This window comes from Enhydra lutris, unplaced genomic scaffold (assembly GCF_002288905.1).
Source record: "Enhydra lutris kenyoni isolate GAN:26980312 unplaced genomic scaffold, ASM228890v2 scaffoldscaffold12, whole genome shotgun sequence".
NCBI lineage: Eukaryota > Metazoa > Chordata > Mammalia > Carnivora > Mustelidae > Enhydra > Enhydra lutris.
The window spans coordinates 48,948,042-49,073,682 of record NW_019154096.1 but is presented as its reverse complement, the minus strand read 5'-3'; the positions used below and the strand labels follow the sequence as shown (position 1 = coordinate 49,073,682).

At 42.6% G+C, this 125,641-nt stretch overlaps 1 protein-coding gene across 2 annotated transcripts; it reads left to right on the top strand.

The window, feature by feature from the left end:
* The first annotated feature begins 28,732 nt into the window (after positions 1-28,732).
* LOC111145374 (B-cell linker) lies at positions 28,733-103,131 on the top strand. Of its 2 annotated transcripts, XM_022500241.1 has the most exons (18): positions 28,733-28,952; positions 53,606-53,671; positions 57,112-57,161; positions 59,469-59,552; positions 64,836-64,876; positions 69,609-69,765; positions 72,306-72,472; positions 78,348-78,429; positions 79,589-79,660; positions 87,091-87,160; positions 89,099-89,126; positions 89,969-90,011; positions 91,995-92,079; positions 92,649-92,680; positions 94,258-94,325; positions 95,186-95,269; positions 97,516-97,671; positions 102,358-103,131. In XM_022500241.1, exons 1-18 carry the CDS (start codon positions 28,906-28,908, stop codon positions 102,475-102,477), a joined length of 1,452 nt encoding a protein of 483 aa, XP_022355949.1. In that variant the 5' UTR covers positions 28,733-28,905; the 3' UTR covers positions 102,478-103,131. The 2 variants fall into 2 exon arrangements, with proteins under 2 accessions (XP_022355949.1, XP_022355950.1); XM_022500242.1 differs by lacking the exon at positions 59,469-59,552.
* Positions 103,132-125,641: the final 22,510 nt, after the last annotated feature.

Genomic DNA, 125,641 nt, shown 5'->3' with positions numbered 1-125,641 from the left:
GCTTGCATTCTCTTAGGCAGTCATTATAATACATTGGATTTCTATAGTTTCCATGGGTGTTATATGTTTTGTATAGTTGTTTTGATTTTACGTAAGTGGCACTGTTAAATTTCTCATTCTGCTGATCACTTTTTCACTCAAAAAAGTGGATCAGATCCCTCCACATTATTCTGTGTTCTAATCTGTTACCTCTAATTGCTCCACAGTAGCTCATTATGGACATTTTAGCTATGTTGGTGCATTTTGTAAGTGAGGAAACCAAGGCTCAGTCAGCTTACTCAGGATCACAGAGTAAGAGGCAGAACCAGGTCTTAAACTCAGGTCTTCAGACTCCAAATGTTACATATTTCAGTTTTCTCAGTAAACTAAGGTTGCCTGGAGAATAGTCCATTATGTAACTCTAATATTGATCTTTTGGGATGGAATGGGATGATCTTCAGATAAGAATTACTGCCATAAAAAGACATTTTCATAACATATGCAAAGTAAAACTAGTGTCTCTCATCGATATACTTTATAGATCTCATTTCTCACATCTACTGTGTGGTCAAGGCAAGCACCTACAAGCCTTAGCTGATTGAATCCTCATAATACCACCGTCTGGTAGGTACTAGCATCCCCACTGAGGTAAACACCTTTGTCAAGGTTGCAGAGCAAGTATATGGTTATGGGTAGGGAATGATCAAGCTAGAACTTAAACTCAGATTTGTCTGCTTTTAAAGCCTGTGCTCTTAACTATGAAGAAACATTTCTCTGTGCATGTCTTCTCCAATAAAAACCAAAGTTCTGGTTACCCATTTGCTATTTTATTTGAGACTTTTGCTACCTCCAAAAGTGTATAAGCTCCTCACCACAACACTAGGGAAGAGTGATGTGACAATTGCCTTCAAGCATTTGCAAAGTTGTGTTGTCCAAGAGAGCCAGATCAAAAATCTTGGGTGGAACTTACAGAGTAGTAGATTTTAAATCTCTGAAAACATGAACTTTTTATTAACTAGAGCTGTCTAAAAATATAGGGAGATTGCATTATCCAGTGGGATATTATAGGTTGTGAGAAACATTCAAATGGGATCCAAACGGTTATGCTTTGAGATGTTACAGAGGAACTTAGACATCTGGTAAGGACTTTTAACGCCATTCTAGTATTCTGTGATTGTTTACTAAAGACAAAAATCTGGACCCTGGAGCCCACTTTGAACCTCACCACTAGGTGTCTGGTTACTGATGTGCTGAGCACTCCATGTGGGAATACAGTCTTAACCACCAAGCGGCCCCACAGCATGGAGAAGCAAGACTCTTGTAAGAGCGTGGAGTTTTTATGTTCATCCCCATGGCATGGCCAGAGAAAGAATGGGTGTCACCTAAATGGCAGAGGAGATGGGAAACAGGCACAGAGACATGGCTGAGAGCTCAAGTTCTGATGGCAGGTTGCTGGCCCAAATCCCGAGTCCATTTTTTTGAGCTGTGACCTTGACCACCTTGCTTCCTTCCCCAAGCCTCAGGTTTCCCCCTTGTAACACAAGGGCTAACTGAGATAACCCACACAGCCTGCTGAGCAGAGTGCTTGGCACAGAGGAAGCACTTCAAATAACTGTCAGTTGGTAGTAATTTGGTGTTTTGTTTTTAGAGAAGAGCCAGTTGGATCTGAAATCAGATCTTTGTTTTGTCTTTGGTTTTTTTTTTTTTAAGATTTTATTTATTTATTTGACAGAGCTCACAAGTAGGCAGAGAGGCAGGCAGAGAGAGAGGAGGAAGCAGGCTCCCCATGGAGCAGAGAGCCAATCAGATCTTTGTTTTGTAAAACTACAAAATCATCAAAAGATGATGTTAACCAATATTTTACTTAGTCTGCTTTGAATCACTGGTATTGATTTAAAATTTGATTTAAAATTTAAAATGTGATGATGGCTGTCTGGTTATCAGACTATTGTCTCTCAGCCCTGAATCTACTCTTTTTATGATGGGGTCTATGAGGTTGGGGCTGGGACAGCGCCAATGCCATTTCTCCTGGTCAGGTCGTTCTGTGCTAGGCTCTACCAGTAGGGGGCACTAGAGGGACACTGCAAGGCTTGACAAAGGGGCAGGTTTTGATCCTTTTGGATGGCTTGCTGGTAACTCCTCGTCTTCTCAGTAATGGTTTTTCACTCTGGCCACAGCTGCTGGTTCCACTCTGCAACATTTTTAAAAAACGATTTAAGTTATTTATTTTGAGAGAGAGAAAGAGAGAATGAGAGCATGAGCAGGGGGAGGGGCAGAGGGAGAAACAGACTCCCTGCTGAACAGGAAGCCTGACATGGGGCTTGATCCTAGGACCCATGAGATCATTACCAGAGCCAAAATCAAGTGCATTGCATAACTAAGCCACTCAGACCTTTCTTCTTCTTCTTCTTCTTCTTTCTTCTTTCTTCTTTCTTCTTTCTTCTTTCTTCTTTCTTCTTTTTTTTTTTTTTTTTTGGTACAACCAGGCATATCTTCATCATGTCCTTCAGAGATACCAACACCAGCCAGACACATGTCCTTTTCAGGGGTCTGAGTCTTCCTGTGACATACAGGGCAGCATCCCCTCCTCAGAGATCTGTTGTCACATCTCCACGGAGACTCCCTGCTCCACGTATAAGATTCCAGTAATCTCAACTCAGCCTCTTTGTCCCCACATTCCTAGAGGCAAGGCCTTGCTCCCTGCAGTCACTCTCTGACTTACCTCAATGTCCTTTTGCTTTTCAATCTTCAAACCTGCCTGTCAAACCAGTCCCTTATATTAAATTCTTTTTGTTGAAATACCTAGTGTGTTTTCCTTTTTCGTAACTGGACCCCGACTGATACACTGTTCAATTAAAGTGAGGCATAGGAGATGAGGACCCACCTACACTTCTGGAGCATACTCTTTCTAGAAGGAACTCTGACAAAAAAAATCTTTAAGACATCCAAATCCCCTGAACCAGCATTTTCATTTTGTTAGGAAAGACAAATAAATATGAACGCACTAAGATGTTCATTGCAACCTTTTGCAGAGAAAACTTAACATAAATGTCCAATCACAGCAGGGACGGGGGTGATAAAGTATAAGAGGATATTGTGTAGCCACTAAAATCACGTTATGAGAAAATAGTTTAAAACATGGGTAGGGTGCCTGGGTGGCTCAGTGGGTTACCGCCTCTGCCTTTGGCTCAGGTCATGATCTCAGGGTCCTGGGATCGAGCATCTGGGCTCTCTGCTCAGCAGGGAGCCTGCTTCCTACACTCTTTCTCTGCCTGCCTCTCTGCCTACTTGTGATCTCTCTCTGTCAAATAAATAAATAAAATCTTAAAAAAAGATATGGAGACTCTCCAACCACAACCTAAAAAAAAAAAAAAAATGGGTAAATGGGGGCGCCTGGGTGGCTCAGCCAGTAAGCATCTTTCTTCAGCTCAGGTGTTGATCCCAGGGCCCTGGAATGGAGCCCCACATCAGGCTCCCTGCTCAGCAGAAAGCATGCTTCTCCCTCTCCCACTTCCCTTGCTTGTGTTCCCTCTCTGGCTGTGGCTCTCTCTGTCAACTAAATAAATAAAATCTTAAAAAGAAAATAAAACATAGGTAAATGTTTGCAATCTGATAATTGTAAAATCAGCGTACAAAATTGGAGTGGCATCAGTTTTGACAGAGAAGACTAGGAAAATATATGGTTAGCCTGATATAATGGTAGATCTCGCTGCTTGTCAGTTTATGCGATTTCTGTTTTCGTCTTTGTGCTTTTCTGTATTTTACAAATTTTCTGTAATAAACATAAATCATACTTTCCACCAAAAACAAAGGACTTAAAAAAATTACCTTGCGTTAACACCATGTGGCTTTAGTGGAAGCTGTGATTCAAAGGTAGTGAGGTGGTTCTGAGTAAGGTAAATCACAGGTAAACATGTTTTCTCATAATTACAGCACAGGGCTGAGTGACAAACCCCTTTATATTTTACGTGAAAGTCCTGTCTCACTGCTAGGCAAGACTCCACTGAGGAATGGGAGGGACTGTGTAATTCTGCCTGGTTTATGTAACTTACCGAAGCTGACTCTGGGGAGGAAATCTGTGGCTTCTAGGTCCTTTTTCCTGCCTCTGGGGGTCCTTTTCAGTGGTATCACGACCTGTGCTAGGATGACAGTTATGAGAGCTGAAGCCATTATCGTGGCTTGGGGAAGGGAGGTGTGAAACTCCTTAGCTTCACCTTGAAATGGGTCTGAGTATACTGACATCTCATTGTTATTTCAGGAATTAAACTGAATTGTGCTCATAGTAAAAGTGCCTGGAAAATCATGAACCACTGTACGAAGGTCAGTTGTTCTTGTTATTCTCATTGGCACTGCAGCTAATGGTAGGAATTGATTAATTTCCTCTTACTGAGCCGTCATTTTCTGGAGCTGTTTGCACCAGATGTTGAGCACACCCTTGGTCCGGTATATGGGTCAATCAGCCCCAAATCTCTGTGGCTTAGCCAACAAAAGTTTATTTTCTCTCATGCTACTTTTTGGTAGAGGGTTTTTCTTCACTCAAGACTCAGGCTGATGGAAGCTTTTCATCGTTTTGTGCCTGTACTGTCTGGACAGGATGAAATTTTCTTAGTCACCATGGCAGAGAAGAGGGCGCTGGGGGGTCTTGCATCAGCAAATAAGTTCTTTGTCTCAAAAATGGTACATATGACTGCTGGTCATAGCCCATTGGTCAGAACTAATGACATGGTCCTACCTCAATGCATAAGGGCTTGGAAATGCAAGGGAACCCTGGGAATTTGGATTTGGGGGGAGCATTCCTGTTCCTGCTATGCCCAGGATCAAGCTAAGAAGCTAAGTGCTCATTGATGGTTCTGGAGATGCCCAGTCAATGGATGTCACTGCATCTACACTAAAGCCATGGCAGAGATTAAGGAGGACCAGAGCCTTGCACTTCTAGAGGAGAAGCTCAAGAGAAGGACCACACTGTCCAGAAGTCAGACTGTTCTTGGACCTCCTAAGAATTCTAACCTATTGGTGTGGTCCTGGGGACAAGAAGATCTGATCTCTCTGAAATTACCTCCATACCAACTGTTCCACCTTTCAAGCAGTATATTAGAGGAGAAAGTCCTTTATCACATGTCAAAGTCTATCCTAAATTTGGGTCAGGTGCCCTCCCTGCTCGAAATCTTCTGTGCCTCTTCCCATGAGAGCATGGGTCACTTTGTATTACAGTGCTCTAATCCCCTGTGTGTACCTCCTGTTGGGGCAGGACTCATGTAGGTTGTATTCACATCAGAATTCCCAGCTCCTAACACAACACCTTGTATAGTAGACACCAATTAAAGGAGAAGAAGCTAGAGACCAAATGTAAGTTGATATTATTATTACTATTATTAAGCTTCTATGCTGTTTGGGTAACTGCTATGTGAATCTTCTGCCATGACCACGCTTTTCCACCCCACCCATTCCTGATTAAATGTCTCTTCAGTATGAGCAAGTATAATACATTTTTTAAGGAGCCAGACTACCTGAATTCAACACCCAGAGATTTATGAACTGTGTGACCTTGGGCAAGTTACTAAACCTCTCTATGGCTCAATTCCCTCATCTGTGCAATAGGGATTATAATGATTTCTATCTTATAGGTGGTCAGGAGGACTAGATAACCACTTCAAAGAGTATTGGCATGCAAAAAGTTTTCAGAAGTATTCACTGTTCCTGTAACAGCCCACCCTTCTTGTTCCCCTTCCCTCCTCTGTCCCTTGCTGTTCTTCCCCTGAATCCCTCTATACTTGAGAGGTATTATCTCAGAGTACTTCCCACTGGCCTTTTGATGTCCCTAGACTCTACCAAAAGTGGTATCAGATCTCAAAGAGACTAAAGGAGTGCCTGCCATAATTCCCAACATGGGTTCCAAGGAACACTAGTCTCATGAAGTGTTCTAGGCCAAACAAAAATTTCTGTAGTGAATTAAGTTTAAGAAAGCCAGGCAAACTTTATACAATTTGTGTTAGAATGTGAACGTTTTTGAGAAAACCTTGCGATCAAGAAACCTTTTAAATTTTGTTTAGCCCCATGTATTCCCAACTCACTTTGTTTGTTCTCTAGAACATATGCAGCATCTTGTTGAATACAACAAGCGTTGATGACTACATATGCACTAAGCCTGGGGGCCTGGAGTTAGGCCTGGTAACCGCCTGCCACTCACCAGGTATGTGATCTTGCGCAAGTCGCTTAACCCATGGGATTCTCAGCCTCCGATTTGTAAAATGACAATTATGGTACCAACTTTATTGCACTGTAAGTGAGGAATAAGGGAACATAAACATGCTTGCCTGGCCTACTGGGGCTAGTCCCTATTCTACTCTTGTTTTCACCCTGCCTCTCCCAGGGGCTGGTGGACATGGCTGGTGCTCGGCTTGGGTAGGCAGGGCCAGACTGCCGGAAGGAGCACACCTGGTCATTGACTGCCGTTGTCACACTCTTAGGCAATGCTGCCCTTCTTAGCTTAATGTTGACTTGTTCCTCCATTTTGGATAATACTTGGTCTCCTTATGATCCTTCTTAGAGACCTTTATGAGTGTGAGTGTATGGGGCGGGAAAGAAGGGAGAGGGTGGTTTGGTGGAAAAGTGGGCCTCTTCTCCTCAACATTATTTTTTATCCCTAGCGGTCCCATTGCTCTGTTTTTTGTAATTTAGAAGAAGTCAGTTTGTGAGAGAAAACTTCTGCTTCCGGTAGTTTTATTTTCTTTTATATATCAGATATCTTGTATCACCTACTCATTTCAGCTGTAGGACTGGGAACTCTGCCATCCCCAAATGTGCGGCAGGGTTTTGTTTTGGTTTGGTTTTTTACCGAGCACCAGTTTCCTCTGCCACCTCAACAGCTGTGTCGGTTCTTGGCAGCAGATGTCTTCGGGAGCTTCGAAGAGCCTCCTTGGAAAAATCTGTAGCGCTCTTTGAATGACAAAAGTCTTAGAAAATGTACTTCTTGCCCCTGAGAAGCAATCTGTAGCTTAGTTAGTACAAGGAAACTCCATATTTCAGTTATGATTTGGGATTTCACCTTTGTCTACAAGGTGAGAAAGGATAGGAAGAACAAGGAAATTGGTGGAAACAGCAGCTTATTTGTCCTAGTATTTATTAAAAAATGTTTATTAAACTCCAGCTGTGCACAAGATGGTGGGTGAAAGCATGAGTAACCAGCGTGGAGAGAGAAAGCACAGGTGCTTGCCTCAATGGAGAGTTTAAAAGAGAGTTGGAATTTTATTTGCAAAGAATTGGGAGCCATTTGAGTAAAGGCAGAATGCAACAAAATGGTGCCTTAGGAAAATTAGGCAATAATGAGTGGATGGATGGAAGGGAAGAAATTAGGAGACATCATGATAATCTAGGCATGAGGTAATCAAAGACTGAACTGGGGAAGCCTAAGGAAGTCTGAACAGAGTCTGAAGGGAGAGCAACAGGAGCTGATGACTGCACCTTTGGCCACTGGATGGGGTGACCGGGGTCACTAATGGCCCCTGGACACCTGGTGAGAAGTCCTCTGGTACGGCCAGTCCCCAGATGATTTCCAAGTCTTTATCTCCAGCCCATTCCTCTCTCTTGAGTGCCAGGCCCATTTAGGTTCCTCTTACAGGTCTTACTCAAAGTGCCTAAAACAGAACTACGAGCCCACACTCCCCAAACTGCTCCTTCATCTCTTCCCCAGATCCTTCCCATCATCTCCTTGTCACTTGATGGTGTTTCTGAGATAACCAGTAACATCTTTGTCCCCTCTGCATGACACACCAGCATTAAGGACAGGGGGTAGATAGGCACCCAGGATGAATGTTAGACAGCTGACTGGCAAAGTTCCAGAACATTTAGCCTTTGGCTTTCGTCAACAGGCACTGGCTGGCTCCACCATGCCACCATGACACCATCTGAATCACTAGATGAGCTTCATTTCTGTAAACAGGAGAGTGGAGCTTGGTTCTTTAGCTCCTACCTTCAGGACACTTAAAAGGTCATTGAGAACTTTTACAATATCATCACATTATGATGATGGAGTAGCCATCATGGTCCTCTGGAAAGGTGTCAGGCTTTATGAAGTCCTTCAATGGCCATCCTCACACTCATTCTTCAGAGAACCTGGAGGACATTGAAGCTGCCCCTCTTTCAGTCTCCTGCTGGCAGAATTCAAGGAAGAGAGGGGAGGGGCCAGAATGATGCTCACAGAGGATGGAGCCTGCCATTCCAGTTGAGGAGGGAGGTGCCAGATTGCTGAGAGAGCTGAACGCTGACGCTGAATTCGGCACCAGGAAGCTGGGAGAGCTTCTGAGCAGGACAGTGGCAGGAGCAAGTGAGCCCAGCAGTGAGGTGTAGAGCATCAGAGGGCACTCCTCAGACATGTGGAGATCCAGAGCTCCGACTCCAGCTGTGAGACCACTGCAGTCAGTCAGTAGAGAACTGATGAAAGCCGAAACTGGGGCCATTCATTCACTCATTCATTCACCAATATTTATTGCTTGGCTACTCTGTTCTAGGAACTCTTCTACTCAATAAAAGAACAGAGTCGATAAGTCGGAGTATCCTGATCTCATGGGATTTACATTCTATTAAAGAGAAACAGACAATACATACAATTAATAATGAACTAGAGTAGGCCAGATGGTGGTAAGTGCTATGGAAAGACTCGAGTGGATAGAGGGGGCAATAGGGGTGGCAGTTTTATCTAGGACTATCAGAAGGCCTCACTGAGGAGGTGACATTTGGGCAAAGACTTGAAAGATGCTAATGGCAGTGGGGCTGGGGACTGAGGGCAAATGGGACAGAAGGAGGCAAATCAGGAAGGAACAACTTTGAAAAGAAAGAATCTGGAGTCATTTAGACAGAGAACTGGAGGACAATAGGATCACAGCCAAAACTGTAAATGGGTAGAATTAAACCATATTTGAAGTGTGTTTGGCGTTTATGGTTTGAAAAGAGTCAGTTGAAGAGTTCAGTTATTCTTTATCAGATTTTATGGGGCCAATTCTATGCTTTAACAGTATTTATAAATCTAGGGATTTGAGATGGTCTCAGGTCAGAGGAGTGGAGAATCAGAGGCTGATGTTAGCAGAATGCTTCAAATTCCTGGTTGCTCCTCATCCCTTAGGAATGGACTGTTCCTCCCTCCTGCTGTAAACATTACTACGGTCACAGATGTCCCTGCCATGGCTGCTTGCTATGCTGCCCACAGCCCCCTTTCAGGTCTGAGGCACATGTTTCCTCCCCTGCAGGAAGTGCTTCGAGCTGGTGGCTCACTGCCAAAGGGAGCCACCTGGCCTAAGGGCAGAACCCTCCCTGGGGGACAGCCACATCGTTACTGGTGGTGGGGTGCAGGGCCAGTTATGAAGGCCAGACCATCTTGTTTCAAGGGATGACAACTCTGAAGTCATCCCCACTGCCCCCAGCTCCAGAGCATACTATGGGATCAGCTGAGGCTTGGGTTCTGTCTACACTGTGGAACAACTGTCCCCTCTACTTGGGTCACTTCCTTCACCCCCAACAGCTGTTGATCCCACTGGCATCCCTGACAGGCTTCCTGCACACACACCCTAATTTCAGGATCTTACAAACTTGTCCTAAGAACATGCATTTGACACTTAACCTATTTTGATTGTCTTCTAACTACCTTTCTTTAAGATAAGCAGTGCTTATCTTCCTACCAAGGTTATAACCTTCTCCACGATCAGGAGACCACCCTTGACCTCTTTGTATATCCCAGGGGGTGTAGAACTTGTCCTTGTGGGAAGGTGACAGTCCCTAATGACAAGCTTAAGAAGCTTTCTTCTTCCATCCAGAGAAGCCAGTGAGAACTGGTGCACAGAAGAGAATAGCTCAGGCCCACAAATGTTTGTGCCAAACCATTTCTCTAAAGCTGGTTTTGCTGGGGATGCAGCCAAAACCCTTTTATTCCCTGCCAGGAAGTGAAAGTCTTTTATCACCACCTGGGAGGAAAAAGGGGTTCAACCGCTCAGGCTTAGTAGAAACAATCTCACATTGGTGAATAGGGGATAAAACTCAGTTCTGGGTGCAACAACTTTGAGAAATTTATACTGAATGTGTATTTCTCAAAGAGAATAATTTAGGGAGGGGGGGCAGGCACTCACTTTTGCCATGTTAACCTTTTTTCATGAAAGTTTGTGAGCAATTGTTTACTTTCTAAAAATAACAGAAAATTTTATATTCAATATTTTTAAATTATGGAGACTATAGTTCAGCTCTGAGTTATATGCTAAGTGATGTGATTATATTTGCCAAAGTGTTTTAACTTGTATAAACTTGATGCTATTGTGGTGCAAAAGAGCCTGGTTCCTTTCAAAAATTTTCTGGGGTGGCAGGTTACTTAGTCTCAGAGGAAATAAACCTTTGTCTGAGCTCTACTAAAAAAGGCAGAAGAGAGTCTGACCTAGAGAACTTCAGCTGGAGTTTGCCTCAGCTTGGGAGGAGGACACCGGGAGAGAACAGGGAAAGTTCCAGAAAAAATCCAAGAAAAGCCCAGCAGCTCTGAGAGGAAAATTCATTAAATTATGGATGTTAGAGTCTCCTGGGATACTAGGGCATGGTATGGTGGGTATCTTAGTCAGTTTGGGCTGCTTATAATAAAAATACCATAGACTGGGCAGCTTAAAAAAAAAATTAATTTCTCACAGTTCTGGAGGCTAGAAAGTCTGATATCAAGGTGCTGACCAATACAGTTCCTGGTGAAAACCCAGTTCCTGGTTTGCGGATGGCTGCCTTCTCACTGTATCTTCACATGGCAGAGAGATCTTTAATATTTTTTCTTATAAGGATACTAGTCCCCTTCATGTGGGCTCCACCCACATGACCTAATGGCCACCCAAAGGCCCCCACTTCCAAATACCACCATATCGGGGATTAGGGCTTTAGCATGTGAATTTTGAGGAGACACATTCAGTCCGCAACGATGGGTAAAAAATAAAAGTAAAACCAAAAAAACACTGTTTACTTGTTACATGCAAACATTGCTACATAAATATTTGTTCTCTACTGAGAACTTTGGTTTGTATCCCTGGCTACAGTAGAACTACCTGAGGTTTTTTTGTTTTTGTTTTTTTAAAGATTTACTTATTTATTTTAGAGAGGGGAGAGGGGCATGGGAGAGTCTTAAAGCAGAGTCTGCACTGAACATGGAGCCCAGCGTGGGGCTCGATCTCATGACCCTGAGATCATGACCTGAGCCAAAACCAAATGTCCAACTCTTAACTGATTGTGCTACCAAGGTGCCCCAAACTATCTGAGTTTTTAAAACATCAGGAACCGGGTTCCATCCCAGGAAAATGGAGGCTGAATCTTAGAAGGTGGTGGTAGGTCGAGCATCCATGGTTTTCACCAAGCACCACAGTTACCCTGCTGTGCTGCCGAGGCTGAGGCAACTGCTGGTTTAGGATTTCACTGTGGATGGCTGCCACTGCTAACTCTACTTTGTCTGCCTTCATAGAAAGCTGAAAAGATATGGAGACATAGCTCCTTTCTTACTCCCTTTTGATATTTGGACTTGTTAAATGAAATCACTACTTTTTTTTTTTTTTTAGTTGACATATAATGTATTATTTGTTTCAGGGGTACAGGTCTGTGATTCATCAGTCTTACACAGTACATAGCGCTCACCATAGCACATACCCTCCCTGATGTCCATTACCCAGCCTTTCCGTTCCTCCACTGCCTCCACTGCAGCAACCCTCAGTTTGTTTCCTGAGATTAAGAGTCTGTTTTGGTTTGTCTCCCTCTCTGGTTTCATTTTGTTTCATTTTTTTCCTTTTTTCCCCTATAATCCTCTGCCTTGTTACTTAAATTCCATAAAGCAGTGAGATCGTATGATAATTGTCTTTCCCTGATTAATTTATTCCCTTAGCATAATACCCTATACTTCCAACCACATCATTGCAAATGGCAAGATTTCATTTTTTGATGGCTGAGTAGTATTCCATTGTATGTATATACCACATCTTCTTTAGCCATTCATCTGTCAATGGACATCTGGGCTCTTTCCATAGTTTGGCTATTGTGGACGTTGCTGCTATAAACGTTGGGGTGCAGGTGCCACCTACACTACATTCGGATCACTACATTTGCATCTTTAGGGTAAATACCCAGTAGTGCAATTGCTGTGTCATAGGGTAGCTCTATTATCAACTTTTTGAGGAACCTCCATACTATTTCCCAGAGTGGCTGCAGCAGCTTGCATTCCCACCAACAGTGTAGGAGAGATCCCCTTTCTCCTCATGCTCACCAACATCTGTTGTGAAATCATTACTTTTAATGTTTTCCTCAACATTTCTTACGACTTAAACTTGCTCCACCCAGCACTTACCAGGCAGCATCAAGCAGGGCTTGGGAGAAGGCATTCTTATCATTTGAGTCATAGTTCCACTTTGTCAGCACCCCGTGAGCCAGTGGCCACATGCTTCTCCCCTAGACCCAGCCTCCATCTTGTTTTGGAGTTATCCAAGCAGAAAGAGAGTTACTTAATGGGACAATTTAGATTGGGCTGAGATGGCCAGATGGGACTAAACTTTAGTTCTTTTCCCACATTCCAGCAAGAAGAAATAAAATCAGCTCTTCTCTTGTCAAAATAACAAAGTTCACATTCTCTCTGTACGCACAAGGTGAGCGATGTTGCACCCTGACACATTGAGCTTATAAATCCATTTGCATGTGCCCCTGGGTATATACACATCCACACACTGTAAGGCAAGGTAAGGCGAGACCCTGTGAACAGGTTCCTAGAACAGGCCAGCAGTGCGCAGCGCCTGGCATCAGGGAAGGTAGGCCAGCTTCTTGAAGGCAAATCCTGACACAGACGTATATGAATTGCTGCAGAATGAACCCCATCAGTGGTGCTGTTAACATGCCAATTTGCCAAGAGCTCCCCCAGCTGTTTAGTGATCTGGTCAGATACAACTGAGCTTCATTTCCGAGGACTTGCCCCATGCATGGAAGTTCTAGTTGTTTCCACTTGGTGTCAGTATTTTCTGTCTTAGTAGGTTTCTGGGTAAAAATTAAGCAAAGTTCTATTAAAGCAAGTCTAGAGCATTTGGTTGTGAATAAATTACTTCACTTAAAAAAATGTTTCATATGCTTCCCCTGGTTTCACAACTCTTGCAGCGCGAGGGGGTAACTGTGGTGCTTGGGAAAACGACGGATGCTCAGCCTACCAACGGCCTCTGAGACTCAGCCTCCTTTGGCTTGGGATGGAGCCTGGTCCCTGAGGTTCTAAAAAATCAGATAGTTATGTGGCCATGTACAGTTGTAGCAAGCAAGCAGGATTTTTGGTTTTGCGACCGAATATTTGTATTTTCCTGAAACTCACTCCTTTACTTCCTGCTTTGTAATTTCCTTTTTTCTCTGTGCAGGGAAAGGGCAGCATCTTCTTTATCCACAAAGGCCAGCATGGGATTACCCCATCCATTCATTGGCTTAGCAAATTTTAGGGATCTCCATTGTGTCACATGGGTTCCTCCTTTTACGGAGCTTTTGGAATTTCGGATGGCAACCTAAAAGGGCAGAGGAAGCTGCTGGAGGCAGGGGTTCTGTAGGGAAAGAGGTGGGTTCTGGCTTTGAGCCTGGATTGCCGCTTAGCAGCTGTGTGGCCTTGGACAGGCAACTTAACTTCTCTGAGCCACAGTCACCTCATACATAAAACGTGCATATTATACAGTTTCTTCCAGTTTACCAGGAAAGTTAAGTGTTACTTGTATTCATAGGTACTCACTGAATGTCTGTTGAGCATATAGGCAGGGGCTGCTCTGGCCTTGGCCTCCTCCAGCTCTGGTGCTGAGTGACAGCAAGGTTTGGAGCCAAGTAGAGGTTCACCATCCACCCTTGGTGACAGGTAATTGGCGGAAATCCTCCAATGTGCATTTAAATTTTTATAGATCTTGCACATCTGCAAATTTCTCTCCATTTAGGATGTACTAATTTACACTTAGGTTTGCAACAGAGATGTGGGAATGGACCCATTTTCTCATCCTCTTAACCCCCAGTGTCTTATCAGACTTTGGGGATCTTTGCCAATTGGACATGCGGGAAAAGGTATCTCAGTGGAGTTTTTATTTGTATTTTCCTTAATATGAGTGAGTTCATGCATCTTTTCCATCTCTTTAAGAGCTCTAATTCTGCAAACCATCCATTTATATCTTGTGCCCATTTTTCCACTGGGTGTGTTGTTTTTTTCTTATTGATTTCTGGGATTCGGTTACCTATTGCAAAATTAGCCTTTTCCTGCATATAGGTTGCAAATACTTGCCCATATTTGTTCTCTGACTTCTGATTTGACTAATGGTGGTGCTTTTTAAACATACAGTTTTTTTTATATTACCAATATATTGATCTTCTCTTTTATGACTTTTACATTTTGTGTCAGATTTGGAAAGCCCTTTCCCACACTGAGACTCTGAAAGGAAAACAAAATTCATGTTCTCCTTTAGTTTTTTTATAGTTTTATTTTCATGGTTACATCTTTAATCTGCTTGGAATTTATTTTTGTGTAAAAGTGGAGTATTGGATCCAAGTTTCTTTCCCCCAAGTAGCTTCCTAGTTGTCCTAGATTCTTTTATTAAATAATCCATATTTTCTCCACTGATTTGAAACCTACTTAAGTTTTGAAAGAAGGTCAGAGACTTCTAAATTTGGCAGCAGGAGGATATCCAAGCTGCAAGACTTTAGATGAGGCTTGTATCTCTTTCTGAATTGTGTCTCTTTTCATTTGGAAAAAGAAGAAATACAGGTGCATTGTTCTGAAAATGTAGTTCAACAACCAACTGTGTGGGAAAATGGAAAGAACACAGACTTCCAGGTCAGAAAACCTCACTTCACTTCTGTTGAGTAATGGTGGGCCAGTAATTTAACTCCTCTGTGCCTCAGTTTTCTCCTCTGTAAAATGGGTCTAATAATAGCATCTATGTCATACTATTGTGAAGTTCACATGCATTAATATATGTGAAAGAGCTTTATAAGCTATACTGATCTGTGGACACATTTGTTATTTGAAGTTTTACAAGTTGGTACAGCATTGCCAGTTAATTTAAGCAACACAGTTCTAGAATTTTCAGTTTATTAACCTTCTGGAAATCCTTCCAACTTCTTTGGAGATGGTTAGCTTCTTTTTCCTTACTGGTGAGTGTTGTGGTTTTGCTGCTTTTTTGCTTATTAGTCTGTTTTCTGACAGCATTTGAGTAGAGGAAGGAAGAGAAGACTAGGAAGTTAGATCATCCATTGGGTTTTGAGGGAGAAGGAGGTGAATCAGCAGGAGTAGGGGGGAGCCTTGGTGGAGGAAGGGAGAACCAGAAGGAGAGTGAATGCATTTATTTGCAACCTTGTAAATATAATTATTTCCTAGAAAATGTTAAAAACTTGCTGCTTTAAATTTACTTTGCAACAAAGTTTTTTGGGCAGTGCAGAATAAAGGCTGAGCATCAGGTAGTATAGTGCTTGGTCAGAGTCCCTTGTCTTCTTAGGGTGCCCAGCTTCCTCATCTCTGAAGCAGTGATACTCATAAATGCAGGCCTCATGCTCACGTGAGACTAGGTTGAAGACTGGAGTAGGCAATTGAGGAAGAAGTGTAAATATATGAGGTGGCTTGTGTTTGCCCCCCAGGGAATGCAGTCTGCATCAGTCTGCATCATCTGCAACCAGTCCTGCTGGAGACAGGTGTGCCTTGAGTCTCGGCAGTGACCCTTCCCCGTTCCTGGGGACAAATGCCCCTCCCCACTTTGAAACCAGCAGAAGTCTGGGCAGAGGAAAATGCCACTGCTGTTCTGCCAAGTTTGCAAGAAAGGACATGGGACAATGACTCCATTATCACAAGGGGAAAAGAGATTGCCTAGGAGGACAGGGGATGGGGATATTGGATGGGACTTGGTAGGAGTTGGTGGGGTATTCGGGGGAGGTCCATGAGACCAACAGCAGGAGTTGGCAGTGGTAGGGGGAAGGGGCTGGTCCATGAGACCAGCAGCAGAAGAGCCAGGAGAGAATGAAACTACTGTTTGGGTAGCAGGTGTGGGGCACTTAAGGAAGAAAAATATCACTGTGATTTGAGTTGTTGGAACCAGAGAAACCTGTTCTTCAGAATGCACTCGGCTGTGAACCTGGCTGTATCCGTGCCTGCATTGATCAGTTACAATGACGCAGTGGCTAAGGCAGATCTCAGCTCCCAGCATGCAGAGCTCTTCCACACACCTTATTACAGATTCTTCCAGTCCCTGGGGAAGGGTGACTTCAAAATTCCTTCCAGGCTTTTGCTTCAGCAGCACATATACTAAAACGGGAATGATACAGAGAAGAGTAGCATTGCCCCCACACAAGGATGACTCGCAAATTCGTGATGCCTTCCGTATTTTTGAGAACACAAATGCTGCAAGGCTCCAAGGACAAAATTCCTTCCATGTTTAGCACATTTTAAGTGTATTTTGTTGTGTTCTAAAAATTTGAAAACAGATCACCCAGAACACCCCATTCATCAGTTGGCCCAGGTGCTGTAACGAATTACAGTATTTTCTCTGTGTCAGTCATTATAAATAAGTGAATTCTCAGGAAGTGTATTGGAAACCACCGCAGGATGTTTGTACTTTTTTGTGAGATCACATTATTACATTTTCACCATGAATTTTTGCCTAATTCTATACCAGCTTAGGGAATTGTGCCTGGGTCTATGCATGTGTACTCTCATTCATAAAAACCCTCCAGCAGGGCCAGCTCCACTGGCATGTGGTCACCTAGGGCCCCACCCTCAAAAGAGCCCTCTACTTGGTTCAATGTTCTGCTGTCACTGTCTTGAAATTCTTAATAATTTTTGAGCAAGGAGCCTCACATTTTTATTTTTCACCAGATGCCACAAAATATATAGTCAGTCCTGCTCACTATGAAATATTGGACTTTGTTCAGAAGGGCAAGTAAGGTTATTTTTTTTTAATTTTAATTAGGTCTTTATCAGTTTGTTTTTTTTTTAAATGCCTGCCATTCAGAGAAAGAGGAAATCTCTTACACTGTTGGTGGGAATGCAAAATGGTGCAGCCACTCTGGAAAACAAAACAGAGGTTCCTCAAAAAGTTAAAAATAGGACTACCGTAAGACCCAGGAATTACACTACTAGGTATTTATCCAAAGGATACAAATGTGGTGATTCCAAGGGGCACCTATACCCCAATATTTATGGCAGCAATGTCTACAATAGCCAAACATGGAAAAAGCCCAGATGTCCATCGACAGATGAATGGATAAAGAAGATGTGGTATATGTGTATGTATATGTATATACACACACACACACACACATATACATACAATAGAATATTACTCAACCACCAAAAAGAACGAAATCTTCCCATTTGCAATGATGTGGGTGGAACTTTCACTTATGATAAGTGAAATAGATCAGTCAGGGAAAGATGACTACCATATGATTTCACTCATATGTGGAATTTAAGAAACGAAGCAGATGAACGTGGGGGAAGGGAAGGAAGAATAAAATAAGACGAAAACAGAGGGAGGCAAACCATTAAGAGGCTCTTAACTATAGGGAACAAACTGAGGGTTGCTGGAAGGGAGGTGGGTTGGGGGATGGGGCAACTGGGTGATGAGCATCAACGAGGGCCCTTGATGGAATGAGTACTGGGTGTTATATGCAACTGATAAATCACTAAATTCTACTTCTGAAACTAATAATACAGCATATGTTAATTAAAAAAAACAACTACCATTCAGGGATGTAGAAGTTTACGTGGCAATGTGCTTCATCATGTCAACGTGTAGACCAAAGTATGAATCTTGAATAAACAACAGCAAATAAATTGTTGTGAAAGGAATAAAAACGTAGTTGAAATAATGTCTTTGGTTCAGGAGCATTAATTTCAACCACGTCATCCCCTCTACCTAGAGGAAATGAGAGAAAAATAAAGAGGCAGTACAGAGAAGGTCAAGGTATAGCAAAGAGCGGAAGCAAGGGTGGGAGAGTGAAATGAATCAAGTATTGAGCCCAAGTGTCTTCTTTTGATGCAAAAGAGCAATTTGCATGGTCAGCCTCTCTGATGAGTGCATTATCTGATGCTGTTGACTTCTCAGGGAGACAGACTCTGTGCTCTCTCCACTGTGTGGTTTAAAAACTTTGGTGTGTCCAGATTTGCTTTGCAGTGGACGAGCGTTCTCATCTTGGTGACTGCTAGACTCAAAGTAAAACAGCTGTTCGGTGGCTTTGACACCTCTCTCTCCATGCTTGCAGGTGCCTTACTGTTTTGCCTGAGCCTGTAATAAGAAAGTTAAAAAATAAGTTAGCCTCTTTTCTTATACTCTGCAAATACATACTTCTCTCCCTGAATTCTCAACGTTACTATATTATATTTTTGGTCCCGGCTATTTTTTTCACCAATTTTCTCTTAAACGGATATATGTTCACCCAAGAGATGATTCCGTTGCTTTAAGAAAGAAAAAAATGTCACACTTGGTTGGTCTGAAAATGTAGCACCTGGCACCCATATTTAGAAATGTTCAGACACACGCACACTTACCAGCCTTTCGCACTGAAGTGTGCAAAGCATCACAGGAAGCTCATCGAGTTCAATCATTTATTTGTAAGTTGGTTGTTTGGAACTTGAAAGCACTTTTTCCCATAGAAGCAAAGCTATAAATGGGGCTTTGGTCCCCAGGCTTAAAAGACTGTTGCAGAAATGTCTGCTATGGAGATACAATAATTGAGCCAAAGGGAAGAGCTAAAGCGCTAAAGAAGTAAAGCCTGTTTCCTTTGAGTGCTTCCCTGGAAGAGGGATGGGTTTCATGTAAGGAGGCGCTGGAAGCAGCTGGAGGCTTCCAAGGAGCCTGGGGGTCCCATCAGTGACCCAGACCCTTGGTTGATCTACTTCAAAGCCCGGGTGCTCTTCCTCCTCCGTGCAGGGGTGTACCACACAGTGCTTTGGTGGCACTCCCATGTGTGGGTCTATTTGTGGCCCAGAATGGAAAGGAGAGCAAGAGAGAAGGGGAAATTTTCTTGAGGTATCTGGAGTTTTGGAAAAAGAGAGCAAATGAAGCTGGGTGACCTTGTGGTGCCAGAGCTCATTTTGTTCCCTTAGAAGAGAAAGTCCCTCTTTGCTCCTCTCCACAAGCTTCCTATTCGTATGGAAAGCTCCAGCCCACAGGTCCTCTTCTCTGGAGAGCTGTCCCTGTTTTCCGAACTCCCCACTAGCTCTCAGTGCAGTGTATATCTTTCTATCTCTGTGAAAGCATACTTCACATCGTTCATAATTATTTCGCTGTATGTCTCCCCCACTTGATTAGGAATGCTTTAAAGAAAAAATAATTTAAGTTCATTTTTAAAAATTTCAGGAACCTACTCAAGAATGTGTGTCTCCTTTGTCTATGTTGGAAGCAAACTATGAACAGTAAAAACTAGGAACTAGGGGAAGACAGTGGGAACATCATCCCACCACAGGGGAAGATTGGAGACTGTGAGGAAGAAGTCTCAGATCAGAACCTACCCATAGGTTCTTGGTTCTCTCCCCACATACCAAGACTTTCACTAGTCCAGAACCACTTGCCTCTTGTCCACGATGTATAGAAGAAAGAGACCTTGAGGTGGGTTGGGGATATAGATACTAAATGTAAGCTCCTGCTTTACAAGCCATGGGGGCTATATTTTGAGGGTTCTCTAGTAGCCATTCTCCCTTCTTCCAATGACAGCCCCTGACTTTTGTGTAGGGATCACAGGTGGGCCTCTGACCCAGCTCCAAGATGGAAGATGGGTATCACTTCCCCCTTGCCTTGGTGTTGGCTCTAGGGATGGAGATGTGGCCAAAATATTCCACATGGGGGGGTGGACCTCACATTTTTTAGGGTGCTGTCACCATCCCATTGTACTTGAAACTGAGGTTGGAGCAGCTGGAGTGATGGTGTGTTGGTAAAAGTTTAATAATTAGCTTTCAAACAAAAACCTGAACAGTCCTGTTTGGTAGTTTCTGCCAACTCCTGTGGTGTAAATACTTTGACCATGGCTGCTTTCAAGCTCCAACAGTGTCACTGAACATGGAGTTGGGAAGACATGTACCGTGGCTGACTGCTATGTCGTCTTCCCACTTTAGAGACAGATGCCGTAGGGGTGCGTAATCTCAAGAGCACAGAGATTAGTAACATATATTAAAATAATCAGAAAGAGATGAGTTTTGAATATCTGCTGCCTTTGCTTTAAATATAACTTATCTAAAGCTTATTTATCTTTCAAATAATGGCTATATTAACAAGAGGTTAACAACATTTCTGAAAATTTAATGGTCTTCCAAGAGCTGGGATGAGCTAGATCCAGCAACCCACTGAGCCAGAGCCACCTGGGCACCTTGCATGTTAGTTACTACATTATTGTTAGATGATTACATCATTTCTAATTATGCACTATTGTAAATAACTCTACACTCAGGAAAATTTTCTAAAATTTTACTTTATTCTTTTGAGCATATTAACATTTTAAGATCCAAATTGCCTTCTGGGATGTTTCTTTCGATCTGTAGTCCTGCCTTCCACAAGGGTACCCATTTAATAGTGCCTTTGACAAACTTGAAGCTGATCACTTCTTAAAAGCTGAACCAATTTGATAGATTCAAAAGATGGTACTTACACTCGCTTTAATTCGTTTCTTTGCTTTAGTGAGACTGTGAGCTTCCTTATCAGCTATTTGCCCCTCTTCTTTTGTGAGCTAACCTTTTGTGCCCTCTGCTCACTTTTCTACTGGGCGATTAACCATTTATTGATTGATTTGACAGATTTCTTTAAACAGTAATGTTATAGAACATTTATGATGATTTCTTTATGTAACATGGCTTTCTATAAATATTTGTTACATTTTACATGAGGGGTCCTCTGACTTACAGAAGAGAAAAATATTGAGGAGTTCCTGGATGGCTTAGTGGGTGAAGCATCTGCCTTCAGCTCAAGTCATGATCCCATGACTTGAGATCTTGGTCTTGGGATCGAGTCTCACATTGGGCTTCCCTGCTCAGTGGGGAGCTTGCTTCTCTCCCTCCCTCTGCCTGCCGCTCCCCCTGCTTATGCTCTCTCTCTCTCTCTGTCAAACAAATAAATATTTTTTTAAAAATGTTGAAATCACAGGAGACAGGAAGTCATGCTCTGGGAGGATGATAGTGATGTATTGAGTTTTCTCATTACAACTCTAAGGCTAGCACAGGCATGCTTGGTTGTTCCCAGTCTGTCAATCCTGATACACCATTTCTTAAAAGGGAATTTGAATTCTTCCATTCAGGTAACCTGAGGTTGGAGCTGTGAAGATCCATTTAAGCCATTTCACTTTGGGAACAAAATTATTAAGTTAAAAAATTGTAAATAGCGGGGCGCCTGGGTGGCTCAGTGGGTTAAAGCCTCTGCCTTTGGCTCGGGTCATGATACCAGGGTCATGGGATCGAGCCCCGCATCAGGCTCTCTGCTCAGCAGGGAGCCTGCTTTCTCCTCTCTCTCTGCCTGCCTCTCTGCCTGCTTGTGATCTCCACCTGTCAAATAAATAAATAAAATATTTTTTAAAAAATTGTAAATAGAATAAATAAAGAGAAAAGCATGTACATTTTTCATAAGCAATCTGATTCTCTGCTCTAATTCAAAATGTCTTGACCACAGACGTCTTTGCAAAACAGACCACTGTACATCAGTTGGGAATAAGGTGGTCTTCATTCTTTCTGCTATTGCTTTTTTTCTGGTTTGTGGTCTTTCTCTAAAGTGGACTTTTGCAAGTCAGTTCACCTTCTGGGCCTTGATTTCTTCATCTTTGGAATGCTAGATAAAATACAGGACATGATGCAGTATTCGGGACATGCTTTTACTAAAAATGTATCTGTTGGCCATCTGCAATGATCTGGGCATTCTGTGTTTTTATTGGCTAAATCTGGTAACTCCCTCTCTAAGGCCTATTCCAGATTTGACAAACTATGATTGACTGTAAGGCCATGAAATGTAACCAAATTTAAAGGCACTTCGTGGTCTGGGTAATCTGGGTCCTGCACTACAGTGGGATACCACTGTCCAGAGAACCATCCCAGGGCCAGCAGGAAAGGAGATGTTGGTGAGGCATGGGGAGGCTAGGGCTCTGGGTGCAGACAGGTAAGACATGCAATGGGAAGCAGAGCAATAATGTGCAAGAGACTGTAGGACTGACAACCACTGATCTTTTTCCTTCGATCCATCATTTTGCCTTTTCGAGAATGTCATCTAGTTGGAACCATACAAGTTGTAGCCTTCTCAGACTGGCATCTTTCCCTTGGGGATTTCAGGTGCATTTCAGATCCCTCTGTGCATTTTCGTAGCTTGACATCATTTCAGAGATCCTCATACATATGTTATTACTCAGAGTCAAAGGAGTGAGTGGAATTTGAGATTTCTTTGCAGTTATATTCATTCTTAGAAAATATTTTATTGAGGATGTACAGAGGACTCTGTCCAAGAGTCAAGATAATCCTCTTCTCTGGGATATGTTACCACTTACATTCATTTGTTTCTGTTTATTTTTATAGGTAAGGTTTGCCTTTTTCAAAATGTTTGCCATACTTTTGTTTTTAGGATATGTCAAACCTAGTTTAAAAGTTGAAATTCTATAAAAAGATTCAGAGAGTCTAATCCTTATCACTTCTGCTGTTTCCAGCTCCCCTTTGCCTTCTGTTGGTGACTATTTTCATTAGCAGCTCGTTTATCCTTCCCGTGTTTATGTTTATTTTCACAGTAAGTGTGTGTCTATAAACTTTCTCTATCTTCTTGATAAAAACAAAAACAAAAGCAACTGACACTGCCCAGACCCTGAGAATCCTGGAGCTCACACCTTTTTGTATGGTTATGCTGAGCTCTCCCATAAAGATGGGTCAAAATTTATTCAGCCAGACCCCACTAATAGCCATTTAGGTTTCCCAATCTTGCGCTGTTGCAAGTAAAACAGTAATAACTGTGCGCAGATGTGGCCTGGGGGGGGGCATGCACGTGCATCTGCAGGGGAAGGCCCTAAAGGTGAGGTGGCTGAGTCGGAAGGTCAATTCATACAGTTTTGTTAGGCATGGCCAGCACCCCTCTGTAAAGACTGTCACGTGCTGTCAGCAAAGGGTGCCCGTGTCCACAGAGCACCCTGCCATCAGACTTTTAGATTTTTGTCAGTCTGACATGTGAGCTGTCTCTTCATCCTGGTGATCGTCTTTCTTTTCAGAGGAGTGTGAGTGAGCATCTTCTCATTCGTTCAAAGACCTCTTGCCATTCATGGTCATGGTTTTAGACCACCTTGAATCTTGGTTTTTCTTTTTTTCCATCTCAGTTTGCAGGAGCTCTTTAGCTCTTAGAGATGTATATCTCTCTGATCTCTGTACATAGTATTAATATTAGTATTATCTCTAGACATCTCTGTATTTGTTATCTGTGATACATAATGTAGTTCTTTACTCCCAACTTGTTCTTTGTCTTTTGATGCTGCTTATGATGTTTTTAAAAAATTTTTAATTTTTAATTAACATGTAATGTGTTATTAGGCCCAGGGGTACAGGTCTGTGAATCGCCAGGTTTACACACTTCACAGCACTCACCATAGCACATACCTTCCCCAACGTCCATAACCCCACCACCCTCTCCCTACCCCCGTCCCCTCAGCAACCCTCTGTTTGTGAGATTAAGAGTCGCTTATGATGTTTTTTACACCATGAAAAATTTCTTTATGTTTCTCTGTTAAATTTATCAATCTTTTATTGCCTCTAGATTTAAAGTCAGAAGGTTGTCAAATTTAACCGTTTTCTTCATTCTTACACTTAGCTCTAATCCACTGGGAGTTGTTTTTGGTAGGTGGTTTGAGGTTTGAATCTAGTTTTATCTTTTGGCATCATATTGAATTTATATATTAATTGGAGATAATGGACACCTTCATGATATTGAGTCATTCTACCCAAGGATATGAAATGTCTCCCCATCTGCTCAAGTCTGCTTTTGTTTTGCAACCCTTTAAACCCAGGTGGACTGCCTGGATTGGAGGACTATGAACTAGTTAAGGTTCACTTTATAAAAGATAACAGAAAATAATAATCAGAGCATCTGCTACCAAGGACTTCTGGCCTCCAGAAGCTCAAAGCCCTGGAGGCTGTGAGCCTTACCTTGGCTCTCCATACCTCTGACGCTCCCGTTCCTTGCACAGAGCACTCTGCATCCCCACCCTTGCCTGTTCTCTGGCTTCGTCACAGCCCTGACTGATGGGAACAACCGGGCCTCTTAATTGCCACAGATTCTTGGTATCTGCTTCCTGCCCTGTTGCTGGCTGGTGGCTGGGCTGTGTGACTGATGAGGAGAAAAGAGTGTTTGAAGACCCCCAAAGGGATGCTCTCCTGCTGGGACATAGTGAGAAATAAGATGGATCTGAAGGTGAGACTGGTCACAGAGGAGCATGAATGACATTCGTACTCGGTTCTAGGAGAAAAGCCTCTGAATCCTTAAGAAGAGTCATCAGCTGGGAATGTGGGCTGGGAACAAGAATGAGGCTGGATCTGGCTATCAAGGAGTCATAGGAGGCTGAGCGGTGATCCTGGTGAGGATTCAGGCTGGCATGAGGCCGGGGTGACCATGTACATACCACAAAGGAGAATCTGGTTAGCAGATTGGCTTTGAGGCTGGCGGCAAGGGAGGGGGCAATGACAGTGGCCCAGGAGTTGTCCATCCTGACAACAGGCTACTCTAATGTCCCTGCCAACCAGGGACCTAGACGATACAAGAGTAAAGGCTGTTAAGGTCCAAGCTGGTCTCCTAGTGAAACAGATCTTGCCCTCCAGGCCAATTTGACATACAGAATTTTGAGTTTACTGAATGGGTAAAATAGAGAGGGGATTTGTCTCACAAAAAGTGAAGTCTTGACCTGCAAAGAGCCCGTGCGCATTTGCTCAGGTCACCGATGTGCTCTCATCTTCCTTCCTCCTTCCTTCCTCCCTTCTTTCTCCCTTCCTGACTCTACTCCCCACAAATGAGGAAAACAGACTGTCTGCATCTGCCACACTTCCTTTTCTCTCTCTGCCTTTTCTGGCCTCTTGTGCTATTTTTTGCTCTCTGGGCCAGGCTTCCTCCCTCAGCTTCCTCCCGACCTGATTCTGTCTGGGCTGGCCATGAGTACTGCCCAGTTAACCAGGCATAGGCCTGACCAGCAGTGACTTTGGCCTGCAGTGTCAGAAAACTGCCAGCGCCACTGCGCCTACAGGACACCCACCTCATCCCACCCCACGGAAGAGAGCCAGCACAAGAGAAGGAAAAAGAGTGAATGGTTTGGGCATTAGGGGGCCGGGCTTAGGGAGCAGGAAGACGAGGTGGGCTTAAGTAAGTTATGTCACCTTTCTGAGGCTCAGACTTCACATTATGAATGATAATAGTAGCCCCCCCTCAGAATTGCTGTGAGGCTGACCACCGTGGGAGTAGGTTATGGTTAGGAACACAGAACCAGGTGCTTGGGAGGCTCAGTTGGTTAAGCACCTGACTCTTGGTTTCGGCTCAGGTCATGATCTCGGGGTGGTGAGATCCAGCCCCATGTCAGGCTCCACGCTTAGTGGGGAGTCAGCTTGAGAGCCTGTCTCCCTCTCCTTCTGCCCTTCCCCTTGCTTGCATGCACAAGCTTTCTCTTTCTAAAATAAATAAATCTTAAAAAAAAAAACCATACTACATAGTGCCAACATCACCACTTGCCTACTTTGGCAGTGTGTCTGAACCAGCCCTAGCAGGAGAAAAGCCATCAGCAGGTGGATGGCAGAGCAGAATGGCTGAATTTTCAGTTCTGGTGAAGACTGATACTACTTCCAAGGCTCTGTAACCTGCCACAACCACCTAGTCCCTCACTGGGAAGCAGTCTAGTAAAGATCATCTCAGGCTTCTCTTCTGGAAACTGTTCAGGTGTTTCCCCTGGTGGAATCCAGTTTCTGTGCATATGGGCCAGTGTCCAAGATGCCAAGTCAGAAGGAGGCTGAGTTCTCCTTGAATCCCTTTTCTGTTCTCTAAAGATGAGACGTTGAGGTCAGGGAGACTAAGTGATTCACCCAAGGTCATGGATAAGTTGGTGCCTCTGTTGCAGAGCTGGACCCTCTGCTGAATCACAGACCTCTCTTGTGATGGGAAAGCCCTGTGATTCTCAGCTTCGACTACAGAACCAGGCTTGGGTTTGAGTCTCAGCTCCTCCATGAATGAGTGGTGGAACTCTGAGCCCATTACCTTACCTTCCTACAAATCAGTTTCTTCCCATGTGAAGTGGGTGTCATCATATGGAAACATGGAAAGCATTCAGTAGCATGTTGTTGTTTATTGTCATTCATAGATGCAAGGAAGGACCCAAGAGAAACTAGGGTTGGTGGAGTGTCATCCCCAAGCTCCAGTATAGTGTGTCTTCTTACTCTCAAGTCTCAGCATCTCATAGACTAACTGAGACTTAGGTGGTCCTGGCTTTGCCCCATAATTCTAGACCATATCTTCTTTTATTTATTTTTGTTAAATGTTTAATACCTACACTAGGTACCTGTATACCTGCCACTCAACGTAAGAAGTAGGACACCACCATGGCCTTTGAATCCCTGTGTGCCCCTTCACTCCAGCACCCCTCCCTGGTGACCACTCACCTGATTTTTACATTTATCATTCCTTCCCTCTGACCATATGGGTGTGTGTCTTAAATAATGTATTAGTTACTTTCACATGTCTTTAACCTTACTATACCTGGAATCATGATGTGTGATCTTCTTTAACTTGCCTTTATTGCACAAATTATTTTTGTTATTTATCCGTACTGATGCAATTACACTTCATTCATTGTCACTGTTGAATAGGACTCCATAGCATCGATATGCCACAATTAATGTATTCTTTCTCCTGTTGATGGGCAATTGGGTTATTTCCAGTGTTTTTAAATTTTCTGTTAGAAATGGTGCTTCCAAAACAATTTGCACATGACCTTGGTGTACATGGTATATTCGTATTGCTTTGTTATGTCTATGACCCAAAATACTTTAGTGCTACCAGTCTGTTTCCAGAGTGATTGTACCTATGTGAATTTTATCAACAGTATATAGAGTTCCAAATTTTCTCTAAGGTTGGGATAATCCATTTTTCATCTGTTCATCTAGACATTAATTTTCATGTCCACTGTGCTGTGTAAATTGAGACAGAGTGTTTATTATGGTAGGTTGTTCTCCACGTGCTGTGGAAACCGTGTCACGTGGCTTCACTCTTTTTATGAGTCCTTAGCTAAGACTTGGCATCCTCGATCTCCAGGCTTGCACCAGTCTTCTTGGGAAGCTGGTTATAGCTGCCAAGCAGTCGCGAGAACCTGGAACATTATGGCGGTCACACTACACACCACACATTTTGCTACTGGCAAAATGTCCAGTCTGGAAAAGCAGACTCTCATTTTTATTATGTCAGACTAAATACAGTAAAAAAGAAGAAAGAAGTGGCTGTAAAAAGAAAAAGCAGAAGTGTAACTCTTGCCCTTGCTTTTTTTCTCTGGGGAAATAAGTTGCCAGTCCAGGTGCGAAGAAGATTTGTTGGTTGAGAGAAAAGTCAAGTGGCTGACAGTGTGCACTTTACAGTAATTTGGAAGAAACAGGTTGGTTATCATCATCCCATTCAGTGAGGCTCGATTTTCTTGATCCTTGATGACATTGTAACCCTTCTCTTCACCCTTCACCCTTCTCATCTACTAGTCTCTTTCAGTTAAGAACTATGGCGACAGGTGGGTGAGGCTCTAGAACTCCTTCCAGACACACTGCAAGATATCCAGGTTTGAAAACTGAGCTTCTGGTTTGGGGAAAATAAACAACTGGAAGGGGCAAGTGCTTGCATTTTTCTCATGAAAGATTGTCTGCTCCCTCGCTGGCCTGGCCAATTAAGTGGCTTGGCCAAGGAGAAGGGCCCCACCCTCTACTAGCTCTGAAGATTCTGTGCCTGAACATCTGATCCAACTAGAAATTCAGAGGCAGTACATGAATGTGAATAATCCAGAGTGACCTAGAGAAATACAGAACCTCTGTTTGTACCAAGAAGAGGGGAAGAAATTCATTTACCACTTCTACCTCTGCCAGAGCCTCTGCTGCCTCCCCACCCCCACCTTCCCCTTCTCCTCATCCCTCCCCCTACCCCACCTACTTCAAGACTCTCCTTTAGTCTCTGCCTCCCATTTCCTCCTCTATCTTCAGCCAGGCCTGGGGTAACAGGAGAGGTGACTTGGAGTCTCTACTGTGTCCTTCCTCACAAAGGTGAGCGGGGCTTTCTTTCTGGCCACAGGGATGTGTGCCCAGACATAAAAGGAACCATCCCTCTCATTTTCCTCCTCCCTGAACTTAAACTGCCTTCTGCTCTCTAAATGACAGTACAGAAATGCCATTTCCGTGTCACAGTCCTTTAAGTGGAAACGTTTATCCATGGATTTATGCAAATGAGCAGAAAGTCCCAAAGAGACCTTTTGATGGAATTGATTATTCTGCTTTCCTTTAAGCCCAGGAAGCTACTGGGGACAGAATGACACCTGCTGAAAACAGGACTATATGTGTTTGAGACAACAGGAAGTAGTGACCAGCCAGAAGCCAGCCCTGGTCTGGTTACAAATCTGGTTATAAAAGAAAGCAGCTGCAAGGAAATTTGCATGTCCAATAAGTTTCACTATTAAAGTTTACACAACGTGGAGTAATCAGCCAAGTTGGCTGGCTACCCAGATCACATGATTATGTAGAAACATGAAACTTGACTATGTGCTCGAGCAAGTTTTACTTCTCCCTAGTGTAGGGTGTTTGCCAGCAGCCTGCACTCTCGGAAATCAGACTCAAGTGACTGGGACCCTTAAGTCAAAGGCGTACCATGCTTCTCCCTAGGAGGGCCAGAGACTGCTGACGTGACCACTGATGATTATTCGTGGCTCTCATAATTAACAAGAAGAATGGACAAGCTTAATAAAATAACTGTCCCTGCCAGTCAGAAGTTGAGGTAAGATTTTCCCCATCCAATACTTCTCCTCCTCCTCCTCCTCCTCCTTCTTCTTCTTCTTCTTTTTTTTTAATGCTCTTACTGCTTCTGAGAAATACTGAAATCCTGGAATACTTTGCTAGTTTTAAGGCAGTGGGTGGCAATTGCTATAGGGAAGTAGATTAAGTTTTTAAAGAAATATGTAGGAACAAGTGGGCTTATTCTAGCTGGCTTTTACCATTGAAAGATTAAGGTAGAAAATTCTGGAAAGACAGTAAAAAAAAAAAAAAAGGCAAGGACTGAGCTTTCAGAGTCTGAATACAACAAACTAGCCTAAGGAAGAGTTTGTCTGATCTGATTCCTTAACCATTTTATTGTGGGTTACTATTGAATGTTTAATTTAAGGAACGTTGTAACCATTTGTGTTCATTATAGTTGTACTATTTCTTATTTATTTTGTGGGTATATATCACAAGTGCTTGGGGACACGAGGTCTGTTTTTTTAGTGTTCTTATGTCAGTATAACAATTATCTATAAAAAGCCACTTAGAAAAAACCGGAAGTGGCCCAAGGAACAAGAATCAAAAAACTCCTCTGAGCTATGGAAAAGACCATGTCCCAAATTTTGATTTTGAAAATCTTTTTGTCTCATTGTAACAGCATCATAGTTTATGGAGATTGGAACTTTTAAATGTTCAATGAGTGTTTTATATTCCAACTACCATTTGAACTTCAGTCTTTCATGGGTGATATGACACGTGTAGCAAGTACGTTTTCACAAATAATAAGGAGCCAGAGAATTAGAGGTTTTGCGGCAAAATGTAAGAGAAATTAGTCTGGAATTGGCACCAGGACCTCCCTTCACAGTGAGAATATGGATCTTGCACCTGGTAGGTGCTTGGTAAATGGTGGTTTGAAATGAACTGCTGATCTGGGATGGGAAGGCTCCGTCGGCGAGGTCAGCCATTTCAAGGGCATCTTGGTGAGTGCTGTGGTGTGACCACCGACGGGGGACAAGGAGGCACCTCAATCTTTCCCGTGGTCTGGAGTCATTACACCTCATGGGAGGGGGGCAGGTAAATCAATGAAAGTAATAAGTGACTGAATGAGTATAAGAAAGGAATTGGAGTAGCCAGGAAAGGTTTCATGGAGAAGATGCTTCAAGAGCTAGGTTTGAGAGGTGGGTGAGACAAAAGTCTGTGACAATTGGAGGAAAAGCAATGAGCTGGGAGGAAGGAAATAGAGAAACTGACACTTGGGGCTGGCCTTGAGTACAGTTCATTGTTGGGATGATGAAAGTGTTCTGTTCAACAGAGACTATGGAGTAGAACTCCAAAAGGTCCTGATAAGGTAGGATGTGTATGGTGGGGCTGGCTCACAAAGGACGGTGAGGGCTCTACCTGTGGGGGGGTTAGAGAATGGTTTACAGGGTTAGAGATGTCATGCTAGCAAGCTTTCTAAAGGGTGAGAGGATGGCCTGACTAGAGGGGCAGGGAGCTGGGGGTAAGGAAACTCTGTAATGCGGGCATTTGGCATTATAGGCCTAGATTTGGGACACACCAGTGAGAAGGGAAAGGAAAGGAGCAGTAGGAAAGACACGCCAAAGCAAATAACAAGGCATGGATATTATGGCTTCTCTCAAATGAGTAAGGGGGGTTTAAAAAATCCTTTCCAAACATTCCATAACGTAGAGCTATAGGAAGCCTTAGAACCCCTTTTAGGAAATCCAAATGGGAATTTAAATAAAGAAAGGCAATAGAACCTGAATCACTTTATGATCTTCCCCCCCACCCCTGACCAACCCCCTCTGGACAAAGTCCAGCTTAATCACAGAGTGGTCAGTAGGCAAGATGCAACTATAGATGATAGGGTAGGAAACCAAAATTATATTGTGAATAATCATACACCACATTCATCTGCTTAGACAGAAGGAACTTTTTTTTTTTCCACTTGGTTACTCAGTTATCCTTACAGAATTGGCCTGTTTTGGTAAAATGTGCACTGTTGACGTGGAACTTTTCAAAGAAATGAAATTGTAAACACAATGGACTTGAAGCACCATCTTAAATCTTTTTTGTAATTGGATGGGATGGTGTGGAATAGGGAAATGAAGTCCTTGATCCATCTGGTTTGTGTCCTCTGTCCTGACCAGTTAACGCCAGTTCAGAAGGAGGTTGCCCAACTGCAATTATTTGGCACCAGGTGCTAATAGAAGTGAAGAGCTGTGTTTATATCCTTAGAGCCTATCAAAATCCTTGGAACCTATCAAAAGCAAATCAGGATTTGCTTAAATTTTTAGCCACAAAAATAGAGAGATAGTGAGTGTCCATCAAGGATACATTGTGATCCTGGTATAGTAACAATTATTAGCTTAAAATTGTAGTCAATAATATCATTGTTATTCTTTCTTATTAATTCTGTAGGTATGCAACTGATATCCTAAACATTGATCCTTGATAAAGTTTATGTTCATTTTAGTTCTTCTTTTTAGTTCTTTTGGTTATGTTACTTATTGATTGTGACACCTGTGGCATTCAGCTTTGCAAGGACTGTAGACATGACGAACACCCCTCCTCTGCCTTATTCTAAGTGGCTAACACAACTGTGGAGCACAGAGGGCCCTGTCTTGGGGGTGTGGGTCTCACTGATAGGATGCTTGGAGATCTAATCTCACAGGCTCTGGGACATGACTTCTCTTCTCAGGTCTTGGAATCCTCTGTTGGAATTTCCAGCTACTTGATTTTTCAAATTCAGTTCTTCAGAAACAAATTCACTGAGGTGTCTGGCTGGTTCCAGGGGTAGAGCATATGACTCTTGATCTCAGGGGTGTGAGTTTGAGCCCCATGTTTGGTTGTAGAAATTACTTAAAAAAAAAAAAAAAGAAAGAAATTCACCTTCTTTTCACCTTTCAGCCCTAGCTCCATCTCTGATATTCCCTGTTTCTGTCAGTGGTATCATCATCAGCCCTAACCCTGGTTCATCCCTGTCTGCACCTCCATTCACCTACCACACCCTTTAGTCTTTTCTTTTATGATGCTTCCATATAGTCTACATATGGCTTTTCTTTTTTTTTTTTTTTTTTTTTTTTTAAAGATTTTATTTATTTATTTGACAGACAGAGATCACAAGTAGGCAGAAAGGCAGGCAGAGAGAGAGAGGGAAGCAGGCTCCCTGCCGAGCAGAGAGCCTGATGTGGGGCTCGATCCCAGGACCCTGGGATCATGACCTGAGCCAAAGGCAGAGGCCTTAACCCACTGAGCCACCCAGGCGCCCCCTACATATGGCTTTTCTATCACATCATCCTGGATAGGTCCTTATCTCCGCTGTGTCCCCCATCTTCAAAATGAGTTTGGACCAATTTCCAAAGCCCTATCTATTCTAATCCTGTGTGATCCTTCAGACATGAAGATCATTCTCTGACCCCACTGTTTAGAGACGGGCAACTTTCAAAGATTTTATCCCAAGGCCCCCAGGAAATATTTCCTGATTGAATCATCAGTCTCTGGAAGCTGTCCATTCCTAAACTGTGGGGCCAGAGAACACAACTAGACAGCAGCCAAGGAAGTCACCTAGAAGGTTGCTGTGATGTATGTAGAAGGACAATGCAGTTGGAGTCCCAAAGGGTCGAATTTCTATGGCCAGTTAGTAGCTTTGGGTCCGGAGGAAGTCACTCAGCTTCTATAAGCTTCAGTTTCCTCAACAGTCAAATGAAACTAGAGATGCCTTCCTCGCAGGCTCATTATGAAGACCAAGTAAGACAACATGGGTTGAAGGGCCCAGAATGAAATTTGCCTCATGGTCAGTATAACAAGTAAATATAAATAGGAAATGCAATAACCAGTATCAACCCACACATCATGAGTGACCATTTGGTGTCTCTTTTCTGACTCATGGTAATGGATCCAACCCCCTTTAACTGGAATGGCGAGCAAAGCAGGAAGCTGCCCAGGGGCTCATGGAGCAACTCTTGAACATCTATGTGTCTGGGAGCATATCTCTTCTCATTCTTTGTAAGTTTAGGACAGAGGCCAGTGCTGATGTGGGAGGGCAAAAAGAAGGCACAGGATCTAATGGTAGAAATTAGACAGACTTTCCAGGAAGTACTTCTCTTCCCCCTGCTCCCCTGCCTTATGTCAGCTGAGAATCTGCTCAACTGGGACACCCTATGTCATTCCAGTGAATGGAATCCTCAAATAAGACCTCTTTCTCCTTGTGGGCAAGCTGACTGGAGTCACATTACTAGAATTTGTTTAGTGTTTGTAGCTTTCAGGATCATTGGCTAAGAAAACTCAAGGCACTTTACCTCACCCACACTGGGCATGGTTGTGCCAGGAAAACCCTAAGTCAGCGTCCACACATCCAAGGCACCCTCTCTCCTGGATGAAGTGGTTGCCTGCGTGCTATAGCTGAATGACTCCATTCTCTTCTTGCAACTGGCCTCCCAGTGTGCTGCGATACACTTAACTAGGTTTTTTTTTTTTTTAAAGATTTTATTTATTTATTTGACAGAGAGATCACAAGCAGGCAGGGAGGCAGGCAGAGAGAGGAGGAAGCAGGCTCTCTGCAGAGCAGAGAGCCTGATGCGGGGCTTGATCCCAGGACTCTGGGATCATGACCTGAGCTGAAGGCAGAGGCTTTAACCCACTGAGCCACCTTGGCGCCTCTTAACTATGTTTTTAAGAACCGAACCACGATTATGTTGCAGCCAGCCCTCCTACATCAGTGGATTAGAGGAGTCTGGGCTGGTACCAGATGCTTCAGGGCACACATTTACATATAGTCTCTTGATTTTCCCCCACAGAGGACCAATCTTGTCTGTTTGGTGGAGAATCTACTGTTTGGCTCATTTTCAGAGAGGATATTAGTATTGCCCTCATGCAGTGGCAGCAAAGAATCTAAGCTTGTCAAAGAATATGAATAAGAAAAATTGAATGAGGACGTCTGGGTGGCTCAGTTGGTTAAGCATCTGTCTTCATTTGGCTCAGGTCGTGATCCCAGGGTCCTGGGATCGAGTCCCACATCGGAATCTTTGCCCAGCAGGGAGCCTGCTTCTCCCTCTCTGCCTGCTGCTCCCCCTAGTTGTGTGCTTTCTCTCTGTGTCAAATCAATAATCAATAAATAATCTTAAAAAAAAAAGAAAAATGGAATGATAGCTTGCTGCAGGGAAACAGAGCTCTCTATGATTATTAATAACCCCCCAGAAGCATGCTTCTGCTGCCCTCCCCAAAGGCATGGCTGCATCATTTAGATCAGTGCTTCCCACCGGGGGCACTTTTGCCCTCCGGAGGACAGTTGAATATCACCATTGGGGAGGGGGGTGCTACTGGCACTGAGGAGGTAGACACCAAGAGTGCTGGTGAACACCCTGCATTTACAGAGCGGTGCTCACAGCAAAGAACTACCTGTCCCCAGATCACTAGTGCTGCTGTTGAGAAACTGACTCAGACCAAGTAAATGAATTCTGTCTGGAACTGGAAGCACTTCTTCATTTATACGTTCTTACAAAGGCAGAATGTAGTTGACGTTTAAAATATGTAATACGTATCTTTACAATTGATGGGCCTCTGCTCACTGGGCTGATTTTCCTCTATCCGGGATGGTTTGGGTGAGGTGTTGCCAAGGAGAAGGGCTTGAGGTGTTGGGCCTATATTTCAATGAGTTGGGTTTTTGTTTTTGTTTTGTTTTAAATTAGTGTCAAGCGAAAATAGATTCCATAAACTATGTGAATGACTGGGATATATGTTGTTCTCTCCTTGGTACAGATATGAGAGCAGGAAAGATCTCCAGACATAAGGTCATCTTGGAATAGTCTCTGTTTCTACCTCTGTAACCAGACTAGGTACACCATGAGTGGAAATCCTTAGAGTTGGGGTAAAAAGCAAATTTAGTGATAACATAGCTGTTAGGCTGTCCAGGGGCTTATGGATCTGATCCTATGGCCAAACTCTGGACAGAGGTGGATATGCTATGCTTGTCCTAGAGCAGAATGTGTTGTCCTGAGGTCCGTGGGCAGAGCATTATGGGATAAAAGATTGAGGGGTCGGGGGGGAGATGATCTGTATCTGTCCACCCCTTAACGTCTTCTCAGTCCCATGTGAAGATCCTGCCATGGAGTCTGTGTGGCACGGATCGGAATAACTCTGCCATCACCTAGGATAGGTTCTGCTGCTGCTGCAGTGTTCATCCTTTCCTGCCTGGTCTCTCCCTGGGGCCACTGGTGCATATTTTGTGTTGTTTGGGTGTTGAAGAGGCAACTTTTCAAAAAAGAGTTTATGCCAGCTCTATTGTAAATTTATCCTATATCCCGCCTCCCACAACTCTTTAAGTTCATGTTGATCTTTTCCAGAGGTGAACAGTTTGCCTGATTCTCTTATGCTATTGAGAACAGTGAGAGGCTATGTATAGGAGGGGTCCAGACTGGCGTGGGGCTGCTGTATGTGATAATGTCAGATGCTCAAGGTTCCTGGGTGACCCTAGATCCTGCTTCTGCGCCAAAGGGGCAGCAATGCCCTTGTCCCCTGTAGCCAAGGAAACCATGTGAGTCAGCTTAACTAGACTCTGTCTCTGTAGGCTAGTGTATGCATTGTTTCTCTTGCTTTGTCCTTCCCATCTGCCACCCGCCCCCCCACTTAAATCTCACTGACTTGGGATCATTCTGCTTTTTTCACGTGATCCTGTGTCTCTCTATTCGCTCAGGGTTGTTGATGTCTAAGCCTCAGGGACAGCTTTAGTATTCTCACTGCACGTACTTGCTGGAGTCCCAGGGTCCCCAGGGTCCAGCACAGGATCAGAGGTTCAGAGGATGGCACATCTGTTGCTCCAGAAGTGGGCCCCACCTGCTGATTGGATAGAATTCCAGCCCTCGTGTGATTCTCACCTCCAGATCAATGGAGTGGTGAACCCTGAAGTGGGAGCCTGACTTGCAGGCTTCTGGGTCCCAGGGCTTCAAGGCTCCCAGCACGCTGCAAGGAAGGGTTTTTGTGCTGCACTCTGATGCTAGAGCACACACGGCTGGCAGTGCAAACCCTCTCTCAGGGAGCCCTACCTCAGATCCATAGCTTCTGGTGTGCGTGAGCCTCCCTATTGGCCCGAGTGTTCTTCTCTGCGGTTCTACACACATCCACGAGCAGGCTAGTCTACATTTCCAGCCTGTACCTTGTTCTCCAGCTGAGGGATGGCTGCTCCCACAGAGCTCCTGCAAGTCCCTGACCCTCTGGGCTGGACCCACATCCTCCTGCCAGTCCTGCCTCACCTTCCCTTTTGAAAGGGTGTGTGTGGGCATCTTTACCTGCAGGCTTATTTTCGACTGGATGTTTTTCCAACCCTTCAACAGCATTCTGGTCTAGACCCCCAAGGAGGCCATTTCCCCAGTCCAGCAGGCCTTGGTTTCAGTGCTCGCTGAATTCAAAAGCTAGACAAGGGAGCAGCTTAAGGAGTAAGTTGCTTCTCCTTGATGAGCCACACCTCTCTGGTGTGGCCACTTTCCTAAGAAAGGATCACATCACCCCAGGGGTGTCCTTGTCTCCCAGTAAGCTAGCTTTCGGTTTTACCCCCATGGAGCCATAGAGGGGACATACAGCCAAGATCCCTGAGCTCCCGAGAAGGGTGGTCATGCAGCCACATAGGCCCCATGCTCCCAGAGCCCCCTACTTGGTTGAATGCTCTGCTCTTGCTGTCCTATAAGTCTTAATAATTTTGGACAAGGGGCCCTGCCTTTTCATTTTACACTGGGCCCTAGAAATTATGCAGCCAGGGCTGGCCATAGGTTCCCTGAGCCTGCTCGCCCTGCTCTAAGTAAGGACACAGACATCAGTGGGGAAGCTCCTGCCCAGATCACAGAGGTTTCCTGGCCAGGACCCGAGAGACCTTCTCTTTAGCTCCTTTATTTTGGAGGCAAGAAGGCTGAGGTCCAGAGAGGGGAAGTTCCTATTCAAGCCCACACCAACAGAGCCCACTCCAGAACCACATCTCCCTGTTTGCCTGGGAGGAGAGGGGAGAGCATCCACCGCCCCCTCCCCCTGCGCCCACCGATTTATTAACCCTGTGTCACTTACTGGTTATCAGCTCAGTCTAGCTTAGTGTATATTCTATATTTTCCCTAGGCATTTTTTTTTAAACTAAAAGACAACTAATTTGCTGGTGAGAAACCCCAGTGAAGCCCCGCAGAGCCATGCCCATCAGGATTTCAGGCTTTGATGTGTTTCCCAGTCCAGACTTGAATTCCATGCTGACCCAGGCACGTCTGGTGTCTACAGATACGTATTTTTCAAAGAATGTTCCCACAATAGTTTATGTCATCTGAGAGCGAGTTGTAATTATAAAGAGAGGAGTTGGTCTTACACATAGACTGAGCATAGAGGACTAGTGTGGTATAATTGAAGAAGGGCTCAGAAAGGTGTTTTTGCTGTACTGGAAAGATGATCTTTGAAATCAGGCAAGCCTGGGTTAGAATACTTCTCTGTACTTCCTACCTCGTGGTCTTTGAGAAGGTCACTTAATCCCTTTTCGCCTCAGCTTTTCCATCTGGAAAATAATATCCTATATTATTAAAACAATATGTAACATAATAGGGGTGTTGAAGCAGGGAATGTATTAGACAGAGGGGGAGAGCTCAGTGGATGCTTCCTTCCCCCAAATTGTGTCATTAGAGAGGCATCCACGTGGGTAAGGCGGTGTGTCGCAGAGTCGTGGTTCAAAATTAAACCTCACTAAGGGTAATAGTCCAAGGCATCAAGGCAGTGTCTGTCCCCAGCGTCCCTGTGGTTGGAGAGCAGATTGCTGGGCTCTTCTCTCCCACAAGAGGTGGCTCGGCCAACAGTTGCTGGGTGGAGAGAAAGGAGCACTGTTCAGGAAGAAACTGGTGATAAGGAGGGAAAGGTCAGAGGAGGGAGACCATTGCTAAGCCAAGGGAGCTGGCCTGGAGGTCTGTGGCTAAGAGTGCTCCCTGGAGGGTGCAGACCTGAGCTCAAAGGTGGAAAGAAGTGTCCTCCCCATCCAATTTGTTGTTTTTGTTACTGACTTTTTAACTTCACTAGGTTCAAAGTATAAAAAGCTGAAGGTAGACGAATCATCTCTTAAGCACGTGAGACGTGCGGAATGTGCACAGTCGATCCCCCGCAGGAAGGAGACCGTCATTTTATTCCAGTGCAAATCACTGTGATAGAGTAAAATACAAACAGGGGAAATATACTTTCAAAAAGAAAATGCCAAATGTAATACAAAATCCTTGAAAAACTGGCACCTTGATGTCTGTGTGACTATTTTGCCTTTTATACTGTCTTTACAGCCTTTTCAGGGTCAAAGTTGTTTTTTTTCTTTACAATAGAAGGTCTTTTCATTTCCTATCATCTCCATATTAAAAAATGATCATATTTGCAAACTAGTTACAGACAACTGGGCCTAATATACCTGATGAATGCTGAAAACAACCTCTCGACATGATTAAAACAAGAGCAATTTGGGCAAATACCTCCAAATAAAATAGGGGAAAATCTGCTTTGAAACTGCTAATGAGGGACACCTGAGTGGTTCAGTCTGTTTAGCATCTGCCTTCAGCTCAGGTCGTGATCTCAGGATCCTGGGATTGAGTCCTGCTGAGCAAGGAGCTTGCTTCTCCCTCTGCCTCTCTGCCCACCACTCCCCCTGCTTGTGTGCTTACTCTCTCTTTCTGACAAATAAATAAAATCTTTAAAAAACAAAAAAAAGAAAAAAGAAAGAAGCTGCTACTGACCATTTTACATGCATGAGGTTTCCTTTTGGGGTGATGCAAACCTTTGGCAACTAGACAGTGATGGTGGTTGTGAGTATTGTGAACTTCCTGAAGGTTGCTGCCTTATACACTTTGAAGTGGCTGAAATGGTGAATTTTACATTAGGTGTATCTTATTGCAATAAAAAAAAATTGATAATTAAGTTATTTCCCATACCTACCATAAAATATTATATTTCGGGGATCCATGATCGTATTGTTGTTTGACAAATTAGATAAGGTTTCAAAGTGTTTTTTAATGTATTATGAATAAGCGTTTCTGGATGGTTTTAAAAAATTGCAATGGTTCTTTCCACTTCAGTCCCTACACCTGATAGTCCCCAATATCTCTTTTTACTCAGATCTCAGTGAAATGAGCTTAACTGAGTAATTTTTTTCAAGGTATTGGAAATACTCTTCCTCAAAATCACTCTTTATTCCCTGAAAATATCTTTGCTTTTAGATATTGAAATGGATGCCCAGAAAAGTGGGTGGCAATATTATATTCTACCACGTAGACATAGGTGAGACTCATTTTTTTCCCCATCAAGGTTGATCTTTAAAGGAACAAGCTCAAATTCTATTTTTTTTTTAAATTTTATTTATTTACTCGACAGAGATCACAAGTAGGCAGAGAGGCGGTGGGGGGGGGGCAGGCAGTAGGAAGCAAGCTCCCTCTGAGCAGAGAGTCTGACATGGGGCTAGATCCCAGGACCCTGAGACCATGACCTGAGGCGAAAGCAGAGGCTTTAACCCACTGAACCACCCAGGTGCCCCACAAGCTCAAATTCTGAAAAACACATTCCTTCTCTAGTATCACTTAGGCTTACCTTTTCAGCATTTTCTGAATCATGATTAAAATTAGGCGCCATATCGTCTTACAAATTTATTGTTTGGGAGTCATCAGTCCCACATGGTAATTTTCATGCTGGTGAAGGGGAGACCGTGAACATAGCAAAATTTCCGCCATGTGCACTGTGTTAGATCCAAGAGCGTACCAAAGCTGAGCACGATGACAGGATTAAATAACATGACCTCTGGGGACTCTTCCAAACTGACAGTCTCTCATCTGTGGATACAGGAGCCTCCTGGAACTTTTTGGGGTTTTGTAATTTGCTTGTGTATCATTTTGGGAAAGAGATTTCCCTTTACCTAACCCCTCCCTGCTCCACGACTGGCTGAGCGCAGGGACCAGCAAGGTTGCCTCAGGGCCCAGAGGAAGGAAAGGGCTGCATCCCTGGAGGCCCCAAAAACCAGGGAGAGGGAAGAGCTGTGACAGATTCTACTGTCACACGAAGTGGAAAATCTTCTAAGAACTTTTTAAAACTAGTTTAGCATATTTTCTTTGCCATCTCAGCAGTCTCAGGATGCCGCATCCCACGCCTAGCTGTCTCTGATAGAAGAGAGAGTGCCAGGATTTTTTTTTTTTTTTTTTTTAAGGATTCAGGGTATCAGCAGGACCATCCCTACTCCTGCTTTTGCCAAGTCAGCCCAGTTTGTGTCTGCTTATAACCCAGACCAGCAGTTTAGACATGCCAAAGACGACCACAGAATACTTGCAGATCTCGGTAGGAAAAAGAAGGAAAGAAACGGTAGAGTGTTTGGGGAAACTTGAAGTTACTTTCTCTAGTTAATGGGCAGTTAAGAAGTCTGACCGTGAGGTGCTCACCGTGAGGTAGGGGCACGCAGTACTCCACTCCAGGGCTCCTAGGTGATCTTTCTGACTAGGGTGCTGAGAAGGGATGCATGGGGACATGGTGTTCAGGTCTCTCTCTATGAGTCCAGCCACTCTGCTTCGCGACATGTCCCAGACCCCAGAGGGCCCCTGACCACATTCCCACCCTTCCCTAACCTGTCTGCACTACTCTCTCCCTTCCTCTTTGTTCTCTGCCCCTCCCTAAAGACAGAAAAGGCCCCTAGGAGCCTGTGCTGCCCTCTGGCAACAAGTCAGCTCTTGGGGACCAGCAGCGGGGCCGTAGTGGGGCACATGTGTCCCCAGTAAAAACTGCTTCATTGGTAGCAGAATTGGAGGTCTTCTCTAGGAACAGAGAGACAGAAGTGCCCAAAGAGGCACGTGCTGAAGCCCATCACCTGCCATGGGGAGGGGTCAGGCTGAAATCAACCAGCACAGGTTATCCAGGGCTGGGTGGGAGCATGGGCCCTGGGGTCAAAAGCCCTGGTTTTGAATCCCAGCTCTCATTTACTAAGTGTAGGACCTAGGGCAAATTACTTAACTTCTCTGAGCAAATATTTTCTCACCTACAAAAACTGAGATCATCACAGCAATGTGAATATACAATGTGTTTGTGAATACGCTGGGGATCTAGACACTTAGAGGTAATTAAGATGATACATTTTATTTTTTCATCACAGTAAACAATGAGGATAATAAAAGGACCTAGGTCACAGCGTTGTGAGGGTTAACTGAGGTAGTGCATGCAAAGCACCTGGACCACAACACATGCTCACTAAACACTGGCTTTTCCTGCCGTTGTGGAGTCTGACCACCTGCATGGCTTCCCGGGCTGGGACTGTAACCGTGGGTTGTGCGCTATGGCCCAAGAAGGTAGAACAGTCCCTGCCATGGAAAAGCTGAGCCTCCAGCAGGACCCTCAAGCTGTGTGTGGAAAGGGAAGGAACAGGGTGTGATGGAAAGAACTGGGGGAATCTTTAGCTAATCAATCTTGGGGCAATGGCAACATTTCTCTAGAACTTAGTTTCCTCCCTTATAACAAGAGGGGATTGACCCAGGATATTCCTAAAGTCTCTTCCACTGCCCAATATCTGTGACTACCTTAATGACAGGCAAACCTAGGAGTCAGGGTTCCCAAGCTATGTAGTCTGAAACAAGCATCATTATCTCTCTGGGCCTAGGGATCTATATCTGTGAAATGGGGCAGGGGTGCTAACTCAGCCTTGGGAGGCTTCCTCTACCATGGAAGGGGCTGCCAAAACTTCTGTGCCATCTCCAGCTCGGACTCACTTTCTAGAAGGAAGAAGCCCGCTGGGCTGCTGAATTTGCAAATCTAAACATAGCACTCATGATGCCAGAAGTGTTATAAATCCGGCATAGATAGAAGTAGAATACAGAGCTGTGGAAGACCTGGGCATCCATGTAATCCAGTTTCTCAGTTTACGAGAGAAAATGAGGCACCGGGTGACAGCAAGAATTGCTGTGATGGGCACAGCCAGGAATCAGCAGCAATTGGAGTAGAATCCACCTCTTTGGACTCCGGTCCTATGCGGCCTCCTTCCTGTGCCCAAGAAATTATCTGGAAGGGGGAAGGAGCCACTTAAGCTGGGCTTTGGGCTGAGGGGATGGAATGAGAACAATTGTGGGTTCATAGCATTGGGTTAATTAGGTCTAAAAATGACTGGTTGCGTCCAAATTGTGAAGGCCTTTGAATGCCAAGCAAATGAGTTCATACTTCATCATGCGGGAAATGGGGAGACCTTGAAGTGGGGCATCGTGGGGCACCATGATGAATAAGGGCAATGTAAGAAAATGCATTTAGAGAAAGGGAGAAATGGAGGGAGACCAGTGGGGCAGCCACGGGCATCATCATTGCCACGGGATCACAGTGGCTGTGACCGCAGGGGCAGGCATGAAGAGACAGAGACAGGTAAGGTCATCTGAGGTGAACTGACACAACTGATGATGGGAGATGAACAGTCAGACAGAAACAAAGGGTCCCAAAAAAGCCCAGAGGTTTCAAGCCTGAGGACCCAAGGGTACCAAATTATAAATTCGGTTGTCTTCTTATTCTCTTCCTTATCAGAAGCCTTCAACTTTTTATAATATGCTTGTGTTGAAATTTTAACAGCAAAAATAAAATGTACTATAGAAACGATGAGTAGCATCCTAAAAAGAAATTCTGAGTCAATGATAGATCATTTAAACAGCTTAGAAAGGAGAAAGTCAGACAACGGATCAGGAGATCCGATGATGATGGTTATGTTTTTAAAAATTCATTGTGTACAGTAGTTAAGAGAGCAGATGTTTTCTTCTCTTCTGTATGTATATCAAGAACAATGTTAGAGAGATGGCTACTCCAGAATGATCTTGGGAACATATATTTTGGAGGTACTGGCCAGTTGTGAGGAGAGCACAGATTTCTAAGGTACCAGACCAAGTAGATGTAGCTAATTCACAGGAAAGAGCCAGCCATCAGTGGAGTGCTAGGAGCTCCCAATGAGTGAGCAACTCTGAGCCAAGAGAAAAGGGCAGGATTATTCATTCTCGAGACCCAAGGAGCTTCCGCAGGCTCTTGAGGAGGGTGTGGCCTGGTGCAAGCTGGGGTTTAGGAGCAGGAGCTGAGAAGGGCCCTGACAAGCCCTCACACACAGAGGACCAGCCCCCCTGATACTGAAAACATAAAACTCCATACCATCCTTGGTTAAGATTTGGAGAGGAAGAAGAAGGAAGGATTTATCTGCTGTTTTTGTTTGCAAAGAGTCTCTTTCGTCGGAGACCCTCCTTTAATCCATTCCTAAATCCAGATTAAGCAAGGATTTTCCTCTGATGAACACAGCTTTGCATTCCACCTTTCCTGGAGAGATGGAAGGGCAAAAACCCGCTAAAACCTGCCTTTCACTATTCTCTGTGACTGCATTAAGGAGCTAAAAGGAAAGCAAGATGTTTTCTGATCCTTTTATTTTTTTTTCTACTAAATTTCAAAAAACATACTTCTTGGGGATAGTACCATCTTTTAAGTCATCTCCTGTGTTTAATAAAAATTATTGGAAAGGTATAGTTTTTGGTGATTTGGCCAAACTATCCATGTGCAGCTGCCTTCCCAGTGGTCCTTTGGTGCTGATGGAGCCTTGCGTCCAGTCCACCAGTCTACCCTTCCTGCATCTGTTCTGTCCCTCCACATCCTGGGGCTGCTCTCAGCCTCCAGACACCTTTCTGAAGGGCGGTCAGCATCTATGGATTCCTCTCCTCATGCTGTCTTAGCTGGTGGGTCTTCCCTGCACAATCTACAAATGTAACACTGCCAGTGGTTCTCGACCTTGGCCACACATCAGAATCACCTGAGAGCCAACAGTGTGGCGGGGGGTGGGGGGAGAGGTTTGGGTATGAGGAGTATTAAAAGCATGCTAAGTGACACTAATGTGTAGCCAAAATCAAGATGCCCTCCGTCTCCTCATCATCCTCCAAGAAGAAGATGTATAGACACTGCGCATTGATGTAATCTCTGACCTTCAATTCAAAAAATACTCAGTGAAAAAGGCTGGGCTGTTTGTGTTCAGCTCCTAGAGCTGGAGTCCCCACTCTGATGCCAGGTTGCCAGGGAACAGAAGGCAGACAGATAGAAAGTATCTCTGTGTCAGATTTGTATTGATCTGAGCATCCATGAAGGTTAAAACCTGGTCAGCACCCACAGCTCATTCTTTCTGCTCTCTCCCCCTATCAAGAGCAGACATCACACCACTGACTAAAACTCCTATTTGCCAGTACGGTAGTTTCCTGGGGAGAGAAAGTGTCTGTGTAAGCCTTCAGCATCCCATTATGGAGTAAAGATATTTCAGGCAAAGAGTGAGGTGGGAGGTTGGGGGCGGGGGGGGGGATTTCTCTTGTGCTCTTTGCAATTAAGCCTGGCCTAGAAGCAGATAAACCCACTTTACTTCTTTTAATAAAGTTTCTCAGCCTTCTGTGTGCATGAGAATCACCAGGCCCTAGAAGTTTGTAAAATGCAGATTGCTGGGCCCACCTGGGATTTTTATTTCATTGAGATGGTTGAGGGTCCAGCAATCTGAATTTTTGTTTTTAATTTAATTTAATTTAATTTTTTGGCAAGCACAGTACTTTTACTTGTACTAAACTTAGTGTTGATTAAAATGCTCTCTTCTTACCCTTGAATACAGCTGAGTATATGGAAGCATTTGTTAGTCCTAAAGGCAGCCTAAGAACCCAAAATAATTCATTTTTTTGCAAAGGTATTTTTGGAGGTTAGAGATCAAAATGCCACCCATGTCAGGGCACATAAATACTCCGTTTCATGCAGAACTGTGATTAGTGGGTGAGTCTCACATGTTGGCACCAATCAGCCATGCCAGGCCTGGGGGGTGTTCTCAGCCAACCCTTCCCGCCACCACCCATCACCCTCCCCCCCAAAACCCACAAAACAACAACAATAACAGACACCCCATAACCAAACCCAATCCTGGAGCACCTTCGGGCCTTGAGATCAACCCCAGTGGGAAGGCTCCCCCTTCCCCTCTAGTGCACATCACTGAAAGGAGTTTTGTTCCTGGTCTAAACCAGTCCCCGGGGTCTTCTGCAAGAAGAGCCGCTACAATGAACTGAAAAGGCCCCATGAACTGAAATGGCCTGCGTGGGCAAGCACTTTACATTCATTATCTATTCTCTTCACAGCAACCCTGAGAGGTAAATATTTTCGTTTATAGGTGCTAGTGTAGGGTAGTCTTCAGGCCATCCTCTAGAAAACAACTGTTTCAGAAAGTGACCTGGCTTTGAAAGAACAGGCAGGAAGTGGAGAGGGACTCTCTCCTGCCCCTTGGGCTCAATCCCCTAATCCAAGGCCCCCAGAAACAAGGCCTCCAGCAGATCTTCTTGATCCACACTCTTGATTCTTGTCTGCTCAGGTCAGGTCTGGTCTTCTCTCTCCCCTCCCTCAAGTATAGGCGTCCTGACATTTCACTGGTCCCTGTCATACCCACCCAGATTGGAGTTTCGGCTCATTAAAAGCTCGTCTGTTTGCAGGGGGAGGAAAGGTACAGGTAAAGACTGGGTGACTAAGCAGACAAAGCCTCAAGATCATGCTCACTTACGAAAATGTTTGAGATACAAGTGGAAAATGCAGATTACGAAATGCCACGTATGATCTTAATTATGTAAAATCTATACCTACTATACATGTGTAGCAAAACATTGGAAGGCTGTTCAATTAAATGTTAATAGCAGAGGTTGGAATTAAGAGTGACATTTTAAGTATTATTTCCAAAGTTTAATACAATGAATACCTGTGACATGTAGCCACCATGATAGTATCATATAAAAATAGTTTCACTGTCCTGAAAATCCCCTGTTCCACCTATTCATCTTTCCCTTCCTCCTCCCCAACTCATGACAGCAACTGATCTTTCTACTGTTTCCATAGTTTTGCCTTTTCCAGATTCCAGTTGGAATCATACAATATGTAGTCCTTTCAGCCTTTCAGGATTGATTGCACTTAGCATATATTACATTTTTTATCAGAAATGAAGTTACAAAATTAAAAACTCTACAACCCGGGTAACCAGCTACTACTTACTTACCTGGGACTCCAAACAAAGGTCACATTCCTTTTCGCCATTCAAAATACAGTAACCCTATACCACTTTTACTGGATTTCCTGCCACTGGCATTCTGGGAGTCCCCGGCTACTTACACATCTCACACTGCCCCATCCTGGCTCTTGCTTGTCTCCAGATCCGTGAACCCATATTCCTGGAGCCATTTCCCTTAACTCCTCCCATCACTTCCCCATCCCCCCAGCTGTGGTGCAGCTGGCATCCTCCAGCCTCCACGTAGATTTCTAAGGCTCTTTCCACCTTTGGCCACAGACCCTTTCCTCATTTCCGCACAACCCAACAGACTAACTAACATGTAGTAAGTCTCTGCTGAAATTTGGGGAATAACAGAAGGAAGCACAACACAGAGAATGATTTATATTTGTTACTAGACAAGGATTCGCTCAGCATCCTGGATCTATCTTTAAGTCTTCCAAGCTTTGCTCCCAGCCATAGACCATTCCAAGAGCCAGCCCACCTCTAGACTGTAGAAATCCTTCTAGAGGTCGACCTGTGGAGGGACCAACAACCAGAAGGCCCCAGGAAGATGGGAAACATCCAGGTAGCAAAGTCCAAGTCTTGCCCACCACCTGTTCATCTTCCTCGATTCCTGTCCTAGAGAAGTCTTTTCCGGCTGAGTGACAGCCCATTTCCCACAGACAGGGATATGGTCATGTCTTTGTCCCAATGTCACCAAATGGTCCTGACCATGTAGCTCTGAACCAAGCAGGTCCAGTCCCTTTTTCCATTGTTGCAAAAGGAGGGGGGGTCATGTTCACCCTTCACCACCACCCCCACCCTTCATCGTCACTGCTGCTTCAGCAGACTGTGGCTCAAGAAAGCACATGAGTCTAAAATGAATAAAAATATACAGGCAAAGGGTAGTCTAAATCCACATGGAGGAAACTCAAGAGACCCACAAAGGAAGGACAGCCCAGGAAAACCAACGCCCCAGTGAGGTTGTTGAACTGACCGCTCAGCTTCACTGTCTGGAACTTTGCACTGGGATTCTGGAGGACTTGAGTTTTCCCAAAGCATCAATTTGCTTAACTCAGGTGCAACTGAAAGGCCCACAGCACAAAAAGGCGTAGAGGGTGGTCTCCTGACCGGTGAAGTCTGCCCCATGCAAATGACTGGAAATGCAAATTATCCGACCCACTCTGGACCTACCCAATCAGAACATCTGGGGGCGGGGCCCACCTTCTGCCTTTCAATAGCCCTTGGGCAGATGCAGTTGAAGGTGAGAAGGGCCTTCTTTGAAGGCAAAGAGTTGCTGGTTACTTTCAAACAACTATTTGTCCAACTCAGAACAGGAGAGATCTAAATCTTTTAAGATCCAGACTTAGCCTGGGGCATGGTACTTTAGGGTGTTGTTAAAAGCTAAGTTTGTTGACATTAATTCAAAAGCTTCCAAAAAAATTTAAATCCGTGACAAAGGAGTGAATGTATAATTTTATTTGGTTTCTATGAGTAATAATAATTACAAGTATTTGTGTGATCTGCTCACCATTTTAAAATGCTAAAGTGACATGCTGCTTAAAAATATGTATTAAGGTCTTTTTTCCCCCCAAGGTTTTATTTAAATTCAAGTTAGTTCTAGTTTAAGGGGTAGAATTTACTGATTCATCAGTTGCATATAACACCCAGTGCTCCTCCCATCAAGTTTCCTCCTTAATCCCCAACATCCAGTTACCCCATCTCCCATCCACCTCCCCTCCAGCAACCCTCAGTTTGTTTCCTATAGTTTAAAGTCTCTTATGATTTGCCTCCCTTATTTTATTCTTCCTTCCCTTCTCTTATGTTCTTCTGCTTTGTTTCTTAATTCCATGTGTGAGTGAAATTATATGGTGTCTTTCTCTGACCAGCTTATTTCACTTAGCATAATACCCTCTAGTTCCATTCTCATCATTGCAAATGGCAAGATTTCATTCTTTTAGATGGCTGAGTAATATTCCATTGTATATATATACCACATCTTCTTTATTCATTCATCTGTTTATGAACATCTGGGCTCTTTCCATAGTTGGCTATTGTAGACATTGCTGCTGTAATCATTGGGGTGCACGTGTATCCCTTTGAATTACTATGTTTATATCCTCTGGATAAATACCTAATAGTGCGGTTGCTGGGTCATAGAGTAGCTCTATTTTTAACTTTTTGAGAAACCTCCATATTGTCTTCCACAGTGGCTGTACCAGCTTCCATTCCCACCAACAATGTAAGAGGGTTCCCTTTTTCCACATCCTCAACAACATTTGATGTTTCCTGAGATGTTAATTTTAGCCATTCTGACTGGTGTGAGGTGATATCTCATTGTGATTGTGATTTTGATTTGTATTTCTCTGATAATGAGTGATGTTGAGCATTTTTTCATGTGTCTGTTGGCCATTTGTATGTTTTCTTTGGAAAAATGTGTGTTCATGTCTTCTGCTCATTTCTTGACTGGATTATTTATTTTGGGAGTCTTGAGTTTGATAAATTCTTTATAGATTTCAGATATTAGTCCTTTATCTGATATGTCATTTGCAAATACCTTCTCCCATTCCATGAGTTGCCTATTAGTTTTGTTGATTATTTCCTTTGCTGTGCAGAAGCTTTTTATCTTGATGAAGTTCCAATAGTTCATTTTTGCTTTTGTTTCTCTTGCCTTTGGAGATGTGTCTAGTAAGAAGTTGCTGTGGCCGAGGTCAAAGTGGTTGCTGCCTGTGTTCTCCTCGAAGATTTTGTTGGATTACTGTCTCACATTTAGGTCTTTCATCCATTTGACTTTATTTTTGTGTATGATGTGAGAAAGTGGTCCAGTTTCATTCTTCTACATATGGCTATCCAGTATTCCCAACACTGTTTGTTGAAAAGACTGTCTTTTTTCCATTGGATATTCTTTCCTGTTTTGTTGAAGATTAGTTATTCCTATAGTTATGGGTCCATTTATGGGTTCTATGTGTCTGGTTTTTTGCTAGTACCATACCATCTTGATGATTACAGCTTTGTCATACAGCTTGGAGTCCAGAATTGTGATGCCTCCTGCTTTGCTTTGCTTTTCAATTTTCCTTTGGCTATTCAGGGTCTTTTCTGGTTCCATACAAACTTTAGAATTGTTTTTTCTAGCTCTGTGAAAGATGCTGATGGTATTTCAGTAGGGATTGCCATATTAGTATTTTCTTAAAATATATATTAGATAAGTTTTGTTCTTCATTTTATTTTGTTACATGAACATGGCTGTGTCTTCACAATTTTAAAAAATTAAATTGTGATCCTATATCCTTCTGCCATCCATGGAAAGATATCTCTTAAAGGACTATTCAAAAAGAAGCTGCTTATGCATATTTTCACCTACACCTGACGTACCACAGTGAGACAGCTGGTATTTAAATCTGGGAACAGTCCAGCTGTATATTCCTTTCACATATGCTTTATGTTGTAGTAGTGCAAAAAAGTGCTCCAAAGTGGGACAGTTGATGCCAGAGAGGAGGAAAGCTGTGCATTACACAGCATCTGAATAGTTGATAAAATGAAATGAAAGTATCATTACATCTTGGTTTGGGGGATACTGTGTTTTTCCAGGTGACAGAAGCTGGGTGGCTATAACTGAGCAGTCCATGGGCATAAGAATTTGTGTGAACGAGAGGCAGAGGGAAAAGAAAAATTGTGCATACAAAGTGTATAGTTTATGAACCAATTCCACAATGTGCCATAATTACATATTATAATTATAATTATTTTAATAACCTATAATGGAAAGAAATTAGGAAAGGCCAAGAAGCATCAAATACCAAGTTGAGCAAAATTACATCAGGCTCTTGCAACAGTTTACATCTGTTTATCTCCACTTGCAGCAAAACTGCTTATACAGATCAGCCCCGGGCTCCCCCTTACTTTGTGTCTGGTTCTTGACAGACTTCAGAGGGCATCCTTTAGGCTGGCTCATTTTGTCCTTGAACCTGGTTAAGGATTAATTCAGCCTGAAGGTGTTCTGTTCAGTTACAGTCAGCTTACAGCCAGAGTCGCCGTCTGCTCTGCACTGGAAATTATTAAATTGCCTCCCAGTCAAACCATTCCAACTCCTCTCTCTCAATCTCTCCTTCTCTCCATGCCCAGCCCTCTTTTCCATTTTCCCTCATTCCTCTGTCTCAGAGATTCCCTAGAGTTCTACAGGAAAAGGAGATAGGAGTTGGGCCTAGGATATATGTGAACAAACTCTAGAATCCTATGGCGTTCTGAGGCAACTCAGAGGTCCAGCTCTAGGGAGCCTCCGTGTGTCTCAGATGGGCAGGTGGTCCCCCTTCTCCCTCATCCATTCTTTCCCCTCTGCTGCTGAGCCTGGGGCTTTGCTGAGTTCTCCCAGGAATGGAATTAGTGAGCACAGCCTACCTAACTGGGGATACAAAATGTGGTCTCATTTCCTTTGTTATCCAAATGACCATTTGGCACGGACCTCTTCCCACATCCCAACCCGGGCTCCTCAGTGGGTCCCCCAGTTTTGTAGGCAATGCCCCAAGATGCAGCCTAAAGTTGTCCTGAAAGAAATTTCTCTTATCCTCTACCCAACCCTCCAGCCTGTCTTCCCTTTGCACTTTGCTCCTCCAAGTCAATGGAACACACCTTTCCCCACAGCCCGGCTGAGGCCATGGTGCAATGACCAACCGGATACCACTGAACATTCGGGAGGCAATGGAGAGGAATTCTGTCATGGCAAATGGCTAGTGATGGTGGCGGTTAGGTCTCTACTTAGAGCTGGAACCCAGACCCAGCCTCAGGTTCCAGCCAACATGCCACTCTTGTATCCCTCCCCACCTGCCCACCAATGAATATCCCTCAGGTTTGTCTGTGCTCTCAAGATTAGCTCCTGTCATTTGACCTGGAAGGGGTTGGAGCTCCCCAGAATCCCCAGGGCAAGTTCCCATTCTCTATTTGAGAATCTTGCTTTTCCCAAAATGGTTGAGGGTAGGAGGGACGATCCCTACACAGTAAATCTCACCCCACCCCTTGGTGCCCAACACCTCTCAGTAAACAACTGCAGTGGATCATCAGCCTTGATGGGTCTTAAATTAACACTTAGCAGCGGACACCAGGCAGAGCTCCTCCAGCAAGCTTCCGCTCATGCTCTAAACTGCTCTATCCACACTGCAGAGCTTCGCAACAAACGCGTCCTAAATCCATGCAGAGCCAGAGAATATTCCTCCAGATTCCCCCCAGTCAATAGGGTTTCATAGACCTCCACCAAGCTTAATTGTGCCCAATCTTCATATTACCTATAACACAATGCCTAGCTCCCAGACTTAGAGAAATCTGTGATCAGGTTTATGGGAAATCACAATTTTCTCCAAGAACAATGGCTATGTGCAAAATTTACATTTTGTTAACTATAAGGCCCAGTCAAATGGTTTCTTCAGAATAAAGGAAAGACTTGCCTGAAAAGTGACTTCAATTGTTTTACTCTTTGAGGACAGAACTGTGTGAAATTATATATACATAATTTATGTATATATATAAATAAATATATGTTTTATATATTTATATACATCATTATTTATATATAATATAAAATATAAACATACATATTTTGCACATAATGTAGAACATATTTTTACATGTAAATATATTTAAATATAAGTAATATATTTATATGTTTTTTAAAGTCAGAAAGTTATTTTGAAGGAAAAAAACCATGGCCCTATACTCTGATCCTGTTAACATTTTTCTCTACATATGTATATAAAACAGATAATAGAAATGATATCTGTACAAGCTATGAACATTGAAATAATATAGAAAAATCTTCATTATAAGAAGAAAGTCTCTCTTTTACAAAACGGAAGCCCCCATCTCCAGTCGAACCTCCTGCTTTCACTCCACAGATGATACACGCCCAGCTCTGAGGACATGTAGAGGCGGAAATCTATTCCTTGACTGTTTGCCAGGCTGTGTGCCCTGCCAGTGTGCAGGTGTCCACCCAGAAGAAAGGGGTACCTTTTCCTAATTCATATGAGAATGCTCTGTTGCCTTTGAAAACAGTCTTTGAATAACTGCTTGCATATCTCTCTAAAAAGCTATATGTGTACTGGCTTATAGGAATATATGTGTCCTTTCTCATCCCACAGAAAAAATATGTGGTACACACATTGTTCTGAACTTCACTTCCTTTCTTCCTTTTTTTCTTTTTTCTCCTTCACCATTTTTTTTTTTAAACTTAATATGTGCTGGAGATGTTTATGTGTCAGCAATGCAGGTGTGTGTTTCTTTTTTTTTTCTTTTTTTTTAAGGGTCTATGGCATTCCATTGTATGGCTTTGTCAGTCTGTGTAACTAGTTCCCTTTTAATGATTGATGGACATTTAGGTTGTTTCCAGGTTTTTTAGTGGGGAGGCAGAAAGGGTTAGGGCTATTATGCAAAATGCTTATATGTACATAATGGTATGGTTTTATGACCATATTTATAATGGCAAGTTCCTAGCAGCAGAATTTCTGGGTCAAAAGGCATGGAGGTTTTAAAATTTAATAGATATTGATTGTAACAATGTGCATTCCCATGAATATATGTATTTTTGTACCCCCATCTACCCAGGGTATTATCAAGTTATGTTCTGCCAGTCTGATGAGCCAAACATATCGCATTGTTGTTTCAATTTAGATTTCTTTAGATATAAGTAATGTTAAATATCTTTTTATTAGTCTGTTAGCCATTCACACTTTTCTGTTAGCCATGTGTTTGCATCTTTTGTCCATTTCCTATTGAATTATTAATAATATTTTGCGGAGTCATAAGATTTGTCAATCAGAACATGAGTCATTATTATTATTGTGTTGCAAATATTTCTTCCAGCATGTCATTTATCTTTTGATTTTGTGCATATTATTTTTTGTTCTACAGGGTTTCCAAATGTACATGCAGTCAGATTCATTAATAATTTTCTTTATGGCTTCTGTGTATGTACAACTTTTTTGTGACAGTTTTTCCAGATTCTACCTAGTAAAGTTAACAACAACAAAAAAATCTTAGACCTGATTTCAGCCCACGTGTCCAAGGTCACTCCATCTTGTAATGTGAATGGTCTAAGGACACTCAGTGGTGAACAGTGAGGTTTATCAGAGGGCTTTGCCTCATGTGTGTCCTCAGAATGGACAGATCTGAAAGTCAAAATGTCTCTTCAGAGCCTGAGCCTGACCCAGACATCCAATAGACACGGACAGGGATAGGGATAGGGATATGCCCAATGACCATGTTCCTTAGAGAATACTTACCCTCAGACAAACCAGAAATTGCTCTTAATCTCACAAAAAAACTGAGGGTTGCTGGGGGGAGGAGAGGTATGGAGAGGGTGGCTGGGTTATGGACATTGGGGAGGATATGTCCTATGGTGAGTGCTGTGAAATGTGTAAGACTGATGATTCAGAGACCTGTACCCCTGGGGCAAATAATACATTACATGTTAATAAAAATAATTAATAAAAAAAAGAATACTTTCCCTTTACTCAAGTAGCAAACAGCCAATTTGATTAAATATAATACAATTCCCACTGTTTGGGGGGTTTATTATAGGTCTTTAGCTCTCTTTTTGTATTCAAGGATAGAAGACTTTTTTTTAATTGACCTACTTATTAGTATTTTATGTTTAATTTTGCTTCTTGCAGGCAGCTTCAAAAGATGGTCCACGATATCAAGAACAATGAAGGTGGAATAATGAACAAAATCAAAAAGTAAGTTAAACTCCATAGCACTATATAAGCACTCATTTATATAAATTACACATTATTCCAGCCTGTGCTAGGTGGAAGAGAACAAAGTTCTCTGTTACCCAAGTGAGGAGTTGCAACCTCTTTAGCATGTAACCCTTTCTTAGTCATGGCAAGAGTCCATGGTGGTAAGATCCATCTTCAGGAAACATGGCTAATGAATGGGGTGATCCTCAGCGAACTTTGCTTTTCCCTCTCACTGCAGTAAAAGTGAGCTGTCCCCCTCAAAGTGCCAGCAAATGTCAACAAAGACGTTTCTAGAAACAGGACAATCAGCTTCTATAACTATTTAGTTAAAGTCCACTAGGACATGCTTGGAGAAATCCAAAAGAGAAGTTCTAAGAACACAATCCTAGCATTTTTAGGATGCCATACCTGTTTTCCATATTTCAATTTCTTGCTTTTTAAATTATAACCTTAAAATTGTGTTTTCAGTTGGCACTTAGAGAGGGAAAGCTAGAATTTCAAATCTTCCTGCACATCAAAAACTCTTAAGCTTTTTTAAAAAAAAAAAAAATTGTGCATACCTGTATTTGCCACTCAAAATCTAAGTTAAGAGGAAAGAGGAAATAGTATCCCATTAAGCTTTTAAGTTCTTTTATTTAGAAAATGAAAGTAGTAGTAGATTCACCAGGAAAAAAAATCAAACAGTTCAGAATTGCATGCAGTAAAAATCTCCCACTTCTCCACATCCCCACCTCAACCAGCTCCAAGGAAACAAACATTGTCATGAGTGAGTCTGATATATATATCTGTATGTATGTGATACAATACATGCCTGTACACACATACATTTTCATCATGAATGGCGTCACACTTCATAAACCATTCTACCAACTTGATTTTGCTTAGTGGTTTTACTTAATGCTAGATCATGGACATCTTTGATAGTATGTAAAAATAAGGCATATTCCATTCTGAGCAGCTGATTAATAGTCTGCTATAAATATATTATCATTCATTTAACCAGATATGCATCGGTGAACACTTTTTAAAGGGAAGGAGATGTGGGAGTTTAAACTGGCATATTCTTGGGGGAGCAATTTGATAAGATCACTAAAAATTTTGTGGCCATTTCTTTCAGCTTAACTGTCATAAGTAACATTTCAATAAATAATTTTTACAAATTTTGAGTGTACCAGAAAGCTAAATTCCTAAAATGAAATTTAGAAATGGAAGAATTTGTGCCCTTGAAATTTTTATTGATATTACCAAATTGCTTGCCAAAAATTTTGTACCATTAATAGTGTATAAAATTTCATTTTCCTATGCCTTCGGAACAAAGTGTCTTCATTCTTTTGGACTTTGTTAAACTTGAAAGTAAGAAATCATGTTTTATGGTTTTTTAGACTATAAAATACAAATGAGTCTCAATATGTATAAGTCATTATCATAAAATAGTTAAAATGGTCTTCTGCTTGTGGGGCATCTACTAGAGGAAAATTTGTCCTCATGTTCTGTCCTGTGGTGGAGAGAGGTGTGTGATTATTCTCATTTAATATTTCTGACACATGCAAAATCTCATTGAAATGAGGGAACCCTGCTAGTCATTGTTTTAATGGCTAGGGATTCTAGATTAATTATCCCACAGTTGCCAGTTTTACAATACACCAGTTTTCTCAATAATATGAAGCCACTGTGTAAAATGTCTCTCTCTTACCTGGTCAGGCATACTCGCAGTAGCCATGGAGCTCAAAGTTTTTCAGACAGTTCCTATATCATTTGCTCATTGTTCCCAAAATACATTTTGACTTCAAAAACCATGTTTCCTCTCAGCTTGGAAAATATGGCTGCCATAGTCGTTACCCTGGGTGAAGTCAGTGGGCCTTTGGTTCTGAGTGACCTGCTGTTAACGCTCTTGCTTGTTGCCAGGCAACAGGTGCTACCTTGAAAGGAGGAAGCACGGTTGAACACACTGGTTTCCTAACAGAAGACCGTGACAGAGTTGTCGCTGGTCCATGGCCAAATGAGAAAATAAGGACCTTGAAGCGTTGGGGGTTGACATGCAGCTGCCGGCTGCTAAGTAAGACCCAAACCACAGCTTTTATTCCTAGTTGGTGTTCAGTGACCACCAGCCCCTTCCTGAGTCTGTTCTTTATCCCGAGATGGTAACATTTTGGGTATTAAAATACCTTTTCTTTTCTCTTATGAAATAGTGACAATAATGGGTAATGGATGGTTCGTGCTTTTTGAAATTTTACTGGTCCAAGTACAGACCCGGCACCATGATTCCTTGTTTGTTTTTGTGCTTTTTCCCCCCCATAACACTGTGGCTAATCTTTCTATCTGGACCTCATCAGAAGTCTAATGATAATATCTCCCCAGCTCACGCTGGCTTGCTGTGAGAATTGAATGAAATAATCGACCTAAGAACCTTTGGGGAAACAAAAAGCAAAATTTCTATGCAAATATAAATATTGTTATTTTTGCAACATTACAATTCTCATTTGTCAGGCTAATTTTTCGTAATCAGACATGAATTTCTATACTGCTTTTTTTTCCCACGAGAAATGAAATATGTTTTGCATGGTTAACCTATTCCCTTCTTCTAAAAAAGGATGTGATGTTTTAGTAAATAAAGGCTACTGGATATAGGTTTTATTTATATATACTTTAAATTTCATTAAGCAAATCATTCTTAAATAAAATGGGCTACTATTATTAAGAATAATAATTTACTGGAAAACTTAGCCATTTCAAATAATAGAATGGGAGGTGTTATCAGAACTTTAGTAAGCCTAAATATTGGGATACGTTTTTAAAATGTAATTTTAATTTTCTTCTTTTGGTGATGGGGGAAGGATTGTGAATATTCAAACATTTTATATATGCATAAAGATACTAAAGTAGTTCTGAGAGTGCTTGAAACAGTTCAATGTCTAAATAAGCTGAATATCATAATCTCCAACCTGGAGACCCTCACTACTCATTTATTTGGCACTTTTCAGTAGTGCCAAAATAATCTCAGTCCAACCTACAACCCAAGTGCTCTGTTACAGCTAATATTTTTTTTACATTTAAAGCATTTATTAAGTTATTTATTCAAATAGAGTCCATCTTCTCTTATCGCCCTATCAACCAGTCAGCCTTTCTCTTCCTTGAACCTCTGAACTCTGTGCTTGCTTGTATTCTGACCTCTCAGAACCCTTCCACCATTGGACTTTACCTTTGCTGAGTGACAGCCCCATTGCACACTGGAGAGATGGGGGAGATGGGAGACCTCTGGTTAATGGCTTCACTCCATTTACAATACATTTAGTCTTTCAATGAGATGGATCCAAAAGAAGCCAGTATTCTATTAGTTATCTGTCTGTTACCTCTATATCTGCTTCTGTTTGGGGCCTTGAGAGCAGTCGTCCTGACAACAGTGTCCTGACCATTTGTCTAATGGTTGTTATCTATAGGCTGAAAGTCAAAGCGCCTCCAAGTGTTCCTCAAAGAGATTATGCCTCAGGTAAGAGTATTTCTAAAATACTTGGACTCTTGACTAATTTCATGTTCATATTTACTTCCTGAAAAGGGAACTATGTTCTACTCATTTGAAAATAAGAGTGCCCATCCTAATTTTTTTTTAAGATTTTATTTATTTATTTGATAGATCGCAAGTAGGCAGAGAGGCAGGCAGAGAGAGAGGGGGAAGCAGGCTCCCTGCTAAGCAGAGAGCCCAATGTGGGGCTCGATCCCAGGACCCTGAGATCATGACCTGAGCCAAAGGCAGAGGTTTAACCCACTGAGTCACCCAAGAGTGCCCATCCTAATTTTAAGAATGCCCAAATCTATTAGGCATTTGACTATAGTGGAGCTGTAGTATTCCATCCATCCATCCATCCATCCATCCATCCATCCATCCATCCACTCATCTATTTATCAAACATTTATTAAGTATCTTCCCTGTGCTGGGCAAATACACGGTTTTAGGTAGAGACACAGCACTAAACAGGACAGATATAGTCTCCACACTCACAGTGTTTATAGTGAAGAAAAAATATACAATGGTACAAAAGCAATTAGAGTTCAGGGTGATGGGGAAGCACAAAGTTCTATGAAAGTCCATCAGCAATGTCTTATCTAATCTGAGGTGAAGGGTGTGGAGGAAGTGGGGAAGGGAAGGCTTCCTGGATAGAGAACTATGAAAATGGATATTTGAAGGTCACTGGGGGTTGGGGTGGGAGGAGGATAATCTATTGATGGTGCATGGTTACTCAGTCCTCTCTGACGTCCCTGCTACCCAGTCCAACTAGGATCAATTTTGTCAGCGGAGGGTAGTCTTGAGATTGGTGTTGTTTATGGCAGTGGTGAGCAAAATAAATTATCCAACATACTGCCCTTCTCTAGAAGAAATTCCTTGGGAAGATAGGCCTAAAATCTCTTTCTACTGGCTTAAATATAAAGATTTCCTGGACATGGACAGACCTATAGAGCCCTTAATGAAAACCACAGGTCTACAGACATCATTGAAGTCTCTTCCTCTATCCCTGACAGCTAAAACCAAATCACAACCTTAAAGGATGCTTACTGGTTTTTTTTTCTGTCACTGATCAAGATAGCAATAAATCAGTCAGTTGAGTTCCTCCTAGGCACTAAATCTTATCACACTAAGAAATGAGGACCAACATATCAAGTCTAGTGACTGACCTGTTGGACTACTTTCTAGAAGTTGCTAGGTTGCAGAGTACTTACTGACCTCACCTTGCCAGTCACCAAGTCTCAACAGTTGACCAGGAGACTCCTTTGCAATGAAAAAAAGTTAAAATAAATAAAAAAATAAAGATCCTGTCCTGATCTTTAAAATCTGCCTGATCAAAGCCAAGGGGGTTGGGGAACCTCAAGTGAGCTGCTTAGTTAACAAAAGAGAAGAAATTCCTCCTTCTCTCCCAAGTTCTAAAAAAGAAAAGAAAGCAGACAACATCTGCTAAGTACCCTGAGTTTTGATAGGAAAATTATGGAATCATGGAATCCCAGGTCTAAAAGGAGCCCCAGAGGTTCAGCAGCCTGACCTCCAACCCAGCGCTCACCCCTGCCCCCACCACCACCACACACCAAAAATGAAACCCATGTTCTGTTTGAACATTTCCTGTGATGACTTCCCAAGCCCCTCTGGTCCTTCAAGGACAGACAGTCCTGGCAGGACAGAGATGCAGTCCATTTCCTGGTGGCTTCCTAAGTCTGTCCTCATGGCCATGCAGCACAAGTTTTTAAACATTCAAGAAAGCAGAGATCGAGTTGTTCTGTGCAACTCCAAGGATAAAATTAAGAAATTAGGTCATTTGAATAGTTTCTTCTCTGGAATCAATATCTCCAGGTGCTTCTGCTGTTTCACACGTTCTTTGACTCATTTGACAAATGTGACACAGTACATCCTGTGTGACACTCACTCTACTAGATGCGGAGTGGGGAACAAAATATAGCCCCTGACCTTCAGGTGCTTCATGACTAGTGGGGGACCCAATAATAAATGAGGATGCCTACAGGTCACTATCCGCCTGAAGTCCCACTGTTGTGGAGGGAAAGCCCCACCAGCCGTTCCACACCCCTCAGGGCCAGGACCCTCAGTCCTCTCTCCTTGGACCCTAGGGCCCTACTACCCAGGGGTGGTTGGAAAAACCATAGGGAATGCATAGCAAACCTCCGTCCACTAACGAAGTGAGCTATAACACTGCTTTGCACTTGCCCTCATGTCCTTACGGAAGCCAGCATTCACTTGGTTTTTTTTTTTTTTTTTTTTTTGTCTCCCTGTCTCCACTCTGATTGGTGGTACCAGCAAGGCTGACAGGGGGAGAGCGGCATTCACCACCAGCCCCGCCTCATGGAACTAAGGCTAGAGGAATGAAAATTGGACTTGAAGGTATTGGAAAGCCTGGAATGTCCTTAAAGACCACTCACCCCTGGCTTCTCGTGTGAGGGCTAAGTGGAGACCAGACAGGCTAAGGGGCTGCCCAAGGTCATACGGCCAGGCGACATAGACATGTATGTCTGTATGGGCAGCATGTATGATCGGTCATGTATGTCTGTATGGCCGGTCATACAGATAGGCCACGGGGCTGCCCAAGGTCATACAGCCAAACCAGGACTCCACCCTCCCACCCCCTGTTAACAGGGCTCTGAGAAGGGATGAGGGGACATGCAAACAAAAGGACTTTTTAAAATGTGAAGTATTTAGATGCAAATCCCCTCACTTAGCCAGCTCAGATCCACTGCCCAAGGGGTCACATCCCTTTCTCCTCTTGGGGCACCCAGGGAGACTGTCCATGGGCTGCCTCCCCTGTGGCCTCTGTAGTTCTGCTTTCTCTTCCCCCCCTGCATCTGCTTCCGCCACCACATCTAACCCAGGCTCCTTCCTTCTTTCCTTCCTGCATCGCACTGCACCCATCCTACGGCTTCCCCACATCCTTCCACCAGCTCGGTAAGAGGAGACGCTGGCAGGCCTAGTGGCCCAGAGCATGGCCTCCAGAGCTGAATCAGGGCCACAGCTGTGTGCGTGTCAGACACACAGCACGGAGGGTGCCCCACAATGTCCAGAGTCTCTGGTGCTGCTCGTGACCCAGAACAGAAAGGCTCCGTGCCCACCCTTGCCTTCACCACTTCACTCAAGCTCTCACCATTGACTCTTTGACTGCCTTTCCAACCATCCCTTCCCATTCCCAAGCTCCCCAGTCTGATTCGGCCTTTGTCTCTTCATGCCTGAACTGCTCAAACACCATCCTCATCGACCTTCCTGCCTCCAGCTTGTCACTGGGGCCTACAGTGGCCTCTGTGGCTGGAGCACCCCCTTGGCTGGCAACAACTTGGCTTTGTTTCCTCCTCAGACTCTCCAGAACAGCATGTTTTTTCCAGCACATCTATGCCTTATGGCTCTGCCTTATGGATACCCCTTCCAGCCATCAGTAAAGCCCTGCTTCTGGGGCTGACACACAGGCCCTAGCCTTAGGGGGTGGAAGGAGGACGCCCTCCTTCATCTTCATTCTGTCATTTGGGTTCTGGCCATCCTTCAAGGCCCGGCTCAATCCCACCTTCACCACACAGCTTCATGCAACCCCTCAGCCTTTGCTGAGAGCACTGTTCGCAGAACTTTCCCAGCACCTGTCCATGATTCCAGGTGTTGAGACATTTGTCAGGAAAGCCTACACTGCCCTGGATTGCCCTCGGTGTGATACACAGCTGTTCTTCTAGACTCCAGGTCTATTACCTCCATGGCTGGGTAAGATCTTGGACTTTGGGGTCCCCTAGCCTCGGTTAGAATCCCAGTTTTGGCCCCTAAACCCTGCGAACCTAGAAACGTTTTATAACTTCCCTTGAAAGATTGGAGATAAGAGTGCTGTTCTATCCTTCAGGCTGTTATTAAAGTAGATTAATAGTGACCAGCAGCATCCACGGAGCTCTTACTCAGTGGGTGATGTCAGATGGCTTTCTCACTTTCCCTGGGCTATTTCATTTCATTCTGATGAAGCCCCATGACACAGGCTCTACTTATCCTATCCATTTCAGTGGTGAGAAAACGGATGCTCAGAGGTTAAGCAATTTACCTGTTCATTCTGCTAGCAAGTGGAAGAATCAGGATTTTGATTGGCAGCCTGACCCCAGAGCCCAAGCTCCAAACCCTGGAGTGGACACTGAAGTGGGGTCACTGTGGCATTCCCACAGTGCCAGCTGCTGGGCCCACAGGCTGGGGGAGGCACATGAATCACAAAGCCTGAGCCTGGCAAGGGGAGGAGCCCCTCTATTGTGTGGCATGGGATTGTGACACTGTAAATGGAACATAAGCCCCAAACCAGGTACACGACCAATGGAAAGGCTCTCCCTCATAAGGAGGCCCAACCAGCATCTCAGCTTCCTGCCAGGGGCGTGCAACCTTCCTTCCCAAGTGAAACTGCCTTTCCCATACTAACCTTGCCCTTAGCCTCCTGAAAGCGTCACCCTTTATATTAGAGGCTCTCTTGGGTCCGTTTCTTTATGGTAGCCGTACTGTGTGGTTGCCATTAGAGTGAAATAGAATGGTGTTGCTGTAAGGGTTTATTAAGACATTGTCAATACCCAAGACAACACTACCATTAACACAGCATTTACTGCGTGCCAGGTTTTGGGAAGCACTCGCGGGTATTGATTCCTGGATTCTCATAAACACATGAGGCAGGCACTATTCTTACCCTTGTTTCACAGGTGAGAAATTGAGCTTTAAACAACTAAAGTCCTGGTCCTCTGCCAAGCAGGTAGTAAAGAGCGGAGCCAGGATTTGAACCAGGGGAGCCTGGTTCTAAAACCACAACCCACCCACTTTAGGAGGCCCTGAGATGCTGGACCACCACCCCATACTTTGGCTCTAGTACTTTGGAGCATACTGCATTTTAGTTTGGGAAATGGCCTGCAGGCCATGAGTTCAAGAGCAGGATGTTGTGAGTTGCTGGTAGGACCAGGAGATGGGTGTAGCTGGGGCAGAGAGGGGCGCTATCTGGCAACCTCTCCCACGTGGTGATGCTTTTTTCTCTTCTCTGCCTCAGTGCTCTATGATACCTGGATTGGGCCACTCTTGTTTCTCCTAGATTTTATGTGAAGGCTCAGTAGAGGGCCAGGCAGTTTGCATGGGATTTCAGCTGTAGGGACCAACACAGACAGCCTTGCTTCCAGCCTGCCCCCCCCACTCATCAGCCATGTGGCCTCAGACATGTTTTGCTGCATCTCTTAGCTTCCGTTTCCTTGACTATAAAATTGAGATCATGACGGCACCTACCACAAAGCTCTGTTTTGAGGATAATTGGGAAAATACACTTATCCTAGCCCTGAGCACATAGGAAGTGTTTAATAAATGGAATCTATTATTAGTATCCTAATACTCGTTCCTTCAACTCATCTGTTGCTTCATACTTTTATTACTGCATGGATTACAAATGCCAAATACCATTCAGATACAAAGATAAAATAAATAGGCCTTGTTTTTCAGTACAGAGAGGCACAAAAAAATGATCATAGCACAGGGCAGAAAGGACCACCCGTGTCACCAAGGTGCCAGCAGCCCCTATGAGGGCCCAGAGGAAGGAGTCATAATTAGAACCTGAGGGACTGGGGAAGACCCGATGACAGAGGTATAACAGGGATTTCCATGCAAAGAAGGAAGACAGGCCGGGGAAATAGCCCAGGCAGAGCAGAGAATGATCAAAAGTACAGGCTGGGAGGAACACACTGCCCAGTATCACTGTGAGTGAACATGGACGATGGCAAGAGAAGTCGTGGGAGGGACAGGAAGGGGAGGCATCAAAATGTGTGGACTCAGAGCCTTGACTTTACTCCATAGAGAGCTGCTGATGATTCTTGAGGAAAGGAGCAGCATGCTCCAAACTTTATTTTAAGAAAATCACTAGAAATAGTATGAAATGTGTGTTGGAGAGGAAAGATAATTGGGACAGGAAAAGTAGTTAGCTTCTGCAAGTACTCTTCAGCAGTGACTGGCCAGAAAATGGACCCCAGTTCTCTGAGAGAAGACTCAGCAAACACAGCTCAATGAGGCAGGGAGGTGTGTTTTATAAAGGTATTTTATAAAGGTTTCTATTTTAAAGGTTGAAACAAAAACATCTTGCCACCATAAGTGCTGATCTTCGGTTATCCCCAAACTTAAGGTATTAGATACATATCGACCTCGGTACCAGATGTTAGTATATTGAGAAGAGGACTTATTGACCTAGTCTTCTCAGGTTTCTTGCAAAGCCCCAGTGATTGCAGCATACTCTAATTTGATAGAAGTTAGCCCAGATCATCACTTAATAAGAATTATCTCCTGTGAATGTCAAAGTTTGACCTATTATTTGGCTCATAAAGTAAAGCTCCTTCTTAGTGCCTATCATGTTTGTCCCAAGAGAGGGCACTGTTGCTGCTGTAACCTAAAATCTGGCCATGCTGCTCTAAACCCTTCCTTTGGGCCCCCATTTTTTCTCTACAGTTCCTTTCCCTGTGTCTCTTCGGAGTCCGCCTAGAGCTGGAGTCCGTGGTCTGCCATTGCAGGGGCTAGAAATGGCAAGAAAAGGTTCTACCAAGGCTCTGGAGGGTTCAGGGACCATCTACTGGGCCCTCTCCCGTGGCTGCTCAATGGTCTAGGAGAAGAGCTGGGAGCTTCCCTGGATGGGTCGCAGGAGCTACTCTGCCATCTGGACCAGTGCTTGGTTGATCTGTAGAGCTGAGCGAATTGTAGTTACCCTCTAATGTCAGTTTATGTGATGGGGTGGATGCTAAGCTTCTCATACTCTAAATGTGTTTTGGAGAAAAGGGAATCAGATATTCTCCTTGACTATCCATAATTCAGATCTATTATATACTTCAAGAACCTAAGCTCCTTGACACCCGTTATTTCCATTTTCATCCTGCCTGGGGAGCCAAGGACAGTGCCTACACTCTGGAGTTCAGAGGCAGTGAGGTAGCATGGTGCTGGAGCCCACAGCATGCCCTTGGAAGTCAGCCTGCAGGGTTCAACTCCTGGCTTTATTATTTGCTATCTGACCTTGGGCAAATGACTTATTTTCGCTGGGCCTCAGCTTCCTCATAAGATCTCTAAGAGACTACTCTGAAAATATTGCCTGGCATGTAGTTTTAAAGCACCAGGTAAATCTTTTCAATAAGAAAGTGAAAGTTAGGGCCACAGAGAATCCCAGAAGTGATCTGTCACCTTACAGATCTTGAGACTGAGGCCCAGAGAAGTTAGCTGTCTTGACCACTCTCTGACCAGTTAGGAGCAGAGCCTGCATGGGAATTTTGGTCTATTGTGACTCCCTCTCCAGTGCTCTTTCTACTACAACATCCACGTACTGATTCATAGAAATCCTGAGAAGCAACATGGTATGAATTGCAGGTGTCTCCAGGGTTATTCTAAAGTCCCCAAAATGCTCCTTAACAAAGACAGTCGAGGTTCAGATGTACCATGTCTCTGCCTCAGTGGGACTTACCTTTCTGATTTGAGAATTGATTCTTTTTTTTAAAGAGGAGTTGAAAGCGGATGAACATGAGATAAGTGTAATAACTATTCAAAGCCAAGTAAGACCGGGGAGCCCAAAGGCAAGGAAGGCAGCTGCAGGCTAGTGGCGGACATGGTGGGGCTGGCCAGCTGAGATTTACACTTGTGCCTTCTGCTTCCCACATGCCATTGCAGAGAACCCTGCCGCTGAAGAGGAGCAGTGGTCCGATGACTTTGTGAGTATTTGCTCCTGGGAGCAGGAGGGAGGGTGTTGTTTCCACTGAGATCTGTGGGAGACCTTTGCAAGGGCTTGTTTCCGAAGGACATGTTGCTGGTCACCCGTGCATCACAGCGGGGAGATGGCTGGCCTAGAAGGGCCACCAACAGATAGACAAGGCGGCAAGAACCCCATAGTGGCTGACTTGACCTGGCACCAACGTGTACCAGGCTAAGTGCTTCATCCACATTACCTCCCCTAATTCTCCCCAGAGCCCTACGTGTAGGCATTCTTATCCCCATCTTCAGTGCTGCCGTTTGGAGTTCTCGCCACACAGCCAAAACAAATGTGAAATGTTTTTAAATAATTCTGTATCAGTTAACAAAGGTCTCTGCCCTGAATTCCCCAGTGCCCCATCATTTCCTGGGACTTATCTAGGAGCCCTGAGAGTGAATGCCTGGCACATTATGGGACCCCTGGCCACTCTTAGGTCAGGATCTGAGCCATGCTCATTGTCAAACATTTTGAATATCAGCCCTGTTCATTTTATTGGTAATGAAACTAAGCATAGAGAGTTTAAGTTTTAAGTTTTTAAGTTTAAGAGACTTTTAGTTTCCAAGTTCAAACCCAGGCCCTCAAATCTCAAAACCAGGCTTTTTGACTCCAAGGAACTTGTTGTGACCAAGAGGACCATGGCGGATGCTGGGGACAACAGAGTGACCCCAACAGGGTGATGAGTCAGAGTCAGCCGTCACCCTCTTCACAGTGGTTCTGCAGCCCGCAGGGCCCCTTGCTCACTTCTCTCTTGGGTCAAGCCTTATAGGGACAAGACATCCTAAGAACTTTTTTACAAAACAATTATTCCTCATTGATATCAAATTCATCCAGAATGTTAGTCTGCTCCACACCACGTGTGTTTTATCTGGACAGGATCCAAGAGGGCCTCCACACAGCCACACACCCCAGTGTACAGATAAGGAAACCAAGACTAGGAAAATGAAAAGGACTTGCCCGTGGCCATTCAGTTACTCAGTGGCCCAGTGGAATGAGCGCCCAGGACTCCTGTCCCCTGAGTTGGAGCCCAACTCCACACGGGTTCACCACCTGGAATTTATCCAGAGTATTCTGAGGCAGGAGTGCCTCCCTTCTCTGCCTCTCTTCTTTCTGCAGAGAAAACTGTAGAAAGAGGAACTGAGAAGGCCTTTCTGCAGGTCCCTTGGGTGTGGAGTTCCTCCCTGGGCCTGGCAGCCGAGGAGCCCTCAGAGCACTGCAGTGGCGCCCCCTCCTGGTGGCCCACACCCAGCCCCAGCTGAAGCAAACTTGAGAGCCAGTCTACATCCACAGACAGGCAGCGAAAATTGAGCTTCCTGGCTAGATAAAAAGAGCACATGTGGGGACTTAGAAAACACAAATAAAATCAGCCTGGAGAGGAGGGGATGACTTGTGTCCCAAAGTCAAACAACCAAAGTTAAGGTCCCAGCTGTCACAGGATTGGGTAAACCTTCCTTCACAATTTTTTTTTTAAAGAATTTATTTATTTATTTGAGAGAGAGAGAGAGACAGAGAGCATGAGAGGAGAGAGGTCAGCGGGAGAAGCAGACTCCCTGCCGAGCAGGGAGCCCGATGTGGGACTCGATCCCGGGACTCTAGGATCATGACCTGAGCCGAAGACAGTAGCTCAACCAACTGAGCCACACAGGTGCCCCCTTCACAATTACTTTGACCTTACTGGATTCCCATTGTACATAGAACAAAATCCAGGCCTGTGGCCTCCAGGCCAGATAAGATCTGGCCCCTGCAGACCTGTCCAGCCTTCCTTGCATCCCCTCGGCAGGGCCTTGTCTATCATGGCCCAGATGCGCAGGTCTGCCCTCAGTCCTACAACAAGAGGTCAAGGTCATGCCTGCTCAGTGATTTCAGACTCATGGACCTTGGGCTGGCGAAGGAAGAAGGGGAGAGAAGAGAAACTAAAGAGCATCCCCATCTTTCCTCACTTGTTCTGCTCCTTCTTGTCCTTCAGGCTTGGCTTCACTGTCTCCTTCTCAGGAAGGCCTTTCCTACACTTGAGGTAGAGTCCCTTCTCCCATTGCTCTCTGTCTCAGGATCCTGAACATTTCCTCAAGTGTATCTGTCACGAGTGACAGCTATTTTATGGTTGATTATGTATTTATTATCTGTTATTCACTATTTATTTACTGCTGGTTTCTCCTGCTAAAATGTACATTCTATGAAGGCAGGGACTGTGCTCAGAGTCAAGCACAATGGCTGGCACACAGTAGGTGCTCAATAAATATTAACTGATTGATTGAATGAATGAACGGACAATATGAGAAAGTTTTTGCCTGATTACACATTCCCTTCTTCAAAGTTTCCATCCCACTGTCCCAACATATTATGCTTGCTCAAGGATTAAATGAATAAATAAAAGAATTTTGTTTGTCAGAATATAGAATAATTTGAGGGGAGGTGTTTTTAAACTGTTCCTTCAGAAGTTTGAATAGACTCCTTTCTAATTCTCTTGATAAAAAGGCATTCAGTCGTTTCACTACTCTGGAAATAGGAGGGGCTTATAGTACGCGTCCCACAGAAAATATTTTCTGAATGAAGGGTCAGCTCAGCACTCAGGTGTTTCCTCCTAGATTCCTTCAGAGCTCAGCGCAACAGCTCAGCTCATTCATTCATTCCATGCTGGGACCTAGACACACTCTCTCAGCCCAGGCCTCACAGGGGTTACAGTCCTGTAGGCAGCCCCGTGTTAGCATCAGGCTGCCAGGAGCATCTGACAGGGAGTTGCTCTTCCTCTACCTTCTCTGCCTCCTTGGCCAGCCTGGTCCTTTCAGTCAGGGTGCTCTGCCCACGGGACTGTGAGGACCTCCATGTCCTCCCCAGGATGCGCCCTGCTCCCCAGCCTCCAGGTAATCAGGTCTAGGAAGGCCTGTGCCTGCTCCACGGATACAGACCTAAAATGGGAGGCCCAAACTAGCTCCCACCCAGGCACGTGCATCTGGGTTCCTACCTTTTCTTTCACTTTCCAGATGGTTATTAAAGCAATCTTTTCTCAGCCCATTCACCAACGTCTCCCTGGGATGTCACAACAAGAGGGATCAGGTCCTCTCACTGACAAGGTTAAGGAGAGTCCCAGGGGCCTCAGGCTCTGTGGGAGCAACCTTGTCAAGCCAGGCTCTCAGCGTAGGCCACTCTTTCGCTCTCACTGCACCTCCCAGGCCAGCTGTTCGAGAACAGCTCTGGCTTCTCCAGAGCACAGACTACAGAGTCTCCTCTCCTACTCCACTCCTCATGCCTCAGTTTCTCTGAGAGCTTAAACAGACTCTTACAGGATTGTGTTAAGGGATACATGAGGTAGGCAGTGCATGGAAATGTCGGTTATGATAGTAATGATCATTGCCATTATTCTATTCAACCGAATTTCATATTCACAGTCAGGAAGGATTACTGAGCCTCCCTATCTGTTGTTATCGAAATAGGGGTTTGGGAAAGTCCCCCCCTACAAGGCTTTTCTCACCTCGCCCCTCCCTCTCCCTTCCTGACTCTTTGGGTTTAGGACAAGGACGAGGACCTCCTCTTCCCTCCCAGTGCTCCTCCACCACCTTGGGGAAACTTCTGTTTTCAGCTGCCTTTCTCTGTCCCCCTCCTGCTATTCACCCCACTCCTCCCTCCTCCCCCTTGCCCCACAGACGGAGCAGGGGAGCAGCTCTCACTCCCTCTCGCATCCTTCATTGCAAACACACTGCCTTCCTGGCCCGCCCGCGCTGGCCCTGCTCCTGCCCCGAGGAGACAGCAGTGGAACCAACACGGAGCTCCTGTGGCACCACACCTGCGGTGGTGTAGGACTGCAGGGGAAGGAGGCCAGAGGAAGGCAGGTGCACCTCGCATTCACTGGCAAATCCTGCACGGATAATGCAGGGTGTCAGGTGGCGTGTGCAGAGGACTTCTTCCATTCTGGATCAACTATTTCCTGCATGTGAATACATGCAGGTGTGGCATCTAGCTAAGGGATCTCTGAACAAAATGCATGAGAAGCTAGGAGCGGTGCCCCTGGGGAGGAACTGAGAGGCCAGGAAGAAGACTTTATTTACATCCTTTTGAACTGTTACTGTGCCAATGTATTTTCAATATACATTGAATATTCAATATTTGATAATTTCAATGTAGACTTAAATACAATTTATATTAAAAAAAAAAAAAAGGAAGAGAATGGAGTCTGGGTCAGATGAAAAGCCTCAACCCTGCAGCTTACCAACCCTGTTAAAAAACAAACAGACCTCATCTCAAAGGTATCTGTATGTTCTGTGTCTCCCCTTATTGATCTTTTCCCTCAACCCTCAGCACCCGTGATCAATGAAACTTATTGGTCATTCTATTCTAGTATATTGTATTCTCTTCTATTGTATTGAAGTATATTGTATCGGGTCCTTTTTCTGTCCTCTAAAAAATGTATTTTATCTCCGACTGCTCTTCTTTGCAGACACACAGAGTTTCAGCCACCCTTTCTGTTAAATGGCCCACATGCTCCCCCAGGATAGCGGTTCAGGTGATAAATTCTGGGGCCAGAAAGGCTTGGCCTCAACCCCAGCTTTGGCTCTGATGGCTGCCCAGCCTTGCTTAGCCAACCCTTCCAAGCCTCGCTCTCTGGTCCCTATGCTGGGGGAGCAGCTCCCGCCTCCTAAAGCCAGAGCTGGGCTGATGATGGAGCCTGGATGGGGCACTGAGCCTGGGGTCTGCCCTTACAGGACAGTGACTACGAACACCCAGACGAGCACTCGGACTCAGAGATGTATGTGCTGCCCGCTGAGGAGACCGGGGACGACAGTTACGAGCCACCGCCCGGCGAGCAGGAGACAAGAACCGTCCACCCAGCCCTGCCCTTTGCCAGGGGCGAGTACATAGGTGAGGCAGCCTCCCAGACCCTGGGTGCTCAGCCTGCCAGGCAGGGGAATGGAGGCAAGCAGGCTGGCAGGACGGTGGGCGCCTCCCACTCTCACCACCCCACACTGGTCATCTGCTCACTCAGAAACCACGGCGCCCCAAATGGAAAACTTGCCCGTTCAAGGGGGGGAAAGTCCTCTTCCTAAATCGCCAGTGTTGAAAACAGGTGAAAGATAAAAGGAACACACCTTGATGACTATTTCCACCACCAGATAGTCTCCAGATAGTCCCATGAGAAATCAACCCTGAGATCAGTCCTGCTGCTTTTTGGTCTTGTTGCACACAAGGCTCTGGAATTTCTCTTGAGGTTTCTGTACAGAACAAGGGTGATCTTCAAGGATCCCAGTATCTGCTGTTGCCCCTCCTTCCTCATGCCCATCCCCTCACAGGCAGGTCACACACTGAGCGTAGACTGTGGCTTTTAACGGGGGGCTTAGGATGAGGGTAAGGAGCTCTAAGTCTGGAATTAGCTGTAGGTTAATGGGCATAGCTCCGATGGAGCCTGTAGGCCTGAGTGTGGTTTTTAATGTCCCCCAAGGAGAAGCCTGTGTTCTGGGTAACAAAGCTCAGCAGGGGTGGGTGGGGCGGTAGAGCGTGTCCCATGATGAGGGTGATGCTAGCATTTGTACCATGTCCCTATGTGTAAAAGGCTCCACGTCTGTTATCATTGTCATTAACTGCCCCTCACAGGGCACCAAGCATGGCCCCTTGCTTCATGCCACAATTAACCTACTGAGCACCTACTGTGTGCCAGAGCTATGCCGAGCCCTGAGCATTCAGCAGCGAGCGAGACAGACATACTCCCAGAGTTTTATAGTTACAGTAGTGGCCTACTTCACACTCTCAGGAATCTTATGGAAGAGGTATTCATCCTCACTTTACAAAGGAAGAAAGTGAGGTCAGGAAGAGTGAACTAATGGGGCCCAGTGCTTGCAAGTGGCAGGGCGAGGACACATGCTGGGCTTCCCAGCCCCCAACATCCATGCTTTCACCGCTCCACCTCGCACGCCGCCCACCGTATTTGTGAACTTTTTCAAGCATTACAGCCCTGGGAAGGAAGTGGCTGCAGTGGGCCCATGTTACAGGCTAGGAAACTACCATGAGGGTGGCGTGGCATCATTCAAGGCCATGCTCTTCAAAGCTTGTCTTCTGTGTTTTGCGGCTTCTGATGGGCTTCGATCTTACATTAAAAAACCCAGTAAACTCTAGGAGCTGCCAGTAAAACTAGAAAATCTGACAGAGTTATGGGCACAGCAAAGCAGATGCCCTAGACCTAAGCATAGCTCCAGCACCCAGAAAGAGGCTTCCGAGGAGGCATCGAACAGGAAGTGAACCACACACTTTCAGCAAGGCAGGAGCGGCCCCGGGGGAGAACAGGTGGGGATGTGGCAGGTGGCAGCAGGTGCAAGAAGCTAAGGATGGCGGGGGTGGGGTGGGGTGGGGGGAGTCGTGCGGAAGCCAGTGTGAGCACCTAGGCTGTTCCCAGGATGGGGACACGCCAGGTTACTCCTATGCTGAGATCTTCTTGCAATGTGTGTGTCTGAGTCTGTGCTCAGATTCCACTGCACAGACTCCCTGTTGTCTCGCCCCCCCACACCATGTCACATCCGTATATCAGGTCCTGTTTGTTAGGCATCCACTCTCCCAGACACACCGCTCCCCCCACCCTGCCCTCACTGCTTTCTTCCTACTCCCTACCAAACCCCTCTAAGGTGGATATTACCCTCCCCACTTTAAAAATGAGGAATATGAGTCCTGGAGAGGCTGAGCCACGAATAACCAGCCCAAACAAGCGCAGCCAGTGGAGGCAGAGCAGGGGACCCAACTCAGGGCCATTCAGCTTGGGAGCCTGCACTCGTTTCCTGACACCTGCTCAGGACACAGTCCCCAACAAGGGGTAACTCACGGGCTCTCCATGATCTGAGGGAAATCACTGAGGGGAATAACATGGAGGTTCACTCAGATGAGTAGTTGCAACTCTGAAGACACCTTAGAATAACCTGGGAAACTTTGAGACCTATAGTGCCAGGACCCTCCCCACAAGTTCAAGCTAGTGTGTCCGGGGCGGGGCCTGGGCCTTGGCATTTTCTTACAAAGTTCCCCAGGTGGTTCCAATATGTAAGGAGGATTGAGAGTCCATCCCTGTCCTTAAGTGTTCATAGAGCAGAGTGAAGCTTCGAGGAGCACACCCTCTGAGGCCACTCTGCAGCCATGGGCATGCCACCACTCTGCTGGGCAGCATGCTGGGCGGTCAGTGCTCCTCAGCCAGTGGGTCTCCATCACTCCCCTGGGAGGATGTTTTTGATGAGGACATTCTTTCGGTTTTTATAATGTAAGTCAATGGGCAGCTGATTTTTTGCCTGAATGTCATTTTATACTTTTAAGGAATGCCCAGATTAATCATTGGTGACTGCAGAGACGCCACAGGTGGTTTTATACTTTGGCCCAGGGAATGATCCAGAGTCCCTTTCATCTTACACTTTGTCGTTGTTCCTTTCAAGACAATCGGTCAAGCCAGCGGCAGTCTCCGCCCTTCAGCAAGACACTTCCCAGTAAGCCTGACTGGCCTTCGGCAAAAGCAAGAGCCAGAGTGACCTCCACTCTGCCGGCGCTGACTTCTCTTCAGAAACCTCAAGTCCCACCCAAACCCAAAGAACTTGAGGATGAGGTAACGTAAATATATCCCAAAGGCTTCCCAGTCCAGGGGAAAGCAGGATGAAGGGCGGAGGGGGAATGGGCGGGAGAAAGGGGGAGGAGAGATGAGGGCAGGGGCCCAGGTGGTCTGGCCACCTCCTCCATGCCCCTCTCTCTGCCCAAGATTAACCACCCACCCCTCAAACTCTGCACTGGTAAACAGAAAGGAGGTTTTTCTCTCTAAGAAGACATATATGGCCTTATTTTAAGCATTTTCATTTCCAGAGGGTATGGGTAATACCAGTTCTGGATCTGTGCGCCTCTTATTAGCCTCCCTCGCTCTCTCCTTGGTTTCCTGTGAACCTTCTCCTTCCTCCGTAAGGGATTTCCCTATCCTTATACTCCTTTTCTGCCTTGCTTTCTTTCCTCTACCTTCTTTTCTCTCCACTTCACATTTCTCCTGCGAGATGCAGAGATGTGCGATGGGACAAATATGGAGACCCCTAGTGGTAGGGAGGCCCTGCGCAGCCTGTGGAGGAGTCTGGCCCCTCGCTTCCCTTTGGCACCTCTTGCTTCTCACTCCCTTTTCCCTGAGTCCCTGCTCTCCAGGGACCCACCCGAGCCGACTGTCGACTGTCGTGGACTCCACTCTGGGTTTGTCTCGTCATCTCCCCTCTGTCAGCACCCGTGTTTTATGGGTCTCATTCCCTGTGGAATAGCTCCAGTTTGAAAAGACACGGATAAACCCATTCAGACTGTTGTAGGAAAGCCTGACAAGGCCAAATACCTAGTACCTTACTTGCATTTTAAATAAGGACAAAGGCAAGCCCTCAAAATTAGCCATTAGAACAAGCCTACAAGTATAATGGTCTCAGAATTAAAATAACAATAAAGGCTACTCCTTTTTTTTTTTTTTAAGGTTTTGTTTATTTACTTGAGGGAAGGAGAATGAGAGGATCAAGTGAGAAGGGGGAGGGTCAGAGCGAGAAGCAGACTCCCCGCTGAGCAGGGAGCCCAAAAGCTGGACCCGATCCTGGGACTCCAGGATCACCACCCGAGCCTAAGGCAGCCGCCCAATCAACTGAGCCACCCAAGTGCCCAATAAAGGCAACTCTTAAACCATCCCTGGACATAATATTACAGCAGCTTTTGAAGAAATAACTTGTGGGGTTTTTGTGTGTGTGTGTGTGTGTGTGTGTGTGTGTGTGTGTGTTTAAGATTTTATTTGTTTGTGTGAGAGAGAGAGAGCGCAAGAGGGGGAGGGAAGGGCAGAGGGAGAGGGAAAAGCAGGCTCTCCGCTGAGCATGGAGCCAGACATGGGGCTCTATCCCGGGACCCCAGAATCATGACCTCAGCTGAAGGCAGACTTTTTTTTCTTTTCTCATTTTATTTTATTTCTTTTCAGTGTTCCAGAATTCATTGTTTATGCACCACATCCAGTGCTCTATGCAATACATGCCCTCCATAATACCCACCACCAGACTCACCCAACCCCCAACCCCCAAAACCCTCAGTTTATTTCTCAGTGTCTGCAGTCTCTCAGGTTTGTCTCCCCCTCCAATATCCCCCAACTCACTTGTCCTCTCCATCTCCCGATGTCCTCCGTCTTATTCCTTATGTTCCACAAGTAAGTGAAACCATATGATAATTGACTCCCTCTGCTTGACTTATTTCACTCAGCATAATCTCTCCCAGTCCCGTCCATGTTGATACAAAAGTTAGGTATTCATCCTTTCTGATGGAGGCATAATACTCCATAGTTTATATGGACCACATCTTCCTTACCCATTCGTCCGTTGAAGGGCATCTTGGTTCTTTCCACAGTTTGGCGACTGTGGCCATTGTTGCTATGAACATTGGGGTACAGATGGCCCTTCTTTTCACTACATCAGTATCTTTGGGGTAAATACCCAGTAGTGCAATTGCAGGGTCATAGGGAATCTCTATTTTTAATTTCTTAAGGAATCTCCACACTGTTCTCCAAAGTGGCTGCACCAACTTGCATTCCCACCAACAGTGTAAGAGGGTTCCCCTTTCTCCATACCCTCTCAACACATGTTGTTTCCTGTCTTGCTAATTTTGGCCATTCTAACTGGTGTAAGGTGGTATCAATGCGGTTTTCATTTGAATCTCCCTGATGGCTAATGATGATGAATATTTTTTCATGTGTCTGTCAGCCATTTGTATGTCGTCTTTGGAGAAGTGTCTATTCACGTCTTCTGCCTCTTAACCTGCTGAACCACCCAGGTGCCCCAGAAATAACTTGTTTCTAAATGGCAAAGGTGATAAAACCTATAGTATATAAACATGTTGTAAAATGACCCACATTTCCACCTTAATATAGTTTGTAGGCCAGCAGGAGATGGAAAAGAGAAACTTTTAAATGAGATAGAGGGAGCGTTTAGGCCCAAAATCCCACTTTGACCCTTACTAGCTGTGTGACTTTGGGCAAGCCAGATAACCTCTCTGAGCCTCAGTTTTTAATCTCTTCAGGTTATTTTAAGGATTTAGTAAGAAAAAATATATATAACACTAAATACAGTGTCTCATACACGGAAGATTTGGTGTGTCATATGTTCCTTCCTAGCATATTCTAGATTCTTTACAAAATCCCATTTTCTAGTTGCTTCTGAAAACAGAAAGCCTGGCAACACAGGGCCATCATGGCCTCAAAGCAGCTGAGCCTCATGGCACCCCTCCAGCTTAGCTGTGAATCCCTGACCCTTATTTGCACTGGTCATAGTCTCCACCACTCATATGAGCCGTGCACAAAGCCTTCCTCTGCATTTGTCCCCAAGGCTGTTCCCTGCCTGCCTCCGTAAGCGGTTTCCTGTTTGACTTCTACTCTAGTGCTAGTTTAAGTCAGAAAGTCAGCTGACAAAAAACGGATTGTTGGCCAGTCGTCTCTGTCTGTCTGAGAGGTTATGCTGACCTTTTGGGGTGAGAAGGGGCTGGCAGGAAGAAGCTGAGCAGGAAAAAGGACATGGTGACAGGCTGTTAGGGGCTTTCTGTGAATTCTTTCAGCATTTGGCAAATCTGTATGGAGTTATAAATTCAGACACAGAATACAAATGAATACAGTGCGTTATATAAGGCTCTCCATTTCTGTGAAGAGCTAAGAGTGGACCCCCATGGGGAGAGGCAGAGTTTTGCTAATAGCAGCCTTGTGGAGGTGGCTCAGGCAAGTCTGTACCAGTGGGGAAAGGAGAAGTATGGAGGAGGCTGCATTCTGGAATGGGCAGATGGACAGTCAAGATAAGAAAGAGGTTAAAAAAGAAAAAAAAAATGTAGGCCAACATTAAGATCTTGCGGAACCATTAGATAGAAAAAGAAGAAGTCAAGACAAGCATAAATAACTAAAAATATTTAGCTCTGTTGTACAGGTTCCAGGAAAAGTATGGAGGTATAGACTAACCAGAGAGTTGGGGAGGGAACAACATCTAAGAGGAAGGAGCATCTATGCTGTAGAGATAAGCATGGTGGGCACTTGATGAGTACTAGGAATCAACTGGTATTCTGAGGATTTGTGTTTATCCCATTAAGCCCTCCCAAGAGCCCTATGAAATAGGTACTGTCATCCCCATTTTACAGATAAGGAAATGGTACAGACGAAGTGCAAAGGGGTTGAAAACTTATCCAAGGTCACAGAGGTCAGGTTTAGAGGTAAAGAAGGAGATAAGAAATAGGAATTAAATGAAGGGAGGGTAGAAATAAGATAGAAAGAGAAGGGGAAGGCAGGAAGGTCCTAGAATGTAGTGGCTGAGAGTGTGGATCCTAACTGATTCTTGAACCCCGACTCTACTACTTTTTGCTATGAGGATGTGAGCAAGCTACTCCACTTCTCTGTGCCTTGGGTTCTTCAAGATTCTTCATCTTAATATGGAGCCGACAGTAGCACCTACCTTACTGGGTTGTTGTAAGGATTGAGTGAAATAACACATGGGAAGTACTCAGGTGAGCACTTGCCAATAAGTGCTCATTAAATGTTTGGGCTCTGTTTCTCTAGAATCCACCTGGCCTACCCACCAAGATGAGTTGCAGAAACCACATTTGGAATCTGATTATCTCCTTTGCTTCCTAGCAATATAAAATCACTTCCTCCCCCAATTTATGGTCAACTGATTATTGACAAAGTTGCCAAGACTATTCAGTGGGGAGAGAATCATTTTTAAACAGATTGTGCCAGGGTAACCGTACATCCACATGCAAAAACATGAAGGTGGGCCCCTCTCCCACCAAAGACAAAAACTAGCCAAAAATCCTAGATCTAAATGTAAGAGCTAAAACTATAACATTCTTAGAAGAGAACAAACGTATAAATGTCTGTGACCTTGTATTAGACAGGGGTGTTTTAGATACGGAACCAAGGAACAACAGTAGTTTTGTTAAAAAGTAGTTAGAATGGGGAGCACCTGGGTGGTTCAGTAGGTTAAGTCTCTACCTTAAGCTCCGCTCGTGATCTCAGGGTTGTGGGATCGAGCCCCACATCAGACTCTCTGCTCAGAGGGGAGCCTGTTTCTCCCTCTCTCTCTGCCTGCCTCTGCCTACTTGTGATCTTTGTCTATCAAATAAATAAATAAATTCTTTTTTAAAAAAAAGTAGTTAAAATGGGCTTCACAATATCAAACATTTTTTGCTGCAAGCGACACCCCCAAAGATGTAAGAAGACAACCTGCAGAATGGGAGAAAAGTTTTCGCAAATTATATATCTGATAAGAGGTTTCTATATAGAGCATGAAAGAATTCTTCCAACCTAATAATAAAAAAGACAACCCAATTAAAAATGGGCAGAGAAGTCAAATAGACTTTTTTCTAAAGAAAATAGAAGAAGGCCCAAGAAGCACACAAAAACATGCTTAACATCATCAACCACCAGGGAAATGCAAATCCTACCATACTTAGACACCACTTCCTGTCTCAGGATAGTGATAGTCAAAAGACAAACAATAGCAGATGTCAGTGAAGATGTGGAGAAATTGGAGCCCTCATACGCTGCTGGTAGGAATGGAAGAGGGAGCAGACACTTTGGAACAACGGTCTGGCGGTTCCTCAGACTTAAACGGAAGCTGCCATGTGACCCAGCAGTTCCACCACGAGGTATATTCCCAAGAGAGATTTACATCTACACAAAAACATGTACCTGAATGTCCCTGGCACCATTATTCATAATAGCCCCAAAGTGAGAACAACCCGAATGTCTACCACCTGATGAATAGACCAAGAAAATGAGGTACATTCATAGACGGGGAATGTTGTTTGTCCACACAAGTGAATGACATACCGACATGCTCTGTGGTTGAACTTGAAAATATTATGCTAGATGAAAGAAGTCACTATGTATTATGTGATTCCATTTCTATGCAACACCCAGATTGGGCAAATCTTAGAGACAGAGAAGATTAGTGGTTGACTAGGCTGGGGAAGGGGTAGATGAGAAGTGACTCAAGGTACTGGGCTCCTTTTGGGGGTAATAAAAATGTTCTAAACTTAGACTTTGGTGATGCTTGCACACTCTGAGAGTACACCAGACCCACCAAGTTATACACTTCACATAGGAATTTAACTGTGTCTTAATTTGGTCTCAAAAAAGGTATTTTAAAAAACCACTCCTTGGGGCACCTGGGTGGCTCAGTCAGTTAAGCACCTGCTTTCAGCTCAGGTCGTGATCTCAGGCTCCTGGGATCAGCCCTACATCAGGCTCCTTGCTCAGCAGAGTCTGCTTCTCCCTCTGCCTTCTGCTCTCCTTGCTTGTGCGCTCCGTGTGTGTGTGTGTGTGTGTGTGTGTGTGTGTGTGTGTCTAATAAATAAATAAAATCTTTAAAAAACAAAAACAAAACAAAACACTCCTTTCCAGACTATAAGCCTGGTTTGGACAGCTTCCTCTTCATTCACGTCTGTACTTCTTCCAGGTTGATTATGTGGTCCCTGTGGACGATGAAGATGAGAACTACATTCACCCCACAGAAGACTGTTCACTCCCAGCTGAAAAAGGCAAGAGTTTGTAGTTTTAAGCATCTGAATGCTGTAGCAGTTGAGGGAGGGGCACAGGAGACTATTGGGTAGGGAGCAGCAGGGGGTGCACAAATTCCACCCCCCCAACCCACCGCCTTCATGGTGGAGGCATCTGACCCATCCCTGACAGACCCATCTCATTCACACCCTTCTTCCTCCACCCCCTCCTGTGCTCTAATACTACCATCTCAGGTTCCGAAAGCATCTAGGTTCTTATTTAACTGTTCTCACTTAGGAGGGATTTCCTTTAAAACTTAATCCTCACAGAGCCAGAGGCCACCATGTTGGCCTCAAAACTATGGCACAGGAACGATGTCCACAGAGGGCGAAAGATGTGAGAGAGCGAAAGACGCTCTGTGTCCTGACAATGGAGTTGTAATGCTGTCTCAGGCGAAGGGAGACATTTTGTTGGTAAGCCCTTCGTGGAATAACAAATGGATGACAAATGATTTCTGAAAGCCGGTGCCACGTATCCTCAGACTAGGAGTGGAGCAGGGCAGTTTCACTCCAGATGGAGTTACTGTGGAAAAAGGACACCTCTTTGAGTATCATTATTCATCTCACGGACTGGACTCTGAAGCAGTCATACTCTGTTTTTGCTCTGCCGATTAGTGGCAGCCCTCTCCTGCCTCCCCAGATCGCACCGGCAGCTTCGAGACCCACCTGATCTCCTCTGCCACCCATCACCATGAAACCATAAGTAGACATTACATTGTTCCTCGCTCCAAAACCCCAGAAAATGCAAGAGAAGTGCTGTGTGTTGCATGTGGCAGGAGAGGTGGAAATTTGGTCCCACCACTATTGGTTCCATACACTTCTCTTGATGAAGAAAACAAAACCTCTTTCATCTCCTAGACCACCGGTTTGGCTGCCAAAATTGCAAGCCAGTGTTCACTTTAGCAAAATCCCTATCATAAAATAATTTGATTATCCCTTCAATCATTAATATGTTTGTTCTAAAGATGTTTCTTCTGAGAAGTCTTTTATCATGGCTTATCTATTTATTAAGTGTATTTCCTATTCTTTACAAATTTCCTGGTCCCATCATTTCCATGGTGCATTTTTCCCTAAGTGTGAATCTTCCACAATGAACTGTATCTACGATTGTTATATGTATGTGTATGTTTGTGTGTTTAAGCTCCCATGGTGAATAGATCTATCAAGCCAAGTAACTCCTCAAAGCCAGCCTCTCCTCCAGGGACAGCTTCAGGTAAAGTACACGTGTGATTTGGTGAAATGATTATGTTTGGGGGCTTGGTTTTTCAGTCTTTTCCAAATAAGAGAAACAACTCAAACCAAATATTAAGAAATAATCACTTGTCTTTCTGAATTTCTTAATAAATTGTGACAGAAAGTCTTGTCCTCCTCCTCCATTGTCTGGTGGCCCCTATGTTGAAGGGCCCCTGATCACCCCCACTTAGCTCTCTGTGAGCTAAGTCCTGGTTTTCCTGCTACCTCACTGGGCATTTTGCTGGCTTCTCCTCCTTTTCCCCTGTGCTGACTGAGAGTGTCTCTACTGCTTGGTCCTCAGTCCTCCACTCTTTCAGAATAATGTGGTGGTGAAGAGCTTGAGTTCTGGAGCAGACAGAACTGGGTTGGAATCCCAGTGCTCCCAGTTGCCAGGTGTACCACCTTGGGCCTGCCCTTTGCCTCTCCACTCTTCAGATTTTCTCCTCTGTACGTGGAGATAAGAGTCCTGCCCTGTGACAGGAGAATTCTGGAATTGTGCATGGGAGAGCTTTCATGCAGTGCCTGGCACAGCAAGTGCTGGGGAAAGAATATTATCTTTCATGTCCTTGGGCTTCATCCATTCTTCCGGTTTCATTTGTGTAAGCCAATAACTCTCTGGTGTCCAACTTTGACCTGATTTCTCTTCTGAACAACTTGACATTCCCATGGCCTCAGGCTCAGTGCATTCATGGCATCCCTCCCCATAGAGCAGGCCTAGTCCTCTGTGCCTGTCAGCCGGCAGGCCACGTATCTGAGGGCCTGTGTTCTTCCCAAAGCCTCTGCTATGTCCTTTCCCTGAATCTGCTCTTCCATTTTAGTTGCCACCACCCTAATCTAGGCTTCCCCTACCTTGTCACTTCACACCCCCTATCTCCTGTCTTCGAGAGTCCACTAGCCATACCCTTGCCTCTAAGCTTTGTCCTCCATCACTAAGATGAGCTTCTGAACACCTCCAAACGTTGCCAGTTTTATTCTGTTTCAAAGTTAGTTTTTACCTTGTCACCCAAACCATGCACAACCTGTGGTTCCTAGCTGTCTGCTGTACAGATTGGCAGCCCCAAGGCCAAGGCCTGTGATACTGAGTAGTGCCAACACCCCACCCAGTTCCAGAACGGGGAGAGCAGGGGCCTCCTCTCCAGCCTTCCTTTGTTCTTTCCCCACTGGGCCCATATCTATCACACACACACACACACACACACACACAGTCCTTTCCCTCCCCACGCTGAAGGCTGAATACAGATATTGGGAGACTGAGTTCTGCTTCAAAGGACATTCTCCTTGAGAGAAAATGAAAGAAAATTATTTTCTTTATAGGCCACAGACTCATTTCTGGAGCAATTGTTCGCCTTCCTTACAAGTTCTTGTCTTATTTATTTTATTCCCCCGAAACCCACAAGCTCTTTATGTATAGGGAGAAGAGGTCAGAGCCACCTTATTCAGCTCATCTTAACTTCTGGAAACACATGTCAGCACAACAACCTAAAAGGTCATGGCAAGGTTGCTTTGGTCCCAGCTGGAGTGGTGACGCCTGACTCCTGATAACTCAGGAGAAGGGTTGTTATGACCAGAACAGAAAACCTTTCCCTGAAACATACATGAAGGCCTAAGCCCTCCTTTAGAATGATAGCTCAGCAATCTCTGGTGTTCGCCTCTTCTTACTTTACAAGGACTTCTTCCTAAACACACCCGCTACTCCAGACAGCCGTACATCGTGGGTTGTGTTTTTTGGTCTTTGTTTATGTTCTCACTTTTATGACACCAAACCCTACCCATCCTCAGGGCCCAGCTTGAGGTGCCCCCTCTTGGAAACCTCCTATAGTTTCTACAGCCCTCAGAGAGCTCTCCTTGGCTCTGAGTCTCCTCTCATCTACACTCAGCCCATACCTATTCTCTGATTATGCTGGGTCCCAGTCTAATCTCCTTAAACATATTACAAGCTCCTTGAAGATATTGCCTTAAATCTCTTGTGCTCAGGAGGCCTTTCCTGACCTCACATAGGGGGAGATCCCCATGGTGTAGTACCCTGTATACCTTGCACTGCCCCCTTTATCTCTAATCTCCCCTGAGATCTCTGCCTGTCTATAAGACCCTCAGCTCCACATCTTGCTCAGAGCTGTTTCCAGGGCCTAGACAGGACCTGGATCAGAGAGGGTGCTGAAATGGTGGTTTAGTCAGTCAGTTGAGAGTGAATGAGTCCCCCAGTGCAGGCTGTGTTTAAGGAATCGTGTGGCGCCATCATGAGGGCATTAGCCCACTGGATTTACTATTCATTGATTTTCTGTTAACCTAGCATAGCTATATTTTAATGCTAGAGTCATCAGAAGAAACCAAACCTGAACTAAGAAATAACTTCCTGGTTATGTGATTGTTGGGTACGGATGGGAGGATGTACAGGAGGAGGGAGGAAGTGAGATAATTTGGAAGGGACAAACCTGAACAGTTAGAATGAGTTTCTGAGTGTGCCATTTTCAGAGATGATTTTGATAAAAGGAATAATCAGACAACTTCCCTGTGTCTTTGCATAACCATCCATTAGCCTTTAAAGACTCAGACAGTGCCTAGATAGACACGAAGGTGCTAAGCCTTACGATTGGTGTGTCTGTCGGAGCAGCGCACCATGGCACTGGCCTCTGGTTCATGGATGTGGCTTTGGCTCCTTGATGGCTCCTGAGGTGCTTGCCGAGGATTTCACAGTGGATTAGGTGCAGGGGCGCTCTCACCTCTGCTCTGTGCTCCACACGGAGAAGCGCAGTCTCAGGACCCCACAGACTCCAGAGCCGGAGGGGTCCAGGCTGAGCAGTCTCTACGTTTCTTCGTCTCTTAAAAACATGGAGAAGAAAGTGGCACCTGGGCCTTGGAGGGGAGGGAATTAAGCTGAGTAAACATAGGAATCTCACTCCTAAGGGGATAGCTCTTCGCACCGTTTTTTGAATCCTTTGTTTGGCATGACTTGATTCATGACCAGTCTGGCGGAGGGCCCTGGACACATCCCAGGGGACAGTTGTGTCTTCCTTTCCGCCTAGAGCTTTACCCTAACTCAGGGTGTCTCGACCTCCGCACAGCGGGCCTTTGGGGCTAGATGGTTCTTTGTCATTCTGGCTTCTGTGCCCTTGCAATGTTTAGCAGCACCCGTGGCTTCCCCTGCCCCCTAGATGCCAATACCGACCCCTCCCCAGCAGCAATAAGCAGAGATGTCTCCGGACTTTGCCAGATGTCCCCTGGGGCAGTGGGGGAGGGGAGGGGCCGGTACAAAATACTTCCAGTTAAGAACCACTGGTCTAAACAAACTGAAAAGATTAAAGAGTTTTGGTGATTTATCTCTAAGTGTGATTTGGAAGAAAGTTGTGCAGCCCCTGGCTGATTTATTTGTAGCTTTTGTCAGAAGAATGTAGACAGGGCGGGCATTTCTGAACTTCCTCTAAGGAGGTAGCATTTAAAAAGTGTTTTCTCTCCTTATTTCCTAAAACAGGGGAGGAGTTTGGGAATTTATAATTCCCTGCTAATATGCAAGTTGAATTTTACCTATAAGCCGAATTGTTCTGAAGCGGTTAAATTAAATCTCTATTTGGTAAGAGCTCACACAGTCCCTGAGAGGAAGGGACGCTCCAGCTGGTGTGCAAGCCCCGCTAATAATAATAGAGTTTCTAGAACAGCTAGAAGAGAGTGAAATCCCAAGTGCTTCCTGTGCCAGCATTGAGATTGTTAAGGATAAGGAAACTCACCAACATTGTATGTAAAACTGAAGAGAGGTGGTCCATAAAATATATGTGGTAGAAGGAAAAACAAAGAGTAGGTCATCTTCCTAGTTGAGAAACTTGGGTAAGTACCAGCTCTGCAAACATTAGCATCATTTTTTGCTCAGTACAATTAAAACAAAGTTGATTTTTCTCTTTTATTACGCTTTTGGACACATCTCCCTTTATCACAGGCTCAATTTCTCCCTTGGAGTATTCCGGCCAAGAATTTGGCTTTGCCAGAAAACAAGGATCCTGGTCACAAAGAGGGGACCAGGTTGTCCTACCCCAGTCATGCCACTGGGTCTAACTTCTGGCCCAGAACAGCAGAGACGGTCTCCAGCCTATGAGATAAGAGAGTCATTCTCCATCTTTCCATGGGCATCCACGAAAGCACCTCTCTGTTTCACTAATCTTTCCCCACATAAAGCAGAAACAACAAGTAACCTGACCTGCCAAATCACACCCCAGAGTAACATTAGGAGGCACTGGCTGGAGAGGAATTGTCCACCTGGCTTTCAGCTCAGCTAGCCTTGCTCTTCAACCCTAGCCCTGCCACTTAACCTCTCTGAGCCTCTGTTCCTTCCACGGGATGTTAGGTGACGCTTCCAGATGACACATTCAAAGTACCCGGCACAGAGCCCGGCATCTGGAGACACAGTGGTTGTTGATAACAAGATGCTAAAACAGAAATAGCGATAATCCCATTTACCGAGATGCTTTATGGGTTATAATTTACATATCGTAAAGCACACTCATTTTACATGTATAATGCAGTTTTTTTTTTTAATAAATCATTACATTTACAGAGTTTTTTCACCATCACTACAATCCAGTTTTAGAAAATTTCCATCCCCACTCCAACTCCAAAAGATTCTTTGCGCCTGTTTTTGGTGAATGTTCTTCCACCCGCAGCCCCAGGCAACCACTGATCTGCTTCTTGTTGCTATAGATTTGCCTTTTCTGGACACCTCATATAGATGGAGGCATACAGTATCAAGCCTTCTCCATCTGGCTCCTTTCACTTAACATAATGTTGTGTTTTTGGTTTTTTTTTTTAAGATTTTATTTATTTACTTGAGAGAGAGAGAGCATGAGAGGGGAGAGGGTCAGAGGGCGAAGCAGACTTCCTGCTGAGCGGGAAGCCCAACGCAGGGCTCTCTCCTGGCACTCCAGGATCATGACCTGAGCCGAAGGCAATCGCCTAACCAACTGAGCCACCCAGGCGCCCTCACTTAGCATAATGTTTTTAACCTCAAATACTTTCAGTCCCTTTCCAGTAATATTAGCTTATTTTGGCTAATTCTTTACATTTTCAAAGTTCTCCTGTTGTCTTGCAACAGTAACTCTGAGTTAAGTGAAGCAGATGGTTGTGTCCCCATTTCACAGAGAGGGTTCAGTGGCTTGTAACAGGCCACCCAGCCAGTTTGGTGGCAAAGAAATACCTAGAACCTCATCTTCCTGATGAGAAACCATGGGTTTTCCACCTGTGCTTGGATTACCTTCTCAGAGTAGAGCGGCATGCTCCCCTCCCCCCACCCCGCCCCCGATCGCAGAAGTGATTTATGGGCAAGGAAGGGGGAAGGAACATGGCGGCAGACTGAAGATATGAAGGGAAGGGAAGCTTAGGAGTGAAGCCAGGCAGTAAATATGACAACAACAACATATCCAGGCCATATGAGCCCATAACATTGAAAAAGAGGGAAAACCCCTGGGAGGAAATTCTGACTTGGGACTTCTTTCTACTTCCTTATTTTTCAGACAAGGGTGGGTTTTTTTCCCCTTCCCTGAAATTTTCCATCAAAATCTGTGAGTAGCCAAGGGTGTTTTAATAGGGTCAATCAGGTATTAAGAATGTGAAGAACAGCATCTGTTTGGTCCACTGGCTGATGAAACACAGCTGGACGCACACTCCTGATGACGTTTCTGTTTATCGGCACGTGAAATATTAAAAATTCCTAACATAGTCTCTTTTTTTAAATGTTTCTAAAATGCTTTCCAAAGTCACATCAAGGTCAGGTAACATGTAAGTGTGAGTCCTGTGGAGGGGCCGTTCCTTCACCGGGTGCTGTGGAGGTGACACAGCACACTCTTGGCTGTTCTTCGGACTTACGAGCATCCACGGAAATCAGCCCCATGTAAGAACCAAATGTAGAAGGCGAGTGGATAGGCCCTGAGTGAAGCCCTCAAGGCCTCTCTCTGGTAAAGTACAGGAAAAATGAGCTTTATGGCCTCAATTTTTACTGTTCTTGAGGCCCTTCTCTTTTGTTTGGGACAGGTGGTCCCATCAGATGCGGTTGCATGTCGTGTGCATGTCCTCGGGTTATAAATCCCAAAGGGCAGAGGCTTCTGCTCCCCCAGCTCTCCCACAACCCCTAACACGGTGCTCTTCACATACCAGGTTCTCAGAAATTCTTAGTAACTGATTATTTCTTCCATGCTCACTTATATGTGCTTTATCTTGCAAACTAAAATAAGACATACTGAGGGGCACCTGGGTGGCTCAGTGTGTTAAAGCCTCTGCCTTCGGCTCAGGTCATGATCCTGGGGTCCTGGGATCGAGCCCCGCATCCGGCTCTCTGCTCAACGGGGAGCCTGCTTCCCCCCCTCTCTCTGCCTGTCTCTCTGCCTGCTTGTGATCTCTGTCAAATAAATAAATAAAATCTTTTTAAAAAATTATAAAAAAAAATAAAATAAAATAAGACATACTGAGCACAGGTCTAACCTCTGTTTACAGAGTATCCCCTGTAGGTCCAATAGGAATTGTGGACTTAGAAATGTAGTAGGTTCTTAATACAATATATATTCAGTTTGATATAATTCAATAAAGAGCCTTTGGCTCACAGAGCTGTAATGTCCAGGCAGGTGAGCATCAGCCTGAGGAGGCAGGCAGGGACGCCGAGGGGAGCTGGTATCATGTCTGGCTCTCCCCCTTGAGGCCTGCTCTGTCTCAGCCATGAAGCTCTACCAGCCTCTCAGTTCCTCCCTCATGATTGTCTGCTTTCTGTCTTAAGTAGCCAGCGGGGAAGTGAGCTAGTGGACAAGGCTCTCTGGGTCCCTTCTTTGACTTGGAAGATGAGATTTGGGCAGTAGCTTTTCATTTGTCTCAGTCTGCCTATCTGTGCAATGGGCCGAGGCCCTGAGAATTCAGAGGTGAGTGAACAGCCTCCGGTTGTGAGGTTAGGTGCATAGACTGTAAGTCAGAGTGATTATTTATGCAATAGCAGTGCCTGTAGGCAGGGAGGGAGTGGTGGGTCTGTGTCTCTCCATCTCTAGGCACCGCTGGTGTGCACATCGGTACAGCGTACACAGATGCAAGTGTGTGCTTTTGGCTCCTTCTTGTAGGAACTCTATGGGCCTTTCACTGAACTTGCAGAATCAGGGGGCTCCACACTTGTCCCATGGGGGAAAAAGAGAAAGTCATTTAGAAATGTTAAGCTGGGGTCCCTAATTCACATCCTGGTTCCAAGCTTATAAATTGATATTATTTAAATATGTCATCATCTTAGCCTACGGATTTTCCCCAATAGCATCAATATAACCACCTAGACATGCTTAACTGAAAGAAACCAAAAATGTGCCTGTATTTCTGAGCTTCCCTGGAAGGCCACCCTCACTGTGACCGTCGGCCCCACGTACAGGAGCTGAGGACTGACCTGTGTGTATGTTTGTGCAGGTCGTAACAGTGGGGCCTGGGACGCGAAGTCACCTTCTCCTGCTGTGCCATCCCCGCTGCCCAGGGCTGGGTGAGTACTGGCTGTGCAGGGTCAGCTCTGGGAGGTGTGAGCAGGTGGTCCCCACTCCTGTCGTGGTCAGGCCTGCCTGGAATCCACCAAGGGGTCCTGCCTAAGAACCTGGGGGGGGCAGTGGGTGCTTTTCCACTATTTCTACCCAGAAGAACACACCTGCCCACGCTCAGATACGCTTGCACCTTGTGCCACAGCAGGTGTGTTCCTAAAGAGTGTGGAAATGAAGCCGTGCTGTCCTGTTCTCCTCCACCACCACTCTGGCTTAAGGTGGATGAGGGGATCCCCTGCTGAAATTAAGACTAGCAGTCTTCCCTCCCCTAAATTGTTAGTTAAATCTTGAGTTCCGTCGCACAGAAGCTCCAGCACTTGAATAATTTTGAGACCCGTGAGCAGGTTTCATCTTTACTTTCTCCTCCTCCACTTCTCTTTCAAGTAGTTAATGATCTGTAAACAAACACACATACACCCACAACATGCACCCGATGGTTTGATCCAAGCCACACAGCCGAGCTTCCTTCCCAAGGTGAAACAAGAGAACTGTTCTTTCTTATTGAATTTAAAAGAGCTTTGTAAACTGTTAGGTGATGCGATAAGTTAATATCACAGACAGTGACCCATAATTTTATATGGATTCAATAGGATATTTTAAAAGCACACTTAAATATGTGCAAAGCCGGCCTGCATGATTATTATCTTAATTCTGCTTCTGCATAAAGCAAAGACATTTTTGAAATATTTATTGATTTATTTTAGAGAGAGAGAGTGTGTCATGGGGAGGGACAGAGAAAGAGAGAAACTTAAGCAGACTCCGCACTGGGCTTGGAGCCCAAGGCGGGGCTTGATCTCACAACCCTGAGATCACGACCAAGATCACAACTCTGAGATCACGACCTGAGCCAAAAGCAAAAGTTGGACGCTTAGCCAGCTAAGCCATTCAGACAGCCCAAAGCAAAGACATTCTTAAGTTCAAGGATTTATTAACCAAAAGTTCTTGTTGGCTCAGTTTTATCACTTTGGGCAAGTTACTTAATCTCTCTGAGCCTCAGTTCCCTAATCTCTGAAACATAACAATAATATCCATTTTTAGAGGTCACTGTGAGGTTTTAAATAACAGATGAAAAGCCTAACCCAGTGCCAGGCACTTAGGAATTATTGGTGTTCATCCCCCAGTCTTCCAGCTCCCAACCAAAAATAAAGCAAGTGAGAGAGAAGGTGAGAAAGTCTTTAAAAAAAATACAGAGGAGAAAGCATACATCATTAAAATATTAGATTACAGTCTCAGAACCAAGACAAACCGGAAGTTAGCTCAGAAAACCCCTTCAGGACCACAGATCCCAGTGGTTTTCACACTTGAGTTGGCCTTGGATTTCTCTGTTCAGGATGAAACCCTGGGCAGATGTCTAGTAGAGAACAGTCACTTGAGGCAGGGCAACAGTTGGCAGGAAGGGTGCTGGGGACAGCCTCCGTTGAGGGCTGTCCTCTTGTCTCCACCTGTGGCCCCAGGCATTAGCCCGAGGGTCCTGCTGGCGACTGGGATGGCTCTGCATACGCCTTGGAAAATACTGATGCTAGTCTTCATTTTATAGACAAGGAAACTTAAAGCTCCAACAAGCTTCCTAGGTGAAAGAGGCCTGAGGTCACAGAGTAATCAGCAGCAGAACTGGAAGAAGAATTCAGTTTTCTGGCTCCCTGACAACTCTCACTCCTGTTTACCCCAGTTAACTCTTTGCCTTCTGCCAGTGGACCCTATCTGCAGCTAGGAGGATCAAGGCTAGATCCTGTTTCCCTCCCCCTCTGCCCTTCAAGGACAGTCTTCCAACACACTTGTACCACGTTCATGACACTAGTTTAAATTCAAGAGTAAAATGGTATGTAGTCAGCTCCGCTTCATCTCTATTATGTTTTAACAAAGCCCATCTTTTTATCCCCCCCCAGGAAAAAACCAGCTACATCGCTGAAGACAGTAAGTTCATTTTGCATTTAAATGTGTTTTATATTTCCTGCAATGCTGATGCTTATTCCCTTATTTAAAGTTGACAATGCTTCCAGCTAAGGTGAACACAGCAATTCTAGCAACTGAAGTTGCCGCCCAGACAGTCCGAGAGAAATTCCGCATTCTTGGTTAGCCGGGGATGGTGCTGCATGGGGGGTGGGGGGCGCTCATCCTCACTTGACCCAGCGTGGCTTCGCGGAGTGTGAGCCGCAGATCCAAGGTGGAAGCCAGGCTCCCTGCCTCCCCTGACATCTGCCTTCCCTGCTTTCCATCTGCTGGCCTGGGACCTAACAGTGCCTGCCTGCTTTCCATCTGCTGGCCTGGGAGCTAATGGTGTATCAGGCGCACACAGGCCTGCTAAACTCAGATTCTGGCTGGAGTGCGGGGAACCTGGGCCAGCCCACTGTTTGAGGAAGCCCACCTTGACCTAGTACCACACCCCCTAGCCTGACATCTGCAGTCACTTAGCAAGCACCGAGGGGTAGCCTGAAGACCAAAGTGCAAGACCGACGGGCCAGCAGCTCCACGGGCCACAGTTTCCATCAACCCTGTTGACAGAGCAGGGAAGTCCCTACACCGGGATGACACTGATCCTTCCATGACCTACTTCTAGTCCACTCTCACGTAATGCAAAGGTCGGGCTGAGAACTGTGTGGGTTTTGTTGTTGTTGTTGTTCTTGTGATTGAAAGAATAGCTATGCATCAAAGAAATGTCCTCCTAAATATTTATCTTATTAATAGTGCTTTGACATTCATTTCCACTTCCAACTGTATGGAATATCCTTGCCTTTTTTTTTTTTTTTTTTAAATAGATTCCAGTTGCCTCTCCACAGAATGTCTCAAGTGTTTGTGAAGGTAAATCTGTATTATCCTGAAGGATGAGTATGTTCTCTTAAAGTTATTTGAATTAAGGATTTGTGCATAAGTGTATTTGTAAATTGTTTTCACTATTTATAAGGCAATTGTATGTATGAAACTCAGTTTTCTAAAAAAAAATGGCCTTTACTTTGCAATGAGTAGTAAGGACATGAGCTTTCAGCCCAGTGTCTGTGGGGCAAAGCTATAGTCTACATGCCCCAAACCTGCCTGTTTGTAGACGTACAACTTTCCAGAAACAGTGCCGTGGCCATAGATATGAAGCCTTATTCAGAGCTATACACATATCTTAGAACTAATAGCTTAGTTAAGATAATAAAATTTTTAAAGATTTATTTGAAGAAGTTCTTTTGCTAAGTTTTTAAAAATAATGATTTCTGAATTCAAATATATGTTTTAGTATACCTTCAAATGTTTTCCTTTGTCCTATCATAGCCTAAAAATCTTACATATACTTTTAATTAGAATTTTCCCATATTAAAAAAAAATACTTGTATTTGAAAAATACTCGAGGGGAAGAAAAAACAGAAAGAAGTAAGAATTACCCATATTTTCAACACTTAAAATACTATATAGAAGTGTGAGTCCTGAACCCATCTAATTCACAACTGAAGCTACCCAGTGTTAAAGCCGAGTGAGTGTTCTCCCCATTTCCTGAGGTCACATGGGCACATCTCCATAAAATGTCCTGGTTTCTCTGATGATGGATGGCAGACATCTCCTGAATGTGTCCTACAACTTGCCTGTCTGCTTTAACTGCTCGACTTGGGGGGTTTCTTACATCTGTTTCCCCCATCTTTTTTCCTCCAGGATATTTCTAAGGTATCCCCCCTTTCTGCTGTCTTCCTTCCTTTCTTCTGCCTGTCCTTTGAGGCTTCTGCCTTGCTGTCCTTCCATTCCTTAGAGTCTCCCATGCCTGCTGAGCATGGAGCTCAAGTAATAGTGGAGTCTTAGGGTGAGCGTCTGTAGGAAGTAAGCTCGACCCTGTGCAGATTCTATTGGCTTCGGGGGCCTTTGAAAACCAGCAGAGAAATGAGCTCCTGGCATGTCGGGTGTCCTTGTTGCCAAAGGGCTCCTAGGGCAAGAGCTTGGCATGCCATCTGTTTTATGATTTGTTTCAAGAACAGAGGCAACCATCATCCAAACCCAGTGTGGGTAAGCAGGCTCTTCTCACCTAGGAAGGAGGGAAGGACGGAAGGACGGAAGGACGGTTGGACAGAAGGAAGGAAGGGACAAGGAAGGAGGGGAGGAAGAAGGCTCCAGGACTGGAGAAGCAAAGCTGGGTGATCAAATCTCAGCAGGCTGTGGGAACCAAGTGTGTTTACTGTTTCTCCTTCTGAAATTACCAAGCTGTAAATTCATGAACAAAAAATCTCACATGGCTGCTCAAAGTAACTTGCCATAGACTTCAAACATCCTTCGGGGATGCAAGGCTTCTGAATATCACTGCATTACAGGAAACCCCGAAGTCTATCTTACCATTTCTTTGAATCTTTGAATCCATACTACATTTATTCCTTTTGGGTTTCTGTAATGGAAGTCTAATTTTTCAAAATGAGTAGATTATTTGCAAACTCTGATATTTTGCCTCTTATCAGTAAAAATTGCTGGCATGTTGTAACACCTTTGGGGGCGGGGAACATTGGCACAGTTTGAACTGGCTCGTCTTTGGCCACTGCCTATACTCACACACTTAAAGGTACACTCCTTGGGCTCAGTCCCCATGGATATTGCCAGAGAAGGGGAAGGTGTGTTTGTAACACTGCTGGGTAAGGGTCCTCGTCCTAATCATGCAAACCCATCACCAGACAGACAGGTGCATAAACAGAAGGTGTCCTGGTAAAAGACATGTTCATGGGAAGACAGCAGACCAAATCTGGTTCTTCTCAGTTGATGTTGCTGGGTTTGGACATGGAGACAAACATTTCAATCTAGCCTAATACGAGCATTTTCTTAATGCAGAAAGGCCTATACCTGCTGAACGCCATCGAACATCTAGTCACAGACAAGAAAATATGCAGTCATCCCTGTTTCCTCCTCCCCAGAAGTAAGAATCCCTTCCTTTAAAAATAAGCTTCCCTAACACCTGTATTGTCACACTGCATAGTGACGTTGGCTTGTGGGGCTTGGTAAAGATCTGACATTTCACTGCATTGCAATTGCATATTTTAAATTTTAACTTAATTTACATTCAATTAATTAACATATAGTATATTATTAGTATCAGTATTATTAGTATCAGAGGTCAGTGACTCATCAGTTGTGTATACACCCAGTGCTCATTAAATTTTAAAAAGTGTCAAATAGGAAAAAAAACTTTAAAGGAACTACTTAGACGCTTTAAAAGAACTGCTTAGACCTAATATTTGAGTTAATTATTGGCCTTAACTAAAATCCAACAGTTTAATCAAGTCTCTTCCTTTTATAAAACCAAGGGGGACAGTTTTACTTACTTTGAAGGTTTTGATGCCTTTTCATATCTTTAGATGTTTTACTGGTCATTTATGTTGACTCCTTTGTGATGCCTCTGCGCCAAGCGTCTTCAATGCAAGCAAAGCATCACACTTATTCATCCTTTGCTTTGCCCTTTAACTAATCTGAAATTCTTCCTTTCAGACAAATCCATCACAAACCCGTACCCCTGCCAAGTAAGTACAGTGAAGCCACGGAAAGCACTATCGGGTGGTGGGTAAGGCTGGATCCGTGTGTCTGAGCAACATGTCCAGCTGGAGGGTGCTCGTTCCTCTCTGGTTTGTTTCCTCTTCTGTTAATTGGAGCCAGGAATATTGATTTCATGGTTATTTTCAAAAGTAAATAAAATTGAGATAATTTTTACTTTCTTCTTTTTTAGTATTGATTGAATATTTCACTGATCATTCTGGTCATCTTTAACATTTAGTTTTTTAATAAAAGCAGTACAGCTGTTTTCAAAATAAGAAGATTAAGTACCTCGTACAGTGCTTTGAGTATAGAAGGTCTTCACTAAATGATAGCTATTTAAGTCCGTGCTCAAGTCATGCTAAGGGGTCCACAGGTCCTACATATCGGGGGCCTTCCTTACCTACTGGCTGACTCCATCCCTTGTTCTCTACTTTTCCTTCCACAGTTCAAACACAGTGACCCCCTGTCTATCCCTCAGACATTCTAGGCCCTTGCGTGTTGCTATTCCTCTGACCTGGAACATTCTTTCCCGAGATAGCCACATGCTTCCTCTCTCCCTTCCTGCAGATTTTACCCAAGTGTCACCTCAGTGAGGCCTTCCTCACCAGCCTATTTAAACATATTGCTTGTCCAAGGCTAGTCCCCAGTCCCTTCCCTGCTTATTTTTCTCCAGTACTTACGACTCTGTAGTATTGTATATATATTTACTTAGGTCTTTATTGTATATTTCACTCCATTAAAATTTATACTCCAGGAGTGCAGGGCATTTTGCTGTTTTGTTTGACTGTGACTGCTGTATATCTGTCCCTAGTGTTTTGATCCATGGCAGGCATGCAATGATGAATGAATGAATGAATGCCGTTAAGTATTTTCTCTACTTCATGTGGCTCCACTTACAGACTCTAAACTCCTTGAGGAAGTTTATGCCATAAGGCAGCAGTTCTCAAATGTTTTGGTCTCAGGACCATGTTAACACTCTTAAAATCATTGCAGACCCAAAGAACTTTGGTTCACTTGTTTCTATTAATATTTAATGTATTAATTAAAAGCAGGCAATTAAAACATATTTATTAATCAATTTTTAATTAAAACCTTTATTTTTTCATTTAAAAATATTGAACTCATTACATGCTAACATAACTAACGTATTTTTTATGCAAATGACTGTATTTTCCAAACAAAAACACTTTATTGAGAAGAGTGGCCTTGTCTTACATTTTTTTAAATCTCTTTAATATCTAGAGTAACAGAGATGGATGGATTCTCATATCTGTTTCTATATTCAAGCTGTTGCAATGTCTTCATGGCTGAAATATAGGAAGAAAATGGGGCTTCACAGAGATACAGATTTGGAAAAGACCTCACGACCTCCCTGGAAGAATCCCAGGGGTTCTGGGGGCCCCAGACCATGCTTTGAGAACCACTGCTATTAGGGATTTTTTGGGTGTGTGTGTGATTTTTCAGTGCATGTGTCCCTTGCAGCACCAAGCACAGTGTTAAAGTATAGGCATACTGACTGCTCAAGATACAGTGAAGACCAATTGATTTTTCAAATCCCTTACAGGATTTCCAGAAGGGGGAAGCTCAACTGTGGATGGCCTACTTTCATCTAACCCCCATTTGTCAGAACAGGTATGAATGAACTCTTACTGTTACCATTAAACTGCAGGAAAGGGAGTGTCTTCTAATACCTTCTGATGAGCAGTTTGGGGTGAAGCTTGAAGACAGACTATGTTTTAAGTCAGCTTGTGAGTTGTCATTCGCTGATGGGTACAGAACGCATTTTGCTTTCAGGGATTAAGCCCCTGCTCCAAATATTCCAATTTGTATTCTGGATGCCCTAAGAACAGTTTGTGCTTCTTCAAAACTAGCAAAGAAGTGTGTTGTTTTTATTGTTCTTCCGCTCACATAGATTCTATTTAAACTGTGTAATTTTCTCAGAATAGATCTGTGGAGGCATATGATATTAAAACACATAAAGCAGCACAGTTTTTAAAAAGACAGAGAAAGAACTCTGGGTGCCCTTGGGCAAGTCTCTCTAAGCTTTCTCCACTGTAGAAAGGGTAAGTATATGTATCCTTCTTGCCTTCAGAGTAGTTAAAAGAATCCAATAAGGTATATTTGATGAAAACACTTCAGAAATTAGAAAGTACTCCACAAAGCAACAGCAGTAAGATCGTGATAGATGGGGAGCTTATTGCTTATTTAGGAGAAAGGTGTAAATGGCTCAGGAATCCAGCAGGATTGATTGATTTATTTATTCATAACAATGTTCAAGTACTAAGGTTAGCAGCTAAGGCCAGATGAGAAAAAAGTCAATTATATAATCCTGTGGTTGATCAAAGGAAGCAGAAAACTCATTTTCAAATTGCTGGTCCAAATATAGTTAGGTCTGTCTTGGTAAAGCAAAATGGGACTTTGTTTTCAGTGCACAGAAGGTACCATGTTATTGAAGGCACATCTCATGCTTAGCAATGCCCTCCATTTCGCAGGAAGCGGACATTCACTGCAAGCCATGGTACGCTGGTGCCTGCGATCGGAAATCTGCAGAAGAGGCTTTATACAGATCAAACAAGGTTTGACCATTTTTAAGTCCCATATTCTGCTCTCAGCCTGTAATAGGCACAGCTGTCATCCCAATAATTTGCTGACTAAAGAATTGCAACCATTGTGGATGCAGGGATTTTTTTTTAAATTTACTTATTCAATAGCAATTGCTATCCTCTGCTCTCTCTCAAGCATCTCCCTCTTTGTTCTTCAGTCTCATTTCTACTTGTCCTTTCTTTGCCAGGATCCATAGGCTCCACTGTTCTCCACTGTTCTCCAATCAGTGAGAGAAGGCGGCTCCCCGGGGAGCTCTCTGTAAAGCTTGGTGCTACATGAGTTCCATTCAGGAATGAGAAGTAACAGGCTCTTTTGGATCAATGCATGGGTTAAAATATCAAGGTCAAGATGGCAAAAAGTACCTGGAAGTAAATTTTTGGAGAGGCCAAGCCCAATCATGTAGGAACACTAGGAGCAGTTTGGAAAAGTCAAAGTTAAAATGCCATCTCCCTTTCTTTCTCTTTCCTCCTTCCATTTTTCTTTACTTGCACCCTCCTTTGTCAGAATATATAACATTTACATACTGATTTTTGCTACCTTTGCTTTAGTCCTAGCTCTGCAATTACATATGTTAAATGCTTTCTCATCAATCCCCTTGCTGGCTTCCCCAGTTACCTTATTTTGTTTTGACAAAGCTCACCTTATAATAGATTCTCAGGAAGGCCTATATTTACATTATTCCCTGAGTTCTTGCACATTCAAAGCTGTTCATAATCTGATAACCTAGAGGATATCTTGGCTGGTTATAAAATCCTTGTCTTGAGTTTTTAAAAGTGTTGCTCCACTAGATTGCCTTGTTTTATAGGATACTTTTGAAAAATCTGATGCAAATGTTATTTTCTTGACCTTATGTATAATTTCATATTTTAATCAGAAGGCTCTGCAGGCCTTTTGTTTTTAAAGTCTGATCGTTTTCCAGAATGTGTCTCTGACTTGACTTTCAAGTCAATTTTTTCAGATAGATGGAACCCCTTTCAACATGTAGACTTAAGTTTTCTCTTATTTCCAGAATATTTTCTTAAATTCCAGTCTTAAAAAGTAATTCTGGGGCATCTGGGTGGCTCAGAGAGTTAAGCCTCTGCCTTCAGCTCAGGTCATGGTCTCAGGGTCCTGGGATCGAGACCTGTGTCGGGCTCTGGGCTCAGCAGGGAACATGTTTCTCCCTCTCTCTCTGCCTGGCTCTCTGCCTACTCATGATCTCTGTGTGTGTGTCAAATAAATAAATAAAATCTTTTTAAAAAAATAATTCTGTTCTATTATTTTATTTTTCTTCCTTAAGGACTTAAATTACATGCATTTTGGGCTTTTTTTGTCTTTCTTTCATTCCAACCACTCTGACTTTATTGTATTTTTTAAAAATTTCCTCTTTTTCCCTCCTGTCTGGGTTGCTTCCATGCCTTGCTTCAGTCATTTATCATATCTTCATTTAAAGATATTGTCCCTTGGGCATCTTGTAATTTCTTCATTTCTGATAGGTTTGCCTTTCTCTTCAATTTCCTTCCTGAGTTTGATCAACTCTTGTTGCATTTCTTCTTTCTGCTTTTTGTCCATTTTTTGTTCATTTTTGGATTTATGGTTCTAGAACATTTATTTTTTAAGTTTTTAAATTCATTTACATTTAAGTAATCTCTACACCCAACATGAGTCTCAAACTCATGACCCCCAAGATCAAGAGTCACATGCTTTTCTGACTGAGCCAGCTAGGTACCTCTAGAATATTTTATAAACTATTTATTTAAATTGGTATATTATATTACAGGTTTTTTTCTGCTTCAATGTAAGTTTTAGGGAAGAGAATTTTCACCAGCTGAAATGTTTTGATTTCTAATTTCAGCTTTCTTCTCATAGTACTTTTGAATGGAATTTGTTTCATTTCGATATATGTATTTTTTTATTCATAGATTACTTATAGACATGGTTCCTAGTTCAAGAATGCTCTCTATATTTAATCTTACTGTGTCCCTTCACACATTTCTAAATATATAAACATAGCATCTTATTTTATGCAACAAAAAGTGAGAATTGACTTCACTCAGGATTTTCTCAAAGTATATATTTTACTGAAGTATTTTCTTTGAAAATAATAAACTGTAATCTATAATAAAAATCACATAGCTCAGTAATTACCTTTTGAATGTAATATAGGTATAAACTAATTTATAACCTGTGAAAACGTAAGTAATACTCACCATAATTGTGTTTTTCTTTTAATAAACAGGATGGATCATTTCTTATTCGGAAGAGCTCTGGCCATGATTCCAAACAGCCATATACACTAGTTGTATTCTTTAATAAGCGAGTATATAATATCCCTGTGCGGTTTATTGAAGCAACAAAGCAGTATGCTTTGGGCAGAAAGAAAAATGGTGAAGAGGTCAGTAACTTCTCTTTTAATCCAGCTCTGTAACTATGTATTGAGTACAATGGTATCATAGCATATTTAGGTACTAGAGATGAGAGAAATGATACAAGAGTATTTGGTGCAAGGCATGCATACATGTCATGAAAAGAAAAGAGTACAAGATAAAATACTGTGTTCAGGCAGCATAGTCTATGAAAAAATAGAAAGGAAGAAAGACTTCTATGACATAAAGGCTGTGTCTTAGTGCCTTTATTCTGACTCAGTGCAGTCTGATTTGGCATTTTGGTTCAGCGAAACATAGAAATCAAAGTTGAAGTGTCAAGTAGAATCACTGTCAGTGTCTAGAGCTCCTAAGTCAAGAACTAGGATCTCAACTCAAGTACCAGTAGATGACCAGGGAAGGATCAGAGGAGGTGCAGAAACTTTTGTTAAAATATTAGAATATAGCCCTCGGACCAGAATGAGCTTTTGGGCCTATAGCAAGAGAAAAGCATCATAGAAGGTCTTGAATACTAACCAGATATGACGTCCAATTCCTCTTTAATCTGGACCAAACTCAATACTTACCATATCTCTGTTTAGCCAGCTTTTTTTAATATAAGAAAGCCCTGAAATATGGGCTGGAACAATCCATAAGTGGTCAGAAAGGGAGTGAAACTTGTTTTGGCCTTGAAAGATAGACTGAGTTTGAATAGGTAGAATGAAAATTAAAGATGAGAATGAGAAAAGTGGAAAGAAAAATCTAAGCAGAGAAAATAGCATTTAAAAAATTCAAGTTAATATTTATTTTCAATACTCTTTCAGAAAGAACTATACTTATTCCAAACCCAGCACTTGTTAGAAAGCATTTGAATTATTACAAAGTATTGTAATTGCTGAAGTGTTTGTCTTGTCCACTAGATGAGACCAGGGACTAGACTAGGTCTTACTCATCTCTGTATTTCCAGAAGCATAGCAGAAGAGCTGCCTTCAGTGGATACTTGGTTAGTTCTTATTAAGTGAAGGAATTTATTTGTTTGAGTGATTACAGGCAGGAGAATTGCATTTGTAAAACAAACTGGTAAGGTCTCTGTCAATGAGTGTGTTTTCCATTTTGCTTTTTTAAATTGTGTTTTAAAAAAAAAACTCATATCTTAAAACTTACCATATTAACCATTTTAAGTGTATAGTTTAGTATTTAAACTATACACTTAATTTTTTTTACAACACTGTAAAACAGATCTCCAGAACTTTTCATCTTGCATATCTGAAATTCTATGCTCATTGAAAACAGCTCCCTTTTTCCACTCTCTCCCAGTCCCTGGCAATCACCAATTTACTATTAATTAATACCTATTTCTATGAATTTGACTACTTTAGATAGCTCATATAAATGGCATCATACCATGCTTGTCTTTTTGTGACTGGCTTATTCCCTGCAACATTATATCCTCAAAGCTCATCCATATTGTGTAGTATGTGACAGGATTTCTTTCCTTTTTGAGGCTTCATAGCATTGCATTGTACTGTACACCACATTCTGTCGATAGACATTTGGCTATTGTTGATGACTATTGTAAATAGTGCTGCTCTGCTCACAGGTGTGCAAATGTTCCTTTGAGACCCTTGCTTTCAGTTCTTCTGGGTATATATCCAGAAGTGGGATTGCTAGATCATATGATAGTCCTATCTTAAAATTTTGAGGAACTGCCATATTGTTTTCCATAATGATTGCCTCATTTTTACAATCCTACCAACAGTGCACAAGGGTTCCAACTCTTCCACATGCCCACCAACACTTGTTATTTTCTGGGATTTTTAAATAGTAGCTAACCTAATCGGTAGAAGGAGATATTTCATTGTAGTTTTGATTTGCATCTCTCTGATGATTAGTGATTTTGACCACCTTTTCAAATGTTTGTTGGCATTTGTATATCATCTCTGGAGAAATGTCTGTTTGACTCCTTGGCCCATTTTTACATTGGGTTATTTATCTTTTGGTTTTGTGTTGTAGGAGTTCTTTATATATTCTAGATACTAATCCATTATCAGATAGATGATTTGCAAATGTTTTCCCCCATTCCATGGACTGCCTTTTCATTCTATTAATTGTGACCTTTGATGAACAGAGGTTTTTAAATCTAATGTAGTCCAATTTATCTATCTTTGTTTTTGTTGCCTGTGCTTTTGGTGTCATACCCAAGAAATCATTGCCAGATACAATCTCATAAAGATTTTCCCCTGTTTTCTTCTAGGAGTTTTATAGTTTGGGGTTTTAATAAAGTCTAAGATAATTAGAAAATGCAAAACTCTTGAATCTGAAAACACAAAACATGGATCAAGACTAAACTTGGGTTTTAAAATATAGATTGCATTATCATTTAACAGCAGTTAAACTTAAACAGAACTGTCTGCTTTTCCATGCTCACAAAAGCCTTCATTCTCACTGAAACCTTCATCTGACAAATCCTTTAAAATAAATGCTCTTCAGTAGTAGTCAGTGTAATAGATAGTGGTGATCCTTGTAGGACAGAGTGACTTTGGATGGATGGTTTCATTCTAAGCTTCCCCAAGAAGGGGTCCAGTACTTCTAGAAGAAGCTTAAGGGTGGGAGAAGGAGCTGTCCTATTTAGAAGTTCTGAAATTCTCATAAATTTTGAGCTACCATAGGGATTCTGGACTCTTTTGTCCTGCTAACGAAACTGGTAAAAAGAGATTCCTCTTGGCCTAAAGAGTCTTCATCCCTACCATTGGATGAATAGAACAGAACTTCACCCTACTTCCTACATATCTAGCCTATAGATACTAAAACAAATATTAGAATGGTATCTGGAAGTGCAGACAGAGTCCATTAAAACTTTTACTTATCTATAGTAAAAAGGTTATTTTTTTCCATACAGTGAATACCTGAATGGAAAATGAAAGCTCGGGTTACATGATATCAACAATGTTGATATTATGAAAAGTCTGTTTGCCTGTATTTGTGTTTGGGTGTATATGGGTAGAAAAAGAAACCAATTGATTAACTGTTGAACTATTTTATGCAGTTGTTTTGGCATTATGTAGATATGATATTAAGGAATTTTATAGCTTTGATATCTCTTTATTTTACGGACCATAAGATTTTGAGTTATCATGAACAGGTTGTTTTTCTGTCCATATGAATATCTCGAATACAATGAATTACTGTAGACATTTTTTTTTGAAAAAAGCACTAAGGAAACTACAACTGTGCTCAGTTCCACATTCAATATGCCTCAACTCTGCTTCCTGCTTCACATATTTCAACTCAACTCAACTCCCTATTCAAACATTTCAATCCACAAACACTCCAACAAAGAAATACTCAAAAATATCCAGGAACTGGAATGACAGAATAAGATGTTTGTTTGTGTAAGTATAGCAACTCTCTACTGTGTTTCCTGGGTTCAGAAAACACTTTTTTGCTTGGAATCCACTTCAAAGAGGCCATGGTATTTCATTTCCTGGTTCTTCAATCCATCAGTTTAACTTCCAACTGCATTCAGTTTAACAACATGCTATTCCAAGCAAACAGGATGAATGTCTTTATGAATATCATGAAAGAATTTCATTGGCAATTGCTAAAGGGCTGAATGATTGAAGAGCAAGTTCAGAAATAAAGATTAAAGATATTTGAAGGTCCCTGTCTCTCATCTCTCCTCCCTAACCTAATATTCAGGGAGTCAATTATCTAAAAGACAAATTTCATTTGAAAAAGGTGACCAATATTCTGAATACTTTATTTAGTATATAGATATTTGGAAGCTATCCAAATAATTAATTAAAAGGCTTAAAAAAACTTCTATTCTAAATATTTGTCTTTATATGAAAAATTAAAAGAATAAATCAATTGTTGATAATTGCTAAATTTATGGCAGTCTTGCAAAACACTGCTTTTTAAAAAATGATCTAAATGTATTTATTTATGATTATGAGCTTATAGCACTTTTGTATAATCAATGCATTTCATTTCCTTTCCTGTGTTATATTGTGTTATACTTATTTTCTCTTTCATTTAAAATTTTGATAATTCTTCAGGAGAATATTTGTGATAACCTTAAATTAAAATCCATAAACAATAGGAATTAGCACACAGGAAAATAAATACATATGGTAAGAGCCCAGCACGGATTCCATTATTAATTAACTCTAAACTAATTAATAATTAGCTCTGGGAACTAGAGCAAAAATGAAAATATGAGAATTTATAAAGCTTTATTTATTCAAAAAGGAAAACAAAAACAAAACAAGTATCAATTAATCTGGGAAATAACTCTTTTCTGACACTAAATTCTAGGATTAATTTATTACATCAGTTCTTGCATCTAAGACTTGTACAACATAACAGATAATCTATGTTTTGTAAAAAACATAGAGAAATTTAGTGTGTGACAGTTTTACACTTGTTACTGAATAAAAAGTCATTAAAATATTACATCATAACTCAATGGAGTAATTTCTCTAAGTGGTTACACTAATTGAGGCTGCCAGTGTTTTTAATGTAACTGAACATAAGCAAGGCCCAAGTTGGTCACCTCAAGGATTACAGCCTTTGTTAAATTAGACTTTTTTGGGTAGAATGTCAGCTGAGACCTGGTAGTGTTGACTAACTTGAGAAAGTGGGAGGAGATTGGAGGAGCAGAGCTCGAAGTTAACATAAGTTCCAGTGTTTAATTCATCTATGTTTTCTTGCTCTAGTACTTTGGAAGTGTTGCTGAAATTATCAAGAATCATCAACATAGCCCCCTGGTTCTTATCGACAATCAGAATAATACAAAAGATTCGACAAGACTGAAATATGCGGTTAAAGTTTCATAGATCTTTTTGAAAAGGGTCAACATCATTGCTTCAGACATTTTCCTTATTTCTATTTTTGAGAAAAAGTCCCTAAACTTATTATTTTGGATTCTGAATCATCCAGTAATAGGATAGACGATGGAGGCAGCTACTGAGGTGATCATACATTTCTTTATAAGAAGCTCACATGGACTTGTTCTATTGCCTGACCTGATGAACTGTGAATATTTGGTGAGATTGAGTTATCATGCTACTAATATTCTCCAAATAAACATCTTTATTTAAAAGAAATAGGTGTAAAGTCTTTTTAGTCATATAAGAAAATAACACTCTATATTCAAATATAAGAAAATAATATTCTTGGATTAAAACAAAGCTGCTGGAAATTTGGGCCAGCACAATTGTCACTGGTACACTAATGTAATGTCTACTGCCCATGCTTGACAATTATGTCTTGGTTGAAATTGTGATATGTAGAAAATAAAATATAGGTAATGTACAATATTTATAAGTACTAATTAAGGGGGATGTCCATTTTGTGAGTGGGAAACTGCAACTAAGCTGTGGGAGATGTACATACCCAGCCATGGGAGATGTATATAGATATGACCTTTCTAGAAGATCTTGTCCACAATTATGTTGTTAGTTTTGCTTATTAAAAATGGTTCTACTCTCTTTGATCTGCATGTCTTTTAAGCAGGTCCTTGATATGAGGTTCAAAGGGGGATGAGAGCAAAACTAGGGGGAAATCCCACAGAACAAGAGCAGAAAAGCAGACATTGATGAACACTAAGGAATGAAAGACATACCATTATGAGCTGTCATATCCAAGGTCTTAGATCATCCTAGAAATGTAATATAGTATATGTATTTTTTGATATATTTGATATATGTAATATATCAAAGCCTTTCATTCTACTATGTACTTTAAACAGGCACTTAAATGATAAATCAACTAATTAAGATAAATCAGATAATTAAGCGAAGAATACACTTGATTACAGAATAAGATAGCAAAATCTGAAAAGATTTTGAAAGGCTAGAAGGCAGTATTTCAGAGTAACAAACACACAAACCCACTTATAAAGATAATTGTATTTCTAGCCTCTAGAACTGAGAGACAATGGATTTCTGGGGTTTTTTTTTAAGTCATTCAATGTATAATACTTTGTTATGGTAGCCCTAGGAACATAGTACAATCCATATACATTTTTGACAGTGAAATCAAATACAAATGGGTTTTTGGAAATTTTGTATGGAAAGGTCATTTCTTTTTTCCTTTTAGGAAAATAATGGAATCATTTAAAAAGATAATTCACAATTGAACGAAAACTGGGTTTATCTTTTGTAAAGCAAAGCATCCATTTGTAGTTAAAGTATGAGATTTCTGTTTCAATTTTTCTCAGTGTTATAAGGAATTATTTTCTACTTGAAGAAATTCCCACTAATTCCTTCTGCTACCACAGTGATCCTGGCTCCATAACAACTTTTTTGCATCCATCCCCACTCTCCACTCCCAGGTAGTCTATTCCAACTAAGTGGAGGAGAATAGCCATGAGATAATACTAATCCAGATGACTGACATTCAGCACTGCCAGGGTCAGTTTCTTGGAGCAGAGGCTGGGAGAATTTCTGGGAGATAAGCCAGTCTCTGTTGAGGGATCCACTTCTCCCCTAAGCTGGAGAAACACCCTATCCAGGACAGCAGTCTTTTCCTCCTTACCTGTTACAAGAGGATGGCCCTACCTACTTTTCTAAAACCTTCCTAAGCTACTCTGTGAAACTAGAAAAGCTTTCAAAAGCTCTCAAAGGCCCTCTTCGTGATCCGCAGTGTTTGACCAGCGGGTGGTTTTGCATAGGAAGATGTTCAGGCGAGCTAGGTGGTAGAATAAAAGTCACTAGTCAAGGAGATGTATATCACGTAAGCAGCTCAAGGAATCTAACCACTACAGTTCCTGTTTTATGTTTAAAGGGTGTTGCAAACTCCATTGCAGCTGCAGTAGGAGGAGGACTGTTCCTTTGTTCAAATGGACAACAGAGACGGGAAGAGGAGGCCAGTGGCCACCAGAAGCCTGAAGTGTGCTATGACGAGTCAGCCAAAGCAATGGTCCACACGCCCTCCAGTCTGGGAGCTAAACCCATCCCACTGCAGCTGTGACGGGCCTGCCGAAAAGAGAGGCCCAGAGAACAGAATGTAGAGATGTGAACAAGACATGATCTTCAGCCAGACCGAGTTCCTGTCTTTCAAAATGGCCTAAGATGCCATATAACTCAGCCGCTGTTTCCAGGCAGCATTGCGGGGAAACCACTGAAACACCTGCCTCCCAGCAAGGCTGGTTGCACTGAGTGCCCTTGGCCCTCCGCAGCTGTGTCTAACCACGCGGTGAGGACGCAGCAGCTTCAGAGTTAGGTCGGGGTGCCCTAGTCCTACCATTTATCAGGTGTTATAGGGCATGTTCTTACCATTCTAAGCCTCAGTTTATACATTTGTAAAATGATATGTCTGGTAATGATATAAGAATTAGGATAAGCTAGTAAATGTTAAATACCTAGCATTTAGTTGTGCCTAATAAATATTAATTTCTAGTCCACTAACCAAAATCTCCTTTACGGATAAAATGTAGTCCGTGGGCAATCCTTCAAATAAACCCATCTATAAGTATTTTTGAATGTTTAATAATTTTAATTTTGTCTCAGGAAATTATATTTCTCTATGCCCATGGTTATTAATCTTTTGATTATTATAAAATTTTGATTATTATAAAATTCTTTGAGAATTTGATAAGCGCCATGGGTGTTTGCCTATAGCGCTTATCAAAATGTGGTAATGCATACACACAAACTCTACTCAAATTTCATGAGATACATGGTTCCCTAGGGTCTGTCCATGGACCACGGGTCCGAGGATACAAGGCTAAGGACAGTTGCCCTACGTCTTAAAATGTGAAGCATCAAAATGCATATATTTTTCTACTAAGGACCTGAAAGTAACTCTTCCGTGAGCCAAGAAGCACGAGGCTACTTTGGTTTAGTGCAAGGGCTTAAGAGTGTGTTGCCTCAATCTCTGTTTGTAATCTGTGCTCCACCAGTAATAGATAGTGTGAACTTCACCAAGTGATGTGTCTTGGTTTCCTCATTTGTAAAATGGAGATGGTAATGCAACCAACCTTATGGCGTTGTTAAATGAGTGTATTAAATATAGTAAAACTTGGAAATGTTAATTATTATTCTTTCATTCAACTTGCCATCATTTACTGAGTCTTCTCTATGTCTGTCCATATGTATGTCAAGCACATGAAACACACAAGTAATCTCAAGTCCTTGAAGGTAACTAAACAGCCATCCAAATATCTCCTAAAATCAGAGTCATCGCTTTATAAAAATATCAAACAGAACCTTTATCCAGGATGGTAATTGTACTTAAAATAATGGTACACAATTAAAATAACCCTTCAAATAAATAATGTAAGTGGAATAAAAGTCCCTACTTAAAAGAACTTGCCTGTTATCTTAAGTGCAGTGTGCCCCCTACCTTTTTCCCCTAGACAAATGCAGAACTTCTAAATTTTGTCTGTTACCTTTTTCTTACCTATCAATGGGCCACTTAGGCCTAAGTTTTAATCCTGCTGGCTCTGTCCTTCACTTGCTGTATCATCTTGAACAAAGTACTCGGTGAACTTGTTTTTCTTATTTACCTTGTAGAGTTTTTATAAGACTAATACATACAGATACCTAGACATAGTAGGTCCCTACAAATACCTCACTTGTAAGTTTAGAGGCAAAAGACACAATTTGAAGATTATTGCAGGAAAGCTGTTGTGAGAAGATATGGGGCTAAACTCTGGTAGGTGACCAGGGCCCCATAAAGAAACAGATATAAGGGAAATGTCTAAGAGGCACTAAGACTAAACGACTAAGAGGGAATGGTGACTGGCCACATATGGGATATGGGGTGAAATATGAGTCCACACTGATTCCATTGATTCAAGGCTGGATAACTGGAAGCCTGAAACTGCCTCTGACTGAGAGAAAAAAGTCTGAAGGGAGAGCTGACCTGTATTACATCTTTGACCTCATGGTTCTAAGAGTCTCAAAGGCAGTTCATTGACTAGGATATCAGAACAAGTCGGAAGACTTAAATTCACATATAGACTCATTAATAGGAAAATTTATTGTATTGGTCTGGTAAGAAATCTTAGAAAACATTCAGGAAGCTGGGGCATTAGAGGAACTGCATTAAATGTTAACACGATACTGGTGGTTTTACATTTTTGTTTGGTTTTCAGGATGACATAAGGAAATAGTGTTTTATGAAGATTGTTCTGAAAAGGTGCACAAAACTGAAAGGCTGGAGGCAGACAGAGTGGCCTTTGGATTAACCGAGGCCTGAAGTAGTGAGGCTCCAGACTAGTATGGTGGGAGCAAGAAGGGAAAGGGAGGAGAACCCAGAAAAGGACACTCCAGGACTTGGAGGTCAGCACAATGTGTTTGAGATTCATCCATATCGTTATGTGTATCATAGTTGTTTCTTTTTAAAGTTGAGTAGTATGCTGGTATACGGATATATATCAGTTTGTTCTTCTGTACATTCATTGATGGAGTTTGATTGTTTCTGGCTTTTGAATGATGGCAGTTGCTATGAACGGTTGTGTGGAAGTCTTTATGTGAACATCTGTTTTCGTTCCTCTTACGTAAATACCTCGGAGTGGTAATCCTGGGTCACACGGAATATGCATATTTAACTTTGTAAAAACCACCAAAATGTTTCCAAAGTAAATGTCCCACTTTACACTGACATCAGTAGTATATGAGAGTTCTGTTGGTCCACACTCTAATCAGCACAATATTATCAGTATTTTAATCATCCTAATAGGTATATAGTAGTATTTCACTGTGGCTTTGTGTTTTCTTGAGGACTAATGATATTGAACATCCTGTCATGTGTATATATCTTCCTTCTGTGAAATGTCTGTTCAAATCTTTGGCCCATAAAAAAAATTGGGTTGTCTTCTTTTTATTAAATTATAAGAATGTATTATATATTCTGGATATAAATTCCTTGATAAATATATGTATTATAAATATATTATTTTGTTTCCCTGGAGTGAACCCTACTTGATCGTGATATATGACCCTTTTTATATATTGCTGATTTGATTTGCTAATACAGTGTTAAGGATTTTTACATGCGTTCATTAGGGATGTCGGTCTGTAGTGTTCTTATAATGTATGTCAGGTTTTAGTATCAGGGGAATGATGGACTCATAAAATGACATGAAAAATGTTCCCTTTTCTGCTTTCTGAAAGGATTTGTATAGCACTGATATTACTGTATCCTAATATGTTTAATGGAATTCACCAACAAGGCCTAGATATAGGCTGGTGTTCTCTTTGTGTGAAGGTTTTTAATTATGAATTCAATTTTTTTAATGGATACAGGCTATTGAGACTTTCTATTTTTTCTATGTGTTTTGTTAATTAATGTCTTCCAAATAACTTATCTAATTCAAATAGAATGTTTAATTTACATAAGGTTGATAGTAATATTCTCATATAATCTTTTTAAAGTCTGTGGGGTCTGGAATAATATCCCCTCTTTCAGTTCTGATGTTGGTAATATGTATCTTCTTATTTGCTTTAGTCCAGCTAAAGATCATTTTTATGATCTTTCCAAAAATCCAAATTTTAGTTTCATTAATTCTATTATTTGTCTGTTTTCTATTCATTCGTTTCCACAGATGCCTTTATTATTTCCTTCTTTCTACTTATTTTGGATTTAATTTGCTCTTCTTTATGTGTTTTCTAAAGATGGGAACTTACATAAATGAGTTTAAAACATTATTGTTTTCTGATATAACTATTTAAAGCTGAAAGTTTCCCTCCAAGCACAGCTTTAGAATATCTCACAAATTTTGATATAGTTTTCTCAGTTTTTTTTTAAAGATTTTATTTATTTATTTGTCAGAGAGAGAGAGGGAGAGAGAGCGAGCAAGCACAGAGTGGCAGGCAGAGGCAGAGGGAGAAGCAGGCTCCCCGCCGAGCAAGGAGCCCGATGTGGGACTCCATCCCAGGACGCTGGGATCATGACCTGAGCCGAAGGCAGCCGCTTAACCAACTGAGCCACGCAGGCATCCCTAGTTTTCTCAGTTTTATTCACTTCGAACATTTTCAGATTTTGTGATTTCTTTTCTTTAAACCATTGGTTGATCAGAAAAGTGCTATTTAATTTCTGAATATCTGGCAATTTTCCAAATCTCTTTCTGAGATTGATTTCTGATTAAATTCTATTGCAGACAGAAAATATAGTCTATCTGAACTCAATTATTTTAAATTTATTAAAAATTGGAATGATCCAGTGGATGTCCCATATATACTTGTAAAGGTAGAGGGTGGAGTGTTATAAAATTTCATTTAGCTCAGGGCACCTGGGTGGCTCAGTGGGTTAAGCCTCTGCCTTTGGCTCAGATCATGATCTCAGGGTCATGGGATCCAGCCCCACATTGGGCTCTTTGCTCAGCAGGGAGCCTGCTTCTGCCTGCCTCTCTGCCTGTTTGTGATCTCTGAAAAATAAATAAATAAAATCTTTAAAAAAATTTTTTTCATTTAGCTCAAGTTGATTGGTAATGTTGCTTATGTCTTTTATGTCCTTATTGGTCTGATTTTTTTTTTTTTTTGCCACCTGTTCTATCAATTACTGAGAGTGTTGAAATATCTAACAATACTTGTGGATTTGTAGATTTCTCTTTGTAATTCTGTCAGTTTTGCTTCATATATTTTGAAGCTTTGGTATTATGCACATAAACTTAAGAATTGTTATATCTTCTTAATGAACAGATCTCTTTATTCTAAGTGTTTCTTTTTTATCCCTAGCATTATTTTTTGCTCTCAAATCTACGTATTTTTATCCTCTCTCATAATTTCTGACTTTTAATGGGAGTGTTTTCACCATTTACATTTAATGCAGTTATTGATGATTGGGTTTAAATCTACTATCTTTATTATCATAATCCCATCTGTTTTTCCTCCCTTTTTCTCTGGCTTCTGGTGGGTTGAAGTTTTTAAAATCAAGTCTATCTTCACTATTGAATTACTAGCTATATATCTCTTTATTCTTTTTAATGGTTGTTCTGGGGTTTACAAAATACATCTTTTACTTACAATTTATCTTTAAGTACAATAGTGTATCTCCATTTCTCCTTCTCTGCCTATGTACTATTGTTATACATTTTACTTCTATATGTTATAAATACCATGATGTTATTTTTTTGCCTTAAATGATGAATTCTCCTTAAAAGAACCTAAACAAAGCAGGGAAAGTCTTTTAATACTTATTCATTTACTAACATTTCCAGGGCTCTTAATTCCTTTGTATAGATCAAATATCCATCAGGCATTATTTTCCTGTCACCTGAAGTATTTTTCTTAATATTTAAGATAGTCCAATTTTGCTGGTGAGGACTTGTCTTAGATTTCTCTTATGTGAATTTGTCTTTGTTTTATCTTCATTTTTGAAGAATAATTTTGCTAAAGAATTCAAGAATGACTTTTTCCCTCAGTACCTTGTAGCTATCATTCCACTGTCTTCTGGCTTGCGTAGCTTCTGATGACAAGTATGCGATAATTCTTCTCTTTGATTCTTAGCACATGTGTGCTTTTTCTTCTCTGGCCACTCTAAACATTTTCTCTTTATCACTTGTGATTATGAAAATGTGATTATGGTGTGTCTTAGTGTGGTTTTTCTTTATTCTTTTCCTTCTTGATCTTCATGTTCCGTCTTGGATTTATAGTTTTCATCAAATTTAGAAAAAAAAATCATTACTCCTTCAGATATTTTGCCTGTCCTCCTCCTTCTCCTCCCCTTCTGGGACTCCAGGAACACAAATGTCATATTACTTGACATTACCCAACAGCAGCAGCCATGGAGGTGTGCTGCTTGAATTTTTCCATCAAGAAAAAACTGGGCATTCAACTGTGAGGAATGCAATTAGGTGACAGCCTTCAGCTGTTAGTGCTTTTAGAATCTACCTTGGGTTTTGAGCCAAGTCCATGCTCTTCCTAGACAGTCTTCACTCTGGTCATTTCTGCCCAACAGGGAACTCTAATGGGAAGTCTTTGACCTAATACATTCATAGAGTTGGCTGATTTTTATCAGCCATGCATGGCAGACTGAAGCTTTCTATACCCAATCCTACTTCCATTCACAAATCTTGTTTTCCCACCAGTGTCTGTACTATGATTTCAAGGTTTTTCTTACTCAATTTTGTTCCCTCCCCTTTTAGTTTTTCCCAGGCATTACTGTTCAATAAACCTCTTGCATTCGAAACTCAGCATCTGCTCCTCAGAAAACCCAACTGACAAGGTTAGTACCAGGAGTAGTCCAAAAAAGTAGGCAGCAAGATAGGTCTTTGGACCAGATTACTAACCACCCAGCTAGTAGTGAGGACCTCATCCTGGGGGTATTTGAGGCATGGACCATCCCTGGTATAAAGTGGCAACCCAGTTGTTAATCTCCTGCAGAGAGAGAAGAAAACACTGAAGACCAAACTCAGGATTTAATAGAGTTGCTGAGTTGCAAAGAAAATTTAATTCTGAACCAAGACAGGTATGTTATGCCAGTTTGAGAGTCCTAGTTCAGAAAACCTGAGACCCTGACAGGCGGGATGAGTATATCTGGTGATGAATGGTAATTTTTCCCAAAAGTGGATTAGAGATGCCCAATGACAGTCACTCTTCAGTGAGTTTCTCAGCCACCCAGCAGGTCCAGTTCTAGCCTGTGGCATCATCCCACTGAAGTTTTCCACTGCCCTACAGGCCAATTTCTGCTAACTGGCACTAGCCAACCAGTGCTTATAAGCAAATTTCTCTCAGCCACCTAGTAGGCTCCAGCTTGACCACACCCTTTAGTGAGTTTCTCTGCCACTCAGTGGGGCAACTACCTGTGGACCAGCCTAAGGCTGCCCTTGCCTTCCAGTGAGTTTCTGTAATACTCAGCAGGTTGTTTACAACAGAGGAGCTCTAGCTGACCAGCATCCTCCAATGAATTTCAGAGCTTCTGAATTGACTACTGCTACAGACCAGCTAAAGTGGGCACCATCCAGCTGAATGTGCCAGTGGTGGCTACAACCTCTTCAGTAAGGTCTGAATCTCAGACTAGGGATTAGGGGGCCCTATTCTAAGTGCTGAGTTTCTTCCTTGTTTATTCTTTTTTGCTCCTAAAAATAATAGTGATTCCTACATTTGCCGTTTCTGTGTTCCTTAGCAACAGACTTTCCCCTTCTAATGGCTAAACAACTTTTACTAGGTGCTAATTTTAATGGCATTATCAATATATAATTCACATACTATAAAATTCACCCACTTAAAACTATATGATTCAGTGGGTTTTATTATACTGAAAGTTGTGCAATCATTACCACAATCTGCTAGAACATTCTCACCTCAAAAAGAAATTCCATTCCCTTAAGCAGTCTATTTTCCATCAGTCCCCATCACAGTTAACTTCTAATCTATTGTGTCTCTACACACTTGCATACTCTTGACATTTCATATGAATGGAATCCTACAATAAATATGTGGTCCTTTGTGACTGGCTTTTTTCATGTAGTACATTTTTGAGGTTCATCCAGATTACAGCATATACAAATTCTCCACTTCTCTTTATCTCTAATAATATATACTACAGACATACCACATTTTTTTCATTCATTGGTTGATGGACATTTGAGTTGTTTCCACTTTTTGGCTGCTACGGATAATACTGCTCTAAACATTTGTGTACAAGTTTTTAGGTGAACATATGTCTTCATTCTTTTATCTACATCTAGAAATGGAATTGCTGTGTCATATGGTAACCAGGTTTAACAGTTTCAGAAATGCCCAACCATTTGCCAAAGCATGACTTCACATTCTGACAGACGTCTGGGAGTTTCAGTTTTGCACATACTCACCAGCACTTACTGTCTTTTTGATTATATCCATTTTAAAAGGTGTGAATTACTATCTCATTGTGGTTTTGATTTGCATTTCCCTAGTAACTAAAGATGTTAAGCATATTCTCATATGATTTCTTTTTTTTTTAAGCAGGCTCCCTGTTGAGCAGAGAGCCCGATGCGGGCCTCGATCCCAGGACTCTGGGATCATGACCTGAGCCGAAGGCAGAGGCCCAGACCTCTGAGCCACCCAGGTGCCCCTGACTTTGTTATTTTTATATTTTCTTTGAGAAGCATCTATACAAATCCTTTGACCATTTTCTGATGTAATTGTCTTTTTATTATTGAGTTATGATCATTTTAACATATTTTGGGTACAATTCCCATATTAGATAAGTGACTTGAAAATATTTCTTCCATTCTGTGGGTTGTTTTTTCACTTTTTTGAGTTCTTTGAAACCCAATTTTTTCATTTTAATGAATTCTAATTTTCTTTAAAAAAAACTTATTTTTCTTTGATTTCTGTGCTCTTGGTGTCTTATTTAAGAAACTGTTTTCTAACCCAAGATCATAGAGATTTACACCTATGTTTCTTTTATAGTTTTATCTCTAATATATAGGTCTTTTTAAAATTTTATTTATTTATTTGACAGAGATCACAAGTAGGCAGAGAGGCAGGCAGAGAGAGAGAGGGGGAAGCAGGCTCCCCGCAGAGCTAAGAGCCCAATGTGGGGCTCGATCCCAGGACCCTGGTATCATGACCTGAGCCGAAGGCAGAGGCTTTAACCCACTGAGGCACTCAGGCACCCCATAGGTCTTTGATCCGTTTTGAATTAACTTTTATATATGATGTGAGGTAGTGTACAAATGCATTCTTTTGCACGTAGATGTCCAGTTGTCACAGCAACAGTTGTTAAAAGACTGTTCTTTCCATGTTTAAATGTCTTGGCATTCTTGTCAAAAGTCAATTGACTATTAATGTATGGATTTATTTCCGGACTCTCAGTTCTATTCCATTGATCTACATGTCCATCATGTCAGGACTCAACGGTCTTGATTAGAGTAGCTTTGTAAACTTTCTTCTTCTCTTCAAAATTGTTTTCGCTATTGGTTATTGTGAATCCTCTGCATTTCCATATGAATTTTTAGAATCAGTTTGTCAATTTTTTGCAAACAAAGGCAGCTGGAATTCTGAAAGGGATTGTGTTGAACCTGTGGTCAATTTGGGAAGTCTTTCAGTCTTAACAATATTAAGTCTTTGGATCCACAAACATGGCTTGTCTCTACATTTATTTAGGTCTTAACTTTTTTCAACAATGATTTGTAGTTTCAGTATAAAAGTCTTCCATTTTTTTTTTGGTCAGATTTATTTTTGTCCTTTAGCTGACACTCTAAATGGAATCTTTTTTCCTCAATTTAGGATTGTTCATTGCTAAAATCTAAAATCAAGCAGAACTGGTTTTTCTACTGACCTTGTATTCTGCACCCTTACTGATCTCATGTATTGATTATGAAAAAAAATTTAGTGGATTCCTTAGGATTTTCCACATACAAATCATGTCATTTCATGTTATAGATATTTTTAATTCTTCCTTTCCTACCTTTTTTCCCCTTTTATTTGCCTAATTGCCCTGACTAGAATGGCTAGTATAATGTTTAGTGAAAGTGGTGAGAGTGGACATCTTTTCTTGTTCCTGATCTTAAGGGGAAGGTTTTATCTTTAACCTTTAAATTTGACATTAGCAGTAGCCCTGAAGATAAAATCCCCATTCCTGGTAATAGATAGAACAGAACTGTCGTCAACCAAAAAGAATTGTAATCATTTGTTTTGACTAGTCTGGTGGCTTTCTGGAAGACTGGCTCTTGTCTGACTTGAAGCTTGCCTGGAACTAAAGCTGCTACCTAGAGGCAATGTTGAAACATTAAAAGGCAAATGTTTTGGTTACTGCTGCCTGAGTAAGAGATAACATTTGAGGCAAGCAAGAGACTGACCAAAAGCTAGGGAGGACAGGCTGGGGAATGAATAATGTCCATAGGGCTTGGTAAAGTTACAACATATTTTTGGGAATCTAGAAGACCACATGCACAGTCAGGGCTGTGTATGTCCTCAGGAGAGCCCTGAGAAGGCCTCATGCTGTCATCTCTGACTGACCTGGAGGGTCTGCCAAAGTAGAAAGTGGAGGCTAAGGCATACTTGTAAACTGCCTGGCTGAGTGTTGGAGGTGTACCACAAAAACACACCGAGTCCCTGGCAAACACTGGGAGATTTTTCCATTCTGGGTGTATAAGGAACTCTCTACCCAATCATTTGCTGGCCATTAAGCTAACATAACAGATACTGTAGTGGCCACACATGACAAAGAATACAGACTTCACAAAATTAGTTCAGAAAAGTTACTAAACAAACAACTACAAGAAGCAACAACAACAAACAGAATGGGACAGAATGGGGTTGGGGGGAGAATCTGATTTTCAGAGTTGCCACATTATAACACTTTAAATGTTGTTTTCAACAAAAAATTACAAGGCAAAAAAAAAAAATAAAAAATTACAAGGCATGCAAAGAAAAAGTATGGCTCATATACAGAGCGAAAAGCAATCAATGGAAATCCTAGGAATGCCCAGGCACTGGATTTTCTAACCAAAGACTTTAATGAAACCACGTTTAAATAATGAAAGAAAAGTATGTCTCAACCGAATAAAGAATATAAATAGATAGAAGTAGTGAAAAGAACTTTTAATTCTAGAACTTTTAATTATAGAGTTGAAAAGTATAATAACAGAAATGAAAATTTCACTTGAGGGGCTCAGCAACAGATCTGAGCAAGCAGAAGAGAGAATCTATAAACTTAAAGATAGATCAATTAACATTGTCCAGTTCGAGGAACAGAAAAAAAAAATTAAGAAAAATGAACAGAGCCCAAGATAATAGAGCCAACAAGCATAACAGCATATATATAATGGGAGTCTCAGGGGGAGAGAAGAAAAAGAAAGCATTAAAAAGAATTATTTGCAGAAAACTTCCCAAATCTGATGAAAAATATTAACCTACAAATCCATAAAACTTCAGAAACTCCAAGTTCTCAAAGATATGTATACTCAGACATATTATAATCATACTATAAAAAAAAAAAAAACAAGGGAGAATCTTGAAAGCAGCAAGAGAGAAGTGACTCATCACATACGAGGGGTCCTCAATAACATCAACAGCTGACTTCTCTACAGAAACTATGGAGGCCAGAAGCAGTGAGGACATAGTCAAGGTGCTGAATGGGAAAAAACTGCCAACCAATTTTATAGTCAGCAAACTAATCTTCAAAAAGGTAGGGAAAGAGGAGTCAAGATGGCGGAGAAGTAGCAGGCTGAGACACTTCAGGTAGCGGGAGATCAGCTAGATAGCTTATCTAAAGATTGCAAACACCTACAAATCCAACGGGAGATCGAAGAGAAGAAGAACAGCAACTCTAGAAACAGAAAATCAACCACTTTCGGAAAGGTAGGACTGGCGGAGAAGTGAATCCAAAGCGACGGGAAGATAGACCGCGGGGGGAGGGGCCGGCTCCCGGCAAGCGGCGGAGCAACGGAGCACAAAATTGAGACTTTTAAGTCTGTTCCGCTGAGGGACATCGCTCCAGAAGCTTAACCAGGGTGAAGCCCACGCAGGGTCAGCGTGGCCTCAGGTCCCGCAGGGTCACAGAAGGATCGGGGGTGTCTGAGTGTCGCAGAGCTTACAGGTATTAGAACGGGGAAGCCGGCTACAGAGACAGAGCCGAGGAGTAAGCTCTAAGCTCGGGGTTACCTTGAACCGGTCGCAGGCTCGGTCAGCTCGGAGCTCGGCCGGAGGCAGGGTGACAGGAGTAATTGGGTGCTGTTCTCTGAGGGCGCACTGAGGAGTGGGGCCCCGGGCTCTCGGCTCCTCCGGGCCGGAGACTGGGAGGCCGCCATCTTCATTCCCGTCCTCCGGAACTCTACGGAAAGCGCTCAGGGAACAAAAGCTCCCGAAAGCAAACCCGGTCGGATTACTCAGACTGGCCCCGGGGTAAGGGCGGTGCAACTCCACCTGGGGCAAAGACACTTGAGAATCACTACAACAGGCCCCTCCCCCAGAAGCTCAACAAGAAACCCAGCCAGGACCAAGTTCACCTACCAAGGAGTGCAGTTTCAATACCAAGGAGAGCAGCGGAATTCCAGAGGAGGAGAAAGAAAAGCACGGAACTCATGGTTTTCTCCCCATGATTCTTTAGCCTTGCAGTTAATTTAATTTTTAATTTTTTTTTCTTTTTCAATTTTTTTTCTTCTTCTGCTAAATTTTTTTAAACTTTTACCCTTTTCTTTTTTAACGTTTTTTAACTAGTTTATCTAATATATATATATATTTTTTTCCTTTTTATATTTTTTCTTTATTGGTTTTCTTTTTTTAATTCTTTCTTTTTTTTTTCTTTCTGAACCTCTTTTTATCCCCTTTCTCCCCCCTCACGATTTGGGATCTCTTCTGATTTGGCTAAAGCATATTTTCCTGGGGTTGTTGCCACCCTTTTAGTATTTTACTTGCTCCTTCATATACTCTTCTCTGGACAAAATGACAAGGCGGAAAAATTCACCACAAAAAGAACAAGAGGCAGTACCAAAGGCTAGGGACCTAATCAATACAGACATTGGTAATATGTCAGATCTAGAGTTCAGAATGACGATTCTCAAGGTTCTAGCCGGGCTCGAAAAAGGCATGGAAGATATTAGAGAAACCCTCTCGGGAGATATAAAAGCCCTTTCTGGAGAAATAAAAGAACTAAAATCTAACCAAGTTGAAATCAAAAAAGCTATTAATGAGGTGCAATAAAAAATGGAGGCTCTTACTGCTAGGATAAATGAGGCAGAAGAAAGAATTAGCGATATAGAAGACCAAATGACAGAGAATAAAGAAGCTGAGCAAAAGAGGGACAAACAGCTACTGGACCACGAGGGGAGAATTCGAGAGATAAGTGACACCATAAGACGAAACAGCATTAGAATAATTGGGATTCCAGAAGAAGAGGAAACAGAGAGGGGAGCAGAAGGTATATTGGAGAGAAATATTGGAGAGAATTTCCCCAATATGGCAAAGGGAACAAGCATCAAAATCCAGGAGGTTCAGAGAACCCCCCTCAAAATCAATAAGAATAGGTCCACACTCCGTCACCTAATAGTAAAATTTACAAGTCTTAGTGACAAAGAGAAGATCCTGAAAGCAGCCCGGGAAAAGAAGTCTGTAACGTACAATGGTAAAAATATTAGATTGGCAGCAGACTTATCCACAGAGACCTGGCAGGCCAGAAAGAGCTGGCATGATATATTCAGATAACTAAACGAGAAAAACATGCAGCCAAGAATACTATATCCAGCTAGGCTATCATTGAAAATAGAAGGAGAGATTAAAAGCTTCCAGGACAAAAACTGAAAGAATTTGCAAACACCAAACCAGCTCTACAGGAAATATTGAAAGGGGTCCTCTAAGCAAAGAGAGACCCTAAAAGTAGTAGATCAGAAAGAAACAGAGACAATATACAATAACAGTCACCTTACAGGCAATACAATGGCACTAAATTCATATCTCTCAATACTTACCCTGAATGTTAATGGGCTAAATGCCCCAATCAAAAGACACAGGGTAACAGAATGGATAAAAAAACAAAACCCATCTATATGTTGCCTACAAGAAACTCATCTTAAACCCGAAGACACCTCCAGATTTAAAGTGAGGGGGTGGAAAAGAATTTACCATGCTAATGGACATCAGAAGAAAGCAGGAGTGGCAATCCTTATATCAGATCAATTAGATTTTAAGCCAAAGACTATAATAAGAGATGAGGAAGGACACTATATCATACTCAAAGGAACTGTCCAACAAGAAGATCTAACAATTTTAAATATCTATGCCCCTAACGTGGGAGCAGCCAACTATATAAACCAATTAATAACAAAATCAAAGAAACACATTGACAATAATACAATAATAGTAGGGGACTTTAACACTCCCCTCACTGAAATGGACAGATCATCCAAGCAAAAGATCAACAAGGAAATCAAGGCCTTAAATGACACACTGGACCAGATGGACATCACAGATATATTCAGAACATTTCATCCCAAAGCAACAGAATACACATTCTTCTCTAGTGCACATGGAACATTCTCCAGAATAGATCACATTCTTGGTCCTAAATCAGGTCTCAACCATTATCAAAAGATTGGAATCATTCCCTGCATATTTTCAGACCACAATGCTCTGAAGCTAGAACTCAATCACAAGAGGAAATTTGGAAAGAACCCAAATACATGGAGACTAAACAGCATCCTTCTAAAGAATGAATGGGTCAAACAGGAAATTAAAGAAGAATTGAAAAAATTCATGGAAACAAATGATAATGAAAACACAACGGTTCAAAATCTGTGGGACACAACAAAGGCAGTCCTGAGAGGAAAATATATAGCGGTACAAGCCTTTCTCAAGAAACAAGAAAGGTCTCAGGTACACAACCTAACCCTACACCTAAAAGAGCTGGAGAAAGAACAAGAAAGAAACCCTAAACCCAGCAGGAGAAGAGAAATCATAAAGATCAGAGCAGAAATCAATGAAATAGAAACCAAAAAAACAATAGAACAAATCAACGAAACTAGGAGCTGGTTCTTTGAAAGAATTAATAAGATCGATAAACCCCTGGCCAGACTTATCAAAAAGAAAAGAGAAAGGACCCAAATAAATAAAATCATGAATGAAAGAGGAGAGATCACAACTAACACCAAAGAAATACAGACAATTATAAGAACATACTATGAGCAACTCTACGCCAACAAATTTGACAATCTGGAAGAAATGGATGCATTCCTAGAGACATATAAACTACCACAACTGAACCAGGAAGAAATAGAAAGCCTGAACAGACCCATAACCAGTAAGGAGATTGAAACAGTCATCAAAAATCTCCAAACAAACAAAAGCCCAGGGCCAGATGGCTTCCCGGGGGAATTCTACCAAACATTTAAAGAAGAACTAATTCCTATTCTCCTGAAACTGTTCCAAAAAATAGAAATGGAAGGAAAACTTCCAAACTCATTTTATGAGGCCAGCATCACCTTGATCCCAAAACCAGACAAGGATCCCATCAAAAAAGAGAACTACAGACCAATATCCTTGATGAACACAGATGCAAAAATTCTCGCCAAAATACTAGCCAATAGGATTCAACAGTACATTAAAAGGATTATTCACCACGACCAAGTGGGATTTATTCCAGGGCTGCAAGGTTGGTTCAACATCCGCAAATCAATCAATGTGATACAACACATTAATAAAAGAAAGAACAAGAACCATATGATACTCTCCATAGATGCTGAAAAAGCATTTGACAAAGTACAGCATCCCTTCCTGATCAAAACTCTTCAAAGTGTAGGGATAGAGGGCACATACCTCAATATTATCAAAGCCATCTATGAAAAACCCACCGCAAATATCATTCTCAATGGAGAAAAACTGAAAGCTTTTCCGCTAAGGTCAGGAACACGGCAGGGATGTCCGTTATCACCACTGCTATTCAACATAGTACTAGAAGTCCTAGCTTCAGCAATCAGACAACAAAAGGAAATTAAAGGCATCCAAATTGGCAAAGAAGAAGTCAAACTATCACTCTTCGCAGATGATATGATACTATATGTGGAAAACCCAAAAGACTCCACTCCAAAACTGCTAGAACTTGTACAGCAATTCAGTAAAGTGTCAGGATATAAAATCAATGCACAGAAATCAGTTGCTTTTCTCTACACCAACAACAAGACAGAAGAAAGAGAAATTAAGGAGTCCATCCCATTTACAATTGCACCCAAAACTATAAGATACCTAGGAATAAATCTAACCAAAGAGGCTAAGAATCTATACACAGAAAACTATAAAGTACTCATGAAAGAAATTGAGGAAGACAGAAAGAAATGGAAAAATGTTCCATGCTCCTGAATTGGAAGAATAAATATTGTGAAAATGTCTATGCTACCTAAAGCAATCTACACATATAATGCAATTCCTATCAAAGTACCATCCATTTTTTTCAAAGAAATGGAACAAATAATCCTAAAATTTATATGGAACCAGAAAAGACCTCGAATAGCCAAAGCAATATTGAAAAAGAAAGCCAAAGTCAGTGGCATCACAATTCCAGACTTCAAGATCTATTACAAAGCTGTCATCATCAAGACAGCATGGTACTGGCACAAAAACAGACACATAGATCAATGGAACAGAATAGAGAGCCCAGAAATAGACCCTCAACTCTATGGTCAACTAATCTTCAACAAAGCAGGAAAGAATGTCCAATGGAAAAAAGACAGCCTCTTCAATAAATGGTGTTGGGAAAATTGGACAGCCACATGCAGAAAAATGAAATTGGATCATTTCCTTACACCACACATGAAAATAGACTCAAAATGGATGAAGGACCTCAATGTGAGAAAGGAATCCATCCAAATCCTTGAGGAGAACACAGGCAGCAACCTCTTCGACCTCAGCCGCAGCAACATCTTCCTAGGAACATCGCCAAAGGCAAGGGAAGCAAGGGCAAAAATGAACTATTGGGATTTTATCAAGATCAAAAGCTTTTGCACAGCAAAGGAAACAGTTAACAAAACCAAAAGACAACTGACAGAATGGGAGAAGATATTTGCAAATGACATATCAGATAAAGGGCTAGTGTCCAAAATCTATAAAGAACTTAGCAAACTCAACACCCAAAGAACAAATAATCCAATCAAGAAATGGGCAGAGGACATGAACAGACATTTCTGCAAAGAAGACATCCAGATGGCCAACAGACACATGAAAAAGTGCTCCATATCACTCGGCATCAGGGAAATACAAATCAAAACCACAATGAGATATCACCTCACACCAGTCAGAATGGCTAAAATTAACAAGTCAGGAAATGACAGATGCTGGCGAGGATGCGGAGAAAGGGGAACCCTCCTACACTGTTGGTGGGAATGCAAGCTGGTGCAACCACTCTGGAAAACAGCATGGAGGTTCCTCAAAATGTTGAAAATAGAACTCCCCTATGACCCAGCAATTGCACTGCTGGGTATTTACCCTAAAGATACAAACGTAGTGATCCGAAGGGGCACGTGCACCCGAATGTTTATAGCAGCAATGTCTACAATAGCCAAACTATGGAAAGAACCTAGATGTCCATCAACAGACGAATGGATAAAGAAGATGTGGTATATATACACAATGGAATACTATGCAGCCATCAAAAGAAATGTAACCTTGCCATTTGCGACGACGTGGATGGAACTAGAGGGTATCATGCTTAGCGAAATAAGTCGATCGGAGAAAGACAACTATCATATGATCTCCCTGATATGAGGGAGAGGAGATGCAACATGGGGGGTTAAGGGGGTAGGAGAAGAGTAAATGAAACAAGATGGGATTGGGAGGGAGACAAACCATAAGTGACTCTTAATCTCACAAAACAAACTGAGGGTTGATGGGGGGAGGGGGGTTGGGGGGGGATGGGATTATGGACATTGGGGAGGGTATGTGCTATGGTGAGTGCTGTGAAGTGTGTAAACCTGGTGATTCACAGACCTGAACCCCTGGGGATAAAAATATATGTTTATAAAAAAAAAAAAAAAAGGTAGGGAAAAAATTCAGACATTCCCAGATAAACATTATTAGCAGAACTGTCCTACAAAGAAATGCCAAAGGGAGTCCTTTAGGCTGAAAGGACACTAGATAGTAATTCGAACCCACACAAAGCCAGACAGAACTGATAATGGTAATTATAAAAGACGTAAATGTATTTATAAATTTTCCCCTCAATTTAAAAGTTCATGAAGCAATAATTGATGGGCACCTAACTTATAATGATATAATTTTTTATAACAGCAGGAGGGGAGGAATGAAGTGTAGAGCAAAGTTTTTAGTATGGAAATTATTGAACTAGATTAAATAGATCAGCTCAATCTCTTCTAATAAAAATTCTCTACACTTTAAATTATCTCTTATTTTTTTTTCATTTATAATTTTGATGTCATATCTAAGAAGACAAAGGTCACAATATTTACTTCCACGAGTTTTATAGTTTTGCCTATATTTTGGCTCATGATCCATTTTTAGTTAACTTCTTCGCATGTAGTGTGAGGAAGACTTTTTTTTTTTTCACTATTCTTTTCCCATCCATGCTTCAGAGTTTGTAATCTCTCTCCATCTTTCTTCAGGTTTGCTGATTCTTCTGCCGGCTCAAATGTACTGTTGAGCCTCCCTAGCAAAAGTTCCACTTTGGTTATTGAAATTTCCAACTCCAGAATTTTCATTCCGTTCTTACTTCCCATCTTTTTATTTTCATTTGATGAGTCACTGTCAGCATACTTTCTTTTAATTCTTTAAACTTGGTTTCCTTTAGGTCTTTGAACACATTTACATTTGCTGCATAACACTTATCCTGTATCTGGTACCCCCTGAAGGAAGTTTCTATTGCCTGCTTTTGCCCATGTCACACTTTCCTGTTTCTTTGAACATCTCATAACTTTGTGTTGAAAACAGGACATTTTAGGTAATATATTGTAGGATCTCTCCACGGTGGTTCTCCTGTCCACCCTGCGCTTATTTTTATTTAGTGACTTGGCTGGACTAATTCATGAAGTCTGTGCCTCTGATGTCACTGTTCAATTTGTTTCTCCCTCATTTTTATCTTCAAGTCTGACTTTCTAGGGGTTGCTTCTAAGTCAACATCATTTAATGGTTAGTCACTAATTAAAGAGGTTGTGTTTAAGCCCCCTGAATTAGAGAGATTTACACTGTGTGGGGCTTCACATTTTTTCACTATTTAGGGAGTTTCCAAGTTTTGTCCTACATTCTGTCAGGTATTTCTAACTAAGACATTCCCTCTCTGGTTGCTCCTATGTGGCTATAGCCTTGAACCCACACACACTATTTCTGATCACAAGGGATGTCTTTAGTTTTACCCACTCTCTTGGTCTCCCTGATCTTGTCTTTAAGCTTTCTGGCTGTATTTATTGGTATCACCAGCAATTGTTAGCCTCTATTTATTGGTAGCTGATTGTCCTATAGTTTTCAACAATATTCAGGAGTACAAACTGCTCCTGTCTGTTCCAGGTGAAGTTAGGTCCCTAGTAACGGGAAGTGTGCTGTCAAGTCTTTGTAGCTCACTCAAACCCTCCTTTAAACAGAACCTCTTTGCCTTTGTGCTATGGAGTATTGGGGTGGGGGGGGTGGGGGGTAGGGTATAGTTTGGGAACCCACCTCTTATTGAATGTCTCCCAGATCCTCCCTGCAGAGCAGCTGTGTCAGGGGTTAGAGGAGGGCATAGGGAGAATCCTTTATCACCTCCCAGTATGGATCTTCTATAGCCCAGAAACAGGGAGGATGGAATCTGCTAACGTTCAACCAGCTGCAGAATGTATGCAGAATAGCTCTTCTGTCCCCAGAAAGCTGGGACAGATTTAAGCTGCCATTTGGATGCCAAGCCCACCAGAGCTGGTCTCTTGCAACATGGTTGCGTGGGAAAGCAGACCCGCACTGTAAGAGTAGCTGTCCTGACCAGATTCTCCTTATACTGCAGGATTTGGGAGTCATACAATGGCTAACCAGCAGCCACCTCCCACTTGATATAAGCCTTCTGTGGAACACCTGTGTGGTACATGGAATCTACAAATAGGGATATATTTAATCTTACACCCAGACAAACTGTGTATCACCCAGTTAGGTTTTGTGGTGTTTCCTTTGGCAGCTTTACATAACTTTTAAATATATTATTTTGTGGCTCTTAATACAAATGGGTCTTTTTTATTGTTTGCCAATTGATTACTATTAAGTGTTCAGGAAAGCTAATTTTCAGTGTACTTCTTTGGATTTTCAAAATACTGAAATCAAGTCATTTGCAAACAGTGTTTTGATTTCTATCCAAGTTTTTCATTTTGTTTTCCTATCTTTTTACGTTAGCAATAACTTACGAAGTAACTGATGATAGCAGGCACCTTAACTGAAAGAAGCAGTTTCAGTCACAACCCCAAACATTACCTTCACTTTTCGTTAAAGGACTCTGAAGTATTAGGGAAGAACTCTTCTAACATATTAAAAATGACTTTACTAGGAATGAGTATTTTTTTGCTAAGTACATTCTTAACACTGACTAAAATTACAATTTTTGAAATTGATGTACCTAATATAGTATTTTTCCTATTTACTCAAACATTTCCACTATCACAATAATGGTATGTACTTTTTAAAGAAAGATTTTTAAATTTGGGGCACTTAACAGAAGTTCAAAAGATAGAAAAAAAATAATTCAAAGACGACTTTGTTAAACACCTCTTCCAAGATACTGACTACTTTTCAATTATCCAATTAAAAGCATACTTAAAATCAACGAACAACAAAAACCAACCAAACTGATCCTATTTCAACTCTGCATTACAGGAATATTTTTCTGCTACTGCTACATTCTTAAAGAGCAACAAATAAAATGTCCTGATCATTCCTCCAGCAAGTTTCACTAGATAAGATCCTAAATGGAGTCAAGGCACTGTGCTGAAAACAAGAATCCTAACAAATTGCTATGTAATGATAAGGGGACATATCCCAAGTTAAATTAAAAAATTAATGAAAAACATCAGTAAATTAGCTGCATGGAATATTTTCACCTCACCTCCATTTTCCCCAATCCCAAGAACTTCTACTACTTTTCTTAACAACTATTTCAAATCACTTACTAACTAGTATCTATTTCTCATCTAACCTGAACAGAAATTCCCACAGCACCTGTTTCATTTTTAATCCCTCCATAAGATGCATTTGCACACAAATGACCCATCATTATTTACCCACTAATCCTTTTCGTTACATTTACACTCTCTTCGCTTTTAAACACATCTACACTGGTAACTTAACAGCATATTTTAGTTTTTCTACTTCGTAAGTTTTATATAGCTGGTATGTATCACAAAAGAAAAAAAACTGCATCAAACTTGTTTTTTAACTTAAAAAATCCCGTTCTAAGAGCAGACTTTGAGAGAACTAAACCAAGTGTTAGTAAACAAGGTGGTGGGCCAAATTCAGCCCATGGCTCATTTCTTAAAATGAAGTTTTATTAAACCATAGGCATACTCATTGATTTATGTACTGTTTAGGGCTACTTCTGCATTATAGAATTAAGACATTATGACAGAGACTAAATGGCCTAGAGAGCCCAAGTTATTTACTAACTTAACTTACC

Excerpts from the sequence above, each read along its gene's own strand:
- LOC111145374 (XM_022500241.1), top strand. The coding sequence starts at position 28,906 with ATGGACAAGCTTAATAAAATAACTGTCCCTGCCAGTCAGAAGTTGAG. Across the intron at positions 72,473-78,347 it reads CCAAAGAACTTGAGGATGAG|GTTGATTATGTGGTCCCTGT; the intron begins GTAACGTAAATA and ends TACTTCTTCCAG. Across the intron at positions 92,681-94,257 it reads CAAACCCGTACCCCTGCCAA|GATTTCCAGAAGGGGGAAGC; the intron begins GTAAGTACAGTG and ends AATCCCTTACAG.